Source organism: Podarcis erhardii, assembly GCF_964252035.2.
Source record: "Podarcis erhardii genome assembly, chromosome: 12".
Classification (NCBI taxonomy): Eukaryota; Metazoa; Chordata; class Lepidosauria; order Squamata; family Lacertidae; genus Podarcis; species Podarcis erhardii.
The window spans coordinates 21,979,703-22,123,881 of record NC_138513.1 but is presented as its reverse complement, the minus strand read 5'-3'; the positions used below and the strand labels follow the sequence as shown (position 1 = coordinate 22,123,881).

The 144,179-nt window shown below is 41.6% G+C and overlaps 4 protein-coding genes across 21 annotated transcripts in view; 1 reads left to right on the top strand and 3 right to left on the bottom strand.

Moving 5' to 3' along the window:
• ADAM22 (ADAM metallopeptidase domain 22) overlaps positions 1-61,473 on the bottom strand; it is a 120,252-nt gene extending 58,779 nt beyond the window's left edge. For 4 of the 13 annotated variants that reach the window (XM_081881936.1, XM_081881944.1, XM_081881945.1 and 1 more), the window contains exons 1-4: positions 61,080-61,472; positions 60,410-60,582; positions 41,485-41,561; positions 16,117-16,183 (exon numbers count right to left, since the gene is read on the bottom strand). In XM_081881936.1, coding sequence (XP_081738062.1) covers positions 16,117-16,183; positions 41,485-41,561; positions 60,410-60,582; positions 61,080-61,158 — 396 coding nt within the window. In that variant the 5' untranslated portion in view covers positions 61,159-61,472. Of the gene's footprint in view, positions 1-16,116; positions 16,184-41,484; positions 41,562-60,409; positions 60,583-61,079 lie in introns of all 13 variants that reach the window. The other 9 variants (XM_081881943.1, XM_081881948.1, XM_081881939.1 and 6 more) reach the window with 5 other exon arrangements.
• Positions 61,474-65,905: 4,432 nt separating this feature from the next.
• DBF4 (DBF4-CDC7 kinase regulatory subunit) lies at positions 65,906-82,575 on the bottom strand. Of its 2 annotated transcripts, none has more exons than XM_081834678.1 (13): positions 82,433-82,575; positions 81,954-82,047; positions 79,384-79,559; positions 77,493-77,687; positions 75,095-75,145; positions 74,516-74,585; positions 74,354-74,430; positions 72,981-73,011; positions 72,717-72,759; positions 71,166-71,297; positions 69,964-70,075; positions 67,927-68,045; positions 65,906-66,981 (listed from the first exon to the last, which is right to left on the bottom strand). In XM_081834678.1, the coding sequence occupies exons 2-13, from the start codon at positions 81,997-81,999 to the stop codon at positions 65,955-65,957; spliced, it is 2,079 nt and encodes a 692-aa protein (XP_081690804.1). In that variant the 5' UTR covers positions 82,000-82,047; positions 82,433-82,575; the 3' UTR covers positions 65,906-65,954. The 2 variants fall into 2 exon arrangements, with proteins under 2 accessions (XP_081690804.1, XP_081690803.1); XM_081834677.1 differs by lacking the exon at positions 82,433-82,575 and adding an exon at positions 82,200-82,333.
• A 146-nt stretch (positions 82,576-82,721) lies between these two features.
• On the top strand, positions 82,722-94,791 carry SLC25A40 (solute carrier family 25 member 40). Of its 4 annotated transcripts, none has more exons than XM_081834682.1 (11): positions 82,736-82,918; positions 83,340-83,461; positions 84,174-84,233; positions 85,641-85,747; positions 86,414-86,481; positions 87,055-87,179; positions 88,122-88,295; positions 89,446-89,555; positions 90,708-90,789; positions 92,323-92,418; positions 94,034-94,791. In XM_081834682.1, exons 2-11 carry the CDS (start codon positions 83,365-83,367, stop codon positions 94,150-94,152), a joined length of 1,038 nt encoding a protein of 345 aa, XP_081690808.1. In that variant the 5' UTR covers positions 82,736-82,918; positions 83,340-83,364; the 3' UTR covers positions 94,153-94,791. The 4 variants fall into 4 exon arrangements, with proteins under 4 accessions (XP_081690810.1, XP_081690808.1, XP_081690807.1 ...); XM_081834681.1 differs by having other exon boundaries at positions 82,738-82,918; positions 92,320-92,418; XM_081834683.1 differs by having other exon boundaries at positions 82,743-82,918; positions 92,338-92,418.
• Positions 94,792-96,673: 1,882 nt separating this feature from the next.
• Positions 96,674-129,576, bottom strand: RUNDC3B (RUN domain containing 3B). 2 transcript variants are annotated; one of them, XM_081834679.1, is made up of 11 exons: positions 129,107-129,576; positions 124,804-124,919; positions 124,504-124,637; positions 123,775-123,860; positions 122,723-122,812; positions 120,390-120,470; positions 119,666-119,834; positions 117,757-117,914; positions 106,542-106,688; positions 100,399-100,520; positions 96,674-98,480 (listed from the first exon to the last, which is right to left on the bottom strand). In XM_081834679.1, exons 1-11 carry the CDS (start codon positions 129,208-129,210, stop codon positions 98,308-98,310), a joined length of 1,380 nt encoding a protein of 459 aa, XP_081690805.1. In that variant the 5' UTR covers positions 129,211-129,576; the 3' UTR covers positions 96,674-98,307. The 2 variants fall into 2 exon arrangements, with proteins under 2 accessions (XP_081690805.1, XP_081690806.1); XM_081834680.1 differs by lacking the exon at positions 106,542-106,688.
• Between the last annotated feature and the right edge of the window lie 14,603 nt (positions 129,577-144,179).

Sequence of the window (144,179 nt, the reverse complement as noted above, 5' to 3'; positions counted from 1 at the left end):
CTTGGGAGGGTGGAGCCCTGACTGACTCCAGCTACAAAAGCTCAGGATGCTGTAGAGACTCTTGGGTTGGTAAATTGTTTAGGGGGCGTTGTTCTTATTGAGATTATTATTTTTTGTATCTTTATTTTTAGATCTTGTTGTGATTTAATGTGGAAATTGTTTGATTTGGTTGTGCAGCCCTCAATGTGTTTTATTTATTGTTTACTGTTCTTGTTATATTAGTAATTACGTGGGGGTTTTTTCCATGTTGGTAAGCTTCCTTTAGCATGGTTTTAACTATGGAAAGACAGCTTGCAAATAAAATGATGTATGTCTGAAATCACCTCCTGCCTCCTTCTGCGTATCTCAAATTCCAGCAAACAAGTAACTTGGAGAAGCTGGCTCCCAGCCACTGAACTAAACACAGCACTCCCAGGTAGCAATAAAATGTCACTCCGCTCAGTTCCCATTTAGACATCCTTCAACCACTTGCTAGCCCGAGGGTAGAGGAGACAAAATCAGTGACATTATTTGTTAGTCACAGTATTGCCTTTCCTTGGTCAAGCTAATGAGTTCTGAATTATTTGCAAAATGCCAACTGATGATTAACCTTTTCTTCAGCAGGCAGCCATTCCAAGGTCACTGGGTTTAGAAAATCACTACCCTCAGCATGTAGCTAAATCTAATTACCAATTACTGAAGCGTCCACAAGATTAAGTCAGCAGCAAGATAGTGCATTGCTTCCAAGTTTTAGGTATGTTCTTTGCTGAGCCAATGGGTGTTGGTAGGTGTGTAAGGCATGTGAGGAAGAGGAAGCAAACACAAAATGGTGCTTGGCCACAAACACAACTGTGGCACTTGAGGAAAAAACAATTGTTAAGTATGGTATGAAATCAAAATCAAACAAGTGTTGGAAATGTAAAGAGAAAGAAGGTTATTTTTATCATATGTGGTGGTCTTGTAGTAAGGTTAAAGGTTACTGGGAAATGATATATAATGAACTGAAAAATATGTTTAAAACAATGTTTGTAATGAAAACCAGAAGCTTTTCTTTTGGGAATTATGGGGACAGAGCTACCCAAAATGTATAGAAATTTATTCATATATGCGACAAGAATGTTGCAAGCGGCAAGAATGTTACTTGCCCAAAAATGGAAAGAAGAAGTCGTCCCAGCGAAAGAAGAATGGATACAAAAACTTATGGAATATGCAGAAATGGCAAAATAAGAAATCAAGATAAACTTTTTATAAAAGAATGGAAATGGTTTATTGAATATTTACAAATAAGCTGTAAACAGATAAGAACAATGGCAGGATTATAAGAGTTTTATAAGTGTATATATTTAAAGCAGATGAATAAATGAGTAAATTAAGTTAATTTGGAATATGCAGAAAATATAAAAAATAAATTTAAGGAACCGCAGAAAGAGGAGGAAGTCGAGTTCTGATATATTAAATTGATTGTAAAATTATCAAAATGTATAAAATTGAAAATCATAAATAAAATAAAATAAAATAAAATAAAATAAAATAAAATAAAATAAAATAAGAAAGAAAGAAAGAAAACACAACCCATCAGCAAAATGCTGGTATAAAAAGAAGCTTCAGCACTGAGATACGTTAGGGCCGGGGCGGGGAAGATGGTACCCTCCAGAATCCAATTCCCGTCAGCCCCAGCCAATAGTCAAGGATGATGGAAGACATAGTCCAACATCGTCAGGAAGGCCACTGGTGTCCCTTCCCCAACTTGGCGTAGACAATGTTGAGGTGGACCAATGGTCTGACTCTATATGAGGCAGCAGAGTGTGTTTCTTTGTATGTGTGCAAGAAAACTGCCCACAACCTTTCTCTTACAGCTCCCTGCCTAATGCATTTCTTTCTACAGCGTTCTTAAAGTGTAAATCCTTTTCCAAACTCCTGTGGGGGTGGAGAGGGTGGAAGTGGCTTGGGGAAAGGACTAAGACACACACACACACAGAGAGAGAGAGAGAGAGAGAGAGAGAGAGAGAGAGACTCTGACTCTTTGTTCTAAGTAAGACCTATGCCAAGGCTTCCTTCTTTTGTAGAAGAAACTCCCTGGGTTTTCATACATGCAATTGATCATGTAGTTCTGCCCCTTTTGGCCTGTCTCCTAGGCATGTGCCTTATGCCACTGTGGGAGCAAAAGCATGAATCTGACTCTGGGCCACTGAGATGATCAAGGGTATGGAAACTTATGGGGAACAGTTGAAGGAATTGGGCAAGTTTAGCCTGGAACTGAGGAGACGGAGAGGAGATATACTAGCCATCTTCAAATATCTAAAGGGCTGCCTGATGGAGGATGGAGCAAGCTTGTTTTCTCCTGCTCCAGAAGGCAGGACTCAAAATGAATGGATTCAAGTTACAAGAAAGGAGATTCCAACTAAACATCAGGAAGAACTTTCTGACAGTAAGAGCTGCTCGACAGTGGAATGGACTCCCTTGGGAAGTGGTGATCTCTTCATCTCCATCATCTTCATTGTGATTGGGTAGCTCCAGTGGACCAATCAGACTGCTGCATTCTGGATCCTATTGTTCTAGGACCAATTAGACTGCTGCATTTTGGATCCTATTCAACTCAGTACATAACAGTTGTTGTTGTTAATTTTATCATTTGTACCCCACCCATCTGATTGGGTTGCCCCAGCCACTCTGAACAGCTTCCAACTTATATAAAATGGCCATCTGTCATGAATGCTTTAGTTGACATTCCTGCATTGCAGGGGAGTTGGACTAGATGAACCCTGGCGTCCCTTCCAACTCTATAGTTATATGATTCTGACTCCTAAAAGGGCACAGAAAAATGGTCCCCAGCTTTCTTGCCTATCTGTCCTCTCTTAGGCGACATTCAAAGCCAGTGCCTTCATCTTTACAGGGAAGCAATTAAGAGGCCGCTTTCCTAGCAGATGCTGCCAGTCTCCTTGGCCAGATGCCGGTGAGCAGCAGAGCACATGCGGCATCTTCCCATGCCCTGAGGCTCGAAGTGTGAAGTGGCTTGACCTCCCTTCACCTTCTTGCCTCTTTCCCAGGGCAGAGTGTTGTGTGTCGTTTTGAACTGTCGGTTCATTATTTTAAGGCCAATGTCCAGAACAGCGATCTTGACCTTTATGGAAGACTTTAGAACTTTTCGAATAACACCCCCTGCCCAACCATGGGTATTGACCATGCTGTCTGGGGCTGATGTGAGTCTTAACAAGTTCGGGAGGACCACATATGGTCCATCCCTGTTCTGCAAAGGTTGGCAGCCTGGGAGATGGCCAGGGTTGAAAGCCAGGGTTTTCTGCCACCGAGCTACGGCCATTCCCACCCTCCGAATCATTTCCTCCAAAAGAGGCCCAATTGTTTTAGGCACTCAAATGTAATGTGTAGTTCCTACCAAGGAATTCACCTGCCACCTGCTCTGCTGAAACGTCTGGTCTCACGAGTAGCACTTTCAAACCGGGAACAGCAACTACTATATTATAGAGGGCGCAAACTCACTGCTTTTTTATTAATGAGCCCTCTTTGCTTTGACTGCATTGATGTGCTATTTGAGAGCCAGGCTCAAGGCCTACAGCTAAACTTAAGCCAAATCTGCATCTGAGATCCGATGCTGGAAACCGGCTGCAATCGCAGCTTTTCAAGAATGTATGCCAATAATAAAAATGAAACTTTCTAGAGAAATGGAAAAGATGGACTAGTGTTTCAAAGAGCACAGCATTCCTCGTGTGTGTGTGTTTGTCCCACTTAAAATGGATATTTCAGCTGCATTATAGAAATGTTTAAAAGTCACTGAGTTATGAACTGGGTCAGTGGCTCTAGAAATTAGGTGAGCAAGACAAGCTATTTTTAGTGATTGCTGTAGACCACAGAGAATGTCCTGAATGAGTGCTATTCACCAGATGGCCTTGGGAGTAGCATACTTCCTGCTGTTGTTTACAGCTTTCTACCCTTCTTGCCAACTTCCTTTCCCTAATTTCTTAAGTTGTGGTTGTGGCACAGGTTTCCTTCAGGTCTGTAATCCTGAGCTCCTTAGCTTGTGCCACATAACACTCATTCTGCACTTGCAAGAAATCAGTTCCTTAGCGCGGCAGCACCAACTCTCTGGAACTCCCTGCCTGTTGGGCAGCCGATTTCCAGGAGGACAGTCCACAGGGCATTATGATTTACAGTGGTGAAGGCCTTAGTCAGGTCAAGAAATGCCATATACAGGGGTTGGTTTTGCTCCCTGCATTTTTCCTGAAGCTGTCGAGCAGAGAAAATCATGTACGCTGTCTCCCTATAAGGTTGAAAACCATTTAGGGATTCAGGAAGAGTAGCCTCGGATATAGTTAGAAGACGGTTTGCTAAGATCCTTGCAAGAATTTTGCTGGCCACAGCTAATAAAGATAGCAATCCGTTCTGTCATCTTTTTTATTATTTAAAGGTGCTAATTTTGGCATCCCTAAAGTCTGCTGGGATCTCCTCTCTCTCCTATATTTTTACGATGAGCTTATGAAGTTGTTGTCTAAATTCAATTCTGCCCACTTTGAAGACTTTGACAGGTCCTCTGGCTTTGTTGTTTTTCATTTGGTTAATAGCTGTACACAACTCTCCCAAATTTGGAGATATTGCAAGCTCATCTCTAATTTGTTTTTGCGGAATTTGTGAGAGGACCTCAGCAGCTATGGGGGAGGTTGCGGTTAAGGAGATGCTGGTAATGTTCTTTCCAGAGCAGTGCAATAGCTTCTTTAGCTTTTAGAAGTGTGGCACCATCTGTTGAGCGTAGGGGGGATATGCCACAATTTATTGGCCCATAGGTGGTCTTTGTGGCTTTCTGTACTTACACACTTATCATCATATGTATATGCTGATCTCTCCACATGAGCCTATGTAACTAATCAATCCAGTATGAAGACAATCATGAAAAAGCAAATCCACTATATAGCAACACTAAGTAAAAACACAGCAGGACAAAAAGCTGCCAAAACAGTGAAGCCTTCTCACCTGTCAACAGAAGGGCAACAGAGAAGGGGCCAGGCAGGACTCCCTGGAATGGGACTTCCAAGGCCTGAAGAGGGGATAAGCAATTGATAGGCAGCGGCAACGCAGCAGCTCCCTTTGTGAGGAATGTTACAAACATGTGCACTTGGGCTTGAGGGCACAAAATCTGAAGTAATTTCCTTTCCTTAGCATTTAAAGGAATCACGATTTAGCTTTAGCATTACAAACTGCATTTTATTAAGCCCCTCCACGAACACATCTCCTAGATTTAAAAGAGGCCCCTGGCAACTTTGTAGTGAATATCACTGACCTACATAAAGGAAGCATTTCTGCTCTTTTCTTGTTGCACAGTATCTTCTTGCAAGTAACAAGACTCTGCATGCCTCAATGGAACGTCAGTGTGAAGAAGAAGGAAAATGTGCCCGTTCCCTTAAAAAGTTCTGCAGGAGCAAATATTTGATTGAAGAAAGGAACTGACGAAAAAGGCCTTAGAGCACAAAAAATGCAAAAATGGCACGTAAACAGTGGGAGAAAAGGCTAGTAATCCCAGGAGTCTTTGCACCAACCTTTGAGGGCTGTGGAGAGTTGGAGTTTGAGAAAAGAGGTTTGGAGGGGGCAATTGTGGTGGAATCTTGCAGATTTTTGGCAGAATTTGGTGGCTTTTTGGAATATTTTTTGAGGTGGCCCTAAAGGCTGAGAAACCTAAGACGGCACATACCACAGCAACGACTGCATGCTGCTTCTCCTGTTTATTCCGTCTTCCTTTCCTTGGTTGCTTCCGCAATGAGAAATTTTATCTTGTAAGCTCCTCAGGGCAGGGACCTATCCTCTTGAATTCTGTAAAGCTGCCTCCTGATGATGCTATAGACATAGGTGTGTGTATTAGTTTATACATATTAATTTTGATATATTAATAATCAATAATGATGACAACTGGTGGTATCCAAACAACTCATTCTGTCACTTCAAGGATTTCTGCTTGTGCAACAGAACTTTCTTCCCCTGCGTACACCTTACACCCTCCCAAATCTGCTCTGGAGGCTTGAGAGGAAACCCCAAACAGATTTAGGGGCACATGGCAGGTGTGTCCATCCCACTGTGCAAGCAGGAAACCTGGCACAGATGGAACAAGTTAAATGCACACCGCCCGTAATAGTTAAGCAGTAAACCTTGATGCTACCATGATTGGGCAAAAGAGGAATAATGAAAACAGGGAAGACCAAGCCATTCGGGCTTCTGATCCTTTACACCTAAACATCAAGTACAGCTCTGACACTGACAGTGCCTGCTGCTTTTTACACCCTTTTCATGAAGTAGACATTAATAAGGCATTGTCTATAAACACACATTTTGAAAGTACTATAGAGGACAGCTAGTTTAGTTTCTCACATCTACGGAGGAGAATGCATTTTACAACATCGCCTACAGGAGCTGTTGATGTATCACAACCTATTCATAGTCTAGGAATCTTCTCAGATTCAAGGTGACTGGGAAGCAGAATGGCAAGGGTAAAAATTATGTAAGCAGCTAAGAATGTGTTGCAAGAACAAGCCAAGGAGTTCTCAGCAAACCATCTTCTACCATAGTGCATCCATCTAGGCTTAGGGAAAAGGAACAGGAAGCTGCCATGAACATTGAGCGAGGACATCAGCCCATCTATGTCAGCATTACCTACCCGGATTGGCAGCCGCCCTGCAAGGGTTTCAGACATGAGTCTTCCCCCATCGTATCTGGTGATGGCAGAGATTCTACATGCAAAGCACACTTTCTACCACTTGGCTATGGCCAAAGAGGACATTTGCATTTCTTGGGAGACAATTCACACATGACTGAATTCCTCCACGAGCTACACCCCAATGCAAGGAAATATTTATTAATTATTAGAGGTATTCCCTTGCACCTTCCTCCAAAGAAACCCCGGGCAGCAAATGCGCAACCTACAAGTAATTCTCCAACTCTGGAAATTACATGCATATGAATTTTGTTGCACCTTTCACACTATATATGCCCCCATTGCAGCATCCCAGAAGATATGCACACAATATGCACACAGGCCTGTGCACACAGACATGAGTATGTCAAAAAGGTACTTTTTTTGCATAAGTATTTTGTCACATCTGGCACCAAAGTGGCAATTCCTGCCATTTAGTACATTGTTTGAATACAGTCAGAACCATTAGCCAAGGCTGTTGCGTTTGGATCTTGTTTCTGATAGATGGATGAACAGAATGTCTAAGGGGGGCGGGGGCGGAGTGAGTGTGTTGTTTTTGAGAAACAGCAGGGAACAGATTTGGATACTTAACAGGAAAGGGGACTGGTGCAGATTATTCAGACCAGCAGCCCTTTTATCTCGGTGGCAATCCCAATGACAGAATGATAATCAAAGAGAGATAAAAGGACACAGGGATCCACTGCAACTGTATGTTGGGAGTCTGGAAGAATCCCAGATTGCCTAAAGGAAAGAACAATGACATATGACAGACTCATGGAGGGGTAGAGGGGGTGGAGGGGGCTTCTGTTTCTCTAGTACCTCTTCCCACCTAAACCACAGCCAGTGCCACTGGTTTCAGTCCTGACAGCTTAGCGTGAGAGCAGGTTTGCCAGACAACAAGGAAATCTGGTATTCTGAAGATGCAGCTTTTCAGTATCCTTGCATGCATCTCAATTGCTGGTGCTAAAATAAATCTTAGAGCCTGCAAAAACTGCTTGTTACCATTCCCGCAGCTGCACAACAACCTAAAGGCGTGTTTTCTTGATCTCACCTTGTCTCATATGAATGCAATTGAACAGTGATGTCATCTCTTCCACGGCAAAACCAACTGCTGCTCATTTGCCTACATGCCAAATTATGTTGCAGTGTGAATTGGGCTTGTGACCCTGGGCAGAATTACTTGTTGTCTTAGCAAATGCGTGTTCCTAAACCCATGTTTCCTCAAGTGATGTGACTGCAGGGGAGAGGGATTTGTGGGGGAAAGACTGGACATCTGCTGATTGCCCCTGCAACGCCCCACTCAAAAAAAATTATTTTCCTCCAACCTTTATCTCCAATCTAAGAAGCTGCATGGGGAAAATACAGTTAAACAAAGCATGGATGAGCCATTTGCAAGGGAGAATAAATGGGCGAAGCTAGCAGCTCTTTAATACACAAGAACTGAAATAGGCACCTTGCTGTATACATATGTGATTCGGTTTACAAATTCTATACCTGGCAGCCCAAACAACTGGATTGTTTAAAAATGGTGCAAAAACAATGTGCCCCTTACATAACTTATTTTTGTCGTCTTTCCCGTAACTGGTTTTTTTAAGCAGGTTATTGAAATGCATCGAACAATCCTTTGTAGTTTTGTTTTTCATACTCTTGTGTTGTGGCTGACTTATTTTTGGAAGAAGCCTTCATCTAAAAATGGAGTCAAAAGATACAGCAAAACAATAATCCCACTGTTCTGTTGTACTGCATCATCACAATGGTGCAGAAAGTCTGGGCTCACTTGACCCAAGATCAGACTCCGGATTTTCAAAACAAAAACAAACATTGCTCACTCGCTCTTTCATTCGGTCTCACAAAGTGCCCTTGCTGGGATTTTTCATGGATTGGCCAACAACAACAAAAACAAACGAAGGTTTTCCAAGCCTCCGCCATTCTGAGGCACTCATACAAATCTGGGACCCAGGGGTGAACCTGTGGCCCTCCCAGTGTTGCTGGACTACAACTCCCATCATCCCCACTAGCAGTGCTCTAGTCTTATCTGGATTGAGCTTGGCTCTCACTCGGACCATGACTGAGGCAAAACAACAATCCAACACATCCACTGTCTCACCTGCAAATGTAAAGAAGTAGAGCTGTGTGCCATCAACATATTGCTGACAAAATAGTCCTAAGTGCTCTCTCTCCTTTTAGTTTCTTCCTGCCAAGCCTCTCTTGTTAGTTTCCATTTGGTTCTCCCTAAAGCCAGCTTCCAATGCAAAAGTGTATTTTGGCTGTCACGTACGAGCAATTAGTGAATGAGAATTATTGGAGGAGGAGGAGGAGGAGGAGGAGGAGGAGGAGGAGGACATCCACCTAACTTTTGAATTCAGAAATGTTCTTTAAGTGTAGAATTAAAGGCCACATTGCACAATATACGGCAGCTGCATTGAGTTAGATCAACAGCCCCCTTCTTCATTGCAAATCATGGTGGGAGCGGCTCTAAAACAGAAAAGTCCAGGGAGCAAGAGCACTTTCAGACCACCTGTTTATAGAGCATTCATAGGTAGCAAGGAATGATGACTGGCTATTTAATGAGCCTTCACTCTGATTTGTCTGCGGGGAGGTTAGATGATGTTGCATCAAAGCAAGTCGAAACCTAGTACATTTTCCCACTGCTTTCCTTATTGAAATAAGTCCAGCCTTCTGGGTCGTGGGTTTGCTGCACAATGCCTTCCAATCAACCACACTTTCACAAAATGATTTCTGCACAAAATGCGACTCAATCCCACCACAAAATAGCCACTGCTTGGAAGCTCCCTAACTGAGCATACACAAACTGCCAAAAGAACTGTGAAGCAGTGAAATTTGAGCTTTGAAATTCTAACCGGGCAACCCTAGGAGAAATTTAGTGGCACGCGCAAAACTTTTTGTAGTGTTTGTCTCTCTAAAGGAGGAAATGGAGGGAAAGAGAATAAACTGATTTCTTGGGTTACTTGAATTGAGTGCAGCTATAGCTCTAGTCGGCAGTGACAGATGTAACAAGAAAGCATAAGGAGACTAAGTAAATCCACACAGTGGTAAACCAAATGAGAACCAGCTGCCTTGTAATTTCTTTCCTTCAGGTTTAATTCAGGTGAGGAACTATATATATATATATATATATATATATATGCAGGTTTTGGTGTCCTCGGGTGTCTTCCCGTGTAAAAGTTGGGGTGTCTAGGCGACGTTTCGACGAGGTCTCACTCGTCATCTTCAGGCTGGTGCTTTCGGCTTCTTGTTACTGGAACAGAGCAGGATCTCAGTGTTTGAGTTCCTATAAATACTGTAGAGGGGGTGTGGTGTATAGCCTCCAATGTTCTGGGCAGAGAGGAAGTTCCCAGGCTAGTGTGCCTTTTCTTCTTTTGTTCCTTAATTACTTGAGAGATATCTTGAGTGATTTCTTGAGTGATATCCTGAGTACCACTTAGGTGGGTCATTAGGTGTGGATTAGTTGTTAAAGTCTTTGTGTCTTGACCTCTTGAACTTTGTGAAGAGTTTTCCTGAGAAGATGGCTGTACTGTACTTAGTTGTGCTCTGGCTTGGCTTCGTGTATAGGGGCGAGCTGTGGTTTTGTGGCTTGTGTCAGCCAGATCTGTGTAGGGATTGCAGGGGGGTGCAGCATCCGGAGGTGCCACCATGGATTGGCTACTGGATGGTGTCTGTAATTCATCTGTGGAGAGGGTCTGGGTTTGGGTCTGGTGTGGTTGATTGGTGTTGGCGTTCTGTGTGCCTCTGGATCTGGTGTCAGTTTTTGTGGGGAGGGCTAATTTCCAGATGTCTGGCAAGCGGGATGTGTCGTCACGCTTGTTCATGTTGTGAGGGTGTTTCTCTATCTCGATGGCTTCCATGATTATTCTCTTGTGGTGATGTTCCGTGTTAAAGAGCAATTTGGAATCTGCAAAATTAATTTCGTGTCCTGTTTCTTTCATGTGTTGGAAAAGAGAGGAAGTTTTTTCTTCTTTTTTGACGGCATTCTTGTGTTCTGCGATACGTGCATTTATTCGTCTGTTTGTTTGTCCAATGTACGTGGCTGGGCAGACTTTGCAGGGTATTTCATAGATATTTCATTGGATATTTCATTGGATTACGAAGCTAATCCAAAAGGAAACACCCCCCAAAAACCAAGACACAGAAGAAAACAATGGCATGGCCCTCCTTCCTTATATCAAGGGCACTACAGATAAAATTAGCAAAATCCTCCATAAACACAATATCAAAACAGCCTTTTGCACCAACCAAAAAATAGCCAATATCCTCAGAAACCCCAAGGATAAAATCCAGTTGGAAAACCAAGGGATCTATGAAATACCCTGCAAAGTCTGCCCAGCCACGTACATTGGACAAACAAACAGACGAATAAATGCACGTATCGCAGAACACAAGAATGCCGTCAAAAAAGAAGAAAAAACTTCCTCTCTTTTCCAACACATGAAAGAAACAGGACACGAAATTAATTTTGCAGATTCCAAATTGCTCTTTAACACGGAACATCACCACAAGAGAATAATCATGGAAGCCATCGAGATAGAGAAACACCCTCACAACATGAACAAGCGTGACGACACATCCCGCTTGCCAGACATCTGGAAATTAGCCCTCCCCACAAAAACTGACACCAGATCCAGAGGCACACAGAACGCCAACACCAATCAACCACACCAGACCCAAACCCAGACCCTCTCCACAGATGAATTACAGACACCATCCAGTAGCCAATCCATGGTGGCACCTCCGGATGCTGCACCCCCCTGCAATCCCTACACAGATCTGGCTGACACAAGCCACAAAACCACAGCTCGCCCCTATACACGAAGCCAAGCCAGAGCACAACTAAGTACAGTACAGCCATCTTCTCAGGAAAACTCTTCACAAAGTTCAAGAGGTCAAGACACAAAGACTTTAACAACTAATCCACACCTAATGACCCACCTAAGTGGTACTCAGGATATCACTCAAGAAATCACTCAAGATATCTCTCAAGTAATTAAGGAACAAAAGAAGAAAAGGCACACTAGCCTGGGAACTTCCTCTCTGCCCAGAACATTGGAGGCTATACACCACACCCCCTCTACAGTATTTATAGGAACTCAAACACTGAGATCCTGCTCTGTTCCAGTAACAAGAAGCCGAAAGCACCAGCCTGAAGATGACGAGTGAGACCTCGTCGAAACGTCGCCTAGACACCCCAACTTTTACACGGGAAGACACCCGAGGACACCAAAACCTGCATTCCTGTACCCGTGAAAATCTACGAAAGCATATATATATATATATATATATATATATATATATGTAATTTTGCACTGATATTCATATGCATTTTTGTAATGTTTCATTTAAGTTGTCTGCCATTGCTTCAGTTTTTTGTACAGATCTTTTTTAATATATTAAGTGGTACATTTATTAAATAATCAAAATCAAAGAATAAAATAGTCGGAATCAGGCATTCATTGATGGGCTTTAAAAAAACAAATAAGGTGAGTTGAGAGCATGCAAGAAAGTGCCTACACTTTCTGTATTTTCAAGCGGGACTTTTCTGCAAGAGCAGAGTAGTTTCCATGGACCTGAGGAGGGTCTTATGTGGGACCTCCCACAAGGAGGCTTCCTCACTACACAAAAGTCATCCTCAAACCTGCAGAAGGTGATGGGGACAGAAGGCAGAGCTAGCATGCTTGTCTACTCTCTCCCCTCCTCATCAGCTTAGTTAAGCCTGGCAATGAGTACCTGAATAGGGCCAGTGGATGTCCTTAATCAGCATCCTGATGAGACAATGGACTGGATGACGGCCAATAAACTGAGGTTCTGGAGATGACTGAGCTTCCCCCTAAGCGATCAGGTTCACAGTCTGAGAGATGCTCATTGATCCTGCCGTGTCGCTTGAGGCAGAAATGGACTCATCTTTAATCAGGTTACGATAATATACCAGCTGCAATCCTATAAGGGGCTGTAAATTTCAGGCAGAGAAATTGACGCATATGCCACCTCCCTCTTCCCATCAGGAACAGCCCAAAACTGCTGTGAGGACAGTTCCTCCATAGTGACCCCAGCACATAATAGGGGGACGGAGTCAGCATGGAAAGAGCACCTCCAATCTCCCCCATGCCTTATAAAATTTTATTGCTCTGCCACTGGCTTTATAGCCACAAATGACTCCACATTTATTATTAAAAGTCTTGAGCATTCCTATACCGTGTCTGCCACGAAAACTGCCAAAATGCACTGCATTGTCTTTAAACTATGCTAAAGAGGTATTCTAATATTAGAATGCCTTGAAGAATCAGAACCTAATTTGGTAAAAAGAAAGAGAGAAAGACTTGCTAGTGATCCAAAGTGTTTAGATTTTCACCTTTTATGTATAATGCCCGACGGAGAGAAACAGATGCCCATTCCTGTTCTTTCTTAGCATCAGATTTTCATAAGCTGTATTCATAACAGGGACTCTCTTTAAATGTATGACTGAATGGATCCATACTTAAAACACACATCTTTCCAAAGGCTGGAGAGGCATAACTGGCATTCATGGCTGCCCCAACTCTTCCATTCTTGGGGGAAGAAGCCCAGAGCTTGGGGGCGGGGTCTGCTTTGTATGCAGAAGGTCACAAGTTCAATCCCCATCATCTCCAGAGAGCTGCTGCCAGTCAAATGTGACTCAATATAAGGCAGCTCCCTATGTCCCTTGCCCCCAGAGCAGTCGCCTTTCAGCTACTGCCACTTCTTAAATCCTGGCATCTCACTGTTGCCACAAAGGAGGCTTTCTCTCTGCCAATTTCACTACCCCCCTCTTCCCCACCCCCACTATTATAGTCAACGGTAAGTTGTTAACACACCTGTGTTAATAAGAGACATTGCCTTGGTCTCTTGACCTGAGTCTCCTATTTTCATTGCCGCATTGTTTAAGGCAATTTTGTGTGTGTGCATATTTTAATTACCAATCTTTATAGGGCAGTGGTCAGAGTGTTGGACCCAGAAGAAGAAGGTTCAAACCCTCACTCACGGGGTAAGCTCACTGAGTGATCCTTGGACTAGTCACTGTCTCCTATCCAAATGTACCTCAAAGGGGAGTTGTAAGGATAGCATGGGGGGAGATGAGAGCTCCTTGAACTCCTTGGAGGAAAGGTGGGGTATAAATGTAATAATAATAATTTTAAGGTTTGTGCAACTCGTTTATCTTCTTTATAAACCACACAGAAGTCTATTTAGGCATTAAGCAGTATACTACTAGTACTAGTACTACTACCAATAATAATAATAATAATAATAATAATAATAATAATAATAATACCACCACCACCACCAACAACAACAATAAAGTAAAAGTGGTGAAGCAGAACCTATAGAAGCTGTAGCCTCAATAGCCAAAGCTGAGGTGAGCCCACACACTGCTGTGCAGCCACAAGATGTGGCATTGTGCTGCAACTTGGATCTCCTTTGGGTGCCTCCTCCTTGAGAGGTGAGGAGAGTGGCAACATGAGAATGGGTCTTCTCTGCAGTGGCTCCCCATCTGTGGAATGCTCTTCCCAGGGAAGTTCGCCTGGCACCTTCATTATACACCTTTAGGTGCCAGGCAAAAACGTTCCTTTTTAACCAGGCCATTGGTTGACCTGATTGACATCCTATGCCAGGCTTTCTCAGCCTCGGCCCTCCAGATGTTTCTGGCCTACAACTCCCATGATCCCTAGCTAGCAGGACCAGTGGTCAGGGATGATGGGAATTGTAGTCTCAAAAACATCTGGAGGGCCGAGGTTGAGGAAGCCTGTCCTATGCCCTTTTAAAATGTGGCTCTTTTGAGGGGGTGTTATTGGGTTAATATTCTTATTATGATTTTATATACTGTGATCTTTTCTGTGAACTGCCCTGAGACCTCCAGGTATAAGGACGGTATATAAATTCAATCAATCAATATCTTTGAGCCCCATCCTAGGTGCTCCATGTCTGATACTAATATTGTTCTTCTGAACCGTGGCATCCATAATACTAAGCGCAGAAACTCTGAAGAAGCAGTAAAAATGCCTGCAAACTAGCAACGTGGAAATGGGAATGAGTGCAGAACTAGATCTTTGCCACTGCACTGAATGGGTATCCTCAGATTATTATTTTGTTCTACAGAAGCTAAATAAGAAAAAGAAAAAAAACCACTGGTGGCTAGAATGAAAACTGTACTGTTTTCAGTTTCCTGTTTTTGTTGTTGTACACCATCCTGATATGTTATGCTATGGCAGTATAGAAGTAACTTAACAAAACAAAACAACAACATAACATACAAGGAGAAGTTGTGGAGAGGGTGGTCAGATGATGATGAGGAATAGATCAGAGAGCTGGAGGAACCCAGGAAGGGTCCCAGAGGATATAGAGAGGAGGAATCTGACCCACAGGACTGTGGGCTCAGTGGGCTGTGGGTCTGGATCCTGGAGAAGGGCATAACAGGTTGTCAAAAGAGTACTCGACCCCTGTGACAGTGGAGACCCCACACTCAATGCCACCAACCACAGAGCTGCCTTTGTTGGTCCTCCCTGTCAGTGAAGAGCCCCACCTTTCTAAGGAGTCACTGAGAGAAATGTCAAATGTTGATCTGGCTCCAACTCTGTGCCCAGTTCCAAGGATCTGGCAGGTACAAATCTCACTGGAGCCAGCCTCTATGGAGATCACTTCTCATTTGTAAGCAAAAAAAAAGACCAGACCACTGGGTGGAAAAGCTTTCCTTCCTGCTGTTAATTGCTGTTACCTGAGGGTGTAAGATGTGGGGAAAGCCAGTGTATAATACAGCTTCCACCTGGAGGCTGCTTAGAGTATAGCAGCAATCAGCAATGTCCTGACAGCCACGACTTCATCAGAAGCACAATTCTGACAGAATTACAAAACACAGGTTCCTTGCTTTATAATACTGAGCCAAATAAAAACAAGCTTTTGAACTGGGGTGAGGAACCCTGGGCCTGGGGGTCGAAAGCAGCTTTCCAGGCCTCTTTGTCTGGAACTTTCCTCTGGCCACAGGCCTCACTGGTCTTGCTCTAAGCCAGTTATAGTGAACCTGTGGCCCTTCACAGCCTCTTGGACTCCAACTCCCATCAGCCCCAGCCAGCAAGGCCAATGGGCAGGGATGCTGGGAGATGAAGTCCCTCTCCTCAAATGTGTCTTGGTGGGAATGCGCCTTTGAACTGCCTCCTGCTTGCCTGGATGGAGAGGAGCATACATGGGCAGAAAGCTCTGTCATCTGTGGGGCTGGAATGTGCAATGGCAAGAGCCCTTCCCCCCTTTGGGTCCCCATCCCTGCTTTGGAAGACTGAATGTGGCTTGGTTGTTTCATAACTCGGCTCCCAATCTGTGTTCCCCCACCAGCACCATCTGCAGCCAAGTTAAGACAGCTTAATCGCATCGCATGCAGCAAGATGAAAATATATTCATAACAAAAATGCCAGGGTGCAAGTTCTTACTTTTACTTCCACCATCTTTCCGCCGTGTTCAATGTGCCTCTCGAGGTATTCTGAAGACAGCAGATCACTGAAATGACAGGCAAGGAGTGCTCCGTTATACGACATTTCCTCAGCATGTAAACACTGGCGTTTAAAAAGCAAATACTTTTTCTCAAATGTTCCTACACACACACTAAAAACGCTTGACAGTTAGCTCCAGCAAAGCTACATTCGAAATGTGTCATTTTTCATAAAAGTAGCTATGCTGAAAAGGTGCTGCCGGTGTTTTAAAAACCAGTGACCTAAGAGATGCAGATAGCAGACAACCCAAACCCCTAACGGATGTATCAAACCTAAAAAAATAAAAATAAAAAATACAGTAAAACAAACACTACAAAGCAATGACTTGTTTCTTTTCTAACTCAAGCATTTCAGTGTTTCTATGTATAACTATATAATAATATGAACCTCTAGGTTTCAGGTACACTCCCATTATTTTTGTCATTGCTGTAACAATTACAATTCTTTCCGATAAAAACATACTAATTTTAGCAGGTAAGTATAGAAAGCAAGATGGCTCCAATGGATTTTCACCTTACTTAAAGCAGTAGTTAAATATCATATTTCATAGGGAGATTGAGCGTTTTGTGAGGCAGTGTGGGAGAAATCAATGAACTATTTGTTCACACTGTTTATTTGTTTTAAGAGCTATGAAATAAGGAGCTGTTTCTGACAAGTCTGCACATTTTGAAGTGATCTTTCTATTTGTCCCGAGGAAAGATTCTGCTTATAGAATTCTCAGTTATACATACAGAAAAGGTGGCAACAAGTGCAGATATCTGAGAAATTCCAGAGCAAGGGCAACTAAGTCTGTAGCATCAGTAACCAGCTCCATGTTATGCAGTGCTATCCTTCCATTCTACCTGCCGCTGAGTTGCTAAATTGAAAGTTTGGTGGTACTAATATAAACACAATGTATATGGCCCAATAAACTCTGTTTGGCCACTGTCGTTTTAGCATGTAATAAACATTGCAAGATCCAACGATTTAATGATAAGAGGGGGTGAAAACACTAGTGTAAATGAAAAGCTTCCCTTGACCAACTTTTTAATTAGAGAAAAGGTGGGGAACCTTAGGTCAAGAGGCCAAATGGGTCTACATAGAGTTGGAAGGGACCCCAAGTGCCATCTCATCCAATGTCCTGCAATGCAAGAATCTCAACTACAGCATCCATGACAGATGGCCACCCAATCTCTGCTTAAAAACCTCCAAGGAAAGAGAGCCCATAACCTCCCGAGGGAGTCTGTTTCACTGTCGAACAGCTCTTACTGTCAGAAAATTCTTCCTGAAGTTCAGTCGGAATCTCCTTTCATGTAACTTGAAGTGACCAGTTCAGGTCCTAGCCTACAGAGCAGGAGAAAACAAACTTGCTCCGATGCTCCATCTTCCATATGACAACCCTTGAGATATGTGAAGATGCCTATCATATCTCCTCTCAGTCTCCTCTTTACCAGGCTAAACATACCCAACTCTCTCAACCGCTGATCATATCGCTTGGTTTCCGGACCCTTGATCAACTTGGTTGCCCTCCTCTGCACATGTTCCAGCTTGTCAACATTCCTATTAAACTATGGCACCCAGAAATGGACACAGTACTCCAGATGTGGTCTGACCAAGGCAGCACTATTAATTCCCTTGATCCACCAGACACTACACTTCTGTTAATTAAGCCTAGGAAAGCATTAGCTTTTCTGCTGCTGCATCATACAGTTGACTCATGACACAATTCTCATTTAGAAAACCCACCAGGAAAGCCAACTTCTATCTACAATAAGTCATGTTCAGAGACATATCCAACACATACATTTAAAAAGCAAAACAAAATTTGACTACACCTAAGGAAGAGCAATTTATCATTCAAAAGTCTGGTGGTATAAAAAAAGGTTTTGCCTGGCACCAGAATGCATTTATACCTTGCTTGAGCATCAGGAATATATTTGAGGGCTAGCTATAACTAGTTTTGCCAATTTCTGGGTGTGTTGATGAAAACCAAACAGCAGAACAGGCTTGCGTTCCATACAAATTTAAAGCTGTAATCCTGTACACACTTTCTTAGGAGCAGGCCCCCACTGAATTCAGGAAGACTTACACACCTCAGGAGGCATGCATAGGATTGTCCTGCAAATGCTTTATTTTAGTGCCGCTGACGGCTTGTTTACTGATACAAAACAGAGAGTGCAGAACTCCCACCTCACTTGGAAACCATCCTCTTAAGGCTGCTGAGAGTAAAGAAGAATTTTATGAATCAAATAAAAGTATTTCTAGAACACATTGCCAAAGTTTTATGGCTCTTCTTTGCAAACACCGCCACATCATACCAAACTGGGGTGGGAACTGATTTGTGGGGAAGGCCCGTAGCTCAGTGCTAGAGCACATGTTTTGAATACAGAAAGCTCCATGCTCAGTTTCTGGCACCTCCTGCTAGGTCTGGGAAATATTCCTGCATGAAAGCCTGGAGAACGGCTGCCTGTTGGATATAGACAATACTAAGCTAGATGGGCCAATAGTCTGAAATCAGTATAAAAGCAGCTTTCTGTGTTCAATAGGAGCATTATTTGTTTTTAACAAGATGCAGGCTAATGTTTCCCAGCGTGGAACGACAAAAGCCCAGTTTTTAATAAATATTGCAAACATCTTGCAAAGATTTATGGGAGACCTAACAAAAATGCAAGCCACTAACATAAGGCAAACAGCAGTAGGAGTTTTAATATGGCAAAACCGAATCGTATGCCACACATGCCATTTTTGCTGTACTTAAAGGGCATAGCCTTTTGTTACAAGGAAATAATTGGCTTTTATTAACCTTCACGGCGCAAACAAAAAATCTAAGCAAATGCACAAGAATTGGCACTTGCCCTTGTGGCATAAAAGCACAGATTTGCTTTTGCAATGAAATCATTTGCATTTGAATGGTGACAAATAGCATGATTCTTTTATGTCCCTTGAAATCGGAATAGTGTTGCTTGACAGCAGGACTACCCTGAAGTCCTGCTAGCTTGAAAGTGGTGGTAGTGAAGGAGGAGGCAACATATATATTAAGGTACAACAGCTCTAAACCAACTTTAGGTTCACAGGCAGACATTTTTGGTTAAAACAAGAACAGCGTAAAAGGAATCAATGCAGAACACCCAGGTAGTCAGATTTCTTGGAAATCTAGAATAATCCTGTTGGGGATAGCTTTTCTGGGTGTGTCATGAAAACGGGGCGGGGCGGGTGTCGTTTGGACCCTACTGATTCAAGGATGCCCTGAAGCACCCCGTTGTGGTGTTTCCCCATTCGTTTAGAGCCTGTCTGTACAGGGGAAAAAGAAAGGGTTAAAATGTAGAACAATCGGAAAGCTGGAGGCGGAGCCTACATGTGTATAAAAAGGCTTAGCCCGAGGTTTGTTAGAGTTGTTGGTGGGTAGTTGGTTGGTTTTAGTGGGTTGGCTGGTTGGGAAAGGCAGTGGGAGAAGCAGTTGGCAGGCAGTTAGAAATAGAGAAGACAGTTAGGGCAGTGGGTTCTTGAGTGAGGGGAAGTGGAAGAGATAGAGAGAGGGAAATAAGACTAAGAAAGTAAAGAGCAACAACGTCTGGAATGCCATAAAAGTTTGTTTGTGTCAGAAATAAAATATACTCTTCTCTATTAATTTGAAAACCTGACTGAGACCGAAGTGATTTTACCGGGGAGGATCTGGTTGGCGGCAGCGGATTAGCGGTGTACGGGTCAATAGTCTGTGAGACGATTGGGGGCTCTGTACGAACGCCACACCCATTTCAAGTCCTACTGATCCCAAAACACCACCAGCGGTGTTTGCATACATCTATGCAAGCAGGGTGTTCCACCAGTGTACCAGGAGTTCCTCCAGAGCAAAAGAGGATGTCCCTGTCAATGGTACTCATCTTCAGAAAAGCAGCATTCATGCTGACTCTTACGCCTCCTCAGCCAGACTCCAGATGAAGATACTGTATGGTGGCTCTGTTAAGCACATTAAATATTGATGAAATTGTATGATAGTGAAATTTAGAAATAAGTACTTAGTCCTTTATCAGCCATCCCAGGAACTTTGCACTCCTTGGCCAGAACACTGGACACTGGACACAGAACACCGGGTTCAATTTTTACCAAGCAATCAGGGGGAAAGAGCTGTAGCTCAGTGGCTTGGCTCCTGAACAAATTGGCTCCCGGACACCGCAAATCCGGGACTGTTCTGGTTTGTGAACGTTTTTCGGAAGCCGAACATCCGACGTGGCTTCTGATTGAGTGCAGGAAGCTCCTGCAGCCAATCAGAAGCCGCGCCTTGGTTTTCGAACAGTTTCAGGAGTCAATCGGACTCCCGGAACAGATTAAGTTCAAGAAGCAAGGCACCACTGTATACATCAGGAGCAGGTGTCAGGAGCATATGAGCAAAACTCACATGTTGTCAGTGAAGTTAATTCTTTGTTCAAGGAAACAAAGACAGCTCAGGAGGCGAGGCCGAGAGAACACAGAAACTCTTCTCAGTGGAACTTGCAGTTCTGAGGACTGAAGTTACCCGCCTTCCCACAGCTCCCTAAGTCTCCTCCTCCCCCAGTTCCTCCCCAAGCAATCTGAGGCTCTGTTGCCTTGCCTGTCTTTATTCCTCTCTCTTCATACGTCTTTGGATTATGTGAAGGAAGCCAGGTAGCTCAAAATCTTCAAGATACATACTGTAGTGGTTGACAGAAGAGTAAAATCATGAGCACCACTATAAAATGCCCATTCAAGGGACGTAAAAAAGTTATACAAGAAAGCCACAACTAATCTTCTAATTCAACTGGCAAACAGTTGTTGTTGTTTAGTTGTGTCCGACTCTTTGTGACCCCATGGACCAGAGCACGCCTGGCAAACAGTAGGCCTCTTAATTGCTTAATCACAGACTTGGGAGAGAAGAAACTGAGCCAATCCTAATTATCCAACCGCAGACTCCAGAACATGACCACGGCATCTTGAGTAAACCACCATCAATCATTTATGTACAACAAACACGCTAGATTAGAATTCAGCATGCGCAACAACTAAGGCTAATGGCAGCATCTATTGCAGAACTACATTTACATTAAAAATCCAGGCACAATGCAACTTTAGGTTAGAAAACAGGTTATCTTTTCGGTTCAGAACTTCTGGTGCCACATTGTTTATAGTGAATCAACACAGCAGCAACAAGGGAAAGGAAACTATGGTTCTCCAGTTGTTGGACTACAACCTCCATCATCCCTTGGCCATTTTGGCTGGGGCTGATGGGAGCTGGAATGCAACAAAATTGGGTGTTGGGGCACAGCTTCCCTATCCCTACCCTACAGCCTCCATTATGATATCTGGGGAAAGATATCCCCCCACCCCCAGGAGATGCCACATAAAAGTTAACAAAATTCTAGGAACAGCCGTGGTTCAACTCCAGATCTGGCGGCAGAATTAGAGAGTTCCCTTTAAAAGGAAACTCACTTCCTCCACAATGTTAATCAAACTCATATAACCACATTGTTTCATGGCTCTCTGCATCCTGCCCCAACACCAATTTGGCAAAAAGGGCAGCTGCAGCTTTGCTTTTGGGGAATCTAATCTGCCATCCTGCCTTGGAAATGAACATGTCTAGGAAGACGCAAGAAGCACCAGCAACAAAATGTTGCAGGGTATCCTACATTCTGTGGTACCGAGCATGCTGAGTCTTCAGTGGGTTGTTTGGGGGAACTTTAGCCCCCTTAGTTTTTAAAAGCGGGGTATTTTTTGTCCCCCAAATATGTTCCCTCTTTTTTCTCACTGGCCCTGTTTCTGGCTATACTGGTAGCACTCACCATGACTTCACTATTAGAAGGAGTTTGTGTCAGTCCTTTGCACACCACATCTTTGGTGAATCAGTTTGCGAAGGGTGACTATAAAATAGAGGAACTGCTGACGAGACATGGCTTCTGCTGTGTTACTCAGTACAATTCCAGTCTCTTCCCAGAAGTGGGTCTGCTGGCAAGTGGAGGGTATTGTGACATTACTGGGGCTGGATTTCCTCTCTTTCATTCCTCTTGCAGCAGATCCACTTACAGGAAAGGCCTAGAACCTACTGTGCAAGCTAGAATCCTTCACCAACAGTCAGCTGACCTACAAAGAATATCCTAACAAGACTGTTTGTTCCTAAGTAATTCCATTAATGCTCTTTCTTTCTGCAAACATAGCAGAAAGGGAATTTACTGGAACAAGGAGGAGGGATTTTTAAAGTGCTTGTCCTTCCTTGTAGAAAGAAGTTGGCTGGTACATGCACTCTCATGCTTCACTATGTGTTTTGTTTTATTTTACGTATCTTTAGGTGCCAGGTGAAAACATTTTCTTTCAACCAGGCGTTTGGCTGATTAACAGTGTGGTGTAGTGGTTAAGAGCGGTAGTCTTGTAATCTGGTGAACCGGGTTCGCGTCTCCACTCCTCCACATGCAGCTGCTGGGTGACCTTGGGCTAGTCACACTTCTCTGAAGTCTCTCAGCCCCACTCACCTCACAGAGTGTTTGTTGTGGGGGAGGAAGGGAAAGGAGAATGTTAGCCGCTTTGAGACTCCTTAAGGGGAGTGAAAGGCGGGGTATCAAGTCCAAACTCTTCTTCTTCTTCTTCTAACATTAGGAGGCTTTTAAAACGTGTTTGTGGGAGTGTGTTTATTGATTTGTTTTATTATTTATTCTGTGTTCTCATTTTGCATTTTTATGTTGTGAACCACCCTGTGATCTTTGGATGATGGGGAGCATACAGATCATGGAATCACCCAGGACCATCTACTCCAACCTCCTGCGATGCAGGAATCTCAACTAAAGCATCCATGACAGATGGCCATCCAACCTCTGCTTAAAAACCTCCAATGAAGAAGAGTCCACAGCCTCTCAAAGGAGTCCATTCCACTGTCAAACAGCTCTTACTGTCAGAAAGTTATTTCTGATGTTTCGTCGGATTCTCCTTTCTTGTAACTTGAACCCACTGGTTCGGGCCCCACCCTCTGTACCAACAGAAAATAAGCTTCCATGTGACCGCCCTTTAGATATCTGAAGATGGCTATCATCTCTCCATCTCCTTCTCCTCTTTTCCAGGCTAAACACACCCAGCTTATTTACTATTTAATAAATAATAATAAAATAATGGACACAATTAATTGAAATTTTTAAAAATAACAATCTTGAAACCTGTGACTTAAGATAGTCAGGCAGACGAAAACATCTTATTGGCAGTAGCTCTTCAGAGTTTTGGATGGGGGTCTTCCCCAGTCCTACCTAGAGAAGTTGAGGATTTAACTGGTGACCCTTTGCATGCAATCCATCTGCTCTAAGCACTGAGCTACCCCAAAACCTACTAAGGCTGCGGTCCTAAAGCACATTTTTTTATAGGGCAGGTCCTAGTGAACCCAATGGGACTTATTTCTGAGTAAACACACTGAAGGGTTGCACTGCAAACCAGCATTTCCCACCACTGTAAGTGGTATTTCTGCCATTCCCACCGCCATTCACGACTTTTAGGTCCTCAGCCATTTCAGTGAGATTTTGCAATGCATCCTCCGTTCTACATCCTTGTGGAATCTCCCTCAACACTACTAAATTATTGATAGTTTAAAAGAAGGAAAAAACCCTGTTCTGATGCACTATGTGCTATTTATAACCAGGGGAGGAGGGGGGGAATCAAACTACACAAGGATGCAGCAGCTCTGTGCTGCTTTTCAGCTGTCAAGCACAATGTCTGCAGTTGCCAATTTTAGAGCTAACCAAAGAATGGAATTTTTATTTATGAGAATGTAACGGGGATCTGATAATTGTAACGATTAAAGGGGGAAATGAAATCAAAAACAAAAACAAATCTTTAGCAGTGCCCATTTAAAAAAAATTACTATGTAACACTACGCCTATCTAATTTGGTGTAAACTCCCCAAACCCCAATAAATGTGTATATATTGCGATTTTTAAAAAAACAACAACAACCCTACTGCAATGGTAATTCAACAGGCACTAGAAATTGCATGGTTCAAAAGAGCTTGTTTATCATTTATACCAGCAGTTCCTACTATTTCAAAAGTGTCAAGGTGGCCAGGGCTCAGGCACAGAGTTCCTCAAAATAAAAAGACTGAGATATGATGGGGAAAGAATATTGTTATAGATTGGGGGTGGCTAAAAGCTAGAAATTAATAAATGGTAGGATTTTGGTTATTTGGACTTTCGAAGATTGGAGGCCAGTGGAAAAGTACACGCTAAGCTTTTTTATTTCCAAGACAGGGCCTCAGCTAGGATAGAGGCATTAACATGACAAAAGAGGATGATTGCCCATCTGAGAGCCTGGGAAAGAGAGACATGAAAAGAGTGTCTTTAGCAAGGTGTGCTAAGAAGAAGAAGGGAAAGGAAGAGACTGTGATCCATCTTGAGCAGGATGGCTGAAGCCTGGCTGGGAGAGATGCATTGGATTCCAGGGCTGCACTGCTGTGGGAGGCAAGCACCTCTTGAAATGACCATGCAGTAAGATCCAGACTCCCTCCATGAAAACTGAAGGTGTAAGTATGTGAATAAATCATATTTCTCAAAGCTATGACAGTCTCCTCCATGTCTCACTTCTCCAAAGGAACACAGACCCTGGGTGAGTGCCTGGAACCCCCTGGGATCTTGCTATTGCTTAGCAGAAAGTAGGTACCCAACCTGATATTGTAACAATATCATCTTGAAAGCAGCAAGTGGTCTAGCTTTCGCCTACTTCACTTCCTTGAAGGGACAAGGAACTGGGGTGGAAAAAACTAGCTCCACTGAGCCATGGAGCAAGCAGCTCCTGTTGAACAGTTATTCAAGCAGAATAATATTCCTGTTGATTTAAGAAGTGAAGAGTGAAGCAGGAAGGGGGAGTGAAATAGGAAAAGGAGGTGCTACAGTTGGAGGGGACAGATTGCTGTCAGGATTGAATTTTAGCTTTTTTAAATAAGATACCTGTTTTATTTAACATGCCACCTTGAGATCACAACATCAGAAAGGCAGGATACAAATACAGAAAGACACAAAGGTAGCTTGGGAGAAGCTGGGATGCAGCTCCAATGGGCAGCTGCTGAGGTTTGTTTCACTGCTTATCTTGCCCATCTTAATTTCATGATCACCAAACCAAAGTCAGGTGACCTAGTGAGAACGATCCAAAGAACAAACCTTGGCACAAAAAAGTGCACTCCACTGTTGAAAAAGGCACATTTCCCCTACAGTCAAATCCTAAAGATAAGGTGGAAATGACCATTCCATGGGCAGCATGGAAAGCAGGAATGATTGCTAAGTTTGTATGCACAGACGCCAAGAAAGTTTTAAAGAGGAACATTCAAATCACATTCCCAGGGAGCCAGGCCAGCACCATAATTTTTCAGCGTGTCTGCTTACTATGCAAATACAGATGTCTTTTTTTGTGCACCTGCAGGAGAGAGAGAAAATCAGAGATGTCCAGCGACCTCAGGTGCAGAGAGGCATTTTTTGTGTGCAAGATATTACATTATGATTGTATGGAATGGTCTGGATATTTTTATTAAGCTATTTTACAAATACAGTTTTGTGGTTCATCTTTAAATGGCAGCCAGCTGTCTCCACCCTACTGCGGAATGCTTAATAAAACTTAATGCATTTACAGAGCTAAATAATACATCACTACAACCAGGCATTAAGAGCAAGTGAGGATATGTTTGAAAAATGGCATTTGGAATATCAAGATGAAGGAGCTACAGGAGATCTAAACTGAACAGTAAACACTGGAAGGTGCCGTCTCCCCATTTTGGTGACACAACTGAACAGCTGGACGTGTCATCACCTTTCATAATCAACTGTGACTAAATTGTATACACAAAGTAAGTTGTAAAAGAGCCATTGTTAAACAACCACTCCACCATCATGCCATTATTGATTTCATTGAACTTCAGCCTCCATGTCAGACAGTATGTAAGCTTAAATGTGAACCTATCTGCATGAACTGTCAGATGCAGCTAAGCAGAGGCCAATGTTGACTTTTCCTCTAGAGAAGTTGGTCATGTTGTCACCCTCTACTTAAGTGTCATGCACTTCCAGCTGGTACCTCTCCCAATTGCAGCAGGAAAGCCTGTCATCCTCAAGGGGACAAGTTACTTTTGCCCAGCAAGAGAAAGTGGTGGGGAAGAAGAGCCCACAGTAAAACAATTATTGCTGCCGGCACGATTTTCATTCTGGCAACGCATGCAACTTCTCCAAAGGCATAATTCCAGATCCGGCAGCTCACCCAGGAAAGATGCCAGCAGATTTCCAAAGAAAGCTTTTCCTTTACTCAAGGCAGCTCTGTTCCAAAACGGAAGCCCAGCTTCAGATAAGGGACTGCAGCCTTGAGGGACTCTGAAGAAAAACTGCATCCAGAGAAGGCAATACCAGCCTGCTCCAAGGCACTTCTATCCCAGTTCCAAATTCCTCATGGTTTCAGTAGCCCTAGTTCAGACACATGATGGGAAAGAGTGGGGACACAGTCACATTCCCAACAACCCTGCCCCATCACCCTCCACACATTTGGGCTGAGTTTTTGCAGCAGGGAGGCTTCTCTACTCTTGTAGGATCCTTGTGCAATCTAGAATCCTACTGGAGCAGGGTTGTTCTAGATCATGGGGGAACCCGCATTAGTAGAGCAGCCTCCCCACTGCAGACATTCTGCCCCATTGCATAGAGCAGGGGTTGTCAACCTGGTCCCTACCGCCCACTAGTGGGCGTTTCAGGATTCTAGGTGGGCGGTAGGGGGTTCTACGGCACAAGCTGAATCCTCCTTCCATCGAGCACTGGTGGGCAGTAAGGAAATTTTACCATCAAGAAAGATGCATTAGTGGGCGGTAGGTATAAAAAGGTTGACTACCCCTGACATAGAGTACAGGGGAACAGGGCTGTTGGGAAAACAAATAGATGAATCCCCACTTTCCCCCGCAAATGTGATGGGAAATCCTTGGACACGGCAAGTAAGATATCAGGTTTATGTGACTGCTTCCTGCACACACCATTCTCACTTCCTGTTACCCAAAGAAAATATATTAGCAGAATATGATACTGGACTGTGACTCCACTTCCTGAATCTGTACAAGCAAACAAGTCAAGGTGCTTGACTGTGACAGCTATGCAGCTGGGGACACAGGGACATCACACTTTTTACATATAGGTTCTCAAGCTCCAGCATCTAAAAGACTTCCGGTGATGTGATCGGAAAGCAGCGCCTGAAGTTTTAGGTCAGCCTTGATCAGTCTGGTGCCTCCCAAGTGCTTAGACTACAATTCCTACCATTTGTGCTTGCTGAGGCTGGTGGAAGTTGGAATTCTAAACACCAGGTTGGTGAGGTTGCCTTAAGGAGCCCCTTCCAATCCATCATTACAGCGGGCTAGACAGAGGGGCTAAAAGTCCTGCTTTGTTGGCATTACTTAATTCCCCACTAGGTGGTAGGGTTTGAGATATTATTATTACGCCCCTCCAGCCACTGCTAGTCTTTATTTCTTAAGCACTTAATCCATATCCTGCTATGGATTGGTTTGGGCAGGGAGAAGCCAGAGTGCTTAAAGTCAGCGACACAATAATCAATCATATCTTCTTGAGCCAAAGGCTTTTATACCATCACTCAGACAACAACATTAAACATTTATGCAGGCTGAAAGGCACTAGCTACATTTTTTTTTCTCTTTGTCTTTCCCCCCTCCCTACCTGGAAATAATTTCCATGTGTGACAAATCATACCACTTGCCTGTCGTTTTCATTACATTCATTCATTTTTACACACAAAACTTTTTCTCTCCCATTTTCTTCAAGTAAAAGAATGAACTAGAGGAATGTGAAAAGATTACCGGTGTAGCCCTATCTATGCAGCAATAAGTCCTATTGAACGGAGTGGAAGATACTCCTAGTAAAGTGTGAACAGGATTGCTACCTTTGTCTTCCTGCTTCTCTCCTTTTTAAAAAAAGTGCGCACACATTTCAATGAATACCTTATGGGATTTTTGTTTGCTTCCTTCCTCAGCAAATCACTTTGGGATGAGAGGAATTAATGCAACTCTGTGCCATTGCTCTGTCTTAATTAAACCCAGAAAGGGGGAAGAAACAGAATCCAGAACAAAGCCATGAGACTGCATTCCTCAAACACCAAGTTAAGCATCAGAGTAAATAAACATGCCTGACAACCACACACTACAGAAACAATATCCATACTATTATAATGCAGAATGGCTATCTAAAGAAGCAACCAGAACCATTTGTATTACACGGGAGTTTCATTACCAGCCTTGACATTTAAGGTGCACATTTCACCTTTGAAAATATTGTTCTTGAGGTTCTTTTTCTGTCAGGCAGCTTTTACCAGTTCAGTGAAAATGCTTAGTAGCTGAACAGTTCTCAGTAAACGAAATTTTCAAAGGGAGACCAAGAACAACAGCACAAGATTTAAGATAATTCACAATAGTAAGAGGTTCATGAACTCTGATGCTCTTAATACCATTGCATCCATGCTGTTGTTCTGAACAAGTGAAGACTTGGCCTCTTCCTTGGATTTTGTATAACCTGGTAGGTGATGGAGAACAGATGTTCGCTTATAATATAGCCACTTGGCCATCCTTTGTCTGACATAGTATGGCTGCCTCCTCTCAACTTTTGCGGGGGTTACACACTCTCCCTGCACCTCCAAACACTCTTCTAAGATAAGTACAATGGCGGGTGGGATTGCAGGTGTGTTTTTTCCTAGACGCCTGCCCTTTTTTTTGCTGTTGTTTGTTTTTCAGCCAAGGGCATAAAATTGAAGTCACACAAGTTAAATGTACATAAGTTGCAAGCACTGGCCAACGAGTGGTCCGCAAGCCAGATACACCCTCTGAAACAATTACATCTGGCCCTTGATGTTACCATAAAGCTTTATAGAGAGATGGTTAGAAGTGTGCACTGCAGTTTGTTTCATAAGGAGAAATGTTCCGAGAAGCTGTAAAAATGGGAAGGGGAACTTGCAGACCTCCAGATGTTGTTGGAGTACAACTGCCACTACCCTGATGACTGACCATGCTGGCTGGGGCTGATGGGAACTGGGATCCCAAAATACCTGAAGGCCCACACATTGTCCTTTCCCGATGTAAATGATATTCTGTGCTTTATTTTTTACTCTATGTTTCTGTTATAAGGAAATAAAAATATATAACTTTTATTTCTATCAATAGGTGGTACTTGCATGGGTAGACAAGCCTACACTGAGGTTTCTCTTCACCTAAAATCCTTATGAGCCTTCTCCCAAGAATTAACCATGAACTTGCACTACACAACCATAAACCTTTAGACCCACAGACTAGACAATGTTATTTTTAATTACAGGAATGATTGCATGACCCTTCAGATAGACGCTCATTTCCAGACTCATCTTAAGCCAACATAAATTCCCCTCAGTCTGCAGACATTTCTCACAAAGTTAAAAAAAAAGTTTTTGCGCCCTTTCTTCTGTTACTGACTGACCTATGCACATTAAATAGATTTCTGTCCACAGTCTGCCAGGTAGATTTATAAGCCCATGCAAAAGGAGAACTAGGAAGAGATAAGAGAGTCGTATTCAACTCAGAGCAGACCAACTGAAATCAATGGATTTATTTTTAATTGCGTTCACTTATTTCACTGGGTCTACTCTGAGTAGGATTTAGTCATGAACTAGATGACCCTCGGGGTCCCTTCCAACTCTATGGCTCTTTGATTCTCTATGAATACAACTCTGCATCTTCCATATAACTTCCTATGTTGTAATAGTTTTCAATTTAATTCTCTAGCCAAATAATCTCAGCTTTTCACTGACTACGCTAATACCCATCATTCATATGTGACCCAGGAACAGCTAGATCAAGAGTAGGCAGCCAGCCTGGTGGCCTCCAAATATTTTGAATGACAACTCAGAACATGCTGGCCATTGGGCTATGCTTCCCAGGGCCAGAACACGTAGAGGCTTCCTAGAACTTGGAAGGGCCAACATTTGGTCGCATGTCTGGTTACAGAATTAAACTGAAAACTATTACCACATAGGACTGCATATGGCCTTTGGGTTGCCCACCTCTGTCTTTAACTCCTAACAAATGTGTCTTTTGTTTCAGACAGAGGTGGGCAACCCCAAGGCCATATGCAGTCCTCGGCCTAAATTCATGAAGACCTTAGCCTAATTTTGGAAGCCTTCTGCAAGTTATCAGTTCAGATCTCTGGCAAAAGCATTCAGTTCCTCACCTGCTGGAATGGGAGAGGGGGAGAAAGAAGAAAAAAAGAAAGAGTGTAAAAAGAGGTGGCCTTGCCCACTTTTGGCTCTGGTCCTGCCCACCACTGGTATGCAGCCCCCTAAGGATAACCCCCAAGAAAATGTTGCCCTTGACAGAAAAAAGACTACCTCCCCGCCCCTGATTAAATTCTACTCTCAATTTAGTAGACGGTAACTGATAACGTGCACTACATAGATGGCCGCACTGCCTGGAGGCAGACAGTCAGGTCAGGCATCCATTGCAGTGCAGTGACCACAAGAGGAATGACCACTGGGAGGGGCGCAGAGAAAAGAACCGCCATGGTGCATCTATAGCAGCACAACCAGATGCCTTCATCTGCCCCACCTGCACCAAAACATCTGTCTCTCATATCAAGTCACTGCAGCCACAGCTGACACTGCAACTATCCAACAGTTGGGCTTCACCCTCAAAGGCTCATTCCTCCATTGTCTCCCAAGACCAGACGATGCCAACAATGACAGCCTAAATGATGGTAGAGAGCACAGTCCCAGCCAGTGTAAAAATAAAAAAGGAGAACTAGATTTTTCAGGTTTGGTTGTTCAGGTATTCCTGAGCTACACTCAGTTAGAAATCTTTGCAACAAACACAGAAAGAATGTCTTCTTTTTCCACCCAGGCTATTACATCAGATGTCAGTACTGATTTCTTTTTTGGAACAGAGTAAGAGAGAGAGAACAGAATGGGGACACTAGATAAATTTGTTTTCAGCTTCGTCTGGGCATTTATTTTTCAAGAGCACCAGAGCCATTACCACATGTCAGCTTTAAAGAAACTATATTCAGGCTCACTCCGCATCTTTCAGCTTTGCTGCACTATTTTCAGTTGCTGGGAAGAAGACCCCCTAACTCGCTGATTCAAAGAGCTAATGCTGAGAGATTGGTTCTGTTCTTTATCTGAAGCCACCATCAAGAAGAACCTCAAGTGGCCCATCCATGCGGCTGAATGCGCCAAGATTTTGCAATCATGAAAGCAGGAGAAGGCGGCAATAGCTCCCCAGAAAGTGGTATTTCAGAGGCACTTTGCTTCTAATATCCTGCTGGATAGGCCAATGGCCCACCTATTCCATCATCCTCTTCTGACAGTAGATGCCCATGGTAAGCCCAAAAGCAGGAGAAAAGCCACATGCGGACTGAAGTCCATACAGGTACCTAAGGTACCTAAAGTAAAGGGAAAGGGACCCCTGACCATTAGGTCCAGTCGTGGCTGACTCTGGGGTTGCGGCGCTCATCTTGCTTTATTGGCCGAGGGAGCCGGCGTACAGCTTCCAGGTCATGTGGCCAGCATGACTAAGCCGCTTCTGGCGAACCAGAGCAGCGCACGGAAACGCCGTTTACCTTCCCGCCGGAGCAGTACCTATTTATCTACTTGCACTTTGACATGCTTTCGAACTGCTAGGTTGGCAGGAGCAGGGACCGAGCAACAGGAGCTCACCCCATCGTGGGGATTCGAACTGATGACCTTCTGATCGGCAAGTCCTAGGCTCTGTGGTTTAACCCACAGCACCACCCGCGTCCCTATACAGGTACCTAGAATGATGCAAATTATGTGAGCTCTTATCTCATGAAAAAAGAATTTGCGCTTTTGCTAGCAGGAGCTGGGTGTGGGGAATCTCCTCATCAAAACAGGTATAAAATTTGTAGATATGAGAAATTTCCTGTAAAGAAAAAGAATTTTAATAAGGGCGCAAATTCATGCAAAAGTGCTGTTTTAATACCATTAAGGCGATATGGAAATTCTCCCTGGCTAATGGTACGCATTTAATTAAAAGCACGCTAGAGTAGCTCAGCATACATTTGAAAATATACTACAATATTCTTGGGCAATTTTTGCTGACTCCACAGAGCATGATAGAGCTTGCATGTATTATACAAAATAAATCCAGGCAATATGGTAAAATAGAGTAATAAATGCAATTAAAGATGGAAGGCTGCAGAAACAAATATGTGAATGTTATGAATAAGTCTTTATATTTGCTATAGGAATAGAATTGGGCAATAGACCCAATTGCTTTGGGAACAATAATTCTGACATAAAATTGTTTGTACCAACGGTCCGCTGAAATGGGTTGCTTTGTGCAAGGAAAACAGGGCGCTTATACTGTATGCAGAGAAACTCAATTTAAAAAAAATAATACAATAAAACTAGTCAGATTTCAAGCTTTCGAGTAGCATAAATATGAATTCCGGGGGGACGGGGACGGGACAGAAAATGAACAAGATTAGTTGCATCTAATTAATGCTAGCCCTACCCAGAGTAGAACTTCTGAAAAAATGGACATGTTATTGTTGTTGTTAAGTTGTGGGTGAACATATCAGACGACACAGCGATTCTTCAAACAGCTCTTGTTTATTCACAGGCGAGGCCAGAACTGAAGTGAAGGGTTCAGCCAGCCTGCTTATATAGAGCTCCACTAGAACGCAACAGTAACCATTTTCTGTAAATATCCAATCACTGAACGTCACTTTCAATTCCTTATTTGCATATGTGGACCTGAGTGAAAACTATCTACAGTATCCCCCTGTTGGCCCAGGGTGAGAACTTCAGTACATAACAGTTGTTGTTGTTGTTGTTGTTTACAGTGGTGCCTCGCAAGACGAAATTAATCCGTTCCGCAAGTCTCTTCGTCTTGCGGTTTTTTCGTCTTGCAAAGCACGGCTATTAGCGGTTTAGCGGATTAGCGCTATTAGCGGTTTAGCGGCTTAGCGGCTATTAGCGGCTTAGAAAAAGGGGGGGAAAGGGGGGAAAACTCGCAAGAACTCGCAAGACGTTTCGTCTTGTGAAGCAAGCCCATAGGGAAATTCGTCTTGCGAAGCACCTCAAAAGACGGAAAACTCTTTCGTCTAGCGAGTTTTTCGTCTTGCGAGGCATTCGTCTTGCGGGGCACCACTGTATTCAACTTATATCCTGCCTTTCCTTCCAAAGGAGTCCAGAGCATTAAACACACAACAAAACAACTCTTTTTAAAAAAAGCTTTCCAAAACAAGATAAAACATTCTTTCCTGTTTACCCGACATTTTAGCTTCCTCTTAAAAGTCCACAGCAGTTTGTACAGGTTTATATGTTCGCTTTCACATGCTTAACAAACAGCTGAAGTTATGATATGAAAACATTCATGTATATCGAATGACTCCAAGCTTCTCCCCTGCTTTTCATTCTTAAAAAGAATACATAAACCAAGCCAGTTTGGATCTTATCCACCCCCAAGATTGCCTCTTTAAAGACCTATTCTTTGCTAAGACCACATCATTTCCTAAACTGTAACAATTCTCAAAAATCATGAAAAGCAAAATTATTGTTTTGAAATGTAAAGTGCATGCAGAATAGAATGTCCCTTTTCTGCTCAGTAACTATGGATGCTCTAAGCAGTCAGTCACATATGGACAGCTTCTAACAGCTTCTCCGAATACTTCTTTGTTCTTGAGTAATGAAAAGAAGGTCAATGGGAGTCAGTGATTTACAATCTCATTCACTACATTAAATTATTTTCATATGAGTTATTTTTTCCATCTTGTCTTTAAAATGTTCCAACTCTCTGTCTCTAAATTCTTTCCATATTTTTAATAACGCGTCATCTGCTTTGCCTTATCTGACATAAAATGTGTAGAGGTGCCCACATCAAGAAAACATTGCAACTTAGTAAGAAAAGAAAAGTCCACCATACGGTTTCATCTCTTAATATTTTGTTGGTAAGAGGTAAAATCCAGTCCAAAGATCTGTGTTCAGATATGAATGCAAGCGGATCTCATAGTATACAAAGTAGAAGGGTATCTGCAGTGATTTTCAATGATGGGATGTCATGCACACAAAAGCCTTGTTTGCATGTCACTTTCAACCCCAGTTAAACTGAACTATGGTTTAAAGGTGTGCATACAATATACTGGTGCACAGAACTAAAAACCAAAGGTGCTTTGCTCCCCTATGCTGCCCCTGTGGCAAGCTAAGCCACAGTTTGGCTTGACATTACGCCTGAATCCCAGTGCATGCTTTGCTTCCCCCAAACAAACCATGAGCGGCAAGCAGTTCATGCTCTGCTGGGAGATAAACCAAACACAAGCCCATATTCTTATATAATGCTAAGTCAAACTATGGCTTTGCTTGCGGTAGTGCAGCAGGAACATGGAAGGAGCAAAGCGCACACCGTTTTAATCCCGTGCACCAGGATAATACATGCTCGCCTTCAAATGATCATTTAGATTCCCTATGGTTTAAAGCGACCTGTGAATCAAGCCACAGAACCATCTGTTGTAATGTATAACGAAGCAGCGTATTGGGGGAATCTGTAGTCTAGAAAAGATTGCTAGATCATGGTGGAAGTCTTCCACTGACTCTGCAGGCATACAATTTCTTTCATCAACTTTGGGACACTGGATCATATAGCTTTCATATTTTCTCAAACATTTTATTTTATTATTGTCTGGTCTATTCACAAACATACACAAAAATCGCCCCCCCTCCCCAGCCCAGCTACAACCATGTCTTAATGCAAAAACAATGTTTGATTAAGAGTTGAAACCCCAAGCCATCTTCATCCAACAGCCACAAATGAAACCCTTCTGGTTACTCAATATATATTGCTGGCTTAAAATTCAGCCAGGTGATTCTTTTCCCCAATCCAGATTAAAGCTTGGTTGTGGGGCAAAAAAACCCCATCAAAATGCAGTATATCATAGGAATGGACAGTGTGGATAAGGATTGTGGCTAATGCCATGTGTACAAGATTTCCCAACCTAGGGGTGAGAGTAACAGGAGTCAATGGAAGTGTGTCTGATGATGACCCTTGTATCTTTGACAGTGTTAGAAGGTTGATATTGCTACTTGGGAACAATCAGAAGTTTAATGGTAACATGCTAGTGCCCTTAACCACCTGTACTTGTCCAGGTAGCATGTTCCAAGGCCAAATGGGAATCTATACCTTTCAGCACAAAGATGCAATAATGAAATTACTCCTGAGATTCAAGTCTACAGCTATCCAAATAAAGATGGTAGAGATTTCTATTCCAGTGGAGTTGCGCCTCAAAAGGAATAATGCCATCAGAACAGCAATAAAAATATTCCAAATACAAAAATTAGTGTCAAGTAGCAGGATATTTTATTATTGCACAACATACATGGTGCCAAAGGAGAAGAAACCAGTAGCAGGGTATTTTATTATTGCACAACATACGTAGTGCCAAAGGAGAAGAAGAAACCATACCCAGGTGTCATGATGTTGCTTGCAAAGATGTGTTTAAAGAGTGTGTTGCAATTTTCCATTCACTTTAATATTTGAAAAATGAGTGATTTTTTTAAAAAAAGAAATATAAACCAAAAATGCTTTTCAACCACAGAGAAATCGGCAGTCAAAACCCAAAAGTACCAACTTTCTTTTTATATGCAGTATCCAAGGAAACTAACCTAGTTAATCTAGCAACAACTTTTCCTGCTAAATTTAAATGTCATTTAAGCCTAAATGTCGCTTTTAAATTGTAAGCCTATAGGCAGGGTTTGTTCTTTTAAAACTTAATTATGTTACCACACCTGGCTTTTAACTTAATTGTGTTGCTGCACCTGAAGTCATATTCAGTTTAATATTTTTGAAGTGTTTGGCACTGGCAAAAATGACCCCCACTCTACACCCCAAACTTTACAAGCATAAACTGAAATGTTGTGGTATCCAATACTGCCCCCCCCCCCACTTGTTGGAAGGCATCTGTCAATGGAACAAAGAGTGGGACACTTTTTTTGCAATCATCAATGCAAGTGCTGAGTAAATCTACATTAGAAATTTGGACAGCCGGTATAGCAGCTTTGGGGAGGACTTCAAAGGGAAGAAATTGTCAAAAATTGCCTCCCTACCTGTTCTGCTGATGGCTGCCTTTAATCAGCAGAGAGAACACTGGATAACTAAGCACACCTTCAAAAGCCTTTTCTGTGCCAAAAGAGGCCACAGCAGCGAAGATGCTCTGCTAAACCTTAGATTTATATACCAAGTAGGATTACATTTAGTGATCAGATTCCTACAGAGCAGATTTAAAAATAAAAGGATTTAAAAATAAAGCTGTAAGTCTCTGAAAATCAGCTTAGCCAAAAACTATAATAATACTTCCACAACTATGCTTGTACGGGTAAGAAAATAAAGCAAACATGGTTGTAGAGGCAAAGAAGTATTTGAGAAAAACTGATCTACATGCACTGCCAGATTAATATGGTGGCACTGGGGAATGCTATTTCGGAGATACAAAGGAAAACACTTTTTTCCAGTTGTTCCTTACTCAGTGGCAGTGGGGGATCCAATGAGATGCCAGATATTGTGCGAGGGAAAAGTGGTATTCAGGTCCATTTTAAAAAAGGACGGCAGCTGAAAATGAGAAATGCTTGGAAACTTGTGCTCCTGGCAGATGTTGGCGGTGCACCAGAATAAATGTCGGAGAACCTATGAAATCCAGTAATACTAGAATAACTAAAGTTCTGTTACCCACAAAGGACAAAGATGTTCCAAGAACAACTTTCCAAGGAGTTCTTTGTTGTTCCTGAGCAAACAACTTTGGAAAACTGCAACTAACAGATAAAAGTTCATCAATGAATTATTGATTGTTGCCATTTGGGCTCCCGTTCAGAGGGTATATACCCAAACTTATGAGGCAACAATTCATGAGGATTCAAGTATTGACACATTTCGTTTACATAAACCAAATGTTGTAATGGCAATCATCTCGTGTCTGCTTAGTTGTGCAAGAGATTTTTTCATGAACGTTAGCTATGGAGGCGGAAATACTAAGTGGTAAGTTAGCAATGATCACCTCGAGTGGTTGTGTCTAGTGGCTCTGAGCAATGCATTTTCACAGATTCCAGCAATCAAATGATATTGTACTAGCAATCACAGATGTACTATAACCATACTGCAAACTCATCCTAAAAATAAACATCTTAATTTTTGCTTTGAGGTGCAAAGGATATGTGCAAAGAAAATACTTAGGAAGAGCACGCAGTACAAAACAGTACAAAGCAGTCAAGGCTCCAACCACTTTGTGGGCAGCAATGAGACTGCCCCAGCCTACAGTCCAAATTTTCTGTCTTGGTTCAGCCCATAACATGATAGTGAAGCCAAAGCACAATCATTCCATTTAAAAACAAAACAAAAAACAACCCAGCATGCAAAAGTGGCAATGCAAGTATACCTGTTCAACAAAAGAAACTCATCAGAAGACTTTACAGGGACAGTCAAGTGATGGATTCCATCCCCTACCCAACTTCTAGTGCACCCCTTATCAGCTTGATGAGCCTTTTCTTTAAGGAGAATTTTATCATATGCAACCAAGGTTAACACCATCCTCTATATACCCAACCAATCACTACGTTCTGCAGAGGGGATCCTGCAGATAGGATCCTATCTGGAGCACCGCTCTCCACAATGCCAGAATCAGGCCTTTAGTGTAGCAGCACCGACCTTTTGAAACTCTCTCCCACTGCCTATTAGATATCAAATGGGCACCATCTCTATTGTCTTTCAATGTTTCTCTTTCAACAAACTTTCTAAATGGAGATATTCATCCCACTTGGTACTTGTACTGGTTTACTGCTTTTATGTAAGTGCTGTCACAGTTTTAAACTTGTTGTTGTTGGCATCTGTCTGTCTTTATATATTTCTGACATCATTTTTTAAAAAGTTGTTCTATATGATGTTTTAACTGTTTTTATACATGTACCTGTTTCATATATGTTTTTATTGTACCTCAATATGCTTCTGGGTGCCTTGTGGTAAGCGATTCATAAATGAAACAAACAACATTATTTGAAGTGCTCTGAGTGCTTTACTTGTTTATCTCAATGGGTAAGAAACACAAATTAGTAGAAGGAATATTTTACCAGAACAGTTAGTAAGCAACCTTACTCTCTATCACACCAAAATATGGTGGTGGTGTTATTTTTAGAAAAAGAGCTTTTAGAAGAAAGCAGGAGGGAAAGGGGAGATTTTATACCATATACAGCTTCTTTTGTGCTTTGCATCTTTTGGGATTCTAAACATCCCAGCGCACCAGTTACTTGGCATTCAACAGGCAACTTCTTCACGTTTACAGTCCTCAGGCAGGAAGAAGGAAACAGCTACAGAGAGCCTTTCATCATCATCACTAACCGTATAGAACTTTCATGTCAAAAATGCTTTGGAAAACGTATCCGTCTTTATCAAAACATTGCAACCAATGACATGGCCTTCCTGGAAATCTTTGAATTGGACAATTTTTTCAGTACCCACTGGAGACTTTTCAGAAAATAATCTGATGACCTAGAAAGCGATCTAATTACTTGTATCTAGTAAACAAAGTTAACAGCTTTGAAATTGGCCTGGTATTTATTTACAATTAGCTCATCGTTTCTAATCAATTTATGAAACGGATAATTTTCCAAGGAAAAATAAACCACACACGGCAAATTCCACCTTGCATCACTGACTGTAACAAGCTAACTATGGTTCATACTGGCAGGCAATGGAGGTTCAACAAGAGTTGAACTCCTTGTGCCAAGCTCAAACGGCCCATTGGCTGCCACAGCCACAATCTTTACAGCGGGATTGACTAGCACTGGACTTTGCTGTATGCTGCACTTTTTTGTTTAAGCCAGGGATGGCCCTTTGATTTTTACCATCAGACAAACAAGTCAGGCATGAGGAACCTCTGTTCCTGCAGATGTTGCTGGACTCCAACTACCACTAACCCCAGCCAGTGTGCCCAATGGCCAGGGATGTTGGGGACTGAAGTCCAGCAACATCTGGAAGGCGACAGTGCTTCAGGGCAAACTTCAAATTGTGTTTTTCATTTACAGTTTCACATGACCCTGCAATACAAATGTTGCAGGCTATTTGCCAGGAAGAGCCTTAAGGCAGAGTTCATCCGCCCGTATCTTAATTGAAAGCACTAGCTGTGGCCAAGGTTTGTTCTTGGCTACAACTCGTGGTTAGCAAGGAGGGAGCTTAATTAAACCTTTGAAATTCAGTAATACTTTTAAAAAAGCTATTCCAGGAAAACAGAAGTACCGAGTTCTGCCCAACGTGGGGGGAGGGGGGAGTCACACACATCTGACATCACCATGAGGTCCTACTAGGCCCACTGCCATGGCGAGGCCCAGCAAGGCCCACTGCTGTAAGACCCAGGCCCTCAAGTTTGGGGGGCTTCAGCCCCGTCCCAACAGACTTTGCGGAGCTGAAGACCCCTGTAGAGTTGGTGCCTCTGTGGGATAACTAATAATTAAAAGCAAAAATATGGAGGATGGGGCTCTCAATGGCTACCTCACTGTCTGAGGCACTGGCCCTGTATGAAGGTTTCCAACAGGCACCTGGTTAGCCACTGTGAGAACAGGATGCTGGACTAGATGGGCCACTGGCCTGATCCTGCAGGACTCTTCTTATGAGCACTCTTCAGATCCATTCATGTATTTTCGTTGTACTTTTGTTTTTCAATAACAAGAGGCACCGTTTTACGGTCTTTTCCCCCGGCATCACAAATGTGGCACTCTCCGTTCCCTTGGATCAATTTGCTGCATATGTGAACCACCAGGTCAAGTTATTCTGGAGTCCAGATGCATCTGATTATCTTGAGAAGTTGTAGCCTAATTAAAATCCCTCACCCACATCTGTTTCCTTGCAAGATTTAAGTGTTTCACCCCTGCAAGAGCAGCAGCAAATCTACAACCAGCCCCAAATCACAGGCACTAAATCAATGGACATCTAGGAGAGGACCCTCATCTGCTTCACATATGTAAAAATGCATTGATAAAGATAAGATATCTGGCTCTCACTCAGCCTTGCATGTGCTTTACATTAAACCCAGAAAATGCATATCCTTCAACCCAGAGTCCAAATCTCGCATCTGGTACAAAACATCATTTGTACTTCTTCAACTAATACGTATGTCTGTTTTCACTAAGTAAGGACTGGGATTCCTCACCAACAGAATTTTTAAAAAATCAAACTTTTCACAGATCACGCAGCAGTTGCTTGTTTTCTAAGTCAATTTTTTCATACCATGCAAAATATGAGCAACAGGTATTTTTTCAAAATACTTTCACTATGCACAACAGAGCAAGCAATTTAGCAGTGGACATTCTGAAATTTGATTATGAATAATGAAAAATCAAGCTTCACTTAGGTATTCAGTGAATTCTTTCTCTCTATGTCTGAAACTGATATAATGGACAGTGATAATGTATTTGGTTCCAAAAACTGAAATAAATTCATTATTTGTTTTTAGGTTCTCTCAACAAAGGAAATATTTGCTGTTTCTGTTTTAAGCCAATGTAATTCATACAGGGATCAACTATTCAGGTACATATATCACTAGTTTTCTTCTTTTTAGTCTGAGGAGAGATGTAACTTAAATGAAGAACTGAGTTGACAATGCTATGAACATGTAAGTCAGTTCTCTTTTTATATTTATGTCTTTCTTTACTTGATCTGTAAATACAATGCCAGGATATCAGTCAAACTTTATTATGGTCTTATGAGCCATTCAGGTTAAAATACAGCGCACAAATAACAGAAAAATTGCATAATTGTGTCCTCCCTGTCCTAGTCTAGGATTCTAACCACTAAGCACATTGGATCTCTTCAAAACAACAGGCAGTTGAGTGAGATGGGAGGAATCACCAACTAAACCATGGTTTATCGTGATAGCAACAAGGCTGATTTTTTTAATTAACAATAGTTTAGAGCACTATGCTCAAACCCTAAAACTCTGATTATTCTTAAGGATAGTTTGTTGAAACAAGCCAGCTTTGTGAGCTATGATTTGAAGATGGCTTTCCTCAGACAAACTACAGATAAGATTAACCACATGTTGGGGGTAAGGTAGAAATCTGGGGTTAATGAAAAATGGAAGTGAAAAAACAACTTGTTCCCATCACGATAAGCCAGCTCAGTACCAGTGGGAAGGAAATGACTAGGGGGTGATAGTCCAGGATCCGAGCACACAAGAATGTGTACTTCGGAGAGTATTTTTCCTTTTAAGAATGAGATAATACTAAGCAGCATTAAGCAATATTGGAAAATATCAAAATACATTGCATAAATGCTAAAGGGCGGGGAAAACAAATGCGCAAATCAAATATACTTACTGGTTTAGCTCTACATCCAGGATGAAAGAAGATCCAAAGGCATCAACTTGGAAGCTGGCTCGGGCAATATGAGTGGACTGCAATGTTTAAAAAAAGTGAAATGGATTAGCATTCAACCAATGCATTCTTTTACATTCACAACAGAAAAAAATATATACTTCGCACCAGCACAAACATACTGAGGCACATTTAAGGATAATTGAGCTGATTTTTTTTCCATGGGAATGTGTGGTTTTGTAGAGCAGCATAAAGAGCTGACTATACCCCCTTATACAGGGATTTCTAATTCTGGCACATTTAACATCCTTACAGATGAGGAAATAGTGCTCTCGGTTTTGCTGTCCCAGATGGGGGATATTTACTGTACAAACCAATCTCAGTGTTATTGCCCATTTCAATGGGCATGGCTGCCCACAAAGAATACTGGGAACAATGATTAATGATTAAAGCAATTACATGCAATATATTTTGGGAAGTTGCCTGCTGCTATACATTTGGATCCCTACTAAGATATCATAACAAAATTTTGCATGATGCTTCCCAAGATCAAGCAGTAGTTTTCGGTCTATGTTTGGATACAATTAGACACAACTTTGTATAAAGATGGCAAACTGAACTTTCTCAAAATTGCAAAGGTGTCCCCCCCCCCTTTGACTTCCCAAGCAATGTCAGGTTTGAGGGTAGTGAATTAATCAATATGAATTAATTGATTAATATCATTTTTCTTATATACACTGAAATTGTATATGTTTGTAATATGTATGGTTCTAAAATAACAATAATTAAAAGCACTAGGATTTGTAGCCTGGTGAGAGAGCTGGATTTAGCAGTTTTTATATTTTCACAAAGAAACTCTTATGTCATGTCCTTGTAGGCACAGCTAGGAAGCTTTTCATCTGCCCCAATGGCTCATGTACAGGTTATCCCTAGCAACTTACCTCTACAAAAAGTCTATATGGCTGCTTATGCATGCTTTGTGCAAATGGCCCAATTTATGAGATATCGTATTTTTCGCTCTATGAGACACACCAGACCATAAGACGCACCTAGTTTTTGGAGGAGGAAAACATGAAAAAAAATATACTGAATCTCAGAAGCCAGAACAGCAAGAGGGATCGCTGCACAGTGAAAGCAGCAATCCCTCTTGCTGTTCTGGCTTCTGGGATAGCTGCACAGCCTGCATTCGCTCCATAAGACACACACATATTTCCCCTTACTTTTTAGGAGGGAAAAAGTGAGTCATAGAGAAAAAAATATGGTAAATGCAAGATCCCAGATAATTGTTCTGTATATGGACAATTGCCAAGAGGTTCTTTTATCATATTTGTACTGATACTGAATGACCTAATTATCAGATAGCTATTCTGAAACACACCTCAACAAATCCATAACGCTGGTTATAAGGCTAGCTAGAGACATTTTGCTGACTAAGGCAGACAATATGGCACCCCTTCTTCCCATTCCAGATACAGAGACTGGCTACAGATAGGTAGCCGTGTTGGTCTGCCATAGTCAAAACAAAACAAATTCCTTCCAGTAACAAATTCCTTCCAGATACAGAGACTGGCTAGAGAGTGACAGCTGAATCTCACTTCAACCAGTTCAGAAGAATCAGTCATTAAGTTGAAACTGATGCCATTGTTGCCTTACAATATCTGCTGCCTGAGGCAGGCACTTCACACTGTCTAACGGCAGGGTCGGCCTTGACCGGCTGTACAGATAAAGTACATATGTAATATACTTCAGCACACAACAGAGGGGGAGAAAAGGCAGTAAGCATTCTCTATGGTTTTCCAGGCAAAATACAATCTATCACATTCTTAAAGACACGTACTGTGATGAAAAAAACAAAGCCATGGGAAATATTTAGAAGGAATTTTTATAAAGAGGAAGAAGTGAGGCATGGGAGAAGGAAATGGCCCAATTCCAAGAACTACTGCATAGTTAAGTATTTCTGGAAAGGCTTTCTGGCTGACTCTCGCTTGTCGGTAAATTAGAGGGTTATTTGACCAAGCATGGCTGCTTTGCTAAAAAGACTGCTAGTTGAAGCCTGTATGGAAGTCTTTAAGAACAAAATCCTCATTTTAATGAGGCAGGAGCCCATTGTGGCTTGCCAATTATACCAATGTCTGTTTTGACATTGGCAACTGAGAAGCACTGACTGCTTGGGAACAAGTGCTTACTCAACGTGTTTGAAGAGATGAACCTTGAGTATGACGCAGTAAGGAACTTATTATGGGTTATTTCCGACTAAGTAATCAGCTATACAGCTGCAAATAAAACGTTTTAAGTGTGTTGTAAAGTGCATTATACAAATGTGACACTAGATGGCAACGGTGAGCTATGATAAATTCAATATATTTTTCAAACTGTGTTTTGTTTTTTTAAAAAAGCATTTTCACAGCGTTTTTTATATGTGTCTTGATTCCACCTTGGTCATACTCAAGAGTATGGAGTTTAGATCCCTCCAAACACATCAGAAGTAAAGAGGAAACATTACAGAAGATCTACTGAAGACAGTCAAAAATAGAACTATAGCCACTATGGGTAAGCTTACTTTCCTGCTCAAAATGTGCTCAAGACATACCTTTCTCATATTTCGAAAATGTAATATTCTAATTTCTGCATATGACTAAGGAGGAACATCACATTTAGATGCCATGTGTGTGTTCTTACTGGTACACATCATCTTACTACCCAAAAGAGCATTGAACTTTCTGTAATAATCAGCACACACTAACAAAATGTTTGCTGTTTCCAAGCAAGATATGGAAAAAGATTCTGGGCAAAAAAGAGAAAGTACATGGTGAGAACTCTAGAATTCTGCAAATTCAGGATAGACCAATCAACAGGTATTAGGCACAATGACTAAACATGCCCTCCAAGTTCAAGCACACACTTCTGAGTACCAGTTGCTGGGATCACAAGCAGGAGAGTGCTGTTGCCAACCCACCCAACCCTCCATGCAGCCCCAAGAACTGGCAACCCATACTACGTCACTGACTCCAGCTACAAAGGACAGAGGTATCTGCACCCCGCCACCAAACATTTCAGCTATATAAAGTTAAGGGAAGCTCATTCTGAACACAGAAAATTTCCAAGTCTTTAAAGTATATAAATATTCATACAGCTTGATCATATGCATGCTTTATTCACAAATTAAGTTCCATATGCATGCTTTATTCACAAATTAAGTTCCATTGAGTTCAAAGGGTTTACTGCCTTGTAAAATGCACACAGGATTTCAGCCTGAATCAAAATGCTCTAAAACTGAACATTTAAGCATTTTTATTATGGAAAATTATTATATATAAGAAAATTTTCTAGCAAATATAAAGAAGGAGACATACAATTCTACTTATTAGATATATTTCACATTATAAAAAAGAGCATAAATATTTCAATGAGTATTTTAAAGCATTTATGAGAACCTTCCATCCAACAACGTTCAAGCATTTATGAGGACCTTTCTTTCAGGATTCTTTTTTTTTAATGGAGTAAGCAAATTATTCAATCAACCCAGCAATACAATACCCAGCTGCAGTAAACAAGGAAAGAGAATTCTCTGTTGAATCAGCACTAACCAAAAAAAAGGGGGGGGGGATGAAGACAAGTACTGCAGCTCTAGTAGGCAGTACTCAGAGCAGGAACCTATTCTTGAATCCTCTGTAATCTGTGGCAGAGCAGAGACCTTCTCCAGCACATACACATACACACGCACTCCCCTAAAACGCTGCTATTGTCCTCAAGAGAACCCTGCCTAGGGCAAGAAGGAAGACAGTAGTTCTAGCAAATCTAATTTACAAAGAAAGGATTAAAGATTTATTCTCACATAAAGGAAGCCTCTCTGTAAGGTCAAAGATGCTTAAGAGGGTTAAAAGAGGGAATGATCAAAATGTAAACAGTTTCATTCCTTCTCCTTGAGCACAAACATCTGCATTTAAACTTCTAGCATAGCCAATGTGATGCCTCAGCTCAGCTCTTGCTGGACTTTTGTTGTTGTTGTTGTTTAGTCGTGTCTGACTCTTCGTGACCCCATGGACCAGAGCACGCCAGGCACTTCTGTCTTCCACTGCCTCCCGCAGTTTGGTCAGACTCATGTTTGTAGCTTCGAGAACACCGTCCAACCATCTCGTCCTCTGCCGTCCCCTTCTCCTTGTGCCCTCTATCTTTCCCAACATCAGGGTCTTTTCCAGGGAGTCTTCTCTTCTCATGAGGTGGCCAAAGTACTGGAGCCTCAGCTTCACGATCTGTCCTTCGAGTGAGCACTCAGGGCTGATTTCCTTAAGAATGGAGAGGTTTGATCTTCTTGCAGTCCATGGGACTCTCAAGGGTCTCCTCCAGCACCATAATTCAAAAGCATCAATTCTTCAGCGATCAGCCTTCTTTATGGTCCAGCTCTCACTTCCATACATCACTACTGGGAAAACCATGACTTTAACTATACGGACCTTTGTTGGCAAGGTGATGTCTCTGCTTTTTAAGATACTGTCTAGGTTTGCCATCGCCTTTCTCCCAAGGAGCAGGCGTCTTTAACAGCTCCCAAAATCCCTGACCACTGACCAAGCTGGCTGGGGCTGATGGGAGCTGTAGTCCAACAATATCTGGACAGCACCCAATGGGCCACCCACTTCCATCTCATTTGGTCCCTATAGGCTTTGGGTGGGTAACAGCAAGCTAACAGATAACACAAAATATTTGTTGTTGTTGTTTAGTCATTTAGTCGTGTCCGACTCTTCGTGACGCCATGGACCAGAGCATGCCAGGCACTCCTGTCTTCCACTGCCTCCCGCAGTTTGGTCAAACTCACGCTGGTAGCTTCGAGAACACTGTCCAACCATCTTGTCCTCTGTCGTCCCCTTCTCCTTGTGCCCTCTATCTTTCCCAACATGAGAGTCTTTTCCAGGGAGTCTTCTCTTCTCATGAGGTGGCCACAATATTGGAGTCTCAGCTTCAGGATCTGTCCTTCCAGTGAGCACTCAGGGCTGATTTCCTTAAGAATGGAGAGGTTTGATCTTCTTGCAGTCCATGGGTCTCTCAAGAGTCTCCTTCAGCATCATAATTCAAAATCATCAATTCTTCGGCGATCAGCCTTCTTTATGGTCCAGCTCTCACTTCCATCACTGCCTTGCCGTGGCGAAGGGGCTTGAATAATTCAAAGAAGCTATGAACTATGCCGTGCAGGGCACCCAAGATGGACAGGTCATAGTGGAGAGTTTTGACCAAATATGATCCACCTGGAGCAGGAACCGGCAAGCCACTCCAGTATCCCTGCCAAGAAAACTCCATGGACAAAGACAACAGGCATACAAACACAAAATATTACACACCATTAAAAACCAGAGCTGAGAGGGAAGAACCTCTAGAAATCCAATCGTCACTGTTGCAGGCAATGCACCGTGATCATAATGTGGGAGCTACACCAGCTCCAACACCTTTGCAAAGCAAGAGAAGGAGATTGTAGGGGTGCTGCTGGAAGGATAAAATGCTGCCATCTGTCAACAATTTTTTCTGTTTTGCAACCAAAGAGAAATAAGCAGCCACAGACTCCAAGCACTTCTGCAATCAAGATCAACTTTTTACAATCTTCTGCCATCCAGTCGTTTTGGACCATATCTCTCATCAGTCCTAGCAAAATATCTGGAGGGCACCAAGTTGCTGAAAGCTGATCTACAGGGTGCAATCCTTGGACAATGCAGGCAGGGATGGTATTATAGCTATAGCATTTGAAATACTGTGCAGAAACAATGGGGAAAGAAAGCACTGTGCAAAGCGTGGCAAATTAATTATAGGTATGATCCTATCTATGTAAGTAATTGTTATTATTTATTTTCCATAAAAAAATCAAATCAAATGTTCTCTTTTATTGCAAGTGTATTGTCTGCAATTAAACAGGAAAAAGGAAAAAGACAGGCAAAAAGCAAGTCATGGAAGTTACTAGCATTCAGATGTGGCAACAGAAGTTAGATATATTCTTTTTACTGTTTGGAATATTCTTTTATCCAAGAAACAAAACCTGCTGCTTTCCTGGCTTGCAATATAACACAAGAAGTGAGACTCTGGGATCTTGACTGCTGGTATGGTTTTAGTGGAGCTACCTTTGAAGGCGACTCGAAAACTACAACTAATCCAGATTGCTGCAGCTAGACTGGTGACTAGGAGTGGCCACCAGAACCATATGACACCAGTCTTAAAGGATTTACATTGGTTCCCAATACATTTACAAGCATAATCAAAAGTGTTAGTGTTGACCTTTAAAGCCCTAAAAGTTTTCAGTCCTACATACCATTGTTTAGCCCGGACACTGAGGTCCAGATCCAAGGGCCTCCTTCACTTTACTGCGAGAAGTGAAGTTACAGGGAACCAGGCAGAGGGCCTTCTCAGTAGTGGCACCTATGCTACGGAACACCTTCCCATCAGATGTCAAGGAAATAAACAACTATCTGACTTTCAGAAGGCATCTGAAGGCAGCCCTGCATAGGGAAGTTTTTAATGTTTGATGTTTTACTGTGTTTTAAATCTTCTGTTGGGAACTGCCCAGAGTGGCTGGGGCTACCTGTTCAGCTGGGTGGCATGTAAACAATAAAATTAGTAGTAGAAGTAGTAGTAGTTTCTGTTTTATATTGGCCATTTTAATGCTGCTTTTTAGATTATCTTCCATTGTATGGCTTACTGTATTACCATAGATTGGTGGGGCCATAAATTAGCAGCACAGCAACTGCTTTCCACACAGAAGATCCTAGGTTCAGTCCCCAGCCTCTCCAGGAAGGGCTGGAGGATACCCTTGCCTAAAATCCTTGAGAGCTGCTGCCAATCAGTGTAGACAATACTGAAGCACATGGACCAGTTGGTCTGAATTGGTGCAAGACAGCTTCTTATATCCCTATGCCATACATTATACAGAGAACATCCGCAAGGCAACAAGTGAATCCCAGCTGAGTTTGTTTAGGATTGCAGACTGAGCATCTCCATAATTCTCAGGTGGGTCTTCCTGCTCAAGCTGTAAATTATTCAACCCTCGTATGCATTAAGATTACGAAGAAGTAATTTAGGGGTCATTACCTTTGTGACCCATTATAAATTATATATTAGCACTGCACTATGCACTGCTGATTTTGCAGTGGTCATTGGATGGAACAAAGAAGAAGCAACATGTCCATTTCCTATAAAGACTGATTCACTTACCGACCTTGGAACTATTTATAGAACTGCTGGACACAAATTAGAAGTTATATTAGCTCTAAGAGATAACCCGAATTGAGCATACAGTCTAAAATAAAAAAATAAAATAACATGCACACCAGTTTATAAACCATTGAAATTACTAAGAATGTGTGACCTACCAGGACTGGGCACAAAGCAGACGGGATCCACTGGCACATCTCTGGGTGATTTGCAGTAGATTGACAAGGATCATTGACTCCCAATTGTTTCGCAATGGCAACAACAAAAGGCACTCTCTATTACCAGTAAGCTGCTTGGCTAAAGAAAGCTTGAGGGGAAACTAGGAGCTTTGCATGATGGGACTGTGAGTGCAATGGTGGCTGGTGACCACTGGAACTGATAGGGTAGAAGATAGGAGGCCTAACAGTAGGTGGTGCTAGAACTAACTCATTCTGGTTTTCTCCTCCTCCTCCATGCTGAAGACTGCAAGAGCAACCCTGAGAGTGAGGGTGCTGGCAGGCAGTGCTACCTTCTGCAGTGGTTATAAGTAAGACAGATACACAAGTGGGCGCAAATGCCCCATTAGCCCTCCACTGGCAAATGCCTAGCTTTGAGGAGGTGCTCGGAGGTGCCATGCACCTTAATTCTAAATGTATTTTCTTTTGAAGCTGAATCACCCGACGTCGCTTCTCTCTGGAACTGTGCTGCCCTTTGCCGCCTGCTGAGTTGCACAGGAATCTTTCTGCATCCTCCCCCCCCCCTTCCTTGCAAGGGCAATCTCCCTGAACGCAAGTGCAATGCTTACAACCCCACATCTAAACACTCGTACCGCAATAATGAGATGCACATTTCGCTAATGCTAGAAAATTCCACCGCAGGCAGCATGGCGATCTGGAGGAGGGATCAAGGATGGCACGATAAATTTATCATGAGCCGGAAAGCTGCAGTTCATTTACATATCCCTGATATAAACAAAGTGGATGCCAAACGACATACGAGCCTACTGGTGCTAACACTTACCGTAATTCTTAAATTGTAAATGTGAAAACTTACAAGCGTGTCACCCCACTGAGGCCTCTCCTGGTGCCCACAAGGTTCCCTCTCCCACCCCGGCTGAAATTAGGCTTGAAAGAAGCAGTGTGAGCTTGCTTGCGAAGAATGTGTGTAAGTGTTTGCAAATGTGCCCACAGGCCCAAAAAGGTGGGCGACCCAATGGTTTCCTTAATGGACAACTGACTTACAAAGGTGGGAATTGAAATCAAAAGTGTGTGAGAGAAACAGCCTGTCCCCCCTCTCACACAAAAATAAATAAATTGGAGGCAGGGACAGAGAGAACTCTGAGCTCCTGAAATCCCACTGGGGACACAGGATCTCTCTTTAGCTATCCAACATATCGTAACAGCTATTGTTCTTGTATGAAGAATATATTATATTGGAAAAATTAAGCAAATATTCACACGATGCCAATCCTGATGGGTTTTAGGTATCTTGTAGAGACATATTTATTTATTCATTCATTCATTTGATTAAGATGACCAGAGGAGGTGTCCTGCTGTTCTCACAGTGCTGTGATGCAACCTTGATGTATTGCTGCTGTGGTTTGACATTTCAGATGATTTTATTATGTACCCTACGTCTTCATGTCGTATATCTTTGTGTTGTATCCTCCTCTGGGATTGCTTTTAATGGAGGGAGAGTCATAAATCACCTGAATAAGTACACAACAGCTATGCCTACATAACTGTTACAAAAACTGTTCCATCTTCAGTGCTTCTTCATCCAAAGAAAACAACAAAATCTCATATGTGTATACTAAGCGGCATGTCCTACCCCAATTCATGGGCTTATTCCTAGGTAAGGGTGTCCAGGAGTCCAGCTTAAAACCAATGCTGCTGATTCTGAAAAAGTTGTAGCCTTTTGTAGTTCTTTAAACCCAGGCCAGGCCAGAGAAGATCCTGCTCTGAAGCCCTGGAAAGCCACTGCCAGTCTGTGAAGACCAGGGATGGGGAAACCGCTTTCTTCCAGATGCTGTTGACCTCCAACTCTCAGCAGCCCTGGCTAGCAAGCCCAATGGTTAGGAACAGTGTTAGAAATTCAGATATATATTGTAATTGCCAAATGGAACCTTAAACACGGGCTGCGGTCACCACAATGGAATGTCTAGGCACTGTATTCCCCCCCATGAACTATTTATTTATTCATTATTATTATTATTATTATTATTATTATTATTATTTCCATTTCTATACCGCTTTATATCTCAAGGAACAAATCTCAAAGCCATTTAAAACGCATTAAAACATCAAATAAAACAACCCAGAATAAAACTAATTCAAGCATCCAGGAAAATATTTCAGATCCTGACATTTTGTTTTCCCTAGTGGCCAATGTGGCATCCAGAGACCTCCACATAGTCACAATTGGACCTGCACCAGTCACAAATCACGCCTGGATAATTTCAAGCACTGGTTGGGAATGACAGGAGCTGTAGACCAACAACATCTGGAGGGCCACAGGTTCCCCAGGCTGGCACAGGGAATAGCGAGTGAAATAGGCCAACAATCCCATCTCTGTATGTTCCTAGGAAAGTTCCTTCCACTGAAGGAATCAGAGGGGAACCATTTATATTTATCACATTCATGTCCTACCATTCCTCCAGGGTGGCATACATAGGGTCATCCGATTTTAGCCTCACAGGAACCTGACGGTGGAAGATCTAGCAATTTGTGCAAGACCATCTTGTGATGGCTGAGCCTATACATCCCAGTTCCAAAATCAAACATCCTACCAAAATGCGGTTTCTTGCACACAATCTGCCAAGCAAGAATCAAACCAAGCATGGTATGAAAAAGGTTCCTAATTGGACGTACTTCTTTTTATTTTAAAAAAAGCAAAATTATTGGGGAGTTTACCTCTTCATCAAAGCCTCAATTCAAGTCTCCTTCCCCTACAAAATATTACCCTACTGTTAGCTATAGATGAAAAACCTTGTGAATTTTTCTTCTTCTGCAGAGACTTTTCTCATCAGTGGGGACAATTGGAGCCAAAGAATTATCCCCTTCCCTTGCAGCCCTTTTCCATACTGCTTTTCAGAAATAGAAAGACATCAGAAATTCCAACCAAGCAGCTCCCACATCATATGTAGTTCTACCCTCAGGTCTCATGCCTGCAGGTGAATTGTCCTTTCTGGGAATCACCCACCGTTTTTCAAAGCAACATTAAAGTCCTGCCATCTGAAATCACTTTAGGCAAAAGAATGTTACACTTGGAATGGATCTCACTGGTAAGATTGTAAGCTCTCAACTACACTCAACCAACTATGAATGATAGACACAGTGAAGTTAATTGAGCATCCTTCAGTAAACATCATGAATCAAATTTAAGAGTGTCCTGTGACAACGTTATTGCAATTTCCCAGTGGCAATGAACACATCAGCTGCAGAAACTCTCACTCTCTAAAGACACTGCGGGCAGCCCCAATCCAGCACTTGTTTATCCTTAATCAAGCCAGGGAACTCTTGCTGATTCTGTAACTCTTAGGCATTTCTGAACATCACTTTAATATCCACTCTCCACAGACTGAACAAATAGTTTCCTTAACCATATGGTAGGTCTTGGATTGCACATTCTTCATTCATTCATTCCTAGGTTCTCTTAAATAATAATAATAATATTTTTTTTTATTTATATCCCGCCCTCCCCAGCCGAAGCCGGGCTCAGGGCGGCTAACAACACTAAAACAGTGCAACATTATAAAAACATTATAAAAATTACCGTAATTAAAATCAAAATTGATGGCAACCATAAACTAAAGTTTTGTAAAGATTGCCAAAGGAGGGAGTCAGGCTGCGCCCTGACCAAAGGCCTGGTGGAACAGCTCTGTCTTGCAGGCCCTGTGGAAAGATGTCAAGTCCTGCAGGGCCCTTGTCTCTTGTGACAGAGCGTTCCACCAGGTTGGAGCCGCAGCCGAAAAAGCCCTGGCTCTAGTTGAGGCCAGCCTAACCTCTCTGTGGCCTGGGACCTTCAAGATGTTTTTATTTGAAGACCGTAAGTTCCTCTGTGGGGCATACCAGGAGAGGTATGCATGTTTGGGGCTCTCTAAAGAAACAGTTCATCAGATGGCGCAACTATTTCTGCAATTTACTTTTCGGGTCGCATGCAGGGAATCCAAGACTGACATGCCCCACCTCTGCTCCAGGGTATAAAAACAATTTGTTCCCAGAAGAGTTCTTGTATAGGCTTTTTCTGGGCATACTAGTTTTCTCACTATATGGATATTTTCCCCCATCGGGGTGCAATTAAACCATTTTAGATCATGCCTTAATGGCCTCCGGTCTGAAGTGGTGCAATTCTGGAACAGTATTGCCATGTCATGTTTGTCTTTGAGAACCTGTGAGCTTCCTATAGGCCTCTGATCTGTTACAGTCATGCTTTTCTTTTGTTCTCAGGACACTTTATGCACAATGAATCATTTTTCTCTCCTTCCTGGGTATAAAGCCATGGTTAACCTCTATTTGTCAAACAGAATACGGTTTCTTAATGTTTTGCACATCCGCCCAGTTACACCAACCCACTGAAAGGGTTCCTCAACCCCAACCATTCTAACCAACCCTTTTTCACCCTGGATGCAAAATTCCTGGGGTCTGTCCAATGTATAAATGTCCGTCATTTTTTGTTGATATCTTGAAATATTCCTGTTAAATTATTCCTGTTTCATTTATTATTTAAATAATCACTGGTCATGATTCGCACCCAGAACATTTTTGCCTTGCTGGAATATGTCCTTCAACTCTGATACTGGCTGTTGTTTGCCTGTATGGAGGATAGGGAGTGGGTGGGGTGGGGTGTAGTAGCCAGCCTTCCATACAGAACTAAAATTGTATCACTCACCACTGCCATACACCCCTTGGAAGCTGGTCTGGAAAACAGTTCCCCACCTCTGATCTGGGAAGCCTTGGTTCAGCGGGGATTTGAATATAATTCCAGTCCAAACACAAGTCTCTGAGCCACAATGGGTAGCATCAAGACATTCTCCAGCTCACAGGCTGTAAACTGTTTACTGAGGAAAGTGCTGGGTGTTGTTTTAAATTGTCTTATTTCAGGAAAACAGGAAAGACCTGGCAGTAGACTAAACAAGGGATATTATATATGATGTCTCTTGACTATCGTCGCTCTCGTCCAAACTGTTCTTTTGTTTTGCCCTAAGTTTCATGAAAGATTTATTGCCAACTTGGTCAGTTTTTCTCTCCAAGCCATCAGTTACTTCCCAGAATGCTGACAGGGTGAAAGAGATCTGAGAAATCAGACCCTCTCTGGCTATGTCTCCTGTGCAGGAAGCGCTTTCATCCCCAGCTCTGCAGCCAGAATAAACTCTGATCTTACTTCAGATGTCAGGGAGAAGACTCTTTTGGATAAAGGGAAATTAATATCAATAAAGGAATATTTGAAATGCTTTACGGAAAAAAAATTGCAAGAAAAAACAGCCAGACTAATTGCTCAGCTTCTAGTAAACTCAGTGAACACTGATAAACTAACTAACTAACTAACTAACTAACTAACTAACTAACTAAAAGCCAGTCATATAAATTGGAAATCTCAAATCAGAATGCAATGACCAAGCTGGTGTCTGCCAGACCGCTTGGACTACAACTCCCAGCAGCCCCATTCAGCAATTGAAATTAATACTGTAGTCCAAAACATCTCGAAGTCACCAGGTTGGCTAAGGCTGGACTACATGATACATTACATTCAGGTTTATTTACAGGCCCAAAACGACGGACAGCCTATTAATACAAAAAATGATACAATTAATCAATCATCAGAACAAGACGGCAAACTCACAGGTTACCTGGCTGTAGCCTATCCACCCAGTGAACTGGCCAAAAAAAGGCGACAACTCACTCACCAAGTGCTGCCTCACTCAACCCAGTCCCTGTCTGCCAGTTCTACCATCAGCTTTACAGACCTTAACAATCACACTGTATGTCACAGCAAACCAGCAGACACCCTTCCCAGGGTCTTGACCCTACCCACCCAATCAGGATCCTGGCACAAAGAGGAGAGCCCTCACTCTTGTCCCAACCTGAAGAACATGCAGCTTGCATTTCAACCCAAATACAGGCGATGAATACAGTGGTACCTCTAGTTATGTACTTAATTCGTTCTGGAGGTCTGTTCTTAACCTGAAACTGTTCTTAACCTGAAGCACCACTTTCGCTAAAGGGGCCTCCCGCTGCTGCCGCGCCACCAGAGCACGATTTCTGTTCGCATCCTGAAGCAAAGTTCTAAACCCGAGGTAATATTTCTGGGTTAGCGGAGTCTGTAACCTGAAGCATATGTAACCTGAAGCATATGTAACCCAAGGTACCACTGTACTCTCCCTGGAATGAAACATTAGTCCTTGATTTGAGTTTACTCCCGGAAAGCAACAGTGGACCGAGCAAAATTTGAACAATAAACCAGAGAACAACATTTCCCCCTGCAATTCACTGCATCAAGCTGGAATAAAGCAGCACTCCTGGCCAGTGAAACGAACTGGCTATTACTAATGGTACAGGTCCACAGATAAAACTTTCCAGCAATGAGTGCATAAAACATTAAAGCTTTTTGAATGGAATATTGATTAGAACCGGGAGATGGCAGGCCTATCTACATGCCTTTCAAGCCTTTGCAAGAAATTCCAAACAAGTATCTCATCTCACTTTTTTTAATGGCGCCATAAAACCAGGTCATAAACATCACCTAAAGAACAAATGCTAGGTGAATGGAGTTAGGTGGACATTACTAGGGCATCCAGTTTCCCATCTGGTTTTTCTAAGTTTCTAACAATCATGAGTTTCAATATATTCCTGTACACATAATTCCATTGTGGGACCCCTCCTCGTATTAATTTTGTTATTTGAGGGGCTGATTCAATTCCCTTCACTTATGGAGTCTGACCTAATAAACCCAGTACAGTCCCCAAAGCTGAAGTAACTACAGGTGAAATGAAACTTCTTATTATCATCATTATTCATATTACTGAATTTGATTTATATGCTGCCTTTGCTTTAATGAGCTCATGGCAACAAAATACACACTTTATTCTTACAACCCTGTGAGGTAGGCAAGGCTGAATGTTGGTGACTAAGCTACAGCAAGCTTCATTAAAATGGAAATTAGGGTTGCAGACCTAATCTGTATACAATATTGATTGAATGTAGCAATTATATATGACTCAGTGGTATATGTCCATCACCTCTACACATACAACATAAGTCTTTCTGTTGAATAATGCCCATTACCCTACTTAGATTTTAGATTTGTAGCATGGGGAGGTAGAGAGCATATATCTGCGCAAAAGAAGAACACTACAATATACTGATGCACTAAGACAGAAGAAGACAATGTGGTGCCCTTCAGCTATTGTTAGACTACAATTCCCATCATCCCTGACCATGAGCCATGCTGTCTGGGCTCATGGGAGTTGCAGTGGAACACCTGAAGGGCATTACATTGGAATTCCAGCTCATGTAGGCCACTCCTTAGTACAGGAGGTAGCTTTTTCATTATTATTGAAACAAACAAAAAAGGAAACATAAACCTATGCAATCTCAGTAAACACAGTATACAACTAAGGCCCACATACCCACAGGCATTGCTCATCTTGGTCAGGGGTCTATATTGCCGTACTCTTGTGACTGGCAAATTCAGCACCTGGGCCAGCGCTTTGGTGCTTCCAAGCAAAAACTGAAATGGTGACAGCACTTAGAAGGTGAAGACCCCACCCTTCCACCTGCCATTATCACTGCAACAAAGATGATGCCCCTACCACCCTCCTTATTTGCTTGACTATCAGACACAACAGCTAAGATGTAACATACCTTCTACACCAGGTGGGGAGACCTGTGATCCACCAGATGCTGTTGGACTTCAACTCCCATCAGCCCTGGCTTCTGGGGTATTATCAATGAATTGCACAGTAAGGAATTACGGACAAGAAGGTCATCACAGGTGCTAGGATCCAGAAGGCACTATGCTGCATTTCACTGGGAACATCCGCTGAGCTCATATGTGACATCTTCTGCTCCTATTTTATACCATGGAAATACCTGAGTTTTAAAGCATCATCAGTTCTCAGATAATGAATATTTAAAACTCTGCCTAAAAACAGAATGGGCATGTATTTTCAATCTCACATGAAAACAACATCTTGCTGAGTAACTACCAGCTCTCATAGTTCTGGACACTTGTTAGACCTAAAGTAATAAAACTTGCTTAACAACCTTGCATCTGTGCAGGAAAAGCCAAACCAAACCGTCTCTCCAAGTACACATCATTAGGCAATGTAGGTAAGTAAAAAGGCAAAGGACGCCTGGATGGTTAAGTCCAGTCAAAGGCGACTATGGGGTGAGGTACTCATCTCACTTCAGGCCGAAGGAGCCTGCGTTTGTCCACAGACAGCTTTTTGGGTCATGTGGCCAGCATGACTAAACTGCTTCTGACTAAACTGCTTCTGGCATAACCGAACACCGTGTCAAGTGCCAAAGTGCATGGAAACTCCATTTAAGTTTCTGCAGCAGCAGTACCTATTTATTTACTTGCACTGATATGCTTTCGAACTGCTAGGTTGGCAGAAGCTGGGACAGAGCAACGGCAGCTCACCCCACTGAGCAGATTCGAACCACTGACCTTCTGATCCGCAAGCCCAAGAGGCTCAGTGGTTTAGACCGCTTCCCTTTTTTAGGCAATTCACAGCACATATGAGCTACCTGGCCCATGATTTGGGATGACGGTCTTAGTTTGAGTCTATTTCATTACAAAAAATATTTTAACTATGAAAATGACAGTACCCATGCCTGCTCTGTAAATAAATGATTTTCAAAATGGGGCAGTTCATTCTATCCTGAACACAACCTAAATTAAGAAGAAGTGCGCATGCACACGAAAGCTTATACCCAGAACAAACTTAGTTGGTCTCTAAGATGCTACTGGACAATTTTTTTTATTTTTATATATATCTTGACTGCGTCAGACCAACACAGCTACCTACCTGAATCTACAACCTAAATTAAAATACAATATAAGCAAAATAAAACACGTTTTACCCTTCATATTTTTACTATTACCAATTCTCTCTCATTCATGTTTTAAAAATAAAATAAAAAGGATGGACTAAAAATGTTTTCTACTGACAATATGGGCTTATTTGTATAGTTAGTTTTGTAAGAGCAAGTAGAGCAAAAGTGTGACTTTCTTTAAGAGTTCTTCAAAAAATGCAGCAAAACAGAAACTTGGATTAAGACAATACATATTTCATCTGTCACATCATTCATGATGCGAAGACATTACAGAGATGCATGACTTTGCAAAACACCATGAAATGCTTTTAGGAACACATAACTTAGTGCACAATATATCTCAACAGGCAGATGCCAATTAGAAGCTATAGTTTCTGGAAAGCTGCAGTCTGAGCAAAGAAGAAGGAAAACAATATTTAACAATGTTTTGTAAGGCAACTGAGCTGCGTTTGTGACTGTATTGGTGTTTCAACCTTTAGGGTCTTCAGATAACCTTGAAAAGGAGAGATTTGCTCAGCGGCTTTTGATAATGGTTTGTTTTTCACATCACTAGCATGGACACCTTGTTAAACCCACAAACTATGCACAGCACCAAGAGCACCAACAGGTCAACAGTAAACTATGATGACTAATGTGCAAATTATGTAGAGCTATTTGACCGATCAGCTGAGAAACCATATATCCCTGAACAAGGATAGTCAACATGGCAGACTCCAGATGTTGGCTTCCAACTCTCATGAGCCCCAGCCACCATGGCCAAGGGTAAGGGATGATGGGTAAGGGATGATGTGAAATGTAGTGCAGCAACATCTGGAGAGTACCAATGGAGAGAACCCCAAACCATCCAATACAAACTACCATTAATTTCTATACTTTGTAAAATGAACTCAAGATAATACAGTAAGTATTTATTTTCTTCAACACAGCTCTCATACCTGAAAAGCCAAGATCATTTAAATGAAACAAAGGCTTGCCTCTTTGGTAGTGGGAGCTGCTAGAGTGAAAACTTCAAGGGGAAGCTCTATCTATTCATGCATTGCCCATTGTCCACAGGCAACACTGCAACTTGAGGTTAAAGCTTTTGCTTACAGAATTCCCATCAGTGTAATTAAATGAAGCTCAAGCAGTTAAAATCTCATTTAAAAACTTTTGTTTCCTTTGTCAAAACCCAATTATTTTCCAACTCCTGTTTCAGTAAGCATGTTGCTTTGCAAAAGCTCTGCAATCATACAAGTCACACAGAACACTGAAACAAACTAGAGTGAGTTATTCATGTAAAACAGAGTCTATTGATAAGAGGATTGCAAGTTGCTAGCTATGGTTGTTGCTCAATGGTTTTTCTACTTTTCCTAACTTTAAAAGTAATTGACATTATATTCTTACTACTTTGGATAAATGGAAAAATCTGAAAGCAATGACTCACACACCCTAAACAGAAGAATGGAACAAATGAATATACAGTGGTACCTCGGATTAAGTGCTTAATTCGTTCTGGAGGTCTGTTCTTAACCTGAAACTGTTCTTAACCTGAAGCACCACTTTAGCTAATGGGGCCTCCTGCTGCTGCCGGGGCATGATTTCTGTTCTCACCCTGAAGCAAAGTTCTTAACCCGAGATAATATTTCTGGGTTAGAGGAGTCTGTAACCTGAAGCGTATGTAACCCGAGGTACCACTGTACACAAATCTAGTCTCTTAAAACTCTAGACTCATTTAGAAGGTTTTAAAATAAAAAAATGACTTGAATCAGTTAATTTTCAGTGCAATCCAATGCATGTTTACAAAGACATTCCCTCTGCCTTCCATGGGGCTTACTCCCTTCTAAGTGTGCTTAGGATTGCAACTACCTGGCTACCAGCACAATCTTGTGCATATCTACTCAGAAGTTTCATTGAATGCAATAGGTCATACTGTATTCCCGAGTAAGTCTGTACAGGGTGGCAGCGTAAATAAATTAGTTAAATAAACTAGTTACAAATATGATTCAGAGGACAAATTTCCTTCAGAGACATACACACTTTTTCAAGCTAAGTTATCAAATACATTCCAGATGAGGGAAGGAAATAACCTTCTATTCAAAATACAACCTTAAATGCTCCTGTAATCCTAAAACTATATACTGTACATGGCAGATGAATCTTAAAAACCATTCAAAAAACAACAACATTTTGCCAGGAAGTTAGGAAATGCATATCTACACTGCCTTTTATTGATCAGACCCACTTGGGGAAGCTTTCAGCAAGCGCCCTGTGGTCTGCTTTTAGAGCCATGATACTGCCAAAAACAGAACCCATCTTGCTGAAACCAAGATTTCTACGCTGATGCGTACATTTTCTACAAAGGACAGAAAAGAGGGTCATCTGACTTCCAAAAAGAAAAGACAAATTGCAGTATTTGTTCTTTCATAATAGCCATTCCTTTCCCAAGGCAATTACTTCATTCTGGGTACCTCCACGGTGCCTAGATTGCAAAATTCCCTCGCCTCCGCCTGTCATTTCTATGCATGGCGCATCAGACCTGGACTAGCGTTTTGGAAGGAGCCTCCGCCTCCGCCTCTTTCCCTTTTCCCCAAGCGCACGTCTCCTGGGCAACAGAAAACCCCAAAGAGTAGGCTGCCCTCTCCTTTTCTCTCTGACTATCACCGGAAGCCAAAACTGCCTCCCCCCCCCCCCGGCCGCCTGCTGCTGCTGCTGCTGCTGCTCACCTGCTTCCCACCGAAGCTGCCGCCGCCGCCGCCGCCGATGCGGGTGTTGAGCACGTCGTGTTGAGTTTCGTTGCCACCGTCCGTGCTATAGATCAGCCGGAAAGGGACGATATTTTGCCTCTCCATAAAGCGATCCCCGTCCCTTCGCTCCATCTCTGTCAACAAGGCGTCTCCTCGGGGAAAGAGAGAGAGAGAGGAGGGTGGGGAGGTGGGAGAAAAAGGAGACACAGTCACGATCAAGCAGATCGGGATCGCTTTTATTTACCAAAGATGACCCTCCGGGGCGCGACGGCAAGGGAGGCGGGCAGCGGCCAGGAGCAAGGCGGCACACGCGCTCCGGATTGCAGGGCTGGGGAAGCCAGAAGCCAGCCCACCCAGCTCCATCTTAGCGGGAGACCCTTTTCGCGCCTCGCCTTGCTGGATCTTTCTCTGCTACCTGCTTCTTCCTAAACACACACACACGCCCCGAGACACGCAAGCGCACGGAATGCAGCGGCGCTCTTGCTTTGCCTCCCTGGAAAGCGCTGGGGATGCTGCTCGGCTGCACCGGCCGAGGCTCCCTCTGCCCCCCCCCCCAAGAGATCTCTGCAAGGCGATCCCTGCCGAGCGTCCGTGTGCCGCGATGCAAAGGTGAGGCGACGACGCCCACCCACTCTCTCTTTATTTTTACCTGCGCGGCTGGAGCCGGCTCCGGAGAGCATCCCGAAGGCACAAAGCGTCAAGGAGAGCAGAGAAGTCGCTGGCTGCATGGCTGGGTCTCGGTCGGGTGGGAAGGAGGGAGGCGCGTCCTTCCTCCTCCTCCTCCTCCTCCTCCTCCCCCCTCCTGCCCGCAATAAGCGCGGGTCACACGGCGGCTGGCATGGAGGGGGAGAGGAAAGGCGCCCCCCGCTCCCGGGGTCTCCTTCTCCTGGCGAGCGAGAGAGGCGCGCGTCCTCCTCCTCGCCAATGCCGCCTCCGCCGCCTCAGTGCTGCATTGTGCTGGACGGGCTTCCGTTCGCTCGGCGAGCTTCTACTGCATTGGGCGGCTTGCTGTAGCTCAGAGGCTTCCCAGCTCCGCCCCTCGCTCCCCACATGCAGCAGCCCGGAGAGGCGGAGGGAGAGCGAGAGGCTTTGTTGCCTTCGCGTCGGCGCGAAAGCCCCCTTTCGCTTCGGAGGAGCGAAGCCGAGGGAAGAGAAGCCGGGATTCCCGGGAAATGTAGTTCGTTGAGCCAAAAGTTCCTCAGAGAGGGAACCTGTGTGAAAAGCTCGAACTGCGCCTGTCTCGCGCGAGGGCAAAAAAATAAGCCGCTCCTGGTGGTTGCCTTTTTTTGCACAACAGGTTACAAGACGTAACCTGAGGTGGAGGAAAGGGACAATGATGTGTGAAAAAAGAAAGGTTTGGGTTTTTTTAACCTCAGGAAAAAAGGAGGCCGGGAGGCCTACTACTCCCATCCCTCCTAGCCAGCTTGGCCAATAGTCAGGGGATGGTGAGAGCTCTAGTCCCACAACTTCCGGGGGTCCACAGGTGCCCCACTCCGGTTTTATAGGGCTGCATCTGAAGGAGAGCTGCTGAGCAGGAGTGAGGTGTGACCTTTCAGCCAAGGACCGCTTTCCTTCCTTGGCAATCTTCCAGGAGCCACATGCCAGTGGTGCACAGAGCCAGACGCAAAAGTGGGCAGAGCGGATAATGTTAAGTTTTACCTTTGTAACAGTAGGGTTGTTTCTACTCGCCCCTTTCTTATGCCCTACGTTCACATCACGATTGGAGGTTCAGTCTGTGAGGCAAAAACATTAAAAGCAAGGTGGGAAACAGTGGCTGTGAGGCATGCGGCCTGAGGTTCCTCTCTCTGCTTTATAGCATAATAATACATCTGCTAGCCTTTGAAGGGAGACTTTGCCATTTGTACAGAAGCCCAGGATCACTGTGGGACGCGGGTGGCACTGTGGGTTAAACCACAGAGCCTAGGACTTGCCGATCAGGTCGGCAGTTCGAATCCCCGTGACGGGGTGAGCTCCCGTTGCTCGGTCCCTGCTCCTGCCAACCTAGCAGTTCAAAAGCACATCAAAGTGCAAGTAGATAAATAGGTACCGCTCTGGCAGGAAGGTAAACGGAGTTTCTGTGCGCTGCTCTAGTTCGCCAGAAGCGGCTAAGTCATGCTGGCCACATGACCCGGAAGTTGTACGCCGGCTCCCTCAGCCAATAAAGCGAGATGAGCGCCGCAACCCCAGAGTTGGCCACGACTGGACCTAATGGTCAGGGGTCCCTTTACCTTTACCTTTACCAGGATCACTGCCATTCTCAGAAGTGACAGGGGAAGGTAGTCCTCACAGCCGGGATACCACCAGTAGTAAGGAATGAAGGAAAAACTTGACTCATTTTGCATTTAAAGGTGAACTTTGCAAATTTGCATATTCCGAAGCAATACGCAAATGTGAATTTGCACCTCTGAATTTGTCAATGCAGTTCTCCAGCCAAATAACATCTGCAAAAATGCATTATACTATGGTAAAGTGTGCATAAAAATGCATATTAATGACAACAACACACAAACATGCATTAGGCTTGGCAAAAAATGGTGTCTACTGTATTAGGAATAATTGCATCAAAAATGCTATTGGGGATGATGGGAGTTGTAGTTTAGCAACATCTGGCAAGCCCAAGGGTCCCCACTGCTGCTCTGCAGCTGTGAAGTTGCAGGAGCCTTCTTTAGGTCAAATATTGACAACATTGTGGTGTCTACTAATGCAACCAGAAATGTGTATATGCTGGAATACGTTCCATCCTTTATCTCTTTATTCTTGTTCTTTCCATATATGCAAAGGGGCACATGCAAAGGGGTTACAGTGCATTTTGTAGAGAGCTTCCACTACAACATCCTACCATTAATGCATATAAATATATTCTCACTAGAAAGCTCTGTACCAACGCACTAATTTGACACTCCTACTTAGTAGCATTATTACAAAGAGCTGACAATAGCCTTTTGAAATCAGTTCTCAGGAACCTCAGGCTTTGAAATAATGTTACAAGAAATCCAATCTTTTTAAATAAAGCATTTTGAGAGAATCACTTAGCAAGCATTGAGCATGCAGTTCTTTAGCTATTGACCTGATTATCAGTAAACACAGTTTGCATTTTTGCAAGCAAACATTCCTTTCTGCCCCTGGGAATCTTCTGCAGTCCAAAGGAGGTTAAGGAAAAAATGAAGAAAGCCTCATGTACATATAGCTGTTTAAAATTACCACACTTACCTAGGTGCCACAGCAAATTCCTTCTTTCCTCAGCTAAGTATGCATTGGAATCCTGTTTGGTAGCATTCTGTCCCATCTGTCTTTGCCTGATATACTTTGGAGGGCATTATGAGCACCAATATAGTGTTGTGTTTAATGCTGGTCTAGGATTGGTAAAACAGTTTCCAATACCCACTCAGCCATAAAGCTCACTTCAGCCCTATCTACTTTGCAAGGCTGTTGTACAATGGCATGGGTGAAGCAGAGAACAAGCACCAGCTCTTAAAAGGTGGGATATAAATAAAACAAACCTCTATAGTTCAGAGGAAGATAAAATCAAAGCCATTCCTCCCTGTCAATGCAACATCTTAACTACTGCTTGTATTTGTTTCCTGACCTACACTTCTGTTATTCTATTCTCCAATGGAATAAGTCACTGGTTGGTTTAAATTCAATTATCTAGGGCTTTCCCTATTATTTTCTGAGACACACAGTATTGTAAAGAAATTTTTGACCCTAAAAATTGTTTAAATGTCACGATTCTTCAACAATATTAGACAGAGAGCTTTCTGAACATCCATTTCAAAGAAACTTTCAGAGGCTAGGAATGGAATATTCTATTGCTACCCTCTGCTGTTTGGCTTCTTCCAGTGTCAGCCACTTTTAAAGATAGGATCCTTTTAACTGAATGAGCCACTGTAGTTTTGTAAGGTTACTCTGCATTCCTGTTACATCCATCTTCTCCGCTTCCCTGCATGGCAACTAAAAACTATTCCATTAAAGTGGAGTCTGCTTTGAAACAACCAAGTTCATTTAAGGTATGGCAGCATACATGCCCCAAAATTTTCCGTATAAGGGAGGGTAAAAATATCAGCTATCATCAGGATTTTACCATTATCCATTGGTTCATGAAGTCAATTAACATAGCCATCTACTGAGCAAAAGAATGTATGGACAACTGACTGTCTTATCTGAAAAACTAATGAAAGGAGTACATGCTTTGAACTATGCAAGTGATGTAGACAATTTTGAAATATGGTACCCTTTCACTCAGTAGGGCTTATTTCTGAGGGCTGCAGGTTGCCCAGGTAGGCAACCTAAAGCCCTCAGCCCAAGAGGGGGTTGGCAAAAAGAGAAGAGAGGATGCAGCACAAAGAAATAGAAATGGAAGAGGGTGGTCCCATCCCCTGTGATTTATTTAAAGCAGTTATACCCCACTCTTCAGCTGGAAAAGCTCCCATAGTGGCTTATAAGTCAGTAAAAATAACAGAACCCCTGCCTTCAGGCTTACAATCTAAGACTTGATGCAAAAGGAATGGGAAGGGGAATACAACTCTGACACCAATACAGTGGGACCTTGGTTTAAGAACAGCTTAGTTTATGAACAACTTGGATTAAGAACGCTGCAAACCTGGAAGCATGTGTTTTGGTTTGTGCACTTTGCCTTGGAATAAGAACATGTTTCGCTTCCTGTTGAGTGTGTTCCAATTGTAAATTGAGTCCCCTGCTGCTATGGGAACGCACGTCTTGGTTTAAGAACGGACTTCCGGAACGGATTAAGTTCATAAACCAAGGTACCACTGTATATTAAATTTGCAAGGCTCTTAGAATGACCGGCTTGGATACAAATGAGCTGCTCAGCTTTTAGGGTTTTTTTTAAAAGGTCTTGGTGGACCTTGAGAAACATCCATGGCCACTCATCCTTCCTGTAAGTAAATAACTGTAATGCAGCAACAACTTATTGACCTTACAGAATAGGGTCTCCTAGAATCTTCTTGTTACTTGCCACAGCATGTAGGCTCACTGAAGACCAGCTTACTGCTCTTACTCACAGGACCACAGAAAAGGGGGGCTTCTGTGAGGTTGAACAGGGGTCCAGCCCAGCTGGTGAAAACAGCAGCTAGTGGAGATGTCAGCTCCTTGGTATCTGCTGCCCCTTTGGTTCTGATTCGACCTTGCCCTACCCACCCCCAGTATGTGGCCCCTGACAAGATTAACCCAGAGGGAATGTGACCTTCAGTTAAAAAAAGATTGTCTACCCCTAATGCATAGAATTTCACTGTGGTCACAGTAAGAAAAGTATTTAGAATTTCTAAATAATAAAGACTGGCCAACACTTCCAAGTGTAAACTCCTTTAGAAAGGCAAGTATGTGTTACAGAGTCACCCACCCCATGCCTTTTTATATACATACACAGCTTGTAATAATATGAACATAAGGGTTTAATGCAAGAATCATCACTATATAGTTTATTATAGAAACCAAAAATTTTCCACAAATATCATCTTTCAGTTTCCACATTTATTCAAAACTCATCGTTTTAATTAAAGCAGCATTAAAATCCAATAAATGGTGACGAAGAGGCAGAGGTAGAAAACAAAGACCACAAAGCATCTGTATGCTGGTCTTCCCATGTGTCTTTCATTAAATTTGAATCTTTGTTCTCTTGTATGCTTGAGAAACCCCCAAAATCAGAATTTGCTTCGCTGGTCTGAAATAACTGCAACAGTGCTTGTGTTGATGAGCTTTGTACATTTTTTGTTTCTTCTGGAACAGGTAGTTCATCAGCCTGATGTAAACATAACTCCATTTTTTGTTTCTGATTTCCGTTTTTATTTCTTCCTATGGAATGCATGGCTTTTCTGCTGAGTTTTATTGGTGAGCTTTGTATATTAACGTCCGTCAACTCATTGGCCTCTTTGTTTGAGGGAGGACTAATCAATGGCTTTTCTGGCTCTAGAAGGACCGTGAGTTCTCTCGGAAAACAGCTGCTCTCCACCCGAAGGTCAATTGCCGAACGAGTGTCTACCTTCTTCAGACATTTTGCTGGCAGAAGAACTGTATGGTTCAATTTTCGTTTTGGCTTTGATATGTTTTGCCTTTCACTAAACTCAGAGCCTGGAATCCGAGCATGTAGTGAGTTTAAATTTGTTGATAATCCTTGTAAATTCTGTCTTGAAATAGGCTCATAGTGTTCGTAAATTTCAGGCAAGTTTTTCATGCATTGTTTACTTTCTTTCTGGGGCGGAAGATGTACTAAGTTGCTTGATAAAGCAATCTCTGATAAATTTGAAGCTTTGGGCATTTTACCACTTTCAGTATTGCCACTGACTTTTCTTGATGCTTCTGAAGAACAGATGGTGTGATAGGAATATACAGAACATGAAGATTCAGAGGTAGAATTTTTGTGTGCAGATTTAGGATAAATTTCCAGGTGTTGAGAACCTTCATTCAGTGCCTGTGTTGTAATGCTTTTCCTAGAATACCACCTCAGTGAACTGTCTTGCCTCTTCAACCGCTCTTTCAGCTCTTCTGTTTTTGTTCCAATGAGAGGAGCAAATTGTCCAACACTACACTTCCTCCTAAAATCAAGGAAGTCACACATTTCAAAATGTAAAAAGAATTTTCAAAGAAGACATGAAAATTACTTACTAGTAGTAAATCATAAATAACATGGGCCAGTTGTGAAATGGTTACATGAGGTTTACAATCTGGCACAAATTTGGGCACCCGAGGAAAGCAACCATTATGCCTATCAAAGTGACAAACTATTTGGTACACACACTCTTGGTGTGTAGAAGTCAAGATGCACCTGACTGCTAGAAAATTTCTCTCAGTGCATTCATTCTCACAGCACATATTTGTCAAGCATCTTATGCAAGAGACAAGGATTTAAAGATAGCTTTAAAAGTGCCAAGGATACAGCTAGATTCCTTGCAAGTAAGAGAGATGACCTGATGAGCTGTCAGCATAGTTTTTGGAAACTGCAGAAACAGGCTATATAGTATATAGCAATTCTTATACCTATTATTGTATCAGTAATCCAGATCTTCCACCAGTCCTGTATGTAGTACTGCCTAATTGTCAGAAAGCACGTCATCTGTAGATGAAAAATTCTGCTTATGGTTCTACCAAACCCTGTTCTTTATAGACAGAGCCTTCAAAAGAGATGAACACACATTCTTTTGTGGTGCCTGTAGAAGCTACTTTACACAATAGCATCAGAAAGGCTGTTTCACTCTTTGGGGCCAAAAGATAGTGGGTTAGCTGAAGTCAGTGTGAAAGCTTCACCAAATAAAGTCATTACTGTATTGCTGATCACTTCAAAACTGGATCTGTCAAAATGGTCAAGACCTATATTAATTTTCTAAATCAGCTCTGAAAGCGTAGTGACTTGTGAGGGAACCTCTGAAGTGGAACAATCATGGCAGGGGAGAGGGAGGTACACAAAATAACCAACATTTATTTTTGAAAAGTTAGCTGAAAATAAAAATTATTTGACTATAAGAACTTATAAAATTGTTTACCTTTTAATTTTTGGTGTACTCAACTCTACAAAGTTACAAGAAAACTTGGAAATAATGTCATCCACAACTTGATAGTGAGAACTTTGAGCAAAGTTCTGGTGTTGCTCACTTTCAACATGCTGAAATTAGGGGGGAAAATGTATCAACAGCATTCCTAAAGAAAATATTTATATATAAATGATTGATTTTTTTTACAAGAATGAAGTTTTAAAACCACCATAAAGACCCAGTTCAGATTATATCTTGACTTAATAAACCAATATATGTGTGAGCATCTTCCCTTGCATACAGAGAGCACTTTTGAGGCACAAGTAATCAAACCAAGAATACTCTAATTAACCATAGCTTTCCTTTTTATCTGAACCAGGAAACTATGGTTACCTGTTTTGGAATAAGCCAGGATAGTAAACTATGCAAAAGGCTTGGCTTATTAAGCATTTATTGGTTTATTATGACTGTTTAAATGCAACCACAATCTACAATTATCCTTTTCTGACACCTGATGACCCTACAAAATTGTTTTCAAGTTGTAAGAAACAGACTTCAAACATTAATAGAATATATAAAAGATAAATGTAACATGTAAGCTAAGCTTACATATTTTTATTTACTGTGATATGCCTGATTGCTTGTGCTCCATTACTAGGAAGTCCTTATCTACAGGCCATTCCAACCTCATTATGGAAGATACCAGTCCCTGTCTGCAGACCTTTCACTATCTGGATAAAAGTATGCTCCTCAAGAATACAGTGGTACCTCAGGTTAAGTACTTAATTAGTTCAGGAGGTCTGTTCTTAACCTGAAACTGTTCTTAACCTTTCGCTAATGGGGCCTCCTGCTGCTGCCATGCCACCAGAGCATGATTTCTGTTCTTATCCTGAAGCAAAGTTCTTAACCCAAGGTACTATTTCTGGGTTAGCGGAGTTTGTAACCTGACGCGTATGTAACCCGAGGTACCACTGTATAGGATGCTGGCTATTCTTGCTCTAATATATCCAACTGTACTACCCATCCACCAGTAGGGCATTGGCAGCCAAAGCTACTAAAAATGAAACAGCTTTCCTTGAAACCTCACTCTATAGCCAAATCACATATTGCCTAATTGCATATGCTGCTGTCTATGTCATAAATACCCACAAACAGAGAGACAAAAGCTACATCTTGGCTGTGAGTCCTGGAAGACCAGCTCTCTGCTTTGCCAGTCTTTTTCCACCTGGGACGGCAGGGCCCTGATTGACTCCAGCTACCAAAGCTGAGGCTGCTGAACAGACTCTTGGATTGGGATGTTGTTTAGATGTTTTTATTGGAGAGTTTTGTTGCTGTCATCAATATTAATTTTCTATTTTTAGACCTTTTTATTATGTATGTGGGATTTGCTGTTTGATTGTATACATTGTGATGTGTTTTATTTATGACTACTTTTGTTATGTTTGTGATTATGTAAATCCTTTCATGTTTTAAACTGCCTTGAGTATGGTTTTAAATATGGAAAAGCAGCATAAAAATAAAAAGATGATGGTACTAAGTTTAACTGATGCACCCTGGGGAGGGTCTAATCTTAATATAACCTGTCTAAAAATAATAATAATCTTCCCTTAGAAGAGAACAGCACTCACTGATTCCAAAACAATTATAAGAATATATAATATACACACGCACATCCCTGTTGAAGCTCCTATGCTTAATTTAGCAAGAGTAGCAATGATATTGACTAACCTACCCATGGGAGGTACAACTTATTTAAGATTACTTTACAGGAGATTTAATACCTGGTGATTTAGTCACTTCCAAAACGTAAGCTATGTCTCATACAATATTGAAGGAATTCACCTTCACCAAAAATGAGAAAGAACCTATGTCATTACAAGCTTTATATCAGCTCTTTAAACTATTTCTGTGAATGAGTCAAATACATAGGAATACTGTTCTAGAGAAAAAGGTTTCATAAAAAATATATCTCCTCAAATATCTGGAAGTAATTTAGGTATATCCATCACAAGTAAATAAGCCACAATTATTTAGTTAATATATGCTTACTATTTGAAGGTCATCATACTTCTTCAGACAACATTCACAGTACCCTTTTCTCTTTTTATGTTTTGCAGGAAGCTGAACTGGGCCCTTCCCTTTGTCATTATTTGCTGGATTTCTGTTCATGAAAAAGAAAAAAATTATCTTACTCATATATTCTATAAGAGAATAAGCAAGATCATCAAGAGCACAACTCAGGGATTCACAATAACTTTTTTTCATAGGAACTAGGACTTTCAATCCAACTATGATAGCACAATATTACTTGCAGCATTTTGATTCAAAGTAACCAGCTGCATAAATATGGCCCTAGAACGTCATGATTTAAAGATTTTAATGTACTGTTGAACTATATACCAACCCTGTGGAACTTAACAGAGAGACATGGATACTCAGTGGCTAAACATTTAGCGCTGGAAGGTCTCTCCCCTGACCCCGCATTATACAATGTCTGGAAGACATGACCCAGCTAGCTACTTATAAGAAAACACAACCTCCCAATCTTTCCATTCCTGTTGAGCCTCCATTGCAAAAGAGCACACATCCTCTTTCTGATTCTAGCTAAAGTGATTTTTCTCCTGCCCATATCTTCTTTTCTTCAGCTATGTTTCCCCTGCCCTTTGGCTCAAGCTCCTTCCCTCATCCACCTGTTCTCAGAGATTTCTGCATATTCTGCACCCTTTCTTCAGACACCATATTTTCTTTGGCCTCACTACCCCCTGGTTTGCTTCCTTTCTGCTCAGCTTCATGTCAAGCTTCCTGTCCTCCATACATGGGCTCTTCAGTCCCAAACAAAATTAACAGTATAGTTTTTCTCAGGGTAGTTTTTCTTTATTTATAAAATTTATAAACTTCTTTTCACCACTTTAGCATATCTGGATATTTGAGCAGAAAATAAGTATAAATGACTCATGCATCCACTCTTTCGCTGTGATAACCAGAGGCAGACTTATATAATCCAGACTAAACTAGCAGTGTCTAACTTCTAACATATAAACTGAGCTTTTAAAAATCCATTAAATCAAAGCAGCTTGTCTAATGGTGATGGGGGCTCACTAACTAACTAGTAGGCACGATAATGTGTGTGATTAGATTAACCGAATATAGGACATGCTTATAAACTGGTCTTGAATTCTGTGTAAAAATCCAAGCTTGCTTCCATCCTCTTTAGCCCTTTACCAAATTTTGGCACATCCCTCTTCAATTACCTTTGTTTATTCTCAATTTGCTTATGAGCAATTATATTCTTCTTTTCTGTTTCAAATGGACTGTAAGGTTTTGGATTAGAATAGTTGACAACTGGAAAGCTGGACAGTTGCAAGTAAAAGGGTCTGTAGCGTCTACATGAGAAAAAAATAAGTCAGGTTTACTGAACATACAAAAAAGCAATAAATATGTTAAAAACTTATTTTTCCGTAGTTCTTGCTTGTAGTGTGTTATCTGTGGTGTATGCCACTCTGCTATAGCAATGTTGACACTCTATTATTCTTTGCTATATAAACTCTGTACCTCCCTTTTATAGGGTTCAAGCCACATATACACTTGTTCTTTTACTCAGGTTTGTGCTTTGCAATGAATCACCTACTGTGCCCTCCATTCTCCACCTCCCTGTAGAAAAATAACCCAGTTTGATAAATACTTTGATTGAAAAATTGGCAATGTTTTGTTCTCCGTCTATATAAATAAATTTTGCACCACGGGTGGGGCACTTCCAGCCAGTGGCGCAGGAGGTTATTTCCCCTTGAATATGATGTCAGGTGTGAGGGAAGCAGAATTGCAGCTGTAAATGCACTCCCAATTGTGCACTGCCAAGGAAAAGCAGGCTTCAGTTCTCCAACTGGATTAGCTGCGAGAGAAAGTTCACTATGAGAAATGCATGGTGTCAGCCTCTGAGGAACTGACTGCCCAGGGCTTGCAAAGTGCTTCATGAAGGGGTTGTCAAGTGCCCAACAGTCAGCCCACTTGTCCATCATCTTGTATCATAATGATGCCAGGTGACTGGCAAGAAAGTTGTTCTGCCCACTTGTCAAAGTTGACCCATGGGAGTGTGGCCACATAAGGCCACCAAATTTGTGCTTCCTTAGCCATAATGCAGATTTTGGGTCAAACTACTAGAGAAGAAGAGACAAAACTGAAGTTTTTGAAGAGCTGGTTACATTACAAAGATCGAAGTACCAGTTTGTATGAAGGTGTACATACCTGGATTTTAAAACATCTAACATAAAAAAGGAGTAAGAAACAGTGCTTTTCAATAAAAAAACCAACTAATAAATCCAAGGTATTTTGCTACTGTGAATATTACAAGCTGCTGGAAGTGGAGGCTGTAGTCTAAATACATGCCATGCTACTGCAAACATGGTATTAAGGCTGCATTCCTATATACAGTTACCTGGGAGTAAATCCTATTGAACTCCTAAGATTGCACTATAAGAAACCAATTGATAGCCAGATATGGTATCTAGAGCAATTCCACCAATAAACTGTATGTCATAATCTACCTTCTTATGACCCCCCCCCCCACTACATACAGAACTCTGCAAATTTATTTCCCCTCACTGTTCTATCATCTCTGATAGATTACCTAGCACAAAAGGAATTGTCTTACTGAAATCCTTCCAGCATATTAGAGCTTTGCATTGTTTTCCTGCAGATTATATTGTCATTGTATCAAATGTTGTCATCAACCTCCAAGAAGAAAGCAGATGGTTTGGAGGACATGTGTTGAATGGAATATTAATTCATCTGAAAATAACACTTACCGTCTTCTGTCTTCAACCTTCAGAAAAGGATTTTTCAGTTTATCTGTTCAAAAGAATGTAGTAAAAAATTTTTTATTATTACCAGACTATACGAACATTCCTATTTCTAACACAAGTAACAAATAGCTTACGGAAAATTATACTATTCTATAAATTAATAACCTTGCCTAGAATAAATGATCAAGAGTTTTCTTTTTAAACAGTCAATATTTTTTATTTTTTGTAAAATAAATAACTAGTCTTATTCATGTCTTGAATACTTACTTTTTGTTTTCTGATCAACTGACTCTTTTTCCTGTTAAAAAGAAATTATTATTATAGTTTATTCATTTGATTTATTCAATTGTGCACGTTTTATAGTTGACTGTGTGATGTAGGAGACCAGAGCCGTGGACCAGCAACCAACCAGTCAATGGGAAGTATAGTTTTAAATTTTATTGGCAAAACTGATGAACTGTATTTTAAGACAAGTCACATCTTGTCTACTTTTATAGTTATGTATGTAGTTCTAAGAGATGTAAAAAGACACAAGCAGATCATAGAAAGGCCTACAGCTAGGGGGAATGTGTGCAACGAGGTTATTCTCTTCCCTGCATATTTTTTTCAAAAAGAAGCAAAAGAAAAAAGCAAGTCTCTCTTCTTCCTACCTGTAGCTAGCTATTCAGCAATTAAATGAACCCCTTAACAATACAGAAACAAGTTGGCTACTTTATATATAATACTATTTGCTTAACTAGCCCAGTAGTGTCTATCCTTATCAGCAGCAACTCTCCTAGGCTTTTCACATCACTTGCTACCCAATCATTTGAACACAGCAGCAGAAATATAGTTCTCTAATATTCAGTTCCTTGGGCATGCTAAATTTAGTTTGTTAATTTGTACTACTGAGTTGTAATTCCTTATTTTCAATTATTCCAATTTTTTTTTAAAAAAAGAAAGAACTCATCTAATATAATATTTAGATCACAATAAGTACTCTAGTGAAATTTTTAATTAATCAAATAGTTCAGATATTTTGCCTATTATTAAAAACATCTGATATATTCACATAGTATATAAAATTAACATGGCAAGCTTTAGTTTTGTTTAGAAAAGTCAAACGCGCATGTTAAATAGTATTCCAACAGATGGAAGAAATCAGTTGGCAATCCTATAATCTGTAAGTTCCACTGAACTCAGTGGGATTTACATCTGAATAGAAACGTACATAGGATTGCATTATGCATTTCCAGATCCCCACCCCCAATGTTGATCACTAATAGGCTAGCAAAGTTGGGGGAGGGAAAGCTGTCTCTCCAGGTTATAGCTACTACCAGACTCCTTCCTTTAGAAGGGCGACTAGGTTTTCTCCTCTTCTTCTGCCACAAAGGCCCATTCGTTGCTCTCATTTCAGGATAAGGTGCTCACCCTCCTCCTCTCTTGGACCATGATCATACCAAAACCAAGTGGACACCCAAATTTTTCTGGTATAATGCACAAATGAGTAAACCATTATGCTACTTAGCTGAGGAGAATAATTTGTCTATAGCCCATAAAGTATATATTTTTAAAGATATACCTTAAATATATAAGGCATTTGTTCTATGATATTCAACCTGTTATTATTTTTCTCTGGAATTAGGAAGATGTAGACTTACCGCACATTTGATTTCGGTGCTTGATTTCTTGATCAGAGAGATATCTTTTTTCTTCTGATCAATATACTTCTTAATATCTATTATCAAGAAGAAAAGATTATCAAAATTATTTGAAATTATCTTATTCTAAAACAATTGAAAATTCCCTGGAAAAATACTTACCATCAACATGAAGTATTTTCACTCCCCAACTCAAGGCATTGGACAAAATACTACCAGAGGGGATTAATTCCTGAAAGACACATATTTATAATACTTCCATTAACTAAAATATTTTATATTCATGTGTATGAATATGCCAGCATCACTTGGGAGTGTTGCATGCACATTTTCACACTGTCCAAACCAAAGACCCAATAAAGCTACATAAGCAAAATTAGCCAAAAGGGCTATTACAAAAGTTGTATCACTGACAAACCCATTTCACAACTTTTACAGTCAGAATGGTTTATTTTTTGAAAACATTTCAGAGAGTTGCAGGTAAGAAAACACATAGAAGCAGACAGTGCAGGGCAGCTGTGGATCTGACTTCCCAGCAGCAGTGGCTGCTGTTTAACCAGGACAGAGTGCTAGAGAAGTAAAGGCAATGCAGGCACACCAGCTATGCCAATCCAACACTCCTGCTATTGCGTTGAAGCAACCCTGACCTCACCACTGCCCTGCCTTGGTAAGCAACAGCAATGAGGCTACCAGGAATCCGACTCCTGCCAGAATGGAGTCACCTTATTGAATGATACATACCTGTTCTTTTATTGCTTTTTCAACTAAAGATTTTCCTCTACTCATGCGTACCTATTTATAAGAAAGAAAGAAAGTACAGAACATTTGTGTTCATCACTAGTAGTCTTGCATAATGAAATGTTTAAGGCATAACTCTGCAAGGATTCTAAATATTTGTAAAACCCGCTCACACACCGGTTAGAGCATGGTGTTAATAATGCCAAGGCCACAGATGTGATTCCAATACAGGCCACTTGCATATTCCTGCATTGCAGGGTGTTGGACTAGATGATCCTCAAAGGTCCCTTCATACTCTACAATTGTTTCTAAAAAATGTGATACAGTGGTACCCCTAGTTGCGGACACGATCCGTTCCAGGGTGCCGTTTGCACCCAAAAAAGTCTGCAACAAGAGCGGTGCCTCTGCGCAAGCACGGAGCGCGATAGAGTGCTTCTGCACACATGCGCAGAACGCTTCTGCGCATGCAGCAAAACCCAGAAGTATACACTTCCAGGTTTGCCACGATCGCAAGCCGAAAAGACGCGACATGAACCTAACGCAACACCAGGTATGACTGTACTGTTACTGATGTGATTGCACTTTTATGTTGCATATTTATTGCATTTATATATTGTCTTCATATATCTTATGAGAAAGAGGATTATAAATATTTCATGAAAATTGCATGAAAGGGGTGCTATAGTACTGAATTTTCAGAACTGGTAGGGGATTTAAACCTTTCAACTTCACAATTCTATGACATAAGTGGCTACATCACATACTCCTGTGTTTGTGGATTTTTTGGTCTATCCATCTAAACCTAGGTCGAGCCATTAATATAACATTCTTAAGTAATGAATATTAAAAGGTTCAGCACAAATATGCCCACTACTGCTGATCTGTATATTTCTTTCTGCAGTTTATTTGGGTAATGAGCTGTTTGAAAAGACAGTGTAATTTTTACTAATGTAAAAATTTTGGATAAAATTTCTGAAACATTCCTATTTATATTAATTTACCGTATTTTTCGCTCTATAACACGCACCTGACCATAACACGCACATCGTTTTTAGAGGAGGAAAACAAGGGGAAAAACATTCTGAATGAAACAGTGGATGTATCATTTTTGGGCTTCATGCTGTGGCCACAGACATGTGCTCTGATGGTGAATTTGGGGTGACCCAATGCAAAGATCCTGAGAATCCCTGTGGATCCATGCTTTGTAACCACGTTATTGCACCATTGCAGCCCCAGGCAACAGTGGGTGCGTGATTTTTTTGGTGCAGGCTGTAGCCATGGACATGCTATGTGATCTGATGGTGAATTTGGGGTGACCCAATGCAAAGATCCTGAGAATCCCTGTGGATCCATGCTTTGTAACCACATTTTTGCACCAGTGCAGCCCCAGGCAACAGTGGGTGCGTGATTTTGGGGGGGCAGGCTGTAGCCATGGACATGCTATGTGATCTGATGGTGAATTTGGGGTGACCCAATGCAAAGATCCTGAGGATCCATGTGGATCTATGCTTTGTAACCACATTTTAAGTGGGGAGCGAAGGAAAAACAAAGAAGGGACATGAGAGGGGTGTGCAGAGAAGCAGCTGGCTAAGAATGCAGGAGAGGGATTTAACGGGAGGGAGGAAAGAAAGGCAAAAGTTTCCCCCCACCCAAGCCAGCCATCTCTCTGTCTCTCTCTCTCTCTCTCTCTCTCTCTCCCTCCCTCCCTCCCTCCCTCCCTCCCCCTCTCTTTCTCCCTACCCCTCCCCCCTCCCTCCCTCCCTCCCCCTACCCCCCCTCTCTCCCTTCCCCCCTCTCTCTCCCTCTCCCCCAGCAGCACAGAGAGGAATTCCCCTCTGCTTGCCTGGAAGGGAGGGGCTTTCCCTGCTCTTTGTTCCGTTTCAGCAAACACAGCAACGAAACAGAGGAGGGTGGGCAGTAAGACCCTGAGGCAGAATGCAGGAAAGCAGCCACTTCCTCTTTTCAGGTTTCGCTTCTCCGTGCAGCGCCGCGATTTGTTTTTTGCCTGATTTTTTGGCTCCAGAGACCACACATTCGCTCTATAACACGCACAGACATTTCCCCTTCCTTTTTAGGAGAAAAAATCTGCGTGTTATAGAGGGAAAAATACGGTATATTATATTATATTATTAAACAAACTTAAGTAAAGCAACAGACTTCATGGCTGCGTATTTCAAAAACTACATCTTGACTTAACACAAAGTAGAACAGGTTAATGGTACCATAATCTATATCATTTTCACCAAGCCATTCTTTGCTTGACGCAACATTAGCCACAAACCACAAACCCCGGCTAGTTTTGCAAGAAGAGAGATTAAATTATAAAGAATGAGCTCTACGTGACTTGCAGCATAACTTTAAAAAATATATCTGCAGGGAAGGAGACAGGAATGGGACTTACTGTGTCCACTAGCTTGAATGAACTTCCTTCATGCCTGTCTCTTCTGCTGCTTGGATGAGGCGAACTGTTTCCACCATTATATACGGAGTCTGGGCTCGGGACTGGAGATATTTGTCCAAGAGTTTGAGCAAATTTTGCTTCCTTTTTATTAGAGATCAAATAGCTAATATCTTTGCTCAGGAATCCTTCCACTCTCTATACATAAATAAAAAAGTATTCTTTCAGAACTTAGTATAAACCTTACAAAACAATGAAGCACTTCATACCAGTTTAACATACAATGCCCCCTTCACACAAAGCTGAGTGCTTTCCCCAGAGCACAATCCACACTGCTGTAAGTTGTGTCTGAAATGACACAGCCAAAAGGATGGTGCATGATCACAATAGGTTTTTACCTGAAAAAGGCCAGTCCACTAATTCATATGATTAAGCACATGAAAGTTAATAGAATTTTATCAACTAGAACTGGGTTTCGATTCAGGAGTGTTTCACAGAGATAAATAAATCAGCCACTTGCAAGCTCTCTTGGCTTACTATGAGAAGGGGGAACTAATGGTACCCAGCACTGTATCCAATGTACCAAACTGGCCCCAGAATTTCATTAAAACTATTATTCTGAAAGAGACTCCAGGGATTCATACAAGCAACATCAACAGGTAACTATGATTTATCTGACAGGGAACTGTGAAGATAATAATAATAGCTACAATAAATTATTATTATTATTATTATTCAGTGCAATTCATGTACATGGTGTTTTACAAACAATAGGTATAACAGGTTCCTGTTGCAAGAGGATTCTGATCTAAAACAGACACCGGAAATGATAGAGGAAGGGGGTGAAATGGAGGCACTAGCAGGTAAGGGAAGTGTATGTGATTATTTTTATTATCAGTACTTTAGCTTAATTACAATATGGTATAGGGCCTGGGGTAGAGAGTTTGTTTTAAAAGCTTCCTGGAAAATACAGGTTTTGAAACACCAAAAGGAAATAAGAGAGGTAGAGATATATATGGGTATAAGGGACCACAAGGGGAAAGGGCAGAGCCACTGCAGGGAGGAAAAAACATTATAGATTATAGAACTAGTTGAACAAAGAACACGAGGATAATGTGTTGGGAAATACAAAGTTAAGGAGGAGCAAGGCCACAAAGATTTGAAAAATGAGGAGAAGGTTATACAGGGCGTGAGGACAGCAAGTAAAGGATTAAAGTGGAGGATGAACTGCTCAAAGCGATGAAAGGTGCAGATTTTGGTAGTAGAGCACTATATTGATGTTATAATATGAAGGCAAGGCATCAGAGGACCAGAGAAGTTTGCAGTAATTCAGGTGAGATATGAGCAGGGCACAAACAAAGGTGAAGGAGCAGAACAGGAGAGTTGTATTTCTAACAACAGACTGAATTTGAGGTGGAAAGGAGGAAAGAACAATCAAAGGGAAAAGGCTTCATGCCTAATCTTCAGGGTGAATGGTGAAACTATGGATAATAAGTATGAACAAAGAAATAAAGGTCTTGGGAGGAAAGTAGAGAAGTTTGGTCTGACTCAACTTAATATGATATTGAAGCAAAAATGAGCCAGGATTATAAAGCACTTTGTAAATTAAGGACTTTAGAAATTATGAACATCATAACAGTCTGTTATGCAACCAACAACAGTTATGACTACTCCTTTATACATTGATTGTTCCCAATTCACACACATTTTATGTGTAATCTTCATTTATATTATTACATAGTTGGTGAGACTACACACATACATTTAAGAGGCAATTACTAATTATTAGAGCTGGAAGCTTGGGAAGCTTCTGGGCATATAGACTGATTTTGAAGGCTCCCCTATTACAAGAGGACCTAATTTTTCAGATTAAAAAAAACAGAAACAGACTTACCCCTCCCAATTCTTTAAGATCTTTTGCTATTTTCTCAGAGAGGACATTGGATGGAATATCAAGGTAAAACACCTTCCCAGTAAGTGGTTTGCATTTTAGTTTATCTGATTTTGTGGAATCTTTCTTCACATTTTTCAGGGGAGGTTTGTTTCTTTCTGTTCTTCCTTGCATATCACCTATAATAAAAAGAAAAGAAAATTTGATAACCTAAGGGTTTTTTTAAGGAGTTTTAGAAGGGTTTGTGGGCAAATCATCCTGGGTAAGTAAAGCCATATTTCTAATAAATAAATAAAAGTATATTTGAACTTGTCAAGACTATACAATCCCTCTCCTCGTCACACAAGGTCAGATAAACAGCACAGTCCCCTCCTTCTTCATAATATTATTTATAGGATTGCAAAATGAGAAGCTATGGGGAGAGGCCAGCCATGGATCTGCTGTACCCTAAGCTTATCCATTCTTCAGAGAAAGGCTCAATTTGGGTTTCTCAGCTATGCCAGCCTGGAGCTATTACAGCAAAAAAAAAAAAAAAAAAAAAGGAAAAAAAGACAGAAACCCCATCACCACCTTGTACCCTGACCAGCCTGAGCCGACAGAGCTTCAGATGCAGAAGTCAATCTGCTGCTACTGGCATCTGGCTCGAGTACATGTACATACTGCGTTCAAATATATGTGATACTATCTGGTCCACGAGGAGCTACTCTTAAACAAGATATTCGTGTTTGAGAGAGCACCTGAACAAGCCGTACATCCTTCACAAGTGAATGTTGCACAATGATCTCAACTGCAAGTGAACCTTCTAATTTTATATGTCTACTTATGCATGGAGTAGATGGGGTTTGTCCATCTGGGAGATGGAAAACTCTGATCCTAAACCTCCATTGCCTTCTGGCATATATTTGGGAGGAGAAAAGCCTAAGGAGTAAACCAAACAAAAATCCACAAGACAGTTGGATGGCACCTTGTACGCCAACTTCTGGCAACTGCTGCAGCCCAGTTAGTGCCAAACATATTGCTCTGCTTTTCCTTGGACAAGGAATGAGGTCATGAGAGGGGTCTTGTTATTCTGGGCAGCCCAGGAGCTCCATACAAACTACTCAGGCTTTCGCCCCTGGGAGATCACTTTGGTGCTGCTAAAGCAGTAGTTTGACTTAATCCCAAGAAGCGCACTCCATTGTTTCTCGAGACAGATGGATGTCAACAACTTATGAACATATCTTACCGATTTCAGAGAAAGACGTTTCTAAGTAAATTTACTAGGATTGCAGCCCTAAGCCAAGAACACATCCCACTGAAATAAATAAGATTTGGATTCAAGTGGATGTGTTTCATATCAGAGTTAAAATATAGGACAACACTCTTACAAACACACATGTAGTCAGTTTTACTTTCACTTACAGATCCCAAACCTTCAAAAGTTTTGAATAAGTTCCTCATTAGAGCATTAAAAAAACACAACTGGCTACAGGATGAGTTTTTATACCCCAGCTGTACAGTACAAGGAACAAAAAGTCCAATCTCTATGACAGGCAAACTAGCTGCTTACCTTTTTGAACAATAAGCATAATGTTTAGCATAATTCTCAAACAGCCCACAACAGTTTGCAGTGCAAAGCAGTTACACACACATTTGGAGTAAGTGAAACACAAGTTAAGTAACACCAAACCTAACGCATTAAGATACTGTAGTACACCACCCCAATCTGGTTTATTTACACATATATACAACCTGAGCCAACAATGGAAGGGTTCACAGTATTAACACTCCAGAAAGTTCTTGCTTCTTCCAAAGCCACAACACTTGGATTCAAGCAGAAATCAGGCATGGTTCAGTCTCAGGCTTCCCAGCCTATCCAACTACTTGCTCACCTAACTCAATTCACAACTCTGGCCTTTGTCTTTCTAGCTACCAGCCAATTGAGGGAAGGGGAACCACCCATTTGTCCTCTGGCACAGAGCCATTTCCTTTGTTACCTTAACTACCAATACTTAGTCTTAGGCCGTTATCTCACCAGGAAGCCAGCCTGGCTATTCAAGGATTTGCATCAGTGCTGGACCCAGAAATTAGAAGGGGGCCCATGCATAATTTAAGCCCCCCACTCCCCGCCAAATAATAAATATACAAAAGGTATCTAGATCTCATCAACCTCCTCCTCCTCTAAGAAAATTTTGCCTCTCTGGATTTCCAAAGAAAATGGGAGCAGATTTGAACTGAGATTCTGCCAAACAGCTTTGTCATCTTTTTTTATTTTCTTTTGCGTTGCATGGGGTGGGGGTTGGCAGGGAGAAGAAACAACACTTTTTTTGTCTGAACCTCCTTTCTGGAATGAATCCGTGAAGGGGCTGAAGCTTTTTAGAAGACATCCCTGTTTCAGAAGGCAGCCTTGTTTAGGGAAGTTTTTAATGTTTCCTGTTTTATCGTGTTTTTAATATTTTGCTGGGAGCCACCCAGTGGCTGGGGTATAAATAATAAACTAATAATAATAATAATAATAATAATAATAATAATAATAATAATAATAATAAAGAAGCACGGTCCTTAGCGGACTAAAGGAAAGTCCTGGCACTTACAGGGGAGCTGTCCTTTGCTGCTGCTCTTCAAACCACTTGGTTTCATTTTCCTGGGAAGTCACATCTTACCCTCCTCGCCTCTAACGGTTACGACCTGCGAGGCAAAAAGAGCAGCGCACACAAATTAAAACCACATTTTAAAAAGGAACAACCCAAAAAGCTCTTTAAAGGTGGTGGGCGGAGACCCCAAAACTTACCGCCTCCCCGCCCCCCGTAGTCCCAACCGCCTCCCCCCCAAAACCTCACCCTGGTTTTCCCCCTCGTGTGGCCTTTTCCCCTCCCCGCCTGGGGGGCAGCGCCCGGTGTCCAGCGCCCGCTTCCCCTGCGCCCCCTTTCCGTGCCGCCACCGCCTCCCCCTCCCCCGCCGAGGGACGGTTGGCGTTTGAAATGTGCGTTCCCGCCGCGCGAGCCGACTTCCCCCCCCCCTCACCCGCCGCCTCGCGCCCGACTTGCCGCCGCCGCCGCCGCCTCCTGCTCACCCCAACGTGGCGGGGCCCATGGCGCCGGGGACGGGAGCCGCTCAGTGTTTCCGCGAGTCGGCCATCGCGCTAGCTGTGGCTCGCAGTTTCCCGCCTCTGCCCAGCAGGGCCTACCAGCAGCTCCCCAGGCCGGCCTCGGCTCTCTCGTTGGCCTGAAGGGCCGCCCGTGCCGGGAAGCGGAGGCGGAGGCGCCACCAACCAGCGAGGAGGCTCCCTCCCCTCGGAGGCCGGCTCTGCGCGCTGCCTGGGCGGGGTGGGAGTTAGCGGGGGGCGGCGCCTCCTCCTGGAGGCCTCCCTCGGGGGGGGGGGGCGGCAGCGCCTTTCTCTGAGGTAGAGCTTGGCTTGGAGCTCCGAGCAGCTGCTCTTGTTACCCGAAAGGAAGGGCGGGCAATTAAAAAAAAAGTTTTCCGAGAGGAGGAAGCGACTCTCCTTCGTTGGTTTGTGTTTTAGGAGGCGGACGAGATCGGAGTGTTGGGCCGGGGTGAGGTATGTGACTACAGTAATGGGGTCGCCATTCATATAGCCAGCTCACAGTACCAGCACTTGAGAGAGACTCCCATATAAAAAATGAAATCTGGGTTTCTTTAGAACTGAGCATCGTGAAAATGCGAAATATGAGCCTATCATTAAATTAGAAACAATCGCTATGTGGTAGTGCATTGCAATAATTTTTTTGCCAAGTCGCTGGGTCTTCTACCTGTTTTGTCTTTCTGTGTAAGCTGCCAATTGTCTGAAGATCGGACTGGGTAGCCATACAAAACTCAAGCTTTCAGAATTTGATGCAAATACCACAAGTTGTCCTGAACTTGTTCCAAATTTATTGCTGCTAAATAATGCTTCATATTGTTTGAGGGTGTTTTTTTTAAAATATATATATATATGTGGCTTATTTTCCCCCCAAAAACAGGTTATGTTTTTCAAGGAACAAAATTATGGGCTCTGAAGAGAAAGAAAATGAATTATACAGAATCACAACTTCTCAGCAAGCATTCTCCTCTGGTTGTGGTGCTGTTATTACATCAGTTTTGGGTAAGGAAAAATCTTTGAATCCACTTAGCTCATTATGGCTGCAGCAGCATGTACATAGGCAATGGTTTACCAGGGATATGCAGACAGCTCCTGCTTCATTCTTTCCATAGTGTGAGTAGGACCAGAAACAATATTTGGCATAGTGCCGAATGACTGTATCCGAACTGGCAATTGTGGTTTGTTTAGCTTCAAAGAGACCAAGATTTTCTCCTGGCTTACCAGTAATGGTTTGTTTAAGCAAAACAAGCAATCCCTGGTTTGGATGTAATGTTACACCATGGACTGTAGTTCATTGCTCATGCAAGAGGAGGCATAAAGTGAGAATGATACCTTCATTCATGGTAAGCCAGTAGGATCCTAGAACTGGAGGCTGGTCTTAAAGGCCATCTAGTCCAGTCCCCTTTTTGATGTAGGAAATCTAGAGTTGTTAGAGCATCCACAACAGATGGCTGTCCAGCTTCAGCTTGAAGACCTTGAACAGGAGAGCCTGAGGCTCAGTAACTCGTTTCTTTGTTGAATCACTGTTAGCATTAATAAATTTCTCTTTATGCTCAATTGAAATGTGCCTTCTACTGCCCTCTGGGGCAACAGAGAACAAGTCTTTGCTGATTTATGTATATTCATTTATTCAGCTTTATTTTTAAATCCTTATTGCCAACTAATTTATGCATTCTAAAGGTTTTCCACAAGACAATTTTTATTTTTGCTTTAGTGACACCCCTAGATGTTGTTAAAGTTCGACTGCAAGCCCAGAGCAATCCAAACCTGAAAGGTAAAATCCTTATAGATATGCATATGGGTTACAGATAAAAGGGTGCCTGTTCTATTTATGTTTTGATAAAATGTGGCTTTAATGGTGGAGGAGAAAGTATTGTGTGGGGGTCACAGAACTATGAAGGCCTAATATTATGCATGCAAGACTGAGCTTGGTATACTCGTTACTGTTGTATTTGTGAATGATGTTAAAAGGTAAAAGTATGCTTAATTTAAGAGTGAGGAGAGAGCTTTAACTTCTAATATATACAGTGGCAGAATGGAGTGGTGAATTAAGTTTGTTCATCACTATTTCTGCAACAGGAAATATCTAACAGGTACTTGTATACCTCCCAAATGTATGGTCCATTAGCCAATTAGTATTAAAGTTTATAAGGGATACAGTACAGAGTTTCCTTAAATTATTTAATTATGTAATTAAAATATTTATACCCTACCTTTAACCCAAAGATCTCAGGGTGGGGGGGGGAAACCTTTTAAAAATTGCAATTCATAACAAATAACAGCAAAATACAACCCACTACAACTGCAGACTCAACCTGTGCATCGTAAACTGCTTAGACTGCTTTGTTATAATCAAGCAGTGTAAAGGGCAGGTAGTGTACAAGATACCAGATGACCAGGGTCAAACAAATCCTGCAAGGTAGAAGGTGCCACCACTTCCGTTAGCCCACTCAGCCTGAGTCAGGAGAACCCCAGATTACACTAGATGCCCCTAGGATTTGAGGAGATAAGAGCCCTCTGCATCTCGAGCCCCAAGCCCAAATTACGTAGTAGCAGGTAGCCAAGCAGGCAGGTACTAGATGCAGAGCCAAAGCTTAACCTCAAGAAACCACACAAGAATTATAGAGATAGCTATGTTAATAAAATGTGGACCTGTTACCAGTGAAATAAGAAAAAAAATAAAGTGTGAGAATACATTTGGAAATTTAAGCTAACTTGACTCACTCTAATACTTAGTCATTAGAGCTGTTGACGCCACTGAAATCCAGCAAGAAGCATCCAGGCAAGCATTAGTGTAACATTCCAGAAGTGAGGCCTTTTTTGGATTGCTGTAAATTGGTGGCTGTGCTACTTCACCATGAAGACACCTGGACTAATTTGCTAGAAGCCCAAGTGATGTTGGAGCTGCTTTATAGGCGACAACCAGGTGACAAGGAGTGGCTTCTGATTTATATAAAATCAACTTTCTGCATAGTGAACTCGGCCAGTTTTGTGCCCAGGAGTTAAAGCAGAACCAATGAAATATTTTGCAAGTGGTATATGCATTTTGTTAAATAAAATAAATATCTTCCCAAGGCCTGAGTGAATATCACCCCCCTTCCAGTAAATGTGCCTGAGCCCATGCTTCACCCCCTCTCTGTTACAAACAACATGACAGGTTTTTTGTTCACCCTTTTATCAGGAAAGGCTTTTTTGGATTCTGATGGCTTGACAGATCATGTTTATCTCTATGAAAATGGAACTGGCAAAACTTGGCATAAGACAGCTGGACGTTTTACTGGCATGACAGTAAGTAGAAACATATTTAATCCTACCAGTTTTAACTCTGAGCACAACACTCTACAGGCTGTTGCTTTTAAAAAATATATATCTCATAGTATGAATTCAATGTATTTTGTGTTTGGAGCAGAAGCACTGGATCATTCTCATTATTGTGATAAGAGTTGGTGTCTGCCTAGTAGCACCTTAGAGACCACAAATTTAGTTGGTCTCTAAGGGGCTACTAGACAATTTTTCTATATTTTTATAAATTTCCACTGTGTCAGACCAACACGGCTACCTACCTGATACTATTTTTAATATTGTTTTAAATGCTGTAACTTGTCCTGGTGAAGGGTAGGTAATAAATAATCATTATTGTTATTATTAATACAGAAATATGATTATATGTCTCTTTGAAGTGTGAGGAATTGTTCTTTCTTTGTTTTATATCCTGCCTTTCTCCTATTTTAGGACTCAAGGCAACTCACTGCATGAATTAAAACAAATACACCTGAATACAAATACAACAAAACACAACACACAACCAGTATAAATGTTAAAAAATAATAACCACACTGAAAACTTTTAACCATATAACAGCAGAAAGAAACAAAACAAAATAATATACAAACAAGTGCAACAGGACTTATAGAAATCTGTAACCCTTTCTGTCTTCATATTTGGCTAATTTAGGATGCTTTTGTGAAAATTGTTCAAAGAGAGGGTGTGAAAAGCCTGTGGAGTGGACTATTTCCATCGCTGTAAGTTATATAGTTATTGTCTTCCTATATAGCTTCCTGTAAAGTAGGCCTGCAGCAGAGTAAGGCCCTCTGGGGTCCTCTCCTCCCCATCATCTGTAAAACAGGAAGCAGCTGAGAGGAAAAGGGGCTTTGATGTTGTGCCAAGCATGCAGTTACAGGCTCCTCTGCTGTTAGAAGATCTGCTGCAAGGAAGGGCAAAATATCTTGGCAGAGACATAGAAATGTGCTCCTTGTAAATATGCATTTTGCAATTGTATGAATGCAAGTTTTGTAGTGCAATTGCATTTTGAATTTTGAATAGCTAGCTGTAAGGTAGGGCTTGCGATTCATCTGAGCATTGGCACAATTTGCATTCATTTAATAATTTATAATAATTTGTTGGGATTGTTGAGTTCTTTTTGCTTTCAGCACAGTCAGGATAGATAAAGGGTGTCAGAGAGCTATGGACGCCTGGAATAGTTCTGATCTAGACACTCATATTTTAACCAGTTAAACTAGAGGGGCAACAGCTAACTGAGCAAGTAAGTGTTTAATGATTAGCAACTTTACTAAATATTTATACTTTTGTTTTAGAGCAGTTTCAGTTCCAACAACTGTAGTTTATTTTACCTGCTATGATCAACTACATGATACCTTCGGTTCTAAAATAGGAGAAGATCATGATTCCGTTCCACTTATTGCAGGTGGCCTAGCTAGATGTGAGTCAGTCTCTGCTCTCTAGTTTGCTGTTAAAACTTTATTTCATGTGGTTTAAAAGAAAGTTTGGATAAGTTCCATTGCTTATAGCTAGCATTTTATAATAAAGCAAATGTTGTGATAGTGTAACCTAGGAAACACTTATATTATTAACCATTCCTCATACTCAGATTTAAGCACAAAGGATTTTGGCTGGTGCAGGCCTAACACTTAGCCACACTTCAGAACTTGAGATACCTTACTGAGCTCGTTTGATGCTTCTCTGCTTCTCTGTACAAAGTGCAGTTGACTCACCTCAGTCTTATCTGCTTTAGGCTTCAGTTTATTAGCCCTCATCTGTTGCTGGTTCTAGGTGGGATTAGAAGAAAATAATAAAACTGGGTGTCATCAGTGTATTGATGTCACTAGACTTCAGAATCTCACATGATCTCTTGCAGCAACTATCTGTAGATGTTGAGTAATAAAATGGAACCACATTAAGAGTTGCACCAAAGGAATGGTTGTGGTGTTTAAAATTTGAAGCAAGTTTCAAATTCTGTTTGGTTCACACGGCAAGGGAAACTTAGGGCAGTTGAGCTACAGTGGTACCTCTGGATACGCACATCCCTGGTTGTGTATCCTTTGGGTTACATGTGGCAAACGCAAAGTATTTTTCCAGGTTTCGCTGCATGCACAGAACAGGCACCTCCAGTTGCAAATTCCTCAGGATCCGACCAGAGTTCCAGAACGGATCCCATGCGCAACTGGAGGTACCACTGTAGTTCTTTGCCCTTAAGGCAACACATACATAATTAGATAATTATTTTTATTATGTTTATCTGCATTGAAAAAATGACAGGCATGGACAAAACAGAGAAAGCAAGTCTTCTCTTGCAGATGCTACTATGGAAAATGCTCTATTGACATAGCTATTGAGCATATTGTGTTCCTCCCCTCCCACTTAGTGTGTGCAGCCACTGCAACAAGTCCGATCGAAATGATAAAAACAAGAATGCAGTCTCGGCGGTTGAGTTATAAAAAGCTGCTTGCTTGCATTAGTAGTAATGTGACCCAAAGTGGTTGGCTTTCACTCTGGAAAGGATGGGGTCCCACAGTTCTTAGAGATGTACCATTCTCAGGTATGACTTGTTTTGCATTGGTAGTACTTTTGGTTATATTTGCTGATGCAGATTCTTTTCAGATGAAGATTTTGCCAATTTGGGATGTCTGAAAAGGCAAGAGAAAAGAATCCAAATAAGGCACTGCTTTACAAGTATGAAATGTATGGATGTCTGCATGTAATTAATGAAGGCCAATACGTTTATTTCCTTTCCACCATGACTGAATGTATGAAGCTTTAAAAAATGTTTTAAAAAATAAACTTTGATTTTGGTTATGCCATACTTCCAATACTAAACAGAGTATTTTAAGGGAGGGGGCGGCGGGTTGAAACAGAGACTGGCCCTACAGCAATGCCCAACCACACACTGGGAGCACTGAAGTGCTCTATCATTTTTAAACAGTCTGTAGCTAAGTCCACAAGTTTCCAGCCCACCAACTTTTTTACTAGCCCACTTGCCCACATATCAATAATACTAATTAAAGTAATGGTTTTAAAAACAAAATTTCTGTGATTAGATTATTAAGAAAGATCAAGAAGAACTATTTCTGCCTTGAGATAACTCAAGCAACTTTACTTTCATTCCTCCAAATGGCCCCCAATGAAAACCATTTTTGGTCCAAACTCAGATATACAGCCTGATCCTACAGATGATTGTCTTGGAAGTAAGCATTGTTTTAATTGGTGCTTACTTCTGAGTTTATTGTATAGGAGTATGGTCTTAAGGTTCAAACTAATACACACTAATATCAGTCGACAACAGTTTGACTAGTTGGCTGACATGCCCCCACCCTGCACATGATTATTATATTTTTATTCCACAGTGTGGTAAGTGACAATGTGACAAGCAATTAGTTTGCTTTGTGGAAGCACAATTGCTTCCACAAGTGATCGAAACCCAGAAGTGTTTCAGTTTTCAAACATTCTTTTGGAACCCAAACATCCAACACGAAGTTCCGCAGCTTCCAATTGGCTGCAGGAGCTTCCTACAGCCAATCAGAAGCCACGCTTTGGCTTCCAAACGTTTTGGAAGTTGGGCGGACTTCCGGAATGGATTCCGTTCGACCTCCAAGGTACGACTGTATAGACATAGAAAACATGATCACTGTAGTTCTCCATTTTCAGATTGCAAAAAGCCTCTTTCATTTTCTGACTTTTTGTCCTTATAGCACTGTACTGGTGTAACTATGAATACTTGAAGAAGAGGTTATGCAGGAAATTAGGTGAAAGGGAGCCAACATTCCTTATCACTTTCTCATCAGGAGCAGTAGCTGGTTCTGTAAGTTAATTTTTGTTGATAACATTTTCATCTAATAGAAATTACGTAATTTTTACATAAAACGTGAAAATGTATATAGTAGTCTTGTATATAGAGTCTGTCCTGATAATTTAAATGAGAGGGCAGATCTATATTTGGGCAACATAAGGCAACATATGGGCTACTACTAAAATGAGGCTGCATTTTAAATTGTATTTTAACTCGTATTTTAATTAACTGCTTTTTGTTTTGTTGTGTTGTGTTTTTTCTTCCCTATTATGTTTTATTGTAATTTTGTTTGTTGTTAGCCGCCCTGAACCCGGTTCTGGCTGGGGAGAGCGGGGTATAAATATTATTATTATTATTATTATTATTATTATTATTATTATTATTATTATTACTGTTATTAAAATAAGTAGGCATTCTGAGTGGGAAACTCCTTGTGCACTTTTAAGGTATCAACAGAGAAGCACCAAATGAAAGAGGGGAAAAAATCAGTTTATTAAAGCCAAGGCAAAAGGCAATGATCTTCTTAGCACATTTATTTGGAACAATGTCCTGTTTATTTCAGTTGTACTTTCTTTGAAGTAAATAGGCTGTGGTTTGGTTGTTTCAGCATAAACTCACAGCATTGTTTTATGCATGTTTACTTAGAAGGACCAAGCTAGATGAGATGCTAAACATATCTGTAGTACCCACATTATGGGGAAGATGAAAGCATCCAGTTGTGCTACTGCAGATGTACTATTATACTATTACATTATTGTACATTTTAAGCCAAGCAAAATGCATAGCACTTCATTCATATATATGTTTACTCAAATGTACACACACGAGATTGTACTTTTTATTGCAGATAAAAAGGTTATGATTTGCAGTGAAAATTGCTTTGATTCCCACCTAGATGCTGAATTTAACACGGATAAGCTCTCAGTTTAAAATTCAGGATTTAGTATCATCAGTATTTCATGCTATATTAACACTCTAATGTGTATACTTCAGTCTCATTGAGTTAATTAGAACTTAAATATTTTAAATGTATTAGATTGTGTTAGTGCAGTCCAACAAGATGCAAGTCAGCACACAGAGTATTTTATGCTTACACTGAAAATTGCAATGGAATCTATTTGCCTGTGGGTACTGTTAACATTCAAAAATTTAATTCCCCCCTAGATTGCTGCTGTATTAACTTTACCCTTTGATGTAGTTAAAACACACAAGCAGACTGAAATGTGGGAACCTGTCAGCACACATGGTAAGTTCTAATTCACCAAGTATTTTTTTCTTTCAGATCCTCTATCAAGTACAATATTTATTGAAACCCATTCTTGGTGATCTAACCAGTATCATCAATACCTTTGTAACATCATGGAAGGACCACACACTTCGTGGGCTGCCCTTAGTGAATATTTTGAAGCTGTAGAATGTGCCGGCCTGCTGGCCTCTTTTATATGATTAGGAAGGCAAGAGAATATTCAGCCAGCTCTGAATCAAGTGTTTAATAGTTATTTCCAATAAAGTACTTCTTTAATTTCTTACATTTTATTGCATAACATTTTGAATTCTATGGTACAGTGGTGCCTCGCAAGACGAAATTAATTCGTTCCGCAAGTTTTTTCTTCTTGCGAGTTTTTCGTCTTGCGAAGCACGGTTTCCCATAGAAATGCATTGAAAATCAATTAATGCGTTCCTATGGAGACCGCTTGCCAGGCTGGCGGTGCGGAGAAGGGCTTTTCTCCCCACCGCAAGCCTTCAGCACAGGTACGGGAACAGAGGGGAAGGCGCGCAGCGCTTCTCCTCTGTTCCTGGGGCTTGTGGTGGGAGGAGGGTTTTTCCTCCCCACGCCAACATTCAGAACAGCATTCTGAAAGTTGGCGGTGGGAAGGAAAACCCTCCTCCCACCGCAAGTCTTCAGGACAGCCATCCGAAGGCTGGCGCGGGGAGAAGGTCTCTCCGCCCCACCGTCAGCCTTCGGAGCAGCCTTCCGAAGGCTGCCGGTGGGGCGGAGAGACCTCCTCCCGCCGCCAGCCTTCGGAGCAGCCTTCCGAAGGCTGCCGGTGGGGCGGAGAGACCTCCTCCCGCCGCCAGCCTTCGGAGCAGCCTTCCGAAGGCTGCCAGTGGGAGGAGGTCTCTCCGCCCCACTGCCAGCCTTCAGAGGAGGTCCGAGGACAGTGGGGAAGACGTGCTGCGCTTCCCCGCTGTCCCGGATATTTCCCTATGGGCTTTCGTCTTGCGAAGGAAGCCCATAGGGAAATTGTTTTGCGAAGCACCTCCAAAACGGAAAACCCTTTCGTCTAGCGGGTTTTCCGTCTTGCGAGGCGTTCGTCTTGCGGGGACCACTGTATTCAAATTGTAATAAGGTAAAGGTAAAGGTACCCCTGCCCGTACGGGCCAGTCGTGTCCAACTCTGGGGTTGCGTGCTCATCTCGCTTAAGAGGCCGGGAGCCAGCGCTGTCCGCAGACACTTCCGGGTCACGTGGCCAGCGTGACGAAGCTGCTCTGGCGAGCCAGCACCAGCGCAGCGCACAGAAACGCCGTTACCTTCCCGCTATAAAGCGGTACCTATTTATCTACTTGCACTTAGGTGAAATAAAATTAACAATCACACTGCATGTAGCACAGCACAGTACAAATACTACAACCGGCAGAGGGGGGGGAGGAGTTTTGAAAGCAGTCCCACCTGAAAATGGTGCCTCCTTGCAAAATTTACCACCAGAGAGATGTGGCTAGGTAGAAGCATAATTGACATTTAATTGTACATCCACATTTTTCTCCTCCTATTTAGTAGTTTTGTTTTACTCAGCTTCACAGCAGAGGAGTTTATCGATATGGGAATTAATGAAGAGAATTGTTGCTGAAAATGGATTTACTGGATTATATACTGGTAAATTATTGCTTTCTCACTAAACTAGAGGTTGATATGTTTTCCATATATTGTTTGTCTTAGGCAGTATCGTAGTATCCACAACAGAACTTACTGTGCAGTACAAACACCCTTCACCACCACCACCCACACACTGTTCCTGTCCAGTGCCACAGTGTCCTTTCACCCAGTCCTGCCAGCCTCCATCTGGTGGCTGCAGCACTCCCCGTTCGGTCCGATTTATGGCAGGGGGTGGTGTGGGGCTGAACCTGCCTAGGATTCATTGGAGCCAAAGCCAACCCCACTGCCATCACATGACAGCATCATGCCCAATCACTGCAGAAGCTCTGAACTGGGCAGGACTCCAGATGCAGTGGTGGTCCTGCCCAATTGTTAGGAGCAGCTCTGATTAGGATTGTACCTTAAGCTATTTAAACCATTATGACCGTCTTTCTGTAGTTATGACAATAACTCTTTCTTGTTTTGCATAGCAAAGTGTGATGTAGTGGTTAAGAGCGGTAGCCTCATAATCTGGGGAACTGGGTTTGCGTCTCCGCCCCTCCACAGGCAGCTGCTGGGTGACCTTGGGCTAGTCACGCTTCTTTGAAGTCTCTCAGCCCCACTCACCTCACAGAGTGTTTGTTGTGGGGGAGGAAGGGAAAGGAGAATGTTAGCCGCTTTGAGACTCCTTCGGGTAGTGATAAAGCAGGATATCAAATCCAAATTCTTCTTCTTCTTCTTCCCTACAAACTTATTTTGCAGTTGTGAAAAGTGGAAAACAAACTAACTCAGTTACTTAATTGGGGAGGCCCCCAGGGCACTGATCTGTCCCAATGATGAGAAACTGTTAAGCCCCCATCTAAGAATGGGATGCAGGTAAAATAAATACAAAAATTCTGGAGAAACAGCCTTGGCAAATAAAAATTGTCATGTAATGTACTTTCACAGTCTCTACGAGAGTCTGAAGCATTACCATGAACATTGTTATGGGTAAACAATTAGGGTTGTGCTTTTGAATCTCTCAAAGAATCTATGAACTTTATTATATTAACAATGATTAAGCTCATTCAACTGCATTGTTGATAACATCATTCAGATTTATTAGCCTTACTTTTCAAATGGCTTTGATCTCTTTTAAATCTGCTACAAAGCCACTATTCATATACTCCAAATATTTTGTTTATGGATGATGGCTCAAGGCTTGACAAACCTGTGCTTTCTGTACATTGTAGGTTTAAGTTATGTGCAGTGATCTTGTGAGATAGGGTCTGTAAAAATATATTGGTATAATGGTTTCTGCACAGTGATAAATATAAGAGCATTCAAATTGCAAGACTGAACAACAGGAGAAACCAATAAGCAAATGAACATACTGTGTGGTCCCTTTAGACTTGCGAATAATGAAATATAGATAATTGGTTCTGGCCCCACTCGGCTCCCTCTTTTGTGTGACAGTCCTTCATGTCCCCTCCCCTCTTCTATGCTAAACATAACAAATGATTGAAATAAATGGGTAAGTACAATAACATTGTGCTAGTTGTGCAAAAATTTAAGCAATTACATACAATAGCTTACTGATGATCTCCCACTTAGTTCTTCCATGCTCTTGAATAGTTGTAATTTATCTTTTCTGTAGGCATTATTCCAAGACTGACAAAAATTGCTCCTGCTTGTGCCATAATGATCAGCGCCTATGAATATGGGAAATCTTTCTTCCGTAGAATAAATAAAGACAAAGCTATGAAGAACCTTTAATGCTGATTCTGTAAACTTGGTGGCAGCAGTAAGAAGGTCCCTAAGATAATTTTATATCTTAAAAATATAGTTGATAAGCTCCTTGCATATCATGCACGCCTTCAAGTCAGCTCTGTTCAAGACGAGGACCTAGTTCTGCAAAAGAAGAATGCTGCACAGCCCATGAACTGCCCTAGGCTTCCTCCGGGAAAATTGAAATGTTTTTCATACAGTAGCCACTTGATGTAATTAACCATCATATAGCTGGTAACAGTCCAGCTGGTTTTAGCAATATTTTTTCCCCACAGAACCGTATTTAGAAATTATACATACAAGATTGTATTTCCACAAAGGAAATAATGACTCAGACACTCAAGGCCATATTATTTAGAGTGCCTACATCATGTGATTGAATAATCCAGGTTAACAGCGTATGTGAATAAGGCATAGGAGTAGGACAAACAAATTTCTTCAGCAGCTATGTTTAATATGCACAGATGTTAATGAAAACCATGAGAATTTCCTAGTTTGGATATTTCTACACTGTTATGTTACCAAAATCTTTAGCATGGCATTACCCAGAAACAACCACCTTTAAAATTAAACAAGGAAAATGTATTTTCTTAATAAAATATAAAGTTTACACTTGGTGTCTTTCCAGGACTGATAAAGGCGTGCATCCAGCTGTTGGGCAAAAGGGTACACACACCTAGCCTAGAATTATGCGTGTCATGCTTCCTAATAAAGGGTTAATAAGCTTCCAGTTGTACTTGATAATAGAGTGTTATGCACATGGGCAATACATTATTAAATTAATTCAATATAGCACATGGCCAATTATCTTTTGCCAGCTGTAGAAATTACTCTAATATATTCACGCAGAGTTTAAATTACAGTGGTACCTCGGGTTACATACGCTTCAGGTCACATATACTTCGGGTTACAGACTCCACTAACCCAGAAATATTACCTCGGGTTAAGAACTTTGCTTCTGGATGATAACAGAAATCGTGCAGTGGCGGCAGCAGGAGGCCCCATTAGCTAAAGTGGTGCTTCAGGTTAAGAACAGTTTCAGGTTAAGAACAGACCTTCAGAACGACTTAAGTTCTTAACCTGACGTACCACTGTACACTATGAATGTTACAAGGTAAAACTACCACGGGTGCGAAGAGAACAAAGACCATTTAAAAAAAAAAAGTGTTAGCACGTCCACAAGTGAAAATGTAGGGCATTGTTATATAAAGATCATAGTACACTTTAGACCAGCACTTGAAGCTCCATCACTGTTATAGATGTTTCAGATCTATTGGACTATTTATTTGACTTACCGTAGTACTGCTAATTTTGAAGATAAACATCTTCCTCAAAATATCCTAGTAGTCAAGAAAATTTAACATCTTAAATTTCTAAATTTCACGACAGTTGTGATCACAGCAAACTTTCGTTCCACATCCTTATTTAAAACATTGTACCACACCTTTCCTTATAAAAAGCTCAAGGTGGCACCTGAAAACATAACTGAACAATTTAAAATACAGGATGAATGGAACTTACATGTATTAAATTATGCAGTTGAAATCACAAATTAAGTGTACTGAAGGTGAAGAGCTTAAAAGCTCTTTTTTGTACAGCATTTTCCCAGCCCAGAAAGAACTTTTAAGCTCCCAGACGTGCTTACAGGGCTCTGGGAGGCTCTCACAAGATCTTGCAGTAACTTGGCCTAATGAGATCTCTCAAGAGCATCCCAGAGCCCAGTAAGTTTGGAAACTTAAAAGTTCCGCCTTAGGGGGCAAAACCGCTCAGTACACACCTCCAGAAAGGGTAAGGATGCTCGCACAGGGGTGGTTTGATTATACATGTCATCCCTGGGATGTATAAAACACAATTGTTCTCTATCAATTACAAAAACACTAAAGCACCAAAATTACAATCCACCAGTAGCAGCTCATTGTACAGATTATATGACCACGCTTGAGAGAAAATTGGGCTGTATTTTATTTGATAGGTTTATAGCCACTTTCCCATTTTTTAATTCAGGTTTTAAAATCAATCGTAAGCTTACAAAAATAATGTAATTTAGTACAAATATTTGGCACAGCAGCATTGCAAATGGTCCAGTTAAAACATAACTACAAATTAACTCCCAGAATAAAGTTTCCACACCTTGTAAGTGAAAGAAAATGGTAGCCACAGTAATTGATGTAGGATTTATGCAGTATGTTCTAACCACATTTATCTACTGTAAACCACTTAAAGATCTTTCAGACAGAAAGCAGTATATAATTGTAAATAATAATGTCTGTTGTAAAACAGTCTGTAATGCAAAGTTGAACACTTTATAGTTTCCTAGCACAACTCTGCAATTCCCTTATGATAACGTTGGTGTAGTGCACTTGGCCGTTTGTTCCATTTGAATCAATATTCATTGTGGTATTATGTAACACCTATTGAAATCCTTCTCAAGATTGTGTACAAGCTAAAATGATAAAACAATAGCAGGCAATATTTCTGTTATAAAGAAAAAGTACAACAACGAAAGCAGTAATAGTACAAAATGTTTAATGCACATGCAACATTTGATACAGCAGCACAAGTCTGCACAATTTGGGTTTTTTTCCAAGTCTGAAAACTTGACAGGATTTCAGAACAAATACAGTCAACTTTTCATGCACAAATATTGACCTGACTGGTTTCACATACAAACTAGAGATTTTAGTTATGGTCTGTAAAAAAAAAGGCTTTGATCCCAGCTGCTCCAACTAGTCAATAACTGGCGTGACAAAGTCATGTTTCCAGATCAACAGTAAACTGTCCCAAGGAAGAGTTCACACATACAAACCTGCTAACAATACTCTATATACCTCTCAAAACTTGGCTGTAAAGATTTCATTTTTCCTCATGTTCTTAAAAGATAACTATTTTACAAGAGATAATTAACATGCATTACTTTTATCAGGTAGTCAGTACGTAACATCTGGCAAAGCAGGAACATTGTCTTGTTTTATCTCATAATTTAGCTCAGCACATATGAAAAATAATGAACTTGCCAACACAAAGAATTTCATGTATAATCTGCTTTCTCTTAATGCTAATCAATTTTTATAGCAAATCTTACAAGAGGCACATCTCTTTTTGGCAAAATAATAAGTAGGTAATCAAACTGATAGTGCAAAATTAGCTGTACTTGTAGAGTCCCCCATGTTGTTCCAAATTAGAAAACAATGCATGGAACTTCTTTGGCACAATAAAGCATTTCCTCAGAGTCATGAAGTTTAGGGACTGTATGTGTATCGATGCTTTTACACAAAATAGCCTGTGATTACTGCATGTAACAATTCCCAGTAATGCTAGGAAATGAAACTCGTTACACTGTAGAAAGGGTTGCACTTTAAAAATTAAACTGCAAAAGGTTAAAAAAAAGCATGGCTAGCATTGTTTAACTGTTGACCAGTGACACCTGATTTAAACTTTTTACTACAGAGCAGGTAGCAAGACTTACATATAAGTCTATTGTGATACTTGCTTTTCGGAGAAAAACCAAGTTCTTAAAAGGAACCACTATAAATAGTTGCACTACTTTTCTCTACAAGTGTCTCCTACCTTTACATTCGGACATGTCATGAGCACAAACAATTTGGATGCCGTCTCCAAATTTCTCCCCTTTGTACCCTGCAAGTAGTTCAGCGTGTCAGAATGCCAAATATGTGGGAAACCCTGATGGAAGTAAGACTAGTATAATGAAAATTCAGGTGTAGATCTAATAGCTACCACCGCTCTAAGTAGTTCAGTTTTTTCAATCCATCATAATAGAATACAATTCAAATATTTTGTTCTTACAATAGTCAATATTTTTACTTACCTATTGAGATTTAAGTTATCCTTGTAAATGTGAGCATATCTAAAGAAGTGAGGAAAGTAAGCTTCAAGAGAAGACAGATTTTGGCAGTTAAGATAACCCCCTTTTCTCTTAATGATGATTTGCAGCCTTAATTGTACATTCAACAGACTGAAAATCATGAATATTGTAAGCAATCGAGTATATTTAAAAAACAACAACTGCAAGCCATTGTTTTTTAGATGTTGCTAAAAAGGATAGAATAGCAATTTTTAAAACCAGCATAATGTTGTATGAGTCTCAACCGCAGATAAATTAAGGAATGTCAACTGAATACAAATTCAGAGATCTTCTTTGTATAGATCCACTCCAGAAGGTGTTAGTCCAGGGCTTGTCATATCTGTTGTAGGACTTGCAAGATACTCACTTGACTTCAGACTTGTGAGAGATTTGTAACTTGCTACTGAAGTCAGAGAGCCACAGAGACCAAGCAATGAAGGGGTGTCTTCTTTTCCTATTTAAGAAAAAAACACACACACATATATAACTCTAGTGACTGGCCCATCCAGGGTGATCAATAAGGGAGCATAAAGCAATCACTTTCCTCCCTTCTACCCTTTTCAGGGCAAGTGTGACTGTCTAGAACCAGGCATTTCACCTAATTTCTGGATACAAGAACTGCCCATGAACTACCCTCTGTCTTAGCAGAATTCAGCTTCAGTTTATTTGCTCTCATCCAATCCACTACTGCCTCCAAGCACCATTACCTGTAATAAAAAAAAATACTTGTAGATAATGCAGGTGGCTTGCATTTTCACATTTGGTCATAAGATGGAGCAGTTTCATTTTTAGACAACACATCCATTCGCTATTGTGGGCCCATCTGCACCTTCTCAAAAAATACATTGCTTTGGACTTTCTGTCTTTCTCCCTCTCTGGACAAACCAAATGAAGTTTTTGCTGATCAGAGAATATATGGGTTTTTGCATGGCTAAAATCCAGTTTCTTACTAACTGACAGTAACACAGTAAGGTTTCAGAACCAATAGTGTAACACCAGGCAGCATTCACCACTTCACAGTTGTTGGATTATCGCATTTTCTCCTGACACCTTACTCCTCTGTGCTGCTGTATATGCCCCCCTCTAGCCAAACTTGGCCCTCCTCACTTCATTCCGTTTTTGTTCCTATTGCTGTTTATTTCCAGATTCAACTTTTTTTCCTTTCTGGGTGGAATTATCTTGGAGGAATTCCCTCTGCACTTATTAATGGGGTTACTTCTCTCTCAGCTTCATCTGAAGGCAAGTTATGTTTGAAGCTATAGTTTGTCCATGAGACATCAGATATACATTACAACTTTATTTCAAAATGAGACAAGTCAATTGGAAAGAATAAAAAAATGAGAAGCAGGAAAGTATTTTGTGAAAAACAGAAACTAAATGGATCTTGGTATCAGCTAATAGTGTTATGATACTAGTTTCTAAAATAATAACCTTTCTCCTTGCATGAAACTTTTGTATATTACAACTCAGTAGATCTGTCGCTTAAGGATCTGCACATCACTTTGAGCTTAGCAGGATGGGAGGATGCTGCAAGGCTGCAGTTCACCCCACAGGACCAAGATCATATAGGTGACAAGTGGTTCACACAATCAAAGAACTACTATGCAGAAGCATTTCAAATTGTTTGGAAGCTGCAAGCTGAGATTTGGCCTTCATGCAATTGAACAAGGGAATCTAAGGTTTTTAAACATTGGTGTGTGTGGGTGTGTAAAACATTCTGTCTTGAATAAGACCATTTGGTAAGGCATTATCTAGCTACACTGGGAAAGGTTTTTGAGGAGCAGGTTATAAGTACATAAAAATGAAGTGATGATGCACATAGTTGTGTTACTTTGCTTAAATACCATCCTGTAATTTTACACACACACACAAGATATGGAGTTGTGGGATGGTGTTTAAGCAAAGTTACACACTTATGTGTATGAGTATCTTCTGGTCTTAACTGAGTATGGTTTCTTAAACTGCAATTGATGCTTATTATTTGCAATGAGAAGATGGAATTAAATTTAATAAAATGTCATGTAAGCAAGTTGGCTTTAAGATGAAAGCATGTGGGCCTAAATCATCACTTTATTTTTATGTACTTATTATAACCTGCTCCTCAAAAACCTTTCCCAGAGTAGCTAGATAATGCCTTACCAAATTGTCTTATTCAAGACAGATTGTTCTATATTGTGATGTCTTGACTTTACTGGGACTGAAAATATCCATCCTTTGGCATTCACCTGATTTAGGGTCTTAGAATTATTGCAGGTTGCAGGAAAGAAGTGGGATAGCTGCAGGTACTAAAAAAACCCCAAAAAACCCTAATGGAAATAAGTTGCTTTAAAGTATTAAATACTTTATCAAAGATAAATTATTAGGCTGATTACCTTCACTAAGTAAATTCATCCCATCCTGTTTTCCATCTCCATCTTCTAAATGGCTTGGATCCAAAGATGTCTGAGAAAGGCTAACATCAGCAGAAAGCTGGTCCAGGCTGTGAAAACTCTTTCTGTAAAAACAATTAGCAATTCCAGTAACTACCTTCAAACTGCTATACAATGCAACCAGCAATTACGGTATTTTTATTACAAAGTACTATAGCAAATAGTAACTTATAGGAAAGCATCTATTTGCATCAGCGATTCCAAACAAATATGCTGTACTATAAAATAAAGCTGGAAATTTTTAAATGTGTTTTTCTTCAAATAGGATTACATAAAAGAAGAAAAGGTGTTATCCTCTACTCAGTTATGAATGCACACATTTCATCCTACAGACGGTCATCTCCAGGCTTGACTACTGTAATTCGCTCTATGCAGGGCTGCCCTTGAAGCTGTCCCAGAAACTCCAGCGGGTACAGAATGCTGCAGCGAGGCTCCTCACGGGGTCTCTGCCATGGGAGCATATTCACCCAGTGCTTTTCAAGCTGCACTGGCTCCCTTTGGAGTACAGGGTCAAATTTAAGGTGCTGCTTTTGACCTTTAAAGCCCTTCACGGCCTAGGACCCTCGTACCTACGGGACTGCCTCTCCTGGTATGCCCCACGGAGAGCCTCAAGGACCATAAATAACAACACCCTAGTGGTCCCGGGCCCTAAGGAAGTTAGACTGGCTTTGACCAGAGCCAGGGCCTTTTCAACTCTGGCTCCGGCCTGGTGGAACACTCTGCCTCATGAGACCAGGGCCCTGCAGGATCTGATTTCTTTCCGCAGGGCCTGTAAGACAGAGTTGTTCCGCCTGGCCTTTGGCTTGGAGCCAATTTGATTCCCTCCCTCCCTCTCTTTTTTCTTCTTTTTTTTTTCTTCTTTTCCTTCTCCTGCGATGAGGCTACATTTTAATATTTTAATGTTCCATTATTTTAATGTTGTATTTTATTTTTGTTTTTAAGTTTGTAATCATTCATCTTGTTTTTATTATTGCTTGTAAGCCGCTCTGAGCCCGGCCTTGACTGGGGAGGGCGGGGTATAAATAAAAAATTATTATTATTGTTGTTGTTGTTGTTGTTGTTGTTATTATTATTTAAACAGACACTGCAGCATTATAGTCAAGGGTACAATTCCAAAGGGAGCTCCACCGGTGATATAGGCAAGGAATTAAGAACATTTGCACTATTCTTTAAAAGTTTTAACATTCACCTGTTTCCACACACAGTGATAATTTTGATTTCATCTTGTATGTTATTTTAATGTTGATTTTTCTAGATTTGCTGTATTTTACTATTTTTTCAAATATTTATTGTAAGCCACTCTGATAGTTTGATTGAAGAGCTAAAAATCTTAAAACAAATATTCAGTGGCCTGGTTCACACATGCTAAGCCAAATCAAAGTTTGTTCTTGGTGTAGAAGTCATGGTTAGTCTGGAGAGAGCTAAACCATACACCGAACTTTGAATAGCATGCTAAGCCAAACTATGACTTAGCTCAGCACAGCAGAAAAACAACAAAACAACTAGGGAGCAGCCGAGTGGCTGTCATCTGCTCCCTGGGAGCCTGCGTGTTTGGGCTAAGCCATGGCTGTGTCAGGACAATGCAGATGGAGGATTGGCTGAGGACCTGGGCAAGGGCTGCAGCAGGATGTGGGGGGCCTCTGCCAGGAGTGGAGCAGTCTGTTAGTGAGGACCCTGGGAAGAGGGGCTCCCTTAACCTGCTCACTTGTCTCATCTGTCCCCATAATGAGACCCATGAGCCCCACCTCCCTCTATAGGGCTGTCAGAACCTCTATCTGACACTCCCTCAGTGCTCACTGCACCACCCACTTCGGCATCTTCAGAAAAAAGGAGTAACTGTGCCTACCCAGATGGGGATATTTCACTAGGTCCAGCAGGAGCAAAAAGATTAGGCAACCGAGGGTTCCGCCAACTATATCATAGAATCATAGAGTTGGAAGAGACCACAAGGGCCACCGAGTCCAACCCCATGCTGAGCTAAGCCATATGTAGTGTGATATTGCAGAAACGCTAACTGCCCTACGATGAGCCCATCCCATTTCACAAAGGGGGGTGTGTCTGATCAACAACTAAAGCTTTGACAGTTAAGAGTACCGGCCTTGCAGCTGCATTTAAAATTAGTCACGTGTATTGCCTGAAGTGCCAGCAATGTGTATATGTACTGCAGTAATCAAAACATTAAAGCCTTTGGAAATAATCCTTCAAGCCTTCCTTCTTCAGCAACTGGGAGACCGGAGACCAGCCATCCTTTAGCTCTTTTCACTACATGCACTAAAATAACCTGTTGCTGCCTTGAAAAGCAGGCTATAAATATGAAAAACTAAATTATAAGCCACCTATGGAGAGGCACATTTGCCTTCATATACTGCAATGCAGCATAAAGACACTGTGAAATCCGATTTGTGCCCTAGTAATTTTGGATCAGGCTCAACAGGACATGCCGAGCTGTCTCATGCCTGCAAGACCACAGTTGCTTGATCAATTGGGCCAAAAGTCACCACATGTAAGTGAGTTAGCTGATTCATCTGGGCACCTCTCTATAAATACCAAGTCAGCAACAGTTTATCTAACCGTGGATAGGGTAATATTGGGGGAGTGGATGTTACACCCAGCTGTATTTCAGCAAATTCAGACTTGTTATGGCACAATCAAAGTGGACCTCTTTGCATCCGACATAAATTGTCAGGTTGAGAGGTTCTTCACCGGGTTCCATTGTCTGATGGTAGAAGCAACAGATGCGCTAGCAGCTTTGTGGCCACCTGGTCTACTTTATGCCTTCCCTCCAGTTCCGGTTATTCCTCAACTCCTACAGAAACTTTAGGAAGAAAGGGCTCTGCTAATTTTAATGGCACCATATTGGCCATGGATGTCAGACATTCTGGATCTGGCCGTAACTTCCCCATGACATTTTTCTCCTCAGTCAGACATCACCCTCATCTGAATCTAAGTTGGCTACAGTTAACAGTTTGGTTTTTGAGAGGAATGAGCCTCTGACTGAGATCTCTCGCTTCATTTCACTTCCTCGATATCCAATTCCCCATAAGGATTCATATTTTCCCCTTTAATGCAGGGCCATTAGATGCAGAATCCGCTGCAACAGCAATGCCTTTAGCTGCATGGAATTGACTGAAAGAGGCATCAGGAGGTGGCTGGCTGCCCGCCATAAGAGAGGGAGCAGTTGCCAAATTCTGAGAAGAAATGAGATAGAGCTGACTATGGGAACAGGAAGGCACAGAATTAGATTCAGGATCCGAACCCCTGGGCTCTAAAGAAAAAGCACCTAATGGCATCTCTTTGATTGGGTTTAAGGCCTTCACTGAAAATAACACATACTGGGGAGAAAAGCGAGGCAGCCTGATGAGAAGTGCCAGCAGCAGTATTGTTAGCAGTAATAGAATATGAATGAGGCATAGCTAAACTAGGCAACTCCTGGGGTTGGGGGCTGACAGGAGAGCCCTGGGATCCCCCAAAGTCCTCCCCTTCTGAGGAGCTGTGGGAGCATGAAACATTCACATGCTGGGCTTGGTGATCCATCTCCATCACATTACATCCCACAACACAGCCTCTCTCTTTAAATGGACAGGAGACAGCCATTCGAGAACTCATCCCCTCTGTTGCTGAGCACTCATCCCTATAACAAATGCACTTCTGTGTCTCTCAGAGCTATGAGAAACAGCCCCTTCAGTATGTTTGCACTTCTGAGTCACTTTGCAAGCCACAGGACAACCAAAGCTGATGGGGGATGCAGTACACATAATTTCTTGAAAAGGCAAATTGCTTTGCAGAATGACAGCTGCAATGGACCAACACAAACACCTAATAAGAAGGTGCGGTTTGCTGGGGCTTCTTAGGCATGGCTCCCAATACAAGAGTCTCTCAAACTTTCAACTGATTCCTACCCTTCGTAAAAGTGGTCACCAAGAAGGGAAAGCAAAGGAGTGAAATAGACTATATACACTTAAGGAACTCCCCCTAAATATAAATAGGAATGCACAAAGCCAGAAAAAGGGTGGCAGAAACTACAATATAAAGTCACGGGGGAAAGAACACACTGGAAGAAAACAAAGCAGAGAAACAGTGTAAAAAAAAGGCAGAGTTAAAAAGCTATGAAAATGGCAAACTGGGAGAAGTCCAACTGGCAAACCTAAATCCCCCCCCCCAAACCAGGAAATTAAAGTGAAGTACATGAAGACACTTGATTTACTAAAGGAACAGGAGACCTCCACAGAAAACAGGACGACCACACAAAAAACAACCACCCTGCAGATACAGTATTTAGTAAGAAAAGGCAGGGAGCAACAAAGAACAGTGACAGCTTGACTCAAGGCAGGAAAGCAAACTGAATTCTGGAAGCTGGTTACTTTCCTAATCAACACTTTAATGCCTCGACCACAAGGTGGTGCTGCATAACCCATACTAATGAGCTTCACCAACAACAGAATGTAGAGGGGAAGCAAATGTTGCCAGTTCCTCCTTTCCCTAATAGCTCTACCCCATGCCACCTTGCACCTTGCTCTGGAAGGTCCTTCAACTCTCTGGAATGGATTTTTAGGGAGGACTGGGGTCTGCAAATGTTGCAGTGGCCCAAAGTACCTGCTCCTCCTCCATTAGACAACACTGGATCAAAAGCCCTTCTGTGAGTGCAAGGGAACAAATCTGATTCCACTCCATGTTCCTATAAATTTTAGACCAACCTTTATGTTGCAGAATGTAACATGGGATGCTAAATTCAAAGTGAAATCAGCATCCAAGTGAAATCTCAGCAAATTTGAGGTAATAATGCAATTAGGCACTTCCATTTTAATATGAAAATATAATTCTAATAAATTTTAAAGGCTGAAGATGACAAGGCTGAACTATATAGCAAGAACATACACCTGTGGCTCTCCAAGTGTTGTTAGACTACCACTCCCATTGCTCATGCTGATGGGTTGATGGTAGTTAGAGTCTAACAAGTCCTGGAAGAGCACATGTTGCCCACTGCTGATAAAGGGATCAGGCTGTGGAATCATGCCCCTGCCACATCTTGTATGGGAAACCCCCACTCTCTCTACATTACGTCTGACTACTGTTAACCTTCATTAAAGGTATGATGATCCTAATGAACACTCCAGACAAATTTAGTATGTCCTTAACTACGGTTGATAAAACTTCACTGATATTTGTAAACCACTCTGGGAACCTTTTTTGGATAAAGAGTGGGATAAAAATGCCAGTAACAACAACCACCCCATCTTAAACTCATTATGCAGAACAATTGGCACTGGTTCAGTTACATCACATTAATCCATAGTTCAAAGCAATGTGAATGAGCAACAATTATCATACTCAAAAGTTACCATGGTACTCCTCATCACTCCTGTTCCTCTCGTGCTGCAGACAAAACAAACCAGATTCTGGCTTATGTTGCTCTGAATCTGGGTTCATAGCTCGTCTCCTCTAAATAAATCAAGAACAGTCAGCCAGCAAGAAACCATGAACACTCTGCACCAGCATGCTGCTTATTCATTAAACTGTAGTTTGATTTAAACTATGGTTTAATGCAGCATGTAAACAAGGTACTGTTGAGTAAAATAGATAATAAAGGTTGTTCTAAGATTTGCTGGAAATGTATGTAAAATACTTTGTATTAAGTGATTCTCTGAGCAAACTCACTGAAATCAATGGACTTCAGTCATGACTAACTTAAGTTTATTGAAATTGATTTCAAAGAGTCTAAACAGAGTATGACTTAGATACCACCCACAAAGTATTATGTGCTTATGAGTATGATTTGTTATAGCAGATGGGTTGCATCCAACTAAGTCATACTCAGAGAAGACTTACTGAACTCAATATACTTGTCTAATTTGTCCATTGATTCCAATGCATCTGTACTCATGAGCATGACTTAGCTGCATACAACCTAATGTGTTTAAGATAAATATGCTACTATATAATTCTATTCTGCTTTCTAATGTTTAGTTATCTACCAGTTTTCCCCTTAAACACATACATAATCTGGTTGACAAAATGCACTAGAGTGGGGGTGGGGAGAATGAAATTTCTGGGATCTCTAGGAGCACTGCACAAATATTTCAACTTACTCATCCCATTGCTTATTTTGCTTTCGATAAAGTAGTGTATCCAAGGCAACAGCATTAACATCCAGAGCTCCTGGGGAAGGCCACTGATTGGTGAGATGGGTGGTTAATTCTTGTCTTGATCTTAAATCATTATTCTTTAGCACAGTTCTGTGAACACACAGTGAATTTGATGCCATTAGAAGTAATGTCTTAAATCACAGGAAGAAAATAGGCTCATTCTTGGAAGATCACCTGCTAGCATGCTATTCTTAAAGCACCTTTCCTCCTAGGAGACTTCTCAATCAGAATGTTAGTACTGAAAACAAAACAAAAAACTGAAAGGAACTGTACAGAGAGAGACTTACACTACAGTATACAAGGTGACCAGTGAACTGCAAATAATGTAGAAATAAAAGCAATGAGTTAAATACTACTTCTTAAACAGCAAATATTATCCTCAGTTTTCAGTTAGCAAACAGCGCAAGTTCTAAGTTCTTAATTTATAACTTTTACAAAAGAAGAAATCAAGGTATTAAGCTCTAAAACAAATTGATCTGCCTATATCAGCAGTCTGTAGGAGAGTCCAGATTAAAGTCCAATTTCATATTTCTTTCAAGCAGAAGTGTGGTTGTCAATAGAACTACACAAGGTACAAAAATGCCGTTAACAGCTGCATTGCAACTGAAGTACCTATTGTTTTTCACTTTTATTTCATCCTGGAAAACAAACCAAGTAGAGAATTTTAAGTGCTACTTTATATTAATTCTTTTCTGGGGCAAAACTAAAAGAAAAAATGTGTTAATGAAGGTTTCCATACAGTTACTCATGGCAAACTTAATGTAGTTTTATTTTCTAGTGGTTTTCTTCAAAAACTGCATTGTGTACCTCCTAAATAGGTTGATTATATTGCACTGTGCAATTTTACTTCTACTACTGTAAAGAAAAATACTTAATTTGGGGTCTATATGTGTGTCTCAATGTATTACCTATGAGTTATGCCTGACACATAGGCAAAAAAACAGTAAGAAAGCCAAGTAAGAGTAAAGACACAGAGAAAGCGACTTAAGTAAAAAAGTAATTTGTATTATTTTGAAAATAAGTTCACCATCTCAGGTCAGAAAAGTTACAGAAAAAGTGTCATTTCTGTAAGATCAAAAGCAGGTATACTTCACAGTGGGGAAAGTATTTAACATGGGAAAAGACTGGGAGTGTTTTTAACTTAACAGTACAGCCATAGCTTGATTACTTACCAGTACTATGAATTCTCCTATTGGATAAATCTCCTTCACATATCCCCTCTCTATGGAATGAGTTGTCAGCACCACCTTGATGACTCAAATCTGTTGAAATTTCAAATGTCATGGATGTGAGCCCATGCAACGATGCATGTGGTGTGTTATTTGCCTCTAACTACATGTTAGTATAGTGTCAGAACTCCCAATAGCAAACAAAAACCCAACAAACTAAGGGAATCCAAGACTGCGGATTTATGGAGGAGATGACAATAGTAGAATTCTAGTTATTGACAAGCAGCATAGTTTTCTGCTCAGGGTATTTCCCAGAATTGTCACTCTTGGGAGACTTGTTACCAGTCTCCCCAAGGAACATAAAATAAAAGAGATTAGCAAAAGCTCTGGGCATACATGTAAAATATAAATCAGTGGTCTTATCTTACACAGCACTAATTCATCTAAACCATGGCATTGTATATAGGGCTGGTGGGCAAGGCCTGCAAAAAACAGCCTGGAGGGCCAAATTTGGCCCCAGCCCTGGCCTACGATGAACAAGCAGTGTGCTTGTATATGCTGCTCAGTTGCTTCTGTTCTACTTTGCCTACATACAGAGCAAACAAACAAGACTTGGCTTAGCATTATGTGTGAAGCAGTGCTCATGGTTTGTTTCTCCCAAACAAGCCACAAGTAGTAAGCCAAGATAAGGCTGTTTCTGCAAGTGGCTCCAAATATGCCAACTGTTACATACCAAATCTACATTTCAATTGTTCATAGCTATTTTAAGACTAAATTCAGATTGCTGACATGTATCTGTATGCTTCCCGAAAATAATAAACCCAGCCTTAAAGCACAAACCTACACTTGTACAGGTCTACTCAAAATGGAACTTACTTCTAGGTAAACTGGTACTCATTGTAGCCTTAAATATGCTCGTGTCTGCAGTTAAAAGTGACAGTGTGCCCAATCCTGTTTTGTTTTTAAAAATGATATACATATGGAGGGAAACTGGCACCAGAAGCAGCTGCTTCACAGGAATGCTGATCCTGGAAATAATTTTTCCACATACTATTAAGTCAGATTAATACGTTTTTCTGCAAGTAGTAGCCATGATAAATTTATTAGTAGTTTAATATACACATGCCATATATTATGGGATTAGGTGGTGATCACAAGGACAGTGGTTATCTGTTGCAGCACCCTGATTGCATGATGTCATCTCCAAACATATTTACTTTGAACCTACTTTGATTTGTTTTAGATGCCAGGAAAAACCATTTTAATTTGCTAAGGCATGGGTTTCCAACATGGTGCCCATAGGCACCCGTGTGCTTTCAGTACTTCCTATTGCATCCACAAAAAGTCTCAGTCAAAAAGCTAAAAACTTTCCATTTAGTAAGAATATTGGCGGGTTTAATTGCAGATAGATGTTGGGCTATTTAAGGCTATTTTGCAGTGCTGTTCTGAATCTTTATCTTTATTGTATTTTAAATTGGTATTATTCTTAGGTTTGAACTAGATTTTGATTTTTATAAACCAGCTTGAACTTCGGTGTGATACAAAGTGTGTAAAAATGGATTAATATGCATTATGACAAATCACACAATGTTTTGCCATAAAGAATCCTTTATATATCCTTTATGTTGTTACACACCAGGCTACATGGGCTTTCACATATGTACTTGTTTTCAGAAGAAAAATATTCAACTTTTATTTTTTTCTGCAAGATTTTCAAATGCTCTTTTACTCATTCCTCATCCCATACCATTGGCCATTTAGTAACATTATATTGCAATGCTTCTGGCACCCATCTGTCTCAAGAGACAACAGAGTGAGCCTCAGGGCGCAAGCTTGGGCAGTGTGTATGGAGGTCCAGGGTGACAAGACCTTGGCCTTGCTGTTGTGGTGCAAAGGAAAGCACAGCAATACATTTAGCACCAGCTTGGCTGCAGGAGTTGATGGAAGGAGGTGTACAAGGAGCCATCCAACTGTCTTAGGGACTCCACTCAGTATTGGTGCAGGTTTTACTCCTTAGCCTTTTCTTCTCCTGAATGTATCCCACAAGGCAGCGGTTTAGGATCAGAGCTTTCCTTCTCCTGGATGTACTACCTTCCCAGGTTGATGAGCCCCATCTGCCCCACACTTCCCTCTACAGCACATGCAGAAACCACCTTATTGATGGTTGGACCCACCATTGGTCTTGTCTGCTCAGAAAGCCTCCACTAACATCCCATACATCCCTATTACAATGTAATATTTAAGCAAAAACTGCTTCCTCTGTAGGGGTAGGAAAGAAAACAAAAAAGTAACTCTGTTGAAGTTACTCAAAACACTATCTGGTTAAAGGGGGAGAACAATGACACCATGAGTATCTGCTCAAAACCTGGAAATGTATTTGTAATGTAAAACAGCAAAAAGTAGGAACAGAGAATAGTACAGAAGACTGTGCAAACCCAGAGAAGCAGCACATACAAGGCATATCATTATTTATTAATTTATATATCACTCAATGCCCAGATGGCTTCTAAATAAGAACCCCAAGGTACCATCTAACCTCAAGCAAGATCAATAAAGTCAATCTGCAATTAACCAGTAAATCTTAATCATAAACAAATGCACCTCTTCCCTGCTATTACCACAAGCTATGTTTCCCCCTTTTCACATTCTTCTTATGCAAGAACAACATCTGTAAGAGCTGATTTCAGGATAAGGAATCCTAAATCAACAATAAAATATATATAATGAAATTAAAAGAATACAGTATAGTCAGAACAAGGATTAGGATTCTCTCCCCCCCCCCCCCATTGCCAATGATTTTTCATGTACCTGGGATTTGTACAGAAAGCAGTCCAAATTTATTAAATATCTATATCACAAAAACAATCTCTCGATCCATCACTGGTGAAGGCAAACCGGGCAAAAATGAAAAGAGCTTGCTTGGCTCTTTTTGCCATAGTAGAATGTGCAAAGCAGAAGATGCAGCAAATTCCAAGAAACTTAATAATGTTGGCCAGCAGCAATGGAATAATCTAACATCTACTTCAGAGGGGGGCTTATTCTATGCAATCAATTGCAGCTATATGCCTCAGCCATACAATACACAGAAATTCAAAAGATATGTTAAAACGTCTGAAAACAACATAAAATTGTGTTCATAATTCAAAGGCCTTTTGAAATAAATTTTTTTTAAAGTGGATTCTGAAACTTAACAGGAATAGTGCCTGCCTGCTTTCTAATGGGAGGGTGTTGGGCCCACTAAACCAAAAGCACAACTCCTTGAAGACACAAGACATGCACCTGGTCTTGATAATATCAGATCATAAGAGGATGTGTCCAGGTAAAACTCCCTGATAATAAAGTAGATGGCCAAGTTTATATATTTAAGGTATTGCCCCCACCCCACTGACTGGGGTAGGGCAGAAGGTAAATGTTATTCATACAGATTAATATCCTTACTCAGAAGAACACAAGTGAAACACAACTTTTCACAGATTCCTACAAATATTATTATAGTTGAGCCTTCCTGGTTATGAAAAACAAATTAATGGGGCTTTTTATACCTGAGTGCCACTCTCAGAAATAGACCAGCTTTGTTTTCCAGCTTTAATATGCAAACACTTGCATTCACCATTTTATAACTATACAAACAGTTACAACTTAACTGCATTTAAAGTCATATCTTATCTCCACAATTTTAATGTGCAATATTTTTATGCAATTATTTTGACAATTTTCTGCATAATCTGTTTCAGAGGTATTTTACTAAAAATTTGCTTAAGGGCTAGATTCTTCAACGGAACAGGAATGCTTTAGACTGTTCACAAGTTGAGACCATGATTGTCATATGAATTCTGTCACTACTTAGTATACTTTTGTAAATAATTTTAAAATGTTGAGCATTTAAAATACTATGCCATTTACTTTACCTCTTATGTATAGGACACAGTTGAGGATTAAGGTTTTGGGTTTCATTTCTGGCATTATCTTTTTTTTTAAATCAAGCAGTTTCATCAAATAATGAGTCATGTAATCACATTTAAGTTTAAATCCCAGCCTGTAATTTTAAATCTCTTCTGTCACACTGACAGTGAGTCATAACCATATTTAATTTTAAACCTCTATCAAAGAAAAACAGCCTGAACAATCTGAACTGATTCAAATGCCATGGCATTTAGTGGCTAGCTGCCGAGATCAAAGTTGAGGACAAAGAGCAAAGGGAATCAGAACAGACATTTATAGTAAAAAATAATAATACTGGATTTTTAACAAATATGTCATAGTCATGTTTTAAAAGACAATGCTTTCCATGATCTGTGATCTATTCTTCACACTTCCCAATCATAATAGAAACTGCCAAAGTACAGTACCAATTACACATTTTTCAAATCGCTAACAGCATGCGCAACTGTTGCTAAGCATCTGTTTCAAGTACAGAATGTTCTGCTCTACCACTTAAATTTTCAGTACAGTTCTGAGTACCTGGGGGAGTGTGACTGGCCATTAGCTTCAAACAACAGTTCCCTACCATTCTTAAGTTATTCCTTTAAGGACAATCTGAAGTAGAGGCAAAAGACCTGACAGATTGCTTTAAAAATTGTCTTTTTCTTATATGAACAACACATACCTTTAATGTTCAATGGAATATGCTAGCAAAAAGTAACTTCATTAACACATTTTCAAAAAGCAACTCTCAACATGCACCTGATAGTGTTCTACTAACTTAGCTGCTTAACTGCTGTTAAATAGCTGATCAAATATTATCTACTATTTCTTCTGTTGTGTGTGTGTGTGTGTGTGTGTGTGTGTGTGTATGCCCCTCAGATCTTTAAAGCCCATTATCTTCTTACAGAGACAATACCTACATGCAAAGCAACTATGGCAGTATATTCTCCAGAGTATTACAGCTACGCAGCTAAAAAGATGATTCATATTAAGTAAACCATGACTCACAACAATCTGACTAATGCAGTATCAAAAAAATGCTAATAAAAGAGCTAACATCAGAATTAACCAGCGGTCCACATAGAGCTGTACCAAGCATCTAAAGCATGGGCTAAGAAAGAAAAAAGGCAATTTTATTATGCACATCTTGCTTGTGAAAAACATTCTACAATGGCCCCCACTGACACAATCTTTATCATTTAAGCTGCCCACTCCTGTTTAAGATCAAATGATGAGATGAATATTTAGGTGCCAGAATTGTATCTAGAATGTAATTCTAATTATATACAGATAATTCAAAATAAAGGGAGGGGGGCTTTTTTGGTTGTTACTTGGATTTAGTATGTTCAAATTCAGAATATGCCAAACTAGTGACAAATATGAGCTGCTGCTTCCAGCAAGCTTCTGGCTGGCCACTGTGGAAGCAAACTGATGGATGAAATGGGTCATTGGCTTGATCCAGCAGGCCATTATGTTCTTATCATCATAACTGGAGACAGGTGATAAAAATCAAGCTGGGTTGTCTTAAAAAGAAGAAAAAGGATGAATCACATGAGTAGTCATGTTCTTTAAAATGATATATGAAAGTAAAAAGGCTGGAACAAATTTTATCTGAACTTTAACCTTCTACCCACTTCTAGCTAGAAGCACAGATTCTACAAGTGTGACACAACACATGATTTGTAAGCACATATTACATGAAAAGGTGACACAGCTAAACAAAATACTATGCATGAAGTACACTCTATATATAGTTTTAGGAAAAATCAACATATTTCCTTAAGAATATTGAACCCTCTCTCCATCTCCTTCCATCATGCATCTCTAAATCAGATCTGGGGACATGGGGTGGAATCTGTGAGGGTTCAGAACTTAACTGGTTAAGTGTTCTGAGCTGTGCGTCACTTTCCGACGTCAGCTATAGAAGCTGGGAGGAGTCTGGGAGGAGACTGTACTGTTGTTGTTCTCTCTCTGTGTCTTGAGAGAGACGGACATGTTTTAACATGGCTGAAAGGAGCCCTGGTCTTTTATGGGCTGAAATGTTCCAATAAAGTGCTGTAAATAGACGAATCTGTCTGTGTATGCTTGCATGGAGCAAGGGAGAAAAAGACTGTTTTACACCGCTGTATGCTACTCTGCTAAGCCGTGGCCAAAGAGACAGCAGACTTTGGTGCGCAGCTAGAAGGAAGCGTGCCGGACACTGCAAATGACTGATTGGGATCGTAAAGCTATCAGAGGCCACGGCTCAACGGTCAAGCTATCAAGATCGTTATCTCTGACAGAATCTGCTTGTGCTAGCTCAAGTCTTTAGTTGAGAACCCCCTGAGATCTAAGAAGCCAGTAAAAAAAAAATTACTTTTAAGGGGGCATAAAAAAATTTCTTACTTTCAACAGTACAGTACATATTCACTATGCTGTTTTATGATTTGGCAACTCTTCACCAAAGAAGAAAATTAGCTACTAATGGATTGCAATTATTAATGGATTGCAATTAATAATGGACTGCAAGAGGGAATTAACAAGAACTTTATAATGCTTATGGATTAATTGAAAAAATGGAACTGTGTGGAAAATATTGGGATGTTCTGTGGCAATACCCTCCATGGAGGACTTGAACTTTGATTTACTATGGTGTTGATAAGATATCAGCTTGTTATTGGATGGGAAAGAATTCAAAGAAAACGCTGGAAGTGAGGCTGGAGTAATAGCCAGACTTCAGACCACTTTCAGTTTTAAGAAAAGCAAGATGGTGAAAGGTCACTACACAGTAAAATTGAGTCCTTGGAGTGGGGGCGGGGGGGGGGGAATGCTGAAAATGATTGATTGCAACAAGAAAGGAAGGTTGAACTTTTTTAAAAAAAAACATTCCACACAGAGTTACCAGATATAAAAGTCCACTTGCAAATTAAAGGATATGCAAATTTCAAATTAAAGGATAAATATGAACAAAAGTCAACACATCAGTGGCTGTTAAAATAAAGGATCAACATCAGAACTGTATTATTTTGATTAAATAAGCAGATTGGAGTGGGAACAAGGAATCAACATCTCCTAAAAAGGGAAGTCAACATGACTTTGGGAAGTCAACCAAAATGTTTAATTTGGAATCTGACAATTGGCGTTTTTAATTGAATTATGATTTGGTACAGTGGTGCCCCGCAAGACGAATGCCTCGCTAAACGAAAAACCCGCAAGACGAAAGGGTTTTCCGATTTTTTAGCGGCTTCGCAAGACGAATTTCCCTATGGGCTTGCTTCGCAAAACGAAAGCCCATAGGGAAATCTCCGGGGACAGCGGGGAGGGAACCCTCCTCCCACCGCAAGCCCCGGGAAGAGAGGAGAAGCTGCGCGCCTTCCCCTCTGTTCCCGGACCGGTCCTGAAGGCTTGCGGTGGGAGGTCCGGGAACAGAGGAGAAGGCGCGCAGCTTCTCCTCTCTTCCCGGGGCTTGCGGTGGGAGGAGGGTTTTTCCTCCCCACCGCCAACATTCAGAAGGCTGTTCTGAAGGCTGGCGGTGGGAAGAAAAGCCCTTCTCCCGCCTCCAGCCTTCAGAAGAGTTCCCCGCAGGGCTCCCCAAGCTGTGAATGTCTGCCGCGCGCGAGGGGCGCTCTGCTTAAGAGCGCCCCTCGTGCGGGGCAGCAGGCTGCTATCCGCAGCTTGGAGAGCCCTGTGGGGAAGTCCGGCAGGGCTCCCCAAGCTGCAGATGTCTGCCCCACCCGAGGGGCGCTCTGCTTAAGAGCGCCCCTCGTGCGGGGCAGCAGGCTGCTATCCGCAGCTTGGAGAGCCCTGTGGGGAAGTCCGGCAGGGCTCCCCAAGCTGCAGATGTCTGCCCCACCCGAGGGGCGCTCTGCTTAAGAGCGCCCCTCGTGCGGGGCAGCAGGCTGCTATCCGCAGCTTGGAGAGCCCTGTGGGGAAGTCCGGCAGGGCTCCCCAAGCTGCAGATGTCTGCCCCACCCGAGGGGCGCTCTGCTTAAGAGCGCCCCTCGTGCGGGGCAGCAGGCTGCTATCCGCAGCTTGGAGAGCCCTGTGGGGAAGTCAGGGCTCCCCAAGCTGCAGATGTCTGCCCCGCCCGAGGGGCGCTCTGCTTAAGAGCGCCCCTCGAGCGGGGCAGCAGGCTGCTATCCGCAGCCTGGAGAGCCCTGTGGGGAAGTCCGGCAGGGCTCCCCAAGCTGCAGATGTCTGCCCCGGGCGAGGGGCGCTCTGCTTAAGAGCGCCCCTCGTGCGGGGCAGCAGGCTGCTATCCGCAGCCTGGAGAGCCCTGTGGGGAAGTCCGGCAGGGCTCCCCAAGCTGCAGATGTCTGCCCCACCCAAGGGGCGCTCTGCTTAAGAGCGCCCCTCGTGCGGGGCAGCAGGCTGCTATCCGCAGCTTGGAGAGCCCTGTGGGGAAGTCCGGCAGGGCTCCCCAAGCTGCAGATGTCTGCCCCGGGCGAGGGGCGCTCTGCTTAAGAGCGCCCCTCGTGCGGGGCAGCAGGCTGCTATCCGCAGCCTGGAGAGCCCTGTGGGGAAGTCCGGCAGGGCTCCCCAAGCTGCAGATGTCTGCCCCGGGCGAGGGGCGCTCTGCTTCAGAGCGTCCCTCGCACCCGGCAGCAGGCTGCTATTCGCAGCCTAGGCAGCCCTGCAGGAACTCTTCTGAAGGCTGGCGGCGGGAGAAGGGCTTTTCTTCCCATCGCCAGCCTTCAGAAGGCTGTTGTGAAGCCTGGCGGTGGGGAGAAAAGTCCCCCCCCCCACCAGCCTTCAGAAGAGGTCCGGGGAAAGACTGTCCCCGGACCTGGTCTGAAGGCGGTCTCCCTAGGAACGCATTAATTGATTTTCAATGCATTCCTATGGGAAACCGTGCTTCGCAAGACGAAAAACTCGCAAGAAGAAAAAACTTGCGGAACGAATTAATTTCGTCTTGCGAGGCACCACTGTATTGTATTAATACACTGGATTGTTATTAACGAAAAATTAATAAAATTATATAAAGTAAGTATTACATATCTACCTAAGTATCACTGCAACTATAACTGCAGCACTTAGGTGTCATCAATCTCAGTTAACAAATTTTTGACAAATTTCTAATAACAGTGGTGGGCTGGATGAGGACCAATAAAGAAAGGTGGTAAAAGCTCTGTAGGTGAGAGGTTCCCAGATTCAGAAAATAGGTTAGCTGCCTCTTCTGGGTATGGTTACTCTCCCTCTGAAGAAGCAGGTGTGTAGCTTAGGACTGCCCCTGGATGTCAGCTGGCGCAACAGCTACAACTATTCCTGGACTGGTAGATACCATAGCTTAGCTGCTGTAGTTCAGGCATTCATAGTTTAGATTGGATTACTGCAATGCCCTCTTTGTGGGCCTTCCCTTAAGACTGGATAAGGCATCTGCAGCAAGGTTGTTATAGCTGATGCCCTATCAACAGTGCATAACTCCTGTGTTCAAAGTGCTACACTGGCTGCCAATATGCTACTGAGTCAAGTCTAAGGTCTTGTTATTGACATATAAAGCCGTGAACAACTTGGAACCAGTTACCTCTGGGAACTCCTTACTTTGTATGCCACTGGCCAGGCACATCAGTCTTCAAGAGAGGCAGTCTTAGTTGTTTTGTATGCTCCCAAGGTTCATCTTATGTCCACTAAGATGAGGACATTTTGTGTAGTGACATCTGTCCTTGGAAAATGCTTCCAATGAACATCAGGCAGGCACCTACAGCACTGACATTTAGGCACCTGCTTAAATCTTAAAACTTAACCCAAGTTTTCCCTGAGGGGTGATCCAGCTATGCCTATGTATTAATTTGATTTACTGATTTGTGATGTATTTTGTACTTGTTTTATGAATGCAATTTTATTGTGTATTTTATGCTGTTCACTGCCATGATTTTTTTTTTATAGTGGGCAGTATACATTTTCGGAAATAAAAAATTGGTTTCCCCCCCAAGGATTTTCAAATATAATTTCAGTTTTTGTAACTGAACTACATTAATTTGATTAACATATGAGCTGGATTTTTTCATATAATGACCAAAAAACTACAGTATTCTTCAAAAAAACATTACTTCTCCATCAAGTTTTCTGCACTGCATCCAACTTACAGCTGGTCTTGCAGTTCCACAATGATGTACTCAAGTTGTTCCTTTTCCATTTTATGAGCCAAATCCATAGCTTCTACCTTCTGACGCAATAACTTCTTCTGAGAGATGGATTCAGACAGTTGGGACTCTCTAAGGCGTACTAGCTCTTCTAGATAACCCTAGAAACACATAAGTATTAATTGTACTGCAAAATTTGCAAACCAAGCAACTAATATTTTAAAATTTATTTTTAAAGTATTTTGGTGAGCTCTCTTGCATTTGATACTTCTTGAAACTAGTAGTTAGAAAATGTTAAAACTTATTCTTTGGTAATTACCGTAACTATCAATAATAAAATGTTAAGGGAAAAAACTATTTAAATCATTCTGTTTAACAAATAAGCAGTTTTGTATACAGTTATGTAATTAATATGTTAGGTATACAGTGGTGCCTCGCAAGACGAAAAGAATCCGTTCCGCGAGTCTCTTCGTCTAGCGGTTTTTTCCAAGCAAGCCCATTGACAGCTTAGCGGCTTAGCGCTATTAGCGGCTTATCGGATAAGCGGCTTAGTGGCTTAGAAAAAGGGGGGGGGACCCGCAGGAACTCGCAAGACATTTTCGTCTTGCGAAGCAAGCCCATAGGAAATTCGCTTTGCGAAGCACCTCCAAAACGGAAAACTCTTTCGTCTAGCGAGTTTTCCGTCTTGCGAGGCATTCGTCTTGTGGGGCACCACTGTACATCTGCCATTAATAGCAGGAGGTGTGACAGCCTTCCAATTGTTATAGTGTGTTGCCAGGAGTGTGTTTAATGTGTAGTTTTACTAAAGGAGCTGGGATTCAGAATAGTTCAGCCGGACCAATGAAAGCTGCAGTTACCCCAGAAGGGTGGCAAAGCTTCCATGGTGTTTTCTGTTAATATGCCTGCTTTCTCTGGTTGGCCACTGTGAGGATGCTGGACTACAGGCACCTCAGCCCTAATCCAGCAGGGCTCTTCTTCTGTTTTATGTTCTTACGTGACACAAAACATCCAAGAAGAAGAAAATGTTCTGCAACTTTCATTCCACATTACTTTTAGTGTTTTAGATTTGCAATTCAGGAGATGAGAGTAATTATTTTAAGGAATAATTTGAATTAGTAGTTTCAAAAAGTACCTGCCACTTCTACCAAAACATAGTCAAAGCTTCTTTTAAATTTTGTAGTTATAGCTAAAGTGTTTTTAAGCACAGTTGCTTCTATCAGTGGCTGAGGCTTATGTTCAGTGGGTGCAGAGGGGAGATGTGGAATAAACTGTGGCTTCAGCACAGATGAATTGCCAAAACAACAGCGTTGTTCCTTCGCCAGACCCAGTATTTGCACAGAGTGACATCAACTTCATCATATTTATTAAATTCACTACCCACCCTTCACCAGCAGGCTCCAGGGTTACAATAATTTAAAATTCAGTATTAAGAGCAGCCAAAACAAATTAGTCACAGGAACAGGGTGAGTCTTGAAAATACACATCTCAAGTGTCAAAAGCCAGGGTAAAGAGATGCATCCTAGAGGCTTCTATTCTTTAGATGGTATGTCAAGTCTTTGATCTTCTGTCTGCTCTTCTATAAAATGAAAGATAATCTACTATTTTCCAAGTCCTTCCCAAGCACTCTCATTTGGGGTGATATAATCTATATTGACTTCATGTGCTACCATTAGGCTAGTTGTGAGCTTTTACAGCAAGAGGAAAGTAAATGTGAAATACTTCTAGTGAGCTCCTTTTTTGTTTAAAGTAGCCATGTCTGAAGGTTTCCGTATCTAGAAAGCCATACCAAAATAAAGCAATTATTTTCCAATGAAAGAACAAATTTCTCTAAAATGAAGTTTATAACATTTTCTATTTACAATTGTAACACACCAAATATCTTCAGCTTCTTTCAGCCAAAGTAAGGTTTTACCTTCTGCTCCAGTGTGAGGCGGTATTTTTGCTCCACCCGTTTGCATTTGTTGTACCAGCTGTTCTCATCCATGTTGAAAGGAGGACCAATGTTTTCTGGTGTGCTGCTTTCACTGCCACTACTGCCAAGTGTTCTTAGCTCTTCTTCATCACTACTGATGCTGTCAGAACTGAAGGACCAAGTTTGAGAACCAAGAACAGTTTGTTGCAAAATTCAGCTGAAAGATCTAGACTCTGCTTTAGAAATGCAAGCCATTGTTGAAGAGACCCCTAACTAGGGTTGGATGCAATTGTTCAAATCTGTTACACACGCATCATGAAGTTGCAAGTTCTTCCTTGTGCAAAACACTGGGAACTCAGTATTAGGGTTCAGTCACACATTTATTTATCTAGTATACTGCTCTTCATCTGAAGATCTCAAGGCAGTTCACAACACTTCTGTTTGCACCACCACTTTCCCCTGGAAAAACTTGTGGTTTAGTGCTGAATCAGAACAAACATCAGTTGGATTTTCTGCAGACTGCTGCTAGTTCCAATTTAGCATTAAGAAGGTTTTCCGGGAGAAAGCAGTGGGGCAAAGGCAAAACCACTCGGACCCACAACTAGAAAGTACAGGACAAGTGGAAAACCACTTTGAAGTGTTTGAAGTGATAAATAAATGTAAAGCTAGCCTGGTGTAAGTTAAAGTTTACAGCCAAGAGGAAATTACGAGAATAAAAAGGTACCTTTGGGTGAACTTCAGGTAAGGTGTGAAGTCTATCACAGCTGGATAGTTGCCATCCAGGCCCTCTCCCTTGAGGCAGAAGCTTATACAAGGCAAGAAATCAGTAATCATATTAAATCAAGAAAATGAAATGATAGTAATACTAAATAACCTTAGCATATAATTTGATTTTCTCACAAAATTGCCAGTATACAGGAGATATGGAAACTATTTTCAGTAATGAAAAGTTAGGCTTGTGTTGAATCAAGAAAGAATTCTTGTGATATTTTAAATGAAAGGGCAGTCTTTAATTATTTCAATAAATATATAAAAAATCAATACAATTATTGTATTGTACTTGATGTTACCACTCTCAAAGGTAAAACTGAGGAGATATTAGTAGGAACTATTTAATTCTGCCATATAGAATCATAGAATCATAGAGTTGGAAGAGACCACAAGGGCCATCGAGTCCAACCCCCTGCCAAGCAGGACACACCATCAGAGCACTCCTGACATATGGTTGTCAAGCCTCTGCTTAAAGACCTCCAAAGAAGGAGACTCCACCACACTCCTTGGCAGCAAATCCCACTGTCAAACAGCTCTTACTGTCAGGAAGTTCTTCCCAATGTTTAGGTGGAATCTTCTTTCTTGTAGTTTGGAACCATTGCTCCGTGTCCGCTTCTCTGGAGCAGCAGAAAACAACCTTTGTCCCTCCTCTATGTGACATCCTTTTATATATTTGAACATGGCTATCATATCACCCCTTAATCTCCTCTTCTCCAGGCTAAACATGCCCAGCTCCCTTAGCCGTTCCTCATAAGGCATCGTTTCCAGGCCTTTGACCAATTTGGTTGCCCTCCTCTGGACACGTTCCAGTTTCTCAGTGTCCTTCTTGAACTGTGGTGCCCAGAACTGGACACAGTACTCCAGGTGAGGTCTGACCAGAGCAGAATACAGTGGCACCATTACTTCCCTTGATCTAGATGCTATACTCCTATTGATGCAGCCCAGAATTACATTGGCTTTTTTAGCTGCCGCGTCACACTGTTGGCTCATGTCAAGTTTGTGGTCAACCAAGACTCCTAGATCCTTTTCACATGTACTGCTCTCAAGCCAGGTGTCACCCATCTTGTATTTGTGCCTCTCATTTTTTTTGCCCAAGTGCAATACTTTACATTTCTCCCTGTTAAAATTCATATTGTTTGTTTTGGCCCAGTTTTCTAATCTGTCAAGGTCGTTTTGAAGTGTGATCCTGTCCTCTGGGGTGTTAGCCACCCCTCCCAGTTTGGTGTCATCTGCAAATTTGATCAGGATGCCCTTGGGTCCATCATCCAAGTCGTTGATAAAGATGTTGAATAAGACCGGGCCCAAGACAGAACCCTGTGGCACCCCACTAGTCACTCTTCTCCAGGATGAAGAGGAACCATTGATGAGCACCCTTTGGGTTCGGTCAGTCAGCCAGTTACAAATCCACTGAGTGGTAGCATAGTCAAGTCCACATATATAACAGAAAGCTATGGTTACTATAAAGCGCTGAGTGGCAAACAGAAAATGCTTAGTCACAGAATAGGGATTGATTGATTGATCATAACACTAAATTATGACTTGGCACTCCATGAATAAATCTGCGTGACTCTCAAACTTGCACACACACCCTCCCCTTTCTTCCTTTGATGCAGCCCCAAGGAGATTTTCAGTTTTAAAATTAACCACAGCTCCCCACTTTATCTGAAGTTGCAGAAACCGTGGGTAGTTCAGACAAGCCAGGATCAAAAATATGGTTTATAATGTTGGCTTGTTCATGAACCATTGTTTAATCATAGTTCTCTCTGTGGTCAGTTTAAAACTAGAAAGCAAATGCTTCTGATCTCCTCCTTGCAAGAGTGCCAGGAGAAGGGAGCATGTAAGTCTGAAGCTTGCGAAGGTTAACATAATACTAAATCACAGCATAGTGTTACATCTGATGTAACACTTGGTGTCGATTTCCAGTTTTACCTTGGAAAAACAAGACACTCCTCCCATCTTCTGATGACATTCAGCAAAGCTAACTTCCTAAATGTGAGATACGTACATGCTGAGCAAGTAGCTGCACTTATATGCTCAACTCTACAACTAAAAACATAATGAAAAGGTACCGTGCAATAAACTAGATTTAAAACAGGATACAAGTTTCAGACTGGCATTTTAGGACATATGCCACCAAAAAATGAAAGACAAATCCTTCAATTATATATGGGACAAAATAAGCTTATGAACTTATAGAGTTATTTCCAATGCCAAATTTCATAAGCTTTCCCTCCTCATACTTCAACAACCTTATACCACAGAAAAGTTTTAAATCCACAGGAATACCTGAAATCTATAGCATTGAGGCCCAGCAGCATACCAGCTAGCATGTTTGCTTCTTCTCCCAGGACAATTGCTCCATCTTCATAGAATCTTCTGTAAGATTAATTTCCAGTTCAGTTATACTCTCTACCATTTTAGTGACATGCTAGCTACACAAAGTTAAAGACAAACTAAACAATCAGCATTGTCAGCTAGCAATTTCATATTTACAAAGTTCACACAACTACTTTGCTCAATACTGCAACTGGAACCTCAACTCTTCCCATAATTTTCAAGGATATTGTGAAATGGGCAAACAAGTGTTAAACCCTATTTAATCACATCAACAGTCCAGTATAAAGTAAAATGTTACTCTGAAAAAAGAGCACATCTAGCATGTGCTAGATTTCGGTATTCCATCACCATATAAAGCAGGGGATCCAATTTGGCCCGCAACACCATTTTTCCAAAACCATGCCCACCAGTCAATCCACTGACATCTCTTCAATGGGCAGGTGAAGTCAGATTATGGAAGAGGGTGGGGGTCAATCCCATGTTGTTTGTGCACACCAGTTCCCCACAAGGCAGCAAGATTTTACCCCCCACTCATCAACTGATGTGATGTGCGTGTTAAAGCCTGCTCAGAAACCTGCAGAGAACATGACTCAATTGATGAGTTTCATCCTGATAGCTGCTGCTTTTCTGGTTACTGTCCTCACCCCCACCAATGTAAGTCAACTCTGACAGGAGGGTGGGTTCATCCACATATCAGTGACCTGATGTGATTGTAAAATCAGATGATGTCCCTCCCACCTGTCAAAGTGAGCCAGCTGGGGAGGGAGAAGATAAACATCTGGCTGATTAGGACCTTCCTTCTATAATCATTTTTAGAACAAAAAGTGAAAAGTTGAAAAAGTGAAAAGTTGAAAAAGTTGAAAAGTGAAAAATGACTAAGTCTTTTATTATAATATTTATTATATTATATTAATTATAATATATAATATATAATAAAAGTATTACACAGATGAACCTTTGAAATATACTTCAATTTTTTGTTGAATAAAGGAAATTAATACCTGGTTGTTTTGAAGTCTCTCAAAGCTGTGGAAATATATTCAGATAAATGCTTTTCCATAAGTGCTACTCTAATCCAAGCTCTTCCCTGAAAAAGAAGCAGCCATGAATTAGGTATTGTTAGACTGAACAACTGAATACAATTTATATCTCTGAAAACCATTCAAGCTGACAGAAGGAAAACAGTAGTGTCACATAGCAATAAGCAAAGCAATAAGCTTCACACTTGGTGATCATTCACCTGCAGTCCATTTCTCCCCAAATTAAGTCTAAAGTGAACAAATCTTATTGCAGCAAAACCCCAGTGGACTTCATTTTTTTTTAAAAAAATAAAAAATAAGCAAGTGCTCAGAATTGTAAGCAATTCTGGTGGGTGGGTTTTTGTGTTTTTTAAAAGCAATCTCTTTCAAGTACTTGTTTGTGCCAACCCACAATGAAAGCACAGAGCAGTAATGGTTTCCTCCAAGTCATCCAAACCAGATGACACACCACTTGGCTCATCACAGAAGGTAGAATCAAAAACTCATGAACGAGTGAAGTTATATAACAAGTCTTACAGGCTTTAATAAAATATAAGGTTCCTGACCTGTTCACAGCATTAATTTACCTCAAAATAAACCAGCACAGAAAGCTTTTGGATATATCTATCAATATAAAATGTTTAACAGCAGCAAATAGCATAGGGACATTAGCTATAAATTAGAAAGTTTAAAAATGAATAGTCTTCTCACCTTAGCTCTTGAAGAACTGACATTTTCCATATTTTCAATGCTGCAGATGCAGTTATGTGAAACCTTGCGACAAGCTACTTTAATATAATCCCAGAAGCTACGAGGACTTTCATAACCAAACCAAGTTACTTGACCTGAAACAGATATCAGAAAGAGAAATAAACAATTAAAATATATATGCCTGAATGATAAAATGTCTGTTCTTTATGATGAAGCCATAACAATTAAAACAGCCTGAACCTCATTTATATTTGCAATGTGATGATCCAGTGTCATATAACATAAAATCAGAACAGTTACCTTTGAGTCTATGGCTTAAAATCTGTTCCAGAATGGCTGCAAAATTGTTAAATTCAGGAGAAGAATCATCAATAGTTTCAAAACAGGATCGATCAATCAGTGTCTTGATAGAAAACCTAAGATACAAAAAGCATGAGTTTAATTCATGTTAAAATATAATGCAGGTTGGACAGCATAGTATTTTAGAGAATCATATTTCTTGACAAAAGCACACCACTGATGTTTGTAATTTCCAAAACAAATACATTTAGATTTCAACAATATTTTAGTTTTCTTCACTATATTCCACCTTAGTATGCAAATATCTTTTACTCCACAGCCAATCAAGCAGTTGATTTGTGCCTCTTCAAAGCAGTATATTTGTTCTGTTAAGAAGTTCAGATTACAATGGCTATTATCCAAAGTATTTATCAAAAGTGTTGAGTTAGTTCCCCGGAAGAGCATTCTAAACTCCTTCAGATGGGCAGCCTACATGAGCACAGAAGACTTCCTGATAGACTTCTAGTATGTGGAAGATGATGAATCTGGTAATAGGAACGCAATGATGTGGGCGGGACCAATGAGCTTGCCCTAATTTCTCTTCCACCAGATAGTAGTAACTGAGTGGTACACACTACACAATTTGTAAAAATAAATAAAAAATTGTTAGATATTAAACACTTCGAAATAATAAAATGGGTAAAGTAAAACACCACTCATGTGGATACACAATAGTACCTCCCTCCCACCCATCCCCATCTCACTAGTTGCATGATAAACACCTATAGTCCATTGCTGCATTTACTCAACTGGAGAATCACAGCTACTGGTGCTGTCAGGTAGGCACTCAGCCTGTCTGTATCAAAACTGGACTGCAGATGTAGCAGCCACAGCACTGTACTTAATTGTCCCAATTCAAAAAACATAATGGAAAGGTGTATTTGTAGATACATCTGACAGGAGAGAGCACAATCATATGCAGAAGTAAGGATGAGGTTATGCTTGGTTGCCTGAAGACCATTCTGACTGCTACAAATGAACAGGCAAGTACATATTTCCAAAGCTTTGCTAGAAGAACTGAACGAGTGTTGAATAACAGAGCTTCGGAATTGAGTATATGCTCTGAGGCTTTTTTAAATCAAACATTGGCAGCAAGTACGCACCTTATCTCTCTGTTACAGCAAAGGGGAAGAGAGCATTAGTCTCTCTTCATACTTTAAAACTACAATGAATTCTCACACAAACTAAATACGGGACACAAAGTGGCACAAATCTGGAGGATGAAAGGGGGAGAACACGACTTGGAGAGGGCTATCAGTTGAATTATGTGAGACATGACAAGTTTGTGGGTGTTAAATTCACTGAAAGTTACCCACAGTGTGAGTTCAACACCCACAGCATTCTTTTTTACTCACATTTTGATATGACAATGTGTCCCAGTTCACATTAAAAAAACCTCCCCAAATATAGTTCTAAGTTGAGATAATTAAACCCTGGGGTTTTCTGACTGAAAATAAACAATTAACATGCTATAATACAGAAAAATCTATTTCTAATGTATAGAGCTAAATGAAAGGCAATTTCGACAGAATAGATCAACTAAGAATACAGTAATGGCACCATTAATGTTTAGAGCCTTAGTTTTAACTGTGCCAGCCTTTTTCTTCTTTTTTGTAAGAGAAATACAAAACTGCCTTTGCAGGGTTCCAAGAATGTGCCATTACACATAAATGAATTTCCAGTGCCTGAACATTCAACATTAATTTACCAACCATCTATGACTCTGGAACATGTAAATATGCATGTGTAAGTGTCAGCATACCAGCTTATACAAGAAGCTGAGCATGTGAAATTCCACAAAGGTAAAGAAAAACACCGATAAACATAAATATGGCTATAACCACATTTAAGCCAAGTCTTCCTGATTGTAATATATATTTACAACAGATGATGATAGCAATGTTCAAATGCTTCCTGTAAAATACACTAGTATTTGGAATATTTATTAACTTTTCAGTTTTAAGTGTGAATATCATAAGACCTGGAAGACAATAAAACAAATCTTTAAAAAAAATATTACTGCCTCTCAGTAATAATATTCCCACACCTACCACCCAGGATTGTGAATGAAATGACCCAAATTTGTAATATCCATGATTAATTTTTATTCAAATGCATTGCTTTTTCTTTATTTGTGTATGTAATTGAAGTATATATTACTGATTAAATAAATAAAGGAATACTATTGAAAAAGGAATACTATTCTGTTTGTCATTAATTTGGGAAGGGAGCATCACATGATGAGCAAAGAGGGGACTGATCATTTCTCCTATTTTCTTCAGTTCCATTACATGCCTGCATTTACCTTGACCACTCCATACCATCAGACCAGCACTGAGACCATTGTTCTGGAAAAGGCAACAGAGCCAATCTGGCTTTTTCACATCTAGCCACCCTCTCATTCCCCTCAACCAAACACAAACCCATACCAACAATGAAATAAGGAATGTTTTCCCTTCTTCCAACTCAGAACCTGCATAGATAACAGAGAGAGAAAAGCCTCTCCCACAAATACAGCCTGAAGAGATGGAAATGTTGACATACATGCATGTCTGGACCACTGCAGCTCCCATGGTATCCCCACTGGTGGCTTGACAGGTTTTCTTCCACTGCAATCTTGTTCTTAAGTGCAGTGGGGGGTTTTTACCCATAGAACCAAATGTGAGATGTTCACTGACATGGGAGATACTAAGCTCTTACACTCAGGGATTCCAATGTCTGGTGAAAATGGTAGGTTTGCCTTACCTCAGCTATATCTTAGACTTCAACCTATTTATTGTGTCCTATGGAACTCAGACAAATGTTTTGATAGACGTAACACTTCATATTCATAGTCAAACTCTGAGACTGCTGGAGTTGGACAGAATGTTATGAATGGAGCATTACAGAGAGAAAGCACATATATGCTAGGAAGAGGCTGATATCAATGGACCAGCAAAATGCACATCATTATTAAAGATGGAGGTGGGTGGTGAGACTGCTCCCTGGTGAGATGCAGTGACACACCATGGTTCAGTGAAATCTATGCCATTCCGTGTGAGACATTTTTTGCCTTTACTATAACAGTGCCACAAAAGCAGCCTTTAATCTCCCCCCAATAGAATGAATGGCAAAGCTAAACCATTCATTTGTATGGGGAAGAACTCCAGGGACACAAACACATGGGAACTAAGCCAGACACAGTATCTGTGGTAAGGGGAAGGTTTTGCTCCCCCCCCCCCAGTAATAGGAGCTTGTCATCATTACTGTTACACCAGTTCTCTTCTGCAGAGACATACCCTGTGTTTTCCTTAGTCATATTTCCTTAGTCACATTAATAGAACATCACTTTCCCTCCATATGCTTTGGAGTAGTACCATGACATTCAACACAGACTGTTGTCAAGCTGAAATCTGGTTCAAGTATAACCGAGCTGCGAGGTAGAGAGATTGCATCCTGTATAGCTAATGGGGCAAATACAAACTCAAGGGCTTAGTATAGTAATATTTCTCTCTTGGCATTCACAGTCAGTACAGCATGAGACTCTTAATCTCAGGATTGTGGGTTCAAGCCCCATGTTGAGCCTAAGATTCCTGCATTGTAGGGGGTTGGACTAGATGACTAGCCCCTTCTAACTCTGTAATTCTATGAATCATCAAAAGTGCCTGATGGGGCCAGAATCAGGCAGGCTATACACCTTCACTCACCATACAAATGCCCTAACACAGATCGCATTCCAGTCCAGGATCCCCTACTTGACACATCTAACAGCGCACATGCAATTAGCTGTAGCAAATTCACAGATGGGAAAGGAAGATGGGAAAGAGTTCTGCACAGATGCTCAAGGGGCAGCATCAGGAAGGTGTAAGGAGGGGGAGGAGAGAGAGAGAAGACGAATGCAAAAGTGGAGGGAATTCCCTATTCTGTTCCCGAAGTCTACCTAAGCAGAGTTTAGCTGCGCCCTGAGCATCCTTTCACACACCCCACCACCATTCAGAGCCAGCGTGGGGGAGAAGCTGGGGTTCCCTCCCTGCTGTGAAATGCAAGAGCGGAACGGAAAAAGAGAGCGCGGGGTGGTGGTGCTTACTCCGGATTAAGGCAGCAAAACCTGAAGGCATTTACTGTGCAAGCCCCTTGAAGCACAGCGGGGGTCTGCTGGGCACGCACTGCAGAGCAGGACCGCCACCTGAGCGGGGTTATCGACGACACATGCAGCCCTATACATACGGAGACAAACCCGTGTGCCTGCGTGCGTGTGTGTGTGTATGTGGTGGAGCCAATTCACCTGCAGACGGTGATGAGATTCCGCCTCTCGACAGTGGCGTTGCGGGAATGGACGCTTCTCCTCCGAGAGGAGGCGTTGAGTCCCCCGATGTTGAACGACGCCATCTCGCAGCGGAGGGCGAGGCGGGGGCCTCTGGCGGCGCCTTTGTTCGGAGGGCGGGAAACGCCGGGGGTGGGGGGGTGGGGGCAGCGGCTGCTCTACCGCCGCTCCTTTCCCCTGCCCCAGCTACCGCCCCAAAAGGCGGAGGAGGAGGAGGAGGAGAAGCCCGGCAACCCCTCCACTAGGCACCCAAACGGGGGCAGCGCGGCTGGGCATGAGGCCACGGCGGTAGAAGGGACCGGAGGTCCCAGCAGCGGTAGCAGCGTCTCCTCCGCTCCGCTCGACTCCCCGCTCGTCTGAGCCTTCGAAGCCGCGACTGCACCTCAGAAATCGCCTCAGCAGCACCCCGAGGCCAGGACTGCAGAGCGCCGGCTCCGCCAGCCAATGGCATGCCAGCAGGGGCGGGACCTAAAACTGGGATTGGTCTTCTAAGCAAGGGGCTCGTGGGTTCTCCCATAATGGCAGCAGCTGTCCGTTAGGAGGCTCGGAAAGGGCGGGGGAGCGTTGTGTGGGGCTGGGGGTAGCCGGGGGGTTGAAGTGGCTCGTGAGGCGGAGGTGCGCCCTCGCCCGCCGCAGTTGATTCATTCGCTCTCCTTTCTCCTCCTCGCCTCGCGCTTATATAAAAGTCACGCTCCTTTGTTGCTGAGACTGTTATTCGCAATGCTCGTGTGAGCCGCGTTGGTGGGTTACAGTAAAACACACAGAGGCTTGTGTGGAGCCTGCAACAAGGCAAAACAGAATTTATAGCGGCGTCAGGTTTTTGGACACCAAAGCTTGTTTCGTCAGATAACGATTTACCCGGCTAACATACATGAGAAGGTGGGAGGGTAAGAGCACCGGAGCCCAGTTCACTCCCCCCCCCCCCAAATAAAATAAAATAAAAATTCACAGCCTGGTGGATTACAGGCATCATTATACACGTGCGTGTGCATGTCTATATAGGCATACAGAGATGTTCAAATGGGTGCATCCACTGGCTGAGGATAGCAAGTCATGCATATGAAGAGGTGCCATCTGGTCCACAGAAACATTATGTCACAATACAGCTGTTAAATCTTCAAGGTACCGAAAATTCGCAAGCTGACAGTAAAGCCACTTTTTTAAAAAAACATTTCCCCAATTTGCTGTTTAAATATTAAACTTACATTAGTTATTATTTATTTAAAACATTTCTACTGTGTTTAGGCAGTGTAGAACAATATTAAAATACATATTATCAAAAGTGTATTGTCAAATCTTGAAAGGCAGTATTTTTGACGATGCTGAAGTCCCCTCTACTCTATATTTGCATGACAGTTTGAAATATAGCTCAGTCAAAGTTTATTTTAGGGACATAACAACTTCAGCTTTTTTCTGACTGAGCTGTGTTTCAAACTTCTATGCAAATAAGAAACTGGGAACTAGTAACCAACTTCAGCATCATATATTTGTACCTGGACAATAAAGAGACAGAGCCCAGCAAAAGCATTCTTTTCATTTAAGGTATATGTGTGTGTGCTTACAACCTCTTCTATCATTCAATCAGACAATATACAACAGCACATGATAGCAGACCAACATGTATCAACGTAACACAATCCAAACTACAAACAGATTTCTATATAAATCTGAAATTTTACAGTCAGGAACTTGATGGGAAAAGACACTGGAAAGTGTTGGATAACAATTGCTTGAAGAGGCATCATATACAAACAGATCAAAATGAATACTCACTGAATAGCTGGCTTCATATAGCTTCCCAGCAAACTCTGTGCAAACAACTCAGGATGAATGCTCAATAAACTGGTCATCTGGAAACAACATATGTCCCAAGCACAAACAAGAACTAATTGTGCATGCAAACCAGATAACCAAAGCAAATGAGCTCAGCTACTTGCTATACATCAAGCTATATTTATATCACACATGTAAGCAAAATAATATTCAAGAATTAAGATTTTTGAAAACATTGTTTTAGAAAACCCAGCATGCCAAGGATATGGGTTCTGTCCTAGCAGGGAATAGGCGGAACTTCCCCCAAGTGAGGAGTCATGGTTCTTTCCCAGAGCTATGAAGGGGAACGCAAACAGCTGCAAGAATGGACTGAACTCCAAGGTGGGCATCTTTTGTTCTACAGTTTTGTGGCCCATTAGTAGTCCAAGCATGTTGTTTTGCCCATTTCTATCTGATGGAGGAGAGATTCTGAAGAGAGGTCCTCTGCAAAAAGTTTTATAGAATACTGTACAAGAAGGGTGAAGTCTGATCATATTCATCTTCACTCAAAAGTCAGTCCTACTGAGTTCCTGGAGTCAAGTAAATGAGTTTAGGATGTTGCTGTGCAGTGCAAGCCCATAAATGTCTACTCAGAAATAAATTCTACTGAGCTCAATAGGACTTACCCTGGCTAAGTGAATACAGGGGTACCTCGGTTTACAAACTTAATTCGTTCCTGAAGTCCGTTCTTAAACCAAATCCATTATTAAACTGAGGCACGCTTTCCCTAACGAGGCCTACTGCCCCCAGTGCCCTTCCACCGTTCATAGACCGAGGTAAAGTTCGCAGACTGGAGCACTACTTCCTGTTCTGCAGAGTTTGTAAACTGAATAGTTCATAAACAGGACTGTTCGTAAACTAAGGTACCACTATATAGGACTGAGCCTTAGTGATTTAAGCCTCATGTATTGAAGCACTTTCAGGGACATGTGAAAATAGTGCTGCTGTGCTTCATTAATTATGAGTCTTTAGGCCATTTTCACACTTGAAGTTTACAGTTTGAGCTTGTTTATTCAGAAATAAGCCTGTTAACTCAACTTAGTCCCAAATAAAGGTGATTTACCACTGCAGGAGTAAATTGCCTTTCATAATTTGCTGAGACCACCTGGGCAATACTTTATTTCTGTTTTATGGCTTTTGACATTCCTACACATTGCAATTATGCAAATATTGTACTCCAGCTGCAAATGAAATAACACAAACATTTTTAAAACAAAATAAAAAAATTCCTTCCAGTAGCACCTTAAAGACCAACTGAGTTAGTTCTAGGTATGAGCTTTCGTGTGCATGCACACTTCTTCAGATACACTGAAACAGAAGTCACCGGACCTTTCTATATAGTGAGAAGGTGGGGAGGGGTATTACTCAGAAGGGTGGTGGGAATGGGTGATTGGCAGATAGCTGCGATGAGCCTGTTGACGACTCTTAACGACTGCAATAGGTCTAACAGGAAAAAGCAAGGGGTGAGAAGGTGAAAAATGGCACCCCTTGCTTTTTCCTGTTAGACCTATTGCAGTCGTTAAGAGTCGTCAACAGGCTCATCGCAGCTATCTGCCAATCACCCATTCCCACCACCCTTCTGAGTAATACCCCTCCCCACCTTCTCACTATATAGAAAGGTCCGGTGACTTCTGTTTCAGTGTATCTGAAGAAGTGTGCATGCACACGAAAGCTCATACCTAGAACTAACTCAGTTGGTCTTTAAGGTGCTACTGGAAGGAATTTTTTTATTTTGTTTTGACCATGGCAGACCAACACGGCTACCTATCTGTAACAAACATTTTTATTCCATCTAATGGAAAACACTGTTCTACTCAGTAAACTTACTGCCTCCTGAATGCAATAGGCATTTATAGTTTCTGCCTATCCATGTATATTAAAAAATCCCACTGAGTTTAGTATTCTAAAGTAAGTGCTCACAGTATTGCGGATTGCAATTCTAACCATGTCTACTCAGAAGTGATTCCCAATGAATTACAGAGGACTTACTACCCAGTAAGTGGGTTAGTACTGCATGCTTAGTCAGCCAGCAAATGGTGTTAACCAGTATCACTGCATGTGAATGTAGACAAGCTGAAATCTACATTTTGAAACTGGTACAGTAACTGATTTCTGCTTACTATCCTACAGCACAAATTCATAATTCCATTGTATAAACAATCTACTCACCATTTTCTAAACTATTATATCCAGTACGGAGTTATACACTAAATTTATATTTGATCGTGGCCTCAATATTTTAAGAAATAATATGAAGTTGAGATGAGCCCCCCGCCTAGAAAGAATAAAGAATTGGGGGGGGGGGGCATATTTTAATGCTTACATCTCTTTACAATGTGCTTTTGTTTAGGAATGATTACAGTAAAAACTGCGGCTTGATTTAAAACATTATTTTGCATTTCTGAAATGCAAAATTGCTCTGATTTAAAGGGAGCACCAAAAGAATTAGTGGGAAAGGCATAATAGGCTTTAAAAATGAATTTTATCATTTTAAAAGATAAACGTCTGTTTCTAGCTATTTTGGGACCCAAGCCCCTTTGTCTTCATGTTCCTGACTCACTGTGTAATCTTAAATTCACCTGAGCAGTAAGGACTTACTCCCTGGTAAGAATTCCTGGGAATGCAGTCTCAGTTGACTTGTAATGAAAGCAAAAAAAGTTTCTTCCTCAGCCATACCAATACATTGCCACAAGGTGGCCTCATTTAGCCAAGCAGTTATGTTTGCCTAGGTGCACCTTGGTTTTTTCTTTATCCCATTGTATACCATGTTAAACACTCCTATCCAGTTAAAAACAGTATACCCACAAGCTTTAGCCCCATCACTTTGGTTCAAAGCGTCAGCGATTATCTGCTTCCAAAAGGTATGGTTTTTATGAAAGTTGCAAAAGTCAGCAAATTTTGTGAAATCTGCAAAAAGTTGTGAAGTCAGCAAAAGAGCATGACTTTACTGAACAAATCAGAATATGCAAAAGATACTGAGGAGGTCCACATTTCCGGGATTAGGGTGGGCTCACACCTGCAACCAGTCTGCATTATTGGTATCTGCTTATAAACATGCTAACTGGGTGTGTGGGGGGGTGTTGTCAACACGGTAACTTCGTTATTCCTAAAACAGATTTCATGCTAGTAAATTCTACTGTGTTTAGGGTAAGATGCTTCCATGTGATTTTTAGCTTGGTATATTAGGTGCTTAAAAGACACAAATTTTTCAGGCACCCAAAGATAACTTTCCTGATTACCATATCTCCTTACTGGGGGGAAATGGCGTCTTTGTGGGGAAATTATCTCATGGACCAACTTTGGCCCTGGGGCAGAAAAGAGGCAAAACAAAACCCCAACCCCAGTGGAACAACAGCTATGACTCTTCCCTTTGTACAGCAGGCTATATTCTAGCCACACAAAAATCTGAGATTTCTGCACTCACCCACATCTCTCCATCCAGACAAGTAAGGGGCATCATCACAGCTCAGAAACACAATTCAGCTACTGGAGGGTGTAGAGCAGGACTAGTGAGGCGTGTAGCCTGGGAAAGAGGCTTGACCCGGGAACAGTCCCAAGGGCAGGATGGAGAGGTCCTCAGACATGACATTCCCCACCCGCTGCTGTATACCCAGAATGGGTAATATAATCAAAACCAGAATGACCAAAAGCCAGAGGCTGAAAGCACAGAGGAATTTTCACCATGCTGCAATTAAAAAGGTTGAAGGTTTCCCTAAAGTGCACCCTGGATTTATTTATTTAAGTATCTTGCTCACAGCACCACAACTCACATAGCACCAAGTGGAGACATCTGGGTGCTCCCCACTGCCACATGTACTTTTTTGTGGGGAGGAACATGATCTATCATCCTCCCCTAGTCATTGGTGTGCCTCCCAGTTATTGTTAGATGGCAGTGATGGAGTACCTCCGTTCTATTTTTTTCCTGAAGACATTTTTTCTTCCCTGATGATTTCTCAAAACCCACACTTTACAGGATCTTATTCTTTCCCTTTCCTTTGAGTTGTCTGGCATCAGTCATAGACAAGAGTAAGCCTGGCCGGCAGATCCATTTGCTGCCTACCTTCGTTCCACATGGCAAGATCCAAACAGATTTCCCACTGATTGCGGGGATGTTCACCTATTACTATAGTTCAGCTTGAGGGCTTTGCAATGGTGAACTGAAGCAATCCACCATGTTTGTGCAAGAGCTTCCTCTGGTGGTGATAATATTTTTTGCAAGTGATATTATGTGGAACCAATCCAGGTCTCTCCAGGCAAGTCAACAGAGTTCACTATGACTATGGGATATAATTATTGAGGATGCTCTCATACATTTCTGCTATGCAATGAAGCTGTATAATAGCTATCGTTAGAGATAACCTTATCTTTTCTTTTCTTTTAAATTATTGACCACTTTGATAATCAAAACGACATTGAAATGCTATGACAAAACACATTGTAAATAGGGAGACACACACAATTCATTTTGAAATAAGCACCCAGTTTTTAGGCAAAAGTTACAAGTTTGCAGCAACAGAGCTCTTCACTTATGATAGAAACTGCATATACAGTGCACATTTGAAGTACGTTTGAAGCACATTTTCCTTCTCTAAGAAATCTAGGCACTGTGATTTGCCTCTTACAGAGTTACAACTCTTAACAAACTACAGTGCCCAGGATTCTTTGAGGGGCGTGGGATTTGTCCTTTGAATGTGCTTTAAAGGTATAGTGTGTATGCAGCCAGAGTGTGCCTTGTTGTTGTTGTTGTTTATTGATTTTATATACTGCCCTATAGCCGGAGGTCTCAGGGCGGTTCACAGAATAAAATCAAAATATAACACCACAAAATACACAATCAAATTAAAAACAACAACCCAATACCCCCCCCCCAAAAAAAGCCACATTTTAAAAGGGCATAGGATGTCAGTCAAATCAACCAAAGGCCTGGTCGAAAAGGAAGGTTTTTGCCTGGCACCTAAAGTTGTATAATGAAGGTGCCATAATTTCCCTTTGATATGTACTCCCTGTTAAATACATCCCATGATCATGCTGATTAGCTCTAGCTCCACCAGGGGCGGTTTGACTAATAATTAGAGCCTATTTAAGCATGCGCAATAATTTTCTAACTGTTCTCCTCCTTTTCCCCTTGTGGTTCTGAACCACCCACACACCTTCCTAGTACCTTATAAGGCATTATCTTTCGGCTACTCTCAGTGATTTCTTAACTTGACTTATTACCACGAGTTTCCTGTTCCTTCGCAATGAAAGCAGTTACAACAGCAAGGTATGGTTGTTTATGCTAAGCTTTTCTTACCCATTTATTCCACAGGTGCCACTGCAGAGAAGGCCTGTTCTCGTGTTGCCCCCCTCTTGAGGAGGAGGCACATGAAGAAGGGCCTCAGAAGATAATCTCAGGGTCTGGGTAGATTCATATGGGAAGAGGTGGTCCTTGAGGTATTGCAGTCCTGAGCCGTTTAAGGCTGTATAGGTCAAATCCAGCACTTTGAATTGGGCCCAGAAACTAATTGGTAGTCAGTGCAGTCGGACCAGGGTCAGCGTAATATGCTCAAAACCTCTTGCTCCGGTGAGCAACCTGGCTGCTGAATTCTGTGCTAGCTGAAGTTTCCGAACTATCTTCAGAGGCAGCCCTACATATAACCACCTTGAGGTTACCAGAGCATAGACAACAGTAGTTAAGCTATCCCTGTTCAGATAGGGGCATAGTTGGGCCACCAGCAGAAGCTGATGGAAGGCACTCCGGGCAACTGAGGCCACCTGAGTCTTGGGCGACAGCAAAGGATCCAGGAGGACCCCCAAGCTGCAAAGCGGCTCCTTCGGAGGAAGTTTTGCTTCAAAAGTTCGAAGTAGCAAAAATTGCTGCATTTAGGGCTTTCACCTATTGGCTCCGGAGGCATCCTGCTTGCTTCTGCTTACTCCTGCAAGTAAGAGGGAAGGAGCAATTGGGTTGGAGGGGAAGGAGCAGAGAGGTGGGGATTCAGAGCTGCTCCTGTGAAACTATAATTTATAACTTTGGCAACCCAAACCTCTAATTTAAAAAGGATGTGGTTGACAAAGCACAAACCAGCAACCTCCTAGTCCTGCAGAAGGTAAATCCCACTGATGAAGATATAGACAGAGCTGAACAGAGATATTTCTGATCCCATGGTGAGTCATAACAATTCAGACTATAACATTTCGTTATAAATTAAGGGGATTTCCACTGAACTGAATGAGAAACGGATGTTATAGATTAATTTTGCAAGTGATGTCATTGAACAAAGGGCATTTCACTCACGGTTATGTCACGAAGAGACATGTTGCAACCCAAAGAAATAGTTTTAACCACCCCCCCCCCCTTTCTTTTTACTTGGGACTTTTTTATGTTCGGCAAACTGATTTTCCACCTTAATACGATTTGTTTAAGTTTTAACCAACAACAAATTTCTTTTATTCTCTGCTGTTCCTTCTGATAACTGCTATTATTTTCCAGGGCAGACCTTATCAGTAGACTTTCTACATGATACATTTGAATATATACACAAGATTTCCTAAATCCCAGCAGGTTACATAGGGAAACTGGTGTTTAAAGTGCTCCCAGATAAGAATGGCCTGTTTCTTCAGCTATGAGTTCAAAGCTTGAAATATCACAAGATTCCTCAGTGATAGGAAATATGTTTTTTTGGTAGCTGTACAAAGAATCGCCAGACATCCTGTGTTGGTTAGGATGTCCTGTTTTTGGTGTTAAGAAGGGAGAAAGGTTGGGACTGTAGTCTCTTGCGGTATTAAAATGATGCATAATGGCCCCATAATTCACATACCCAATATAACTGAAGTTCTCTAATTTAAACTGATCCAACAGCAATGAGTCAAATAAGTGTCTTCCAAAAATAAGCTCAATCTTAAAAGGAGAAGAGTGGCTTCAATTACTATGGTAAAGTAGGGGGAAATAGGATGCATGATCGCCTTGAACATCTGTTTTTCATGCTGCCATGTCATATCTTTTTTTTTTTTTCTGCCATGTCATATCTGAAGAGGAAAATTGCTTTTACTCATGTGATGAGTCGTATGAGCAGCAGATACTGATATAGTCCAAGTATCTGAGCTGAGAATCTTGCTCCTTCCAGCTACCATCAGCCCTCACTCAGGCCCTCAGAGGGACAGGAAGCAGTAGCTTTTCCATTGTGCTTACCCGTAGCTCCATCTCCCTACCACTCAATTACTACCTGATCTACCGTACTTTGTAACTAATAACTAGTGCCTAAGTTTGCTTCCCCCCACCCTCTTCCTTCCCAAACCCTTTCCCCTTTGTGTTATGTATTTCTTTAGCTTATAAACCTAACAGTAGGGTTCTTTCTTTCTACACTATTCAGCTAAAGTGTAGTAAAACAGCAGCAGCAGCAACAACAACAAAGGGGGAAATACTCAATTTCCCTTGTAAAGGGACCCCTGACCATTAGGTCCAGTCGTGACTGACTCTGGGGTTGCAGCGCTCATCTTGCTTTATTGGCCAAAGGAGCCGGCGTACAGCTTCCAGGTCATGTGGCCAGCATGACTAAGCCGCTTCTGGCGAACCAGAGCAGTGCACGGGAACACCGTTTACCTTCCTGCCGGAGCGGTACCTATTTATCTACTTGCACTTTGATGTGCTTTTGAACTGCTAGGTTGGCAGGAGCAGGGACCAAGCAACGGGAGCTCACCCCGTTGCGGGGATTTGAACCACCGACCTTCTGATCGGCAAGTCCTAGGCTCTGTGGTTTAACCCACAGCGCCACCCGCATCCCTAATTTCCCTTGTTACCCACATTAAATAACAGCATGAATGATTCCTGAGACTATGGACTAGGGAAGAGAACAAGACAGTGCTATCTTCTCTCTCTCTCTCTCTCTCTCTCTCTCTCTCTATATATATATATATATATATAATATTTATTGGTGTTTCAAAAAGCTACAAGAATAAAAAAGAAAGAAAAAGAAAAACAGAAAATACAAAATACAGGAAAAAATAAAAACAATTAATAACAAATCCATCTTTCCATATCTTATCTATCATTTGCTTGTTTCCTTGACCTCCTCACACCTCCCTTTTTTGTATTCTAGTTCATTAGTTGTTTCAGCAAATCCTTTCCTTCTTTATTTTTATCTTACTAATTTATCTTAATATATTGTAACTTTACATTCTGACCTGTTAACAATCCAATTTTACTTAATCCTTTATAAGATTACTGCTAAAACCACATAGCTTCATTCCAACATCCTTCTAACATTCCTTAATTTTACAATGTTTTTGTAGATAGACTTTAAATTTCTTCCAGTCTTCTTCTACCGACTCTTCTCCCTGGTCTCGGATTCTGCCGACAGTGCTATCTTCTAAACTGGTTGTAAGTTGGAGGGCAGACAGGCGAGTGTTGGGCTGAGGGTGGACTCAGGTTAGTGGGGCAGTGCCCCATTTACCCTTGTGCACCAGCCTTCACTATGGCAAATCTTTGAAAATGTATTCTACAATTTTAGCAATGGGAGGACTTGGGTCTTTCAAATTTCAGCAGTGCCCTGTGCGAGGCCAAAATTTATCCTCTGCTTCTTGCCTTCTATTCTGCTCAATAGTTGCTATGCTCTGTGGTGCCCCCTAGATTCTGGTTGTGCTGCCCTAAATCCACTTATTTTAGAATAGAATTTTTAAAAGCCTCTCTCCTTGTCCTTATTCACCAAATATGTCATGCAGATGGTAAGCTCTAGTTTATTCCTAGAGATCTCAGTGTGATCACACTTACGTACATTGGACACAAGTTGTTTAATATTTTACAGCTACAAGGTTTCATAAATGTTTTATTTTTCATTTACAAGAGCGCATTATATAAGAGAACAAAGCAAGCGAATGAGGTATTTATTACCTCCTCGGTTCAAAGGCTGATGTTGTACATTATATAGATTTAGTGCCATAATATTTCTTTCTCGGTGAATTGAGTTCACTGACATCCATTTTTAAGCGAAATAACCCTAACGCAAACAACGCTAGCCAAGCAGTAAGAAGGTACTTAACAGTCAGACATACATTGATTAGCCAGAAAAGAAAACCATGAAGATTTTTGTCATTTTGGCTTTCTTTTTGATGGTAATGGTTTCTACCTTGCAGACTTTATGTAGAAAGAGAGAAATCAATTTCTTGCTCTGGTATCCATGATAACATTTTCGCAGGCTTTTTTCCTTGTCACAGTACAATGTGAAATCCTAGCCCAATTTCGTCTGACTTCCAAAGGTTCCCCTAACATGCCCATTCTGGGCATTAATAAGCATATTCCTGGGGATAGCTAGAGCACAGTTTAATTGGAGCCACAACTCAGCCACAGAAACTGGTGTTTCTTTGTTGTTTTTTAATTTCAGGGCTTTTTATTGGATTGTGCTGTTTAATCATCTGAGCATGTGCCAAGTGCTTTTTCTTTTTTGCATAACCATAGCAAACTCCAACATATCTGGGAGCAGAGTCATTGGGGCAAGTAGCCCTGAGCACCAGAAGCCATAATAATAATAGGCAATTTTATATTTTTTATGTAAACCACTTAAGAGAGTTTTTCCCCTGATAAAGCAGTATATAAAACTTGTTAAACATAAAACCTTATTTTTGCTTCTTCCCTTCCCATAAATTTATACTGATGGAGACGTACAGAAAGTTAATTCTTTGTCATTCCAATTCTAGGAGAGCGAAACCTGGTTGCCTCCTCTGTTTAGATTACAGATTGCTCAGATAAATTGCAGAAGGGTGTGCTGTGTGCTAGGCTAGCATTTTTACATATAGGGAGAATGCAACATTGCCCAGAAACTCAGGAATGTGATTGGTGGATTGAGGAACTAGTATGAAATTGACAAGAAGGTGTATGTCAAAGAAGACCTAGAGTCTAGTGATGTCTAAATCTTAAAATGAACAAATGTGCCCACTCAACCTCAATGGTATGATGACATCATCACCCATCATTCTGCCTTCCAGGAAACAAATCCTCCCAAGGTAGCTAACAAGTTAAAATACTTATTTTTAAAAACACAACAAAAATAGGCAATGTATTAAAAAAACCCCACCAGGATCCTTCTCAAAGGGCAGCTCAGGTTAATTGCTTCCCCTGTTTCCTTTTTTAAATCTGCCAAGATGGAGTTCAACCCATGAGAGACCCATTAGCCAACAAATGTAACATATGATTTAGAAAATAACCTGCAAGTCCTCCGCATGCGGTTTTCAAAGAGCTTCTTAACCTTACAATTTAAAACAAATAAGCAGAAGCAGGCTTCCCAATGCAAGAAACAAACAGCATTTGGTTGTATGGAGAGTAACTAAGCCCTGCCTAACACAGACAAACCTACCAGGCACATTTCCTCCTTAACAATTGTCCACAGCCTTGATAACACAAGGGATAATGAGGGATACATGACATCACACCTGTTGGTCATAGCATGTGATACATCTAATGACAATATGCCATGCATCCAGTAATAACCCCAGTGAATGTGCACAGGGAAATGAACCTGCACAGCAAGAGCTTGGAACCTGTTGATGAACATTTATTCTGACATGGTTACTCCTTCTCCAAGTTCTTAGCCCCTAATAAAAGGCAAGGGGAACTGCCTACATGTAGGAACCTTCTTTTGGGATTAGCAGCTCACCACAGGAATATGAGGATTTGCTCTGTGCTGCTGAAAAATCTCTTGTTTTGGAGGCTTGCCTTGGCACAAGAAAACCCCTCTATTTCTGGGTCAAATCACCACTTAAAAGCACCTTGTTGCCACACTGAAGCAGCAGCCACAGGGAGCAATTCAAAACAATGGCCAGCCATCTTGTAGGTAGCAAACACATTCCCACGCGAAGGCAAAGTTCCTGACTGTCTGTCTAATCTGAAAATTGCCTTACAGACAAAGCCACCAGGCAGGACTCTAATTTTTTTTTTTTAATAGCTCAATGGCACAGCACATGCTCAGCTCTAGGCCTCTCCAGGTGGGACTGCATAAGACCTGCGTCTAAAACCATGGAGAGCTGCTGCCAGTCAGTGCTGAGATAATGGTTGTCCGACTCAGTATACAGTGGTACCTCGAGTTACATACGCTTCAGGTTACAGACTCCGCTAACCCAGAAATAGTGCTTCAGGTTAAGAACTTTGCTTCAGGATGAGAACAGAAATCGTGCACCAGTGGCGCGGCAGCAGCAGGAGGCCGCATTAGCTAAAGTGGTGCTTCAGGTTAAGAACAGTTTCAGGTTAAGTACTGACCTCCGGAATGAATTAAGTACTTAACCTGAGGTACCACTGTAATTGGCTTCCTATGGTACTTTGGGAGACATCAATAAACATCCAGGTTTTTCTTTGTCGTTATTGATGTGAGGGTGGGGGGGGGGTTCAACAGAGAGAAGAACATCGATCCAATCACTACACATATTTTTTGACAAACAACAAACTAGTGATATTATAGAAGATTGTACCTACAAGTTAACCTTCCAAGGGGTGTGGGGGGGGGGTGGAAATGGCTCTGGAAAGTGCCGTGCCTACAGATAAAGCTTTCTAATGAAGTGGTTGTTTTATAAACTTTATTTCTCCCTTGCACAAAGTAAAGTGATAAGCTGTAGATATGAATTTCTGTTTCTGTTTCCCTTGGCTAGCAAATATGTAAAATGTATTAAAGTAGCTGAGAAAACTTTGGGGAATGACAAGCCTATAAAAAAGTAGTAAGTGCTGCCATTAAAAAAATGTGGTGGTAGCTGAACTTGTTCATATTTCCAGGGTTCTAATATGCACATTTCTCATTTCTCATAAATGTGTGTTTTCAGCCCACAAATTATTAGCAGACCTCCCCTGCAAAAAAGCATATGTTGCTGTCAAACATTTAGTGGCCCTTCCTAATAGAAGAAAGCGTGTGCAGGTTGGCCGATGTAGCCACAATGGCTTCCTGCTTGAGTCAAGAATAACCTGTTTTGCTAATTTCTTTATTTTATTTTACAAACTTTATATACTGCTTGATCGTAAAAACAAACCTCAAAGCAGTTTACAGAAAGAAAATAATAATGAAGTTATCAGTAAAACACAACTATTTAAAACATTAAAAAGAAATTAAATTAAAACCAGCATTAAGGTAAAACCAGATTAAAACACATGTCAACATGCTACACGTCTGGATTGGCTTGCCTAAACAAAAGTAGTTTTAGCAGGCACCCAAAAAGGCATACAGTGCCAGCCTGACATCAGTCAGAGTGGCTGGGGAAACCCAGTTGGGTGGGGTATAAACAATAAATTAGTAGTAGTAGTAATAGTTGCCAACCTAGCAGTTCGAAAGCACCCCCGGGTGCAAGTAGATAAATAGGGACCGCTTACCAGCGGGAAGGTAAACGGCGTTCCGTGTGCTGCGCTGGCTCGCCAGATGCAGCTTGTCACGCTGGCCACGTGACCCAGAAGTGTTTGCGGACAGCGCTGGCTCCTGGCCTCTAGTGTGAGATGAGCGCACAACCCTAGAGTCTGGCAAGACTGGCCCGTATGGGCAGGGGTACCTTTACCTTTACTAGTAGTAATAGTAGTAGCTGCCTAATGTCTGTCATCTGATAGAATACCGTCAGTTTATTGCCATTAAGCAGGAGCACAGCTGTATGTGCTCAGAGGTGGCCCCAGTGTTGCTGAAATGCCTTTACAATGCTATCCTATACATAACTCAGAAGTAAGCTGTACTGAGTTCAGTGCAACTTACTCCCAGACAGGTGAGAATAGGATTGCTGCTTTAGGAAAATGTGATAGAATGGTGTCCCCAGTTCCTTTTCTGTTCCTTCCATCCATCCATCCATCCACCCGCCTACCCACCCATCTGTTTTTTTCAAATGAAATCTGGCAAACAGTTCTATACCACGTCAATGGGACACGGGCAGCACTGTGGGTTAAACCACAGAGCCTAGGGCTTGCCGATCAGAAGGTCGGCAGTTTGGATCCCCGCAACGGGGTGAGCTCCCGTTGCTTGGTCCCTGCTCCTGCCAACCTAGCAGTTCGAAAGCACGTCAAAGTGCAAGTAGATAAATAGGTACCACTCTGGCGGGATGGTAAACGGCGTTTCCATGCGCTGCTTTGGTTCGCCTGAAGCAGCTTAGTCATGCCGGCCACATGACCCGGAAGCTGTACGCCGGCTCCCTTGGCCAATAAAGCGAGATGAGCGCCGCAACCCCAGAGTCATCCGCAACTGGACCTAACGCTCAGGGGTCCCTTTACCTTTACCTATACCACGTCAATAACCAA

Coding starts and splice junctions, on each gene's coding strand:
- DBF4 (XM_081834678.1), bottom strand. CDS start 81,999: ATGAAACCAAGTGGTTTGAAGAGCAGCAGCAAAGGACAGCTCCCCT. Junction 75,146..77,492: donor CATTCAAGCTAGTGGACACA/GTAAGTCCCATT, acceptor TCTTATAAATAG/GTACGCATGAGTAGAGGAAA. Junction 71,298..72,716: donor AAGGTTGAAGACAGAAGACG/GTAAGTGTTATT, acceptor TTTCTCATGTAG/ACGCTACAGACCCTTTTACT.
- SLC25A40 (XM_081834681.1), top strand. CDS start 83,365: ATGGGCTCTGAAGAGAAAGAAAATGAATTATACAGAATCACAACTTCT. Junction 83,462..84,173: donor TGTTATTACATCAGTTTTGG/GTAAGGAAAAAT, acceptor TTTTTGCTTTAG/TGACACCCCTAGATGTTGTT. Junction 90,790..92,319: donor GGAACCTGTCAGCACACATG/GTAAGTTCTAAT, acceptor CCTCCTATTTAG/TAGTTTTGTTTTACTCAGCT.
- RUNDC3B (XM_081834679.1), bottom strand. CDS start 129,210: ATGGCGTCGTTCAACATCGGGGGACTCAACGCCTCCTCTCGGAGGAGA. Junction 120,471..122,722: donor CTCAATGCTATAGATTTCAG/GTATTCCTGTGG, acceptor GCCTTGTATAAG/CTTCTGCCTCAAGGGAGAGG. Junction 117,915..119,665: donor GCCTCACACTGGAGCAGAAG/GTAAAACCTTAC, acceptor ATGTGTTTCTAG/GGTTATCTAGAAGAGCTAGT.